The 144,179-nt window shown below is 40.6% G+C and overlaps 2 protein-coding genes across 2 annotated transcripts; one reads left to right on the top strand and one right to left on the bottom strand.

Moving 5' to 3' along the window:
• Nucleotides 1-56,678: 56,678 nt before the first annotated feature.
• Nucleotides 56,679-120,271, bottom strand: NHLRC2 (NHL repeat containing 2). The gene is made up of 11 exons (XM_030568913.1): nucleotides 120,064-120,271; nucleotides 114,129-114,281; nucleotides 94,983-95,438; nucleotides 92,434-92,555; nucleotides 83,244-83,373; nucleotides 70,867-70,966; nucleotides 70,337-70,568; nucleotides 69,758-69,880; nucleotides 63,738-63,947; nucleotides 61,508-61,733; nucleotides 56,679-57,756 (listed from the first exon to the last, which is right to left on the bottom strand). Exons 1-11 carry the CDS (start codon nucleotides 120,227-120,229, stop codon nucleotides 57,500-57,502), a joined length of 2,175 nt encoding a protein of 724 aa, XP_030424773.1. The 5' UTR covers nucleotides 120,230-120,271; the 3' UTR covers nucleotides 56,679-57,499.
• A 369-nt stretch (nucleotides 120,272-120,640) lies between these two features.
• On the top strand, nucleotides 120,641-143,285 carry DCLRE1A (DNA cross-link repair 1A). Its single transcript, XM_030569813.1, is given in 15 exon segments — nucleotides 120,641-120,714; nucleotides 122,170-123,386; nucleotides 124,527-124,865; nucleotides 124,868-126,079; nucleotides 126,082-126,150; nucleotides 127,954-127,980; nucleotides 127,983-128,020; nucleotides 128,022-128,055; nucleotides 128,058-128,086; nucleotides 129,794-129,912; nucleotides 131,946-132,089; nucleotides 133,025-133,170; nucleotides 134,852-135,006; nucleotides 141,277-141,418; nucleotides 142,146-143,285. Coding segments are annotated over 14 exon segments (3,108 nt in total). The 5' UTR covers nucleotides 120,641-120,714; nucleotides 122,170-122,890; the 3' UTR covers nucleotides 142,304-143,285.
• Nucleotides 143,286-144,179: the final 894 nt, after the last annotated feature.

Below are 144,179 nucleotides of genomic sequence, written 5' to 3'. Positions count from 1 at the left end.
CAGTCGATGTTAGATGTTAAGTGGTGCTTAAAAAGATGTTAGCCAAGATGGATTTTTTGTAAAAACAGCTTTGGTCCTAGCCGAGATGAAGTTTGCTGCTCCAATATCTCTCTGAGATTGCAATGGCACATGGAGACCTATCTGCTGCCTGGGTCAATACTAAAAGTGAAGCAGGGCCAACAACACCTACTGGAGCTGTACCTAGGGAAGGCGCTGACTGGTGTGTTAAGTTGCTCCCATCTTGCCCGACCCATACAGAGGATATTGGGACTGTTATATCCCTCAGCCTGGCTCTTTAGCTCAAGATGTGGATGCACCCTCGGTGTGATTAGCTATATTATTATATACACTAAGTGTATGGGTTTAGGAAGAAACTTGCTATGAAGCATCTGGTACTGGTCACTGTTGGCTATTAGATCAGATGGATCATTGGTCTGGTGCAGTATGGCAATTCCTGGGCTCCTGTGTCTCTGCCTGAGAGAGGTATGTAAAGTCCGCAGCCACCTTGTAGTTATCACTTCACTAATAGAACATTTAATGCCAGAAAGCAAATGTAGCATTGCCATTTTATAAAACCAACGAGGAGTCCTTGTGGCACCTTAGAGCAGTGGTTCTCAAACTTTTGTACTGGTGACCCCTTTCACACAGCAAGCCTCTGAGTGCGACCCCCCTCAAATAAATTAAAAACATTTTTTATATATTTAACACCATTATAAATGCTGGAGGCAAGCTCGTGACCCCCCCATGCAATAACCTCGCGAACTGAGGGGTCCCGACCCCCAGTTTGAGAATCCTTGCCTTAGAGACTAACACATTTATTTGGGCATAAGCTCTTGTGGGCTAGAACCCACTTTATCAGATGCATGAAGTGAAAAATACAAGAGCAGGTATAAATACATGAAAGAAAGGGGGATGCTTTACCAAGCGTAAGGTCAGTCTAACGAGATAAATCAATTAACAGCAGGATGCCAAAGGGAGAAAATAACTTTTGAAGTGGTAAGAAAGTGGACCATTACAGACAGTTGACAAGAAGGTGCGAGTAACAGTAGGGAGAAATTAGTATTGGGGAAATTACCTTTAGGTTTTGTAATGACCCAACTGCTCCCAGTCTTTATTCAGGCCTAATCTGATGATATCAAGTTTGCAAATGAATTTCAGTTCTGCAGTTTCTTGTTTGAGTCTGTTTTTGAAGTTTTGTTGTTGAAGAATTGCCACTTTTAGGTCTATTATTGAGTCACTTCTAGCCACACGAAAGCTTATGCCCAAATAAATTTGTTAGTCTCTAAGGTGCCACAAAAACTCCTCGTTGTTTTTGCTGATACAGACTAACACGGCTACCACTCTGAAACCTGACATTTTATAGTTATCCCAGAACCTAAATGGCGTCGGCAGCCTGTTATAGCAGCAAATAATACAAACGGATGTTGCATGAAAAGGCCATTGTTGACATTCTCAACAGAGCCTCATAAAACAAAGCTTCACCCAGCATTACTGCCGCAGGCTAATGAAGCTGGGAGGATGGAAAGTACTGGGCCATCTTGTAGCCCAGTGGAGCAGCTTACCTGTATTATATTCATTGCTTTATTATTCTGTTTTATTATATTCAGTAGTAATGCAAAGACCCTACAGGCTTTTATCTTGTAAGATTTGGCTTTAGCAGATAGCGTGAGGCTTGAGGCCTATAACCTTTGGCATAGATAAATTTACGTGACTCATAAGTTATAGGGAACTGAAAGTAGCAATGCAAGAAGGGAATTTTGTCCAGAATACCAACATCAACCACCCACAGAACATAGCTGACACCAGCATCTGGAAGGTTCTGGGCAGAACGTCCGACTGCAGAGGTGCTATGGCAACAAATTGATGTGTATGCTAATGGGGTAACCAGGGCCGGCTTTAGGAAGTGCAGGGCCGAATTTTAACAGTTTCGACAGGGCCCCGGCAGGGATGACTTTAAAACAAACAAACAAACAAAAACACGTGGGGCTTGTACTCACCGAGCGGTGCTCCAAGTCTTCAGCGGTTAGTCCTTCACTCACTCCAGGTCTTCGGCGGCACTGAAGGACCCGCCGCCAAAGACCCGGAGCGAGTGAAGTACACACCGCTGAAGTGCTGCCAAAGACCAGGAGTGCTGCCGGGTGAGTAAAAATTAAAAAGGAGCCTCTAGCCAGGGAAGGGATTCTCACTGGGCCCAGGGACCCCTTAGGCGTGGGCCCGATTTGGAGGAATTGATGGACTAGGCCTAAAGCCGGCCCTGAGGGTAACATCATACATACACTAACCGATAGAAAACAGACACCTTAAGGGGAAGAAATACAAATAAGGACCTCTATTGAATATGCATTGGACACGGTAACGTCGGTGTAACCTACTATAAAAGTAACATCCCAGGGGCAGCAAGTACAGAGATGTAGACCTCGGGAGCGGCCAGAGGGATGGCCACCGGGGAAGATGAGGATGGTGACGGTGATGAGAAAGATAATGCTTAACATTCCAGGGTGTAAGTATGGCTGTCCAAATGTACTTTCTGTTATCTCTGTCTGCCTTGTTGAGTTTGTGTGTGTATAACTTTGCTAAATTATTAATAAATTATTTATTTGTATATATACACAAAGCATTCCTATAGTGTGAGTGTTGCACCTGTGCACATTGGGGCTCCCAAATTATATGATAATTTTACAATAATCTAACTGGGCCTGATCTTGGGACAAGAACCTTTAATCCTCAGGTTTCAATTGTATATACCCAACTTTGGGGCAGGCTACAATCTAGAGGCTTTCAGATAGGAGAACTTCTGTTTGTTCCCTGTCATCTGCTCGCATTTTCATTCCAATGCTCCTATGATGGTCTGGCACAGACAACTCCCATTTGTACATGATCAGGAAGTGACAATTACTAAGTTAGTTTTGGAAACTGCTGCAGTGGTCAGAGATACACAGTCTCTCTCTCTCTCACACACACACACACACACACACACACACACACACACACACACACACACACACACACACACACGTATATTTCTGGCTAAGTTACATTGTACCCATAGGGTTAAGAAATGGCTTTAAAGAACCCTGCTCAAGAAGAGAGCTTTATCCTTCCTGGCATTACTCTTGACTTTGCTAGTTTTTTAATTAATAAAAACTACTTAGGGATAGTTGGACAGGGGTATGTGATAAAAACAGCAGTACACTGTAACACAGCACTGTGCATCTCAGACATGGTGTAGCTAGGTCTCCCAAAAATGCCCTTCCACAGAAGGGAAGTGGTATGACAAGGGTAAACTAAACACGTGATTATTTTCTCCAGGCCATACAGACTGACTGAGTGGCAGAGTTGGGACTAGACCCGCACCCTGAGTCCTGACTTCTAGTCCCTTGCTCTAAACACAGATCTTATTGTAAGTCACAGATGTTTGTGACATCAGATAACACTGCCACAGCTGTGTACAAAGCTGTTGACACCACTCTACTCCTCTAGGTTTCACTGCCTAAACTCTCCTTCCCCTTGTGGGAATTTGCTGCCATGGCTGGGGTTCCAGCCATTCATTAGGTACTTCCCTAACTGCTATCGTCCTATCACCAGAGTAGCTGGGTGCCTTTCCCAAGGATCATGTCAACAAATAATCACCATGCACACAGAGCTAATGTAACTCATGCTGCTTGACCCAGCAGCAGGGGTTGAACCCATGACCTACCAAGCTAAAACCATGAGCCATTTATCACTTGAGCTGAGGAGCTTAGCCAGAAGCAACAGCCAACCTGCTAACCAGCCACAAGAAAGGGACAAAAACCCAAACTCTCCTAGCATGGATTTCAGGAATATTCTACTACCTTCCTTTGTGTCATGGGCAGATCCTCAGCTGGTTAAGTTGCCATATAGCCCTGAGAAACTTCCCCGAGGACAGAGACCTGGAGATCGCAGCAAAAATGGAGTGAGCTTTCGTGCAAAAGCCTAGTCAAAACAGGAGTCTTACAGCTGAATGTGGTCATGCTCTGGCTTAAGCAAGATGCAGATGGAGGAAGCCATAGAGGTGAGAGCCTCCCATAGACCGAGGCAGGTTCTGTTTCTCCACTCATGTGCCAAGATAGCCTTCAGAGCGCTCATGAGATACTTGTCCCTGGCTCCAGTTGCCAGGGAGGAGTAGTGGATAGGTCAGTACGGAAAGTGTGCTTGCCCCTTTAAAACAGGGAGGGAGAAATTACTTTCATCCTCTCTCCTCCCTCTCCCTAAGTTTGTCTCTTGACAGCAGCAAGCTGAACAGGGAAGATGGGAAGAGATACAGATAGATCTGCTGGCAACTGTTGGCCATAAGACCCTTACATTTTAATGCCGGTTACTGTCAATAGTACATTAGTGGTTTTAGTGAGGCCAGGCAATTGAGAATGCGGTGAGCTCTCAGCCTGGGATCAGGAGAGAGGGGAAGCTGTCTGGTGTGCAAGTCCATGAGCAAAAGAGGAAAGAGAAATCCCTTCCAGGGTTCTTCTGTTATGACTGACATTTATTGTTTATATTACAGTAGTGCCCAGTCCGAGATCAGGGCCCCAAACATGCAGTCAGAGGCAGTCCCTGCCCCATAGAGCTTACAGTTTAAATAGACCAGACCAGGGGGTCAGCAACCTTTCAGAAGTGGTGTGTCAAGTCTTCATTTATTCACTAGTTTAAGATTTCCCGTGCCAGTAGGGTGACCAGATGAGAGGAAGAAAACACTGGGACACATGTGGGGTATTGCTGGCAGAGCAAAAAAAACTATCCCACAGTGCAAAATATCGGGACAAACTGTGTCCCGACCAAACATGGGTTGGGACACGGGACAAACGCCTAAATATCGGGAGAGGCCTGATTTTATCGGGACGTCTGGTCACCCTACGTGCCAGTAATACTTTTTAATGTTTTTAGAAGGTCACTTTCCATAAGTCTATAATATATAACTAAACTATTGTTGTATGTAAAGTAAATAAGGTTTTTAAAATGTTTAAGAAGCTTCATTTAAAATTAAATTAAAATGCAGAGCCCCCCGGACTGGTGTCCAGGACCCGGGCAGTGTGAGTGCTACTGAAAATCAACTCGTGTGCCGCCTTTGGCACGAGTGCCATAGGTTGCCAACCCCTGGACCAGACAAAGGGGTAGCAGAAGCACAGAGAGGGGAGTGGCTTGCCCAAAGTCACACAAGAGGCCAGGGGCAGAGTCAGGACCTCTGGCCTCCTGCATCCCCATCAACTAGCTAGTGCACTGAGCAGGGGTGTTGGAACAATTTGTATCGTGGGGTTGCTGAGAGCCATTGAACCAAACTGTAAACTGATGGAAACGACTTCAAGCCTGGGGGTGCGACAGCACCCCCTGCACCCTTAGTTTTAGTACCTATGCCACGAAGGCCTTTCTGCCACCAAGGACTCAGTCATTCGTAACTGACCCAATCGCTCTGCACCACCTGAAACACATATGACTCAGCACATTCCCCACTCGCCAGGAGGAATCAGATCAAGGATGCTTGTGTAAGGAGCTCATGCTGGGTTCGTAATTGAATTAGTCTCGCTTACCCCGCACCGGCTGGATCAGAACTCTGTACATACCAGTCAGTGTGTCTGCTCTGCGCAACAGGCGCCTGGCTTTTTACCTGCCAGGGTCTGTGTTGTGCTCTCAGAATAAAGCCTGATGTTGCTTCAGAGTCGGTTGTGAGAAGCAGAGTCTGTTGTGAGGGTTATATCACGGTCCATCACAACTTGCAGCTTTGTCCGGAGGAGGGGCGGGGAGGACACTCCCATTGTTCACACTTGTTGAACTGATTTAGCAGAGCACTATGATGGGGTCGAATTTTACACTTTACACTCTGGGAAATATTAAAAGGCATTATGGGATAGCTGGGACTTCAGAGGAATAATGGAGAGATTGATTTCCCACAACCCCCTGGGAATCTTCCTAATATTTTTTTTTAATTAAAATGGGACCTGCTGGATTTTAAAATCTGATGTACAGGTTTGCTTGGTAAATTTTTTTAATCAGAGTGAAAGCTTATCCTTTTTAGAGCAAAAATGTCAGCAGACAGGTAATATCCATCCAATACATTGAATATTTTCCTTGGAGTGAACAAATATTTAGCAGCTATTCACAGATGCTTGTCGTGTGACACATTAAAATGATATTAGACCATTTCCTCATCCAGACATTAACCGGGGGAAAGTCTCAGCGCTATAAATAACAGTGTGCAGTGTACTGGTGGGAGAGGGCACTGCAGCATTACCATTGTATTCACAGCGGGGGTACTTTTTAAAGAACAGGAAAACCGGGCATCTCGCTAAAACACACGCTTTAGAAACCACACCAGAAAAAAGGGGCGGGTTCGCCCCTCATCTCTGAAAAGCCTGAGTAGCTTTAATGACATTCTGGCACAGTTACAGGAAAGGTTAATCACACTGTGCTGTGTTGTTCACTGAGGGACAAATTCTTTCCGAGTGTAAATGGCCACCGAGACCCGTAGAGCGGTACACACTTGCAACAGCAGCAAATGTGGCCCTTTGAGTTTATCTTCTGCTGCCTGAGGCAGATAACAGTAAGTCTTTTGTAGGTGGGTGCTAATGAACTTGGGTGACTCAGAGCAGCTGCTGGGAAATAGAACTGGGGAGCATTAAGTTTGCATTGCACCAAAATGATGCTAATGACAGTTCCAAATGTTTTGCTGAGCGGAATGACTGGATTGTGTATAGCTAGGCTCCAAAACTCCTGTATCCTGGAATTTATGTTATGAAGGTCACTATAAAGTTACAAAACAAACAAAACCCTCAATCTCTGTTTAGAGAAGGCAGAAGTTTTGGGAAGGAAAAAGCAGCCCATTTGACTTGAGTTTATAAGCAGGGGCTTTTTTGTACAAGTTACTGACCATTTCAAGAGGAAGGAGAGGATGGACATAAGCTTTTCAACATTGACATTAACCTTGCTCTCGGTGAAAATTATGGTTGTCTTTAGAGACCACTGCGTCTGATCATTTTTTAAACTGGTTTTCTATGAAGAATACAAGCACAAGAAAATGAAGTAACCTGCAATGCTACTAAATTGCTGGCTAAAACTTCTGAGCATTTTAGGTAACAAAGTAGATAAAACTTGCCAGGCTCTGGATCTAAGCACCCAGCTTGTGTTTTGGGATCTCTTAATGAAGTTTACGTCAAGTTCTATAGGGAATTTTTGCCAACAATTTGAAAAAACGTGAACGATATTAATAATGACTATTAAGAATGATGCTGTGCTGCTTTTCATCCAAAGACCTCAAAGTTGTCAACACACTTTACAAACAAAAGGCCAGATCCTTGGATCAGTGCTTGTGTACAAAAGTAGTTTAAAGCTGACCTTTACATTCTTCTGATCTTACTTCTGCTCTGTATAGACTGGTCCACCTTTGCTGTGTTAGAGCAGCCTAAGGGCTGGTCTAACTTATGCTGGCCTTTAACAGCCACAGGAGGGCAAAACATAGATAGGAATTGAGCTGGTGCAGGGACATCTTGACCAGCTCCCCTTTTCTTTAGCTGGGCCCCTCTCCCTGCTACATACAGTGTATGAATCTCCTTTGTCAGCCCTTCACCACTGGAGGATCCTCTTTGTACTGGGGCAATCCTCCCCAGACTGGTTGAAGTGAGGGTTTCAGCCAGATTATGCTAGTAGTGAAGTGCAAAGTGTTCATCCCCCACTGGAGGATATGGACTGGGCTGGAATCACTGACCATGTCATGCTGGATTCAGCTCCGTAGGACAAAAACTGAAGGTCATCATTTCCAACTGACCCTGCCCAGGGCAGGAGGTAGCACCTGAATCAGAATGTGGCCGGAACACGAGGTTCAATATCCCTAATTCTATAGTAGTCATAGGATCCTTAGTTACCTTAAGTGATCAGGAGGGAGGACTGCGATTTTATGTCTCATCTGAAAGATACCAGAAAGGGACATTTTTAAAAGATCAACCCATTGGCAAACACTCTGCCACACACCATTGTTTTTGTAGCAAAAATCTCTGTTAACCAGAAGACAAAAAGCTACGTTCTTTCTAACTCTTGTCCCTTTTAGGGGGCCATGGACACCGTGGATTACCCATTCTTCTTCTCAACCAGTGTCTTCCACCTCAGTGATCACACTTATTCATAGAAACTGTATCCCCACACCCATGCATGACATCTGGATAGCTCTGTTACACCATTCTTATTGAAACCTATTGTGAGATGTTATCAGCTTCCATTGACTTTGCAAGTGCAGCCAGCCATTTGTGCATCTAATGGGGTTCAATTGCTCACACATTGTGGAAATTGCCATTGAAAATCTAGTCCTACATTTTGACTCTGGAGACAAGAAAAGGAGGTCTAACAACACGTAGCCCTTTTCACAGGGCTTTACAACTTGCACAAATATTGCCATTCGTTCTATGGAGCCATGTCAGCAGAAACCCAACCATATAATAAACAGAGGTAATAATGATATAGTAGGGCTCAGGAATTTCAATCAAAGCCTAGAGTCCAGTGGTGCTAGGTACCGTAGAGATCATCATCGTTTGTGGCTTCAAACCACAGCCAAGACATGGTGTTGTCACTAATCTCAAATAGTTTCTTGGAAGTAGAGTGTCCGGGTGGGGGAGACATAGGTGGCTGGGCCTAGTGATTACTGTAGGATGGGTGGACAGGTCCCAATGCCTGCTAGGGTTCCAATCCAGAAGCTCAGCAGCCGAAGTCAAGAACCAACAGTCAGGTACAGGAATCAGGAGACATAAGCATGTAGTGCTGGGTGAGCAGTCTGAAGCAAGGTGGAGCCTGGTTGTACAGATGACTTCCTGTTACTTTTTCTGACTTAAGCAGGTGGAGCAGGCCAATCAGGAGCCACCATCAGGTCCCAGGGTGGAGCTTCCTATATGAACTGGGAATCCAGGCATCCAGGTTCAAGCTGATGTCAGTAGCCATTGGATGGAGGGTTGGAGCATGATGACCCTCCAGGGACCATGTGGACCTGGGTTTGAGACCTGAAGGTCATGACATGTAGGATGTTGATGGGGACACTGCATCAGGCAGTATTCAAGTGTTTGCCTAGTCTCTCCACAGTTACATTAGAGGCCATTCCTCAGTTTCACTTGGTCATACTGTCACCAGTCTTTGCCACCCCAGTTCTTGCTTGTGTGATCACTGCCTTGCGGGAGTTGTTCTCAACAAACCAATTTCTCCAAAATAATTGGCATTTTCCACCATTTTGCTACTCTGTAGCCTTCCAGTGGTATTTTGGGGTAAGGGGTTTTCAAAAGCAAAGCTCTTCCTGGATTTCAGCCTCTTGGATGGTGGAATGTGTCCATGCAGATGATGTCTTAGATCATACACCTATTTTTCTCTCCTTTTTACTGAAGGCATCCTGCTGCCTCATTGATGGTGGTGCAATCTCCATGAGGCAGTATAGTGACAGTATGGGAGTTGGTTTCAAAGTCTCTATGGTGATCCTACAGGACTGATTGAGTTCCGTATCAGTTTTGTGTGCATGGCTCCAGTGTGACCATACTGGGGCACAGTACTCTGTAGCTTAGTAACACAGGGCAAGATTGGTTGCTCAGAGTGTTTGGGGGTCTGTGCCCCATTTTGTGTTAACCAGTTTCTGGAGCATACAATTCCTGGAGTTCACTTTCTTTTTCAGCTTCTTAATATGCTCCTTGAATTTCAGTGTTTTGTCTAATGTGTCTCCAAGGCACACCAGATGTTCACAGTGTTCAAGGACCGTACCATCGCAGGATATCTAGAGATTTTGCTTGGCCTGATGACGGAAGGCTGAAACTAGGTACAGGAACCAAGTACATTAGTATTTTCTAAGTATATTCTGATAACCAGTTAGAATATGCTCATTGTCCTCAAATCTTTCTGATTGGGTGGCAATGCAAAGATCATCTACATAACTGAATCTTTGCATGTCAGAATTTTGGTTGGTCATTTGTGTAGACATGGAACAACCGTGGTGACTAGTAACAAAGAAGACAATCTTTGTCCTAGAGAATGCACGATCAGGATGACAAAACAGGATGACTATACAGATAACTGTGGGCAGAGGTAGGGTGGGGAGGATGAGGTAACAATGAGACTAACAGAGGTTATCATGAAAGCAGAAGTCTCAGCTTGCAACTTGCCTCACCATAGCAGAGATTTAAAAGAAGATAATGTCGTCACTTTGTGAATTTTCACAGAGAATTTTTGCCAGGAGGGTGGTGTGAGAGAAAAGCCCAGAGCTGCTTGATGGAAAAGATAAGTAGGTGCCACTAGCTGCCGTCATTGACAGAGCAAAGGTGGGGGATCAGTGGTTTGATAAGCAAGATCTGACAGACTGGGCGGGGCTAAATTGCTAGATCTGACAAACAGGGCGGGACTAACAGGAAAATGGCCAAAGTTTACCCCAGTGGTGAATTTTCCCACAATTTTGCACAAAGCAGCCAAAAAGCTAAATTTTAGGGCCTGAACCAAAGCTCACCGAAGTCAATGGAAAGGATCCATTGGCTTCAATGAGTTTTAGATTGAGCCCTTTCTCACATAGCTAGGGAAAGTGAAAGCTCTCCCCCTCCCCATCCCCCTCACTGACTGGGCTGCTGCTTTTAGGACATGAACTGCTAGAAGCCTTTAAAAATAGATCCCTGACTTCCTGTTTTTTTTACAGCTTATCTGTTTGGAGGGGAATAAAGTTTGGCACCCGTTATTGTGTTTTCCCAACTTTCTTGTCAACTGACATGTGAGGGGTTTTTTGAAGTCTTTTTCAGCTTAGAATAATAGAAACAAACTATCAGAGAATTTATAGACTAGTATGGGTAACAAAGGAACCATCTGGTTTTATACCATTATATCTAAGTGGATTGTTCTCCCAGCAGTAATAAATCCATTACATTCCGTCCAACTGCTACACTGTAGGAAGCAGAGGTATTTTCCTCCTTTATGTATCGCAAGCCGGTAAAATGGCCTATTAATTTCAAATAATGATAATAGCTGATGTAATGTAAACAGTGCCTTCAATGAGGAAGGATCAGAAATGGCATGCAGCATCCAGGAACATCACCACAATGCAATGCAGCTATTTTATGGACTGAAATAGGACAAATATTTAAATCATGCATAGCTGCACTGTACAGCAGTTTAAGAAAGGAATTATCCAGTTGAAATTGCAGCACACTTTTAGGAAGCTAGAATATAAGTACTAAAGATGGAATGACGACAAGACACCAGAGCGAGCACATCACGATGGATGATGATAAAGACCACAAGTGCTCAGAACCTTGGTTCTCTGCCTCACTGCAAAGACAGAGAGGGGAGGTGGTAGGATGCACAGATAAAATCCAGTGGTAAGTGGCTCATGGTCCAATAGATAGAACAATAGAATAGGCCATAGAGTTTAAGGCCAGAAGGGACCAGCAGACCAGACTAGATGATCTCCTGTATATCACAGACCACCAGCTCCATCCAGCACCTGCACACTAAACGCAACAACTGAAATTAGACCAAAGTATTACAGCCCACAGGATACTAGACTACAATCATCCTTTTCTTAGTCCTTGCTCTGCCACTGCCGTGCAATAGAAACTTGGACAAGTAACCATCTCTCTGGGCCTTTGTTTCTCCTCCCACCCTTTCACCGTGTTGGCTATATCACCTTTAAACACTTTGGGGCAGGGTCTGTCTCTTACTGTGTGTTTGTATAGCACCTAGTCCCAGTTCGAGGCCTGCTGCAGGCTCCACCATAATGCAAGTAAAATTATCAATAATTCTCCTTTTTGTTCTGTTTCTCCGTATTTACCATATTCATTTTCTCCCAATGACCCTGGTCACCCCTGCAATTCTGGGAAAAGAGAAGGTGAGATATCTCATACTCAATGCTATTTAGCTCTTGTACACTGCTATGGCAGGTCCATCTTTGAACTCGGGACTTTGATCTCATTCAAAATTATTGAACAGAAAATAAAACCAATGAAACACAGATACTCAAGATTCTTCACTGGCCTACTCATAAAACCATCTTCCATATACAGTTTATTTATGGTATATGGCATTTTATGTCAGCCAAAAAATGGTTTTTTTTCTTTATTAGAGGGGTGCGGATTGCAAAATATACGAGCACTAAGAAAGCAACCCACAAATCCCTGTCTCCTAGTTGAATTGTGTATCTGATATTTGAAACATATGCTTTTTCCCCCATGATGCTAAGCCTTGAATTTTGGTTTCCTGAACAGAATTTACCCAAATCAATGTTCCATCCACCTAGTGCTTTTTAGCTGAAGGCACTATACACATTAATTAAATATCACAAAATTTACCTACCTTGGTGTTTATGCATAAATATCATAATGCTTTCCATCCATATAGCACTCTTATCTGAGGGCACTGCAAACATTAAACAAACTTCACAACATCTCATTCTACTGAGGAGTAGTAACATGGCACATACTTAAGTTCATACTAATAGTTGGGCAAAGAGGAGCTAACCAACTTTAGCAAGGTCACACACAGAGTCAGTTTTAGGGCTGGGATTAGTATTCCGAAGTCCTAATTCCCAGTCCCCTGTTCTAACCTTTAGATCACACAGCCTTTAAGGTCCCAGGTACAAAGAAATGGTTTTCAGGGAGAGAAATTCAGTTCACACTTGCTCTGGTGAATAGTTGAATGTCGGTAGCAGCAGCATGCAATCAATACAGTTATTAGTATTTATTATTTGTATGGTGCCAGCATTGCATGGCGCTTTTCACAGACAAGCGTGAAGAAAAGGTCAGCGCCTGAAGACTTTTTCAGTCTTGGCAATTACAGACAAAAGGAGAAGAGATGGAAAGCAACAAAACCAAGGTGACTGAAATGTCATTTTGCCAGCGCTCATGATTTTATTCCCTGGTGTTGGAAGCGTCTGTTTTTCTTAAAGCCACCACTCCTAGCATTATGTGAGAATCACATTTTACATTTTTTTTTTGAAGTTTCAAGCCTTCATGGTTGTAGTGAAAAACTTGAAAACATGGTTCCTAATGGCTCAGAAAAGAATTCTAAATGTGTTATTTTTTTAAAATGAAAACCCTAATGATTTTTAAGTCAGTCTCAAGTAGACCTGACTCAAGATTTTTGAATGCTTGTAGCTGTTAATACTGAACGCATTGTTCTGCAGCCTTTGGATTGTATATTTCTGTGGGGAGGAAGAGGTCTAGTTTGTGAAACATTTCTGTGACTTCTAAGAATCTGGTTAGTTTCTCTCAGCAGAGCTGTGAACAGCACCATAGAAACTGACCAGATCTTGTCAATTTCACACTGTCATTTTGAGGAAGGTAAGGCTCCCTCCTGCAGCAGCAAATCAAGTCTGTGCATCTTCCCCTGCTCATAAGGTTCTAAACAGTAACTGAGTGAAACTTACAAAACCTTAGGGAGTTTTACCACTGCTGTTGATCAGAAGCTATTTCTGTTCAGTTCTACTCTGCTGCTCTCTGGGAAAGTTATGACCCAAAAACTGGGGGGAGGAAGAGAATGGGAAACTTCCTCTCCCCTTTCTTTGTGTCTTTCTTCTGAGGAATTGGATTCTTTTACGTACGACAAATGTTGTGCTCTGATTCAGGAAACTCAATTATTTCCATCCTTGGAAAAATGAGATGGAATCAGAGTTTAATTCAGCAGGCTTAATTAGCATCCCACAGTAGCTTAGAACTGGCAGGATTCTTAGAAAAACATAATTGCAGAGAGTGTGAGAGGAAAACATGGGGTGACAGGAAATCACCTCTGATCCTCCCGCTTTCCCCTTAACAACGTACATTCACCATTTAACTGTTCATTTACTGAGCAGCATTTATTAATTACGTAATAGACCACTATCAGAACTACAGTCCATTCTGTAAAGCTAAAGTGACATACCCTAGTTGTTTGATTGAGCTTTTTAAACATTGTAATGCAATTGTGCATAATTCAATATGTACAGGACCCCAGAGTGCTCTCTTAAATGGAGATCTGATTTATGAGAACCAGTAGTAATAGTACCTCATCATATTTAGATCATGATTTGCATAACAGATAAATGTTCTAATGATTATTTAAACTACGTCTCACTGGCATGGTATTAAAACAAAAATGCAGTTTTTTAAAAAAACAAAAACAAAATTAATTTGGATATTTGATTTGAATACTGGGAGGGAAATTCTGGCCCATTAACTTCAATTGCAAAAATCCCACTGACTTCAATGGGACCAAGATTTCACAGAATCATAGAATATCAGGGTTGGAAGGGACCTCAGGAGGTCATCTAGTCCAACCCCCTGCTCAAAGCAGGACCAATCCCCAGACCCCCTAAATGGCCCCATCAAGGACTGAACTCACAACCCTGGGTTTAGCAGGCCCAGGGCCGTCCTTAGGCATAGGCAGAATAGGCAGCTGCCTAGGGCCTCACTCTGCCTGGGGGCACCACTCTGCAGGCAGCCCAGACAGTGTAGAAGCACGGCTGCTGGGACCTAGAGAGAGCCGAATGCAGCACAGTCTGAGGAATGGGATTGGCTGCTGGGGTCTCTGGGAAGGGGCGGGGGTGGGGGTTGGGGAAGGAGCTCACCTGTGAGTGTGACTCTTTCCCCCCGGCTGAGGTCAGGTGAGGCTGTGGCTCTGGAACCAGTATCCTTTGTTGTCCCCCATAACATCCATTCTTCTCCCCCGTGCCCCACGGAGCACCCCCTCCTTTCTCCCTCCTCCCCAGGAGCACCCCTCTCTCTCTCCTCCCTCCCCTCCGTCAGGGCTAGGTTGGGTGAGGTGCTGGGGAATAGGTGGGGGGAGGGCTGGCTGGCTGCCTGCTGAGGAATGAAAGTGAAAGTAACTCACTTCCTCGGCAGGCAGCCAGGATTGGAATGTCACACAGGGCTTGGCTGGGGTTAGCCAGATGTGTGAAAAATCAGGATAGGCGATTGGGGTACAGTGATCAGATATCCCTATTTTATAGGGACAGTCCCAATTTTGGGGTCTTTTTCTTATATAGGCTCCTTTTACCCCCCCCATCCCTGTCCTGATTTTTCACACTTTCTGTCTGGTCACTCTAGATGGTGGTTATTGGTGCCTATATAAGACAAAGCCCCAAATATCGGGACTGGCCCTATAAAATCAGGACATCTGGATCTGGACACCCTAGCTGGGGAGCGCCTCTCCCCCGGGCTGGCAGCTGCCAGCGATCCATCTCATCCAGGGGGAGCTGCACAGGGCAGGATGAGCTGCTGTGGCTCCATGGGTGCCCCATCCCTGAGATCAGATGCTGTGCTAACTTCACCATGGTCCGTAAGGCTGGTGGCGGTGCCCATTGGCATGTGATTGGACCTGAGGGTTTGCTGCTGCTGTAGCCACTCTGCACCCCAAGAGGTGGATTTTGGGGTCCTGCAGTTTTCCACCTATCTCCTCCTCTACTGCAGCTGTTGGACCAGAAGGTTGGGGGGTGAGCCAATCATGAAAGCAGTACTGTGTTGCCATTTAGATTGTCATTTAACAACTTTGTTTACCAAAAATTCTTGCTAACAATCCTGAATCCAATTTCAATATTTTTTTTTTAAAAAAAATCAATATCTTAGCCAAAAACAGAAAGTTAAGTTGTTGAGAATTATTAGTGACAGGTTTGGTTTGAGGCAGGGAGTGGGCCAGTTTTCATCAGAGAAACAAAAAATGTTGACTGACTTTCCTATAGCCTGTTACTCCTGATAAGAGCCCTCCAACAACTGTAATATGCTCATCTCCTTACTAGTGTACAAAGCAGGGGTCGGCAACCTACAGCACACATGTCAAAGGTGGCAGGTGAGCTGATTTTTGATGGTATGCAGCAGCAGGCTGAGCGGCTCAGCCCATCACTGCTCTGGGGTTCCGGCTGCTGCCCTATTGCCAGCTGGGATACCAGCCATTGGCCCCACTCAGCACCTGCTGCTGGCCTGGGGACCCCCAAGGAACCCCAGGCTGGCAGTGGGCTGAGCAGGCCAGTTGAACCACTCAACCTGCTGTCAGCCTGGGGTTCCATTCACTCAGCCGGCAGCAGGCTGAGTGGGCTGGTGGCGGGCTGAGCGGGCTGGTGGTGGGCTGAGCAGGGCCGGTGGGGGGTTGAGTGGCTCAGTCTGCTGCGAGTCTGGGGTGCCAGCAGCACTCAGCCTACTGCTACTCCGGGGTTCCTGCTGCCGGCCCCTTGCCAGTCAGGAGCTCAGCCGCTAGCCCCACTCTGCCTCCTGCCAGCCTGGGTGAGCAGAATCCCAGGCTGGTAGCGGGCTGAGGGGGGGTTGGCGGCCGGGATCCTGGCTGGCAGGAGTTGGTGGTCAGAACCCCAGACCAGCAGGTCTAGGGTTCCAGCCACCAGCCCGCTGCCGGTTTGGGGTTTCATTTACTCAGCTGGCAGTGGCCTGAGCAGGACCGGTGGCCAAGACCTCAGATAATAACAATAGTTTATTTATATAATATAGACATAGAGAGAAACCTTCTACAAACATTAAAATGTATTACTGGCACGAGAAACCTTAAATTACAGTGAACTTGGCACACCACTTCTCAAAGGTTGCCGACACCTGGTATAGAGTGACCATATGTTGTACTAAGATTCTCCTGCTTTTTTTTTCCCTGTGAGTCAGTATAACTTTTGCCAGCCCAGAAGCTGGGCAGTCAATGTTTTACGTTTTCACAATGTTTTCTCCAACTTTCATAAAGTAAATACATAGTTAATATGAGTTAAAAAGGCCAGGGACACTTCTTTGTGAAGAATCTGTACAGCAGATCATGCCCATAGACGATCCAGAAAAGAAATTTGAGGTTGAATTTTTTAATGTTGTGATGGATGAAGCAGTATCTGCTGTTGATGAAAGGTTTAATACCTTGCAAGTACACCATGAACAGTTTGGATTTTTGTATGACATAACTAAATTCAACGAAATAGGAGAACAAGAGCAACCAATGACAAAGTGTAAGAACCTAGAGAGCCTCCTGAAGCATGGTGATAGTTTTGATTTAAATGGACTTGAACTGTACGAAGAATTGAGTACACTGTCATCAATGTTGCCACATGCAAAATCGGTGATGGACATTGTACAGTTTATTCATACCTGCAAACTTGTTGACATATATCCTAATGTGTACGTTGCCACTCGTATTCTACTGACAATTCCTGTAACAGTAGCATCAGGAGAACGGAGTTTCTCAAAACTAAAGCTCATTAAAAACTATCTCCGCTCTACAGTGAGCTTAACTGGTCTTGCTATTCTTGCAATTGAACAAGACACGACTTTGTCTTTGTCATACGATGACATTATTACTGATTTTGCAGCCAAAAAAGCCAGAAAGATTGCTTTTAATTAAAAACAAATCTTTGTTTCAATACCTCTTCATATAAATTTCCAATAAAATTTTGATAAATTAAAAAAAATATATTATTTGCATCATTCTGTCATATCAGAATTTTTTCTATAGTGCTGCTTCTTTCATGCTAGTCCATCAGCACTACAGTGTGCTTAATTAAGTTAAACTGGTTTTAAAACGTGAATGTGGCAAGTTTTCCAATACTGTAAGCTTATGTTTGTGTTGCTAAGAGCAGATCAGGCACAGGGGCACCAGTTTAATAATCTCGCCTAGGGCACCATAAATCCTAAGGCCGGCCCTGAGCAGGCCAATGCTCCCTTGAGTACTTTCCCCATACGTTTGCCACTACTTATGGAGGCAGCATTGTCTATTGCTTAGAGCAAAGGACTAGAAGGCACAGATTAAGATTTTCAGAATTGACCAGTTGTTTTTGGTGCCCAACACGAGACAGCTCTAAAGAGAGCTGATGGCCCTTTAAATTGTCTTTTTGGGCACCCAAAAATGACTCATTACTTCCAAAAAATTTGGCAAGGGGTTTTATTCCCAAATCTGCCTCTGACTCACTGTGTGCACTGAGATTTGTAAAGCTATTGACACTATGATTCTGGGCAGAAAGTACTTTTTTTTTTTAAGTATGAAATATTATTAAACCAGTCGTGCCACTAAAAGCAGGGAAATTGCTATGCTGGTTGCGCTTTAAAAAGGCTCAGCTTTTCAATACTCAGTGCACTGCCTAACAACAGACACTTACATTCATATTTAGGCACTTACATAAGCGAGCTGATTTGCATGGATTTAGAGCACTCACAGCTCTCTGAGAATTTCCACAATAACTGTGGGCTATATTCGGCTGGCGAGTTCCCCAATATAAATGTGGAAAACAAGAGGTTATTCTACATTTGATTACACTGGTCTATAATTTTTGAGACGTCATCTGCTTCAGAGATAAAATGTGATATTTATTATGTATTTTGATGTGCTGAATTCAAATACGACAATTAAAACAACTGATTGGCTACTGTTTCTAAGATATTTAAGTTTTTACATTTTATGTCTATGTATATTGTGTAGATAGTAGAGTTTTAATCATAAATTGTAAACCTAGGTCTTTTCATGTGTTTATGGTTGCTTTACATGATAATATTTCACCTGTCCTGTTTATGTAACACTTTAAAAATCAGCAAAAGGGTTATATAAATAAAATGTAAAACAAAAGGCAAAAAACTATTATGTACATAGTTTAGTCCTATTCAGTGTCTACTCGGCGCTTCTTGGCTTGTCTCTTGTATTCATTAAATGGAGCATCTCTTGTCACTGTCCAGCAATAGTCTGCAAGCATTGATGGGCTCCATTTGCCCTGATAGCCTGCCAGGAGATTCTGCTGCTGTAGTCTGGAGCCCAACAGCTCTGCCTTACTCTTGGGTAGTTCCAAATCCCTGACAAGGTCATTCAGTTCACCTTGTGTTATGAGGTGTGGTTCAGAGGAGGAGGATGGGAGAAAATGTGGGTCCTGTGACATTGATGGTTCAGGACCAGAAGTTTCATCCTCTTCCTCTTCCTCGTCTGACTCAAGTGAGAATGATTCTGGTGCATCAGGAACCGGCAGTCCTTCTCCGTGGGGTACTGGGCGTATAGCTGATGGAATGTTTGGATAACAGTCCACTTTTTCTTCTTTGACACACCTTTCCCAACTGGAGGCACCATGCAGAAGTAACAATTGCTGGTATGATGTGTTGGCTCTCTCCAAATCATTGGCACTGCAAAAGGCATAGATTTCCTTTTCCTGTTCAACCATTGGCGAAGATTTGTTGCACAAGTGTTGCAGCATATGTGTGGGGCCCACCTCTTGTCCTGATCTCCAATTTTGCAGCCAAAAGAAAGGTGATAGGTTTTCTTAACCATAGTGGTTATACTGCACTTTTGTGATGCAAAAGTCACTTCACCACAAACATAGCAGACGTTATCTGCACTGTTCACATAAGTACGAGGCATCTCTGCTCACTTTGGCTCAACAGAAATGTGTCCCTTTGCAAAATCAAACACTGACAAATAAGAGAGCATGACACTGTATCATTTCTAGAGCTGATATAGGGCAATTTGTTCAGCAGAGTGATGTAAGCTTCGTTATGATTGCATCATCCATGACTTCTAGGAATAACATGATGCAATTCATATCATGTATGATGCAATACCAGCTTCAGATTGCATCATTCATTGTTTTGCCTAAAAAGCAAGTACTGTCCAAACCCAGTCATAGATTTATTCATAGATCCAGTCAAAGAGGTATTTTAGTCATTTCTGGTTTAAATTGAGATCCCTTCCCTTTATAACTCACTTATCCTCCGCCATTCCCAAATTAAGGGTCGTATATACTGACCCAATAGCATATCTTGAAAACTAGAGCCAATCGACAATTTTAAGCATCATTTTCGTTCTCAGTGACCCAGAATTAGTACAGTTGGACTACATTTATTTCAGAAGCATTTTGGCTGTAAAGCAGTGTTATCAGTGTAACTAAGAGCAGGAGTTAGATCACAAACTTTGGATAGAGCTAGATTCCCCTCCCCCCCAACCCTGCACCTTCTTTCCAGGGCAAATTGTTCCTGTGACTTCAGACAAGGTAGGTGAGGTAATATCTTTTATTAGACCAACTTCTGTTGGTGAAATATACAAGTTTTCAAGCTATACAGAGCTCTCCTTCAGGTCCTGGGACCAATACGGCTACAACCACAGTCACCAACGCAATTGTGAATTGTCCATTTATTCTGTTGCTCGGTGGGTGAGATTCAAACCCCTGATATTCACACAATAGAATTTTATATGATGTTTTCTTTCAGAACAGGTTTGTGTTCAGCTCCAGGGGAATTGTACGAAAACCAGGGACTTCACCTGAAGCTGTGTTGCAGGTGCTCAGCACTTCAGGCAGCCTGATTCGGTGTTTAAATATGGATCTAGCTGATTGGTTGATGTATTTATTTGTAGCTTTTCTATGGCTCCCATCATCACAGCATTGGAGCACCTCGAAACATGACTGAATTTAATCTGTGAGGTAGACAAATGTGGAGGGGAGGGTCTGTTTTTTTAAAAAACAGATGGGAAAATTGAGGCATAGAGAGGGTAAGTGACTTGCCCAAGATCACACAGGAAGTCTGTGGCAGAGCTGAATCCACATCTCTTGATGCGTATTTTCAAGCATGAAACCATCCATCCTCATTCCATTTTATACATCTGATTTTGTGGCCCTACTGTATAATGCTATAAGTGCTGTTTTACACTAGCTTTTACACTAGCTGTGGCTGTAAGTTGGGACTCTTTATTAAAGGTGTGCAGAGTGGTTTCATCTGTAGGTGCCATTCGTTTCTATACACACTCAGCAGCATCGTCTGCTTGCTTTCCGCTGACTTTCATATTAAAATAAACCTTAAGATTAACAAAACAAATACACATCAGAAGCCAACATGATGCAATTCCACTTTTCTCTTCCACAGGTCACCACTTACACAACTGCTGCTTCCATTCTGTGATTCTCTGGCCTGGTCTACAAGTTACTGCACAGCTAGTCAGGGTGTAACACTACAGCGCACAAGCTTACTGTACAGCAATGTCCCATATCAGCACAGCTACAGCACATTGAAAAAAAAAATCACAAAAAAGGATGCCTCTCCATTCCATTATGCCTGCATGCCAGCTAATGCTCTAGAAAAATAATGCTATTGAATAGGTGAGTAAATACATCAAGAAAGTACATGTGTGTGTGAGCACACACTATTACACGTCATATACCTTCAAGTAGAAATGCCATCTGTTCTCACCCCAGCTGCCCCACATCCAAAGAATTCCATCTCCATCCCATTCTCTCTCAAAGTGGAAATTCCTTTCTCTTTCCTTTAGGGAGTGATTTGATTATAGCTGGGCTCACTTTGTCTCTTAATTACAGTTACACATAAGTAAAACAGTATCACGTGTACAGAACACAATCCTTTTTGTCAACGGAAGCTTCTAACAGCTTCTGTCCAGCAGAACATTCAGCACCGAGTGGATCTGAATGTCATACCATTGCTCTCAAAAGCCAAATAAGATCGGGCCCCTTGAAATGATAGATTTTCATGTATTTTCAGGTTTATTTTTAAAAGGCAAGAACCCGTTGCCACAAGATATCACTGAGGCCAAGGGCTTAGCAGAATTCGAAGATGGACATTTATATGGGTGAATGAGAATATCCAGAATTGCACTAAAAAGGACTAAACGCTCCCAGAATAGAAGGGATATAAACCCTCATGCTTCAGGGCACAAGCCACCCTGTAAATGATGGAGTTAGGAGGTAACATTCCTCGGGGGCAAGTTGTCCTGTTACTTCAGGGTTTCTTGCACCTTTCTCTGACAACTGGTAGTGGGCACTATTTAAAAGAGGATCCTGGAATCAAAGAAGATTAGGGTTGGAAGAGACCTCAGGAGGCCGTCTAGTCCAACCCCCTGCTCAAATCAGGACCAACACCAACAAAATCATCCCAGCCAGGGCTTTGCCAAGCCGGGCCTTAAAAACCTTTAAGGACACCTGACTAGATGGCCCACTCTGATCTCGTATGGCAATTCCTGCGTTCCTAGGATGACCTTGGGGATAAATTACTCACTCCTGCAGTCCTTGCTATGGTAGAACTAGCTCTTGTAGCTGGGTCATATGCACCATGGAACCCTCCCACAGTGAGGTCACTTCCACTCCCACCGAATGACTTCACTCAAGGCTTAGTGCACTAGACGTAGCTTTCACATCCTAGATGAGATTCACTCTAAGGAAGGGCAGATGGTGTTGCCACTGCTGTCACCTGGGGCTCTATCCCATGGAGGTACGAGCGTTAGTTTGCAGCCTCAGTTTCTTAGGAGCCCCGCTGGTGGATGCTGCTTAGAAGGTGCTTCAGAACATTTTGGGGCTATTCAGGCTGGCTTCAAGCCCTCCAGCTGGAAGGAAGATTGTTGCCACATTCCACCTTTTAGCTTTTCTTCCCATAGTTGTCATTGCACCTTGGAGGCAGGGGTCCTGTGGGAAAAAATAGCATGTGATTGTGTAAATAAAGAATGCATTATAATGCATGCTCACAAGCGGCCTGCATTCAAGTAGCACAAGCTTGTCCTAAATTTTGCATGCTGTACTTTGCAACCAGAAGTATCTTTTTTAAAATACATGTTTGTGCATATAATTATTAATTAGCCTTAGAGATAGTATGATGGCAATGCCACTAGATAAGGGGAAGCGTTTTGGGCAAAATAATGTCTATGTCCCTTCCTCCTGTTCTTTCTCCAATGCTCTGAGAATGGATCTGATTCAAAACTCACAGTGTGGGACTGGAAGTTCAATGACAGGGCTCATGCAACCCCTAATCAGTTGGATCCGTGTCCCCACTTGCTTTGACGCTCACATGCGGAATCAAAGACACAGATAAGTAAAGTGATTTCACTCGGTGAAGGTCAGTGGCATAACAGGGACTAGAATCGAGGTCTCCTGCCTTAGTACACCGCCCTTAGTATGATCCACTAGCCCACACTGCCGTTGCCTGGCGTGATTTGGTCCTAACTAGGTAGCAAACATATTTACAGTCTGAATCTTTCAAACACACTGAAGAACAGGAACATTTTAGGACAGTTCAGTTTAGCCAGCTCAGCACATAGACGACACTCAGGACTTGACTTCAGTGGGAGTTCAGCGTGCAGGACTGGGCCCATAGAAATTAGAGATAGCGTCAACAGTACGTTGTCTCCGTCTCTGCCTCGTTCTATCAATGGGGTCCCACCACTATCTGTGGCTCACAGGTCATTAGGTCTTACTAGGCAGACATTTTCCTGGTTGTAACATTCTTTTAGAGAATGTTGGCTAAGTTAGATTGTGTGAATGTCAAGAAATCACTAAAATAAATTTGTGCTACTTTGAAATAAATCCTTGGTAACAATGAGCCAAATTCTATTCTTCTCTGCACTGGTGTAGACAGAGTGCAGCTCCACTGCTGTTAATGGGCCCGAATCACAGGGGCTCCAGATTTATACCGGCTAGCAGAATGTAGCTTCTGTCTAAGATTTAATTCTCTTTCCTATTCCTGCCATATCTGAAGAACAGTTTAATATGCTGAACTGAATAACCAAAGAAAAGGAGCTGCTGCCTAAGCCACGCTGAAAAGACAAGGCTTGTTCCCTCACCTAGAGCAGTCTTGTTGCCTTCGCACATAATAATATTAATGATGATACAGCTCAGAAGGGTTATTAAAAGGCTTTCACTGGATTAAAGAAATGTATTTTTATTTTTTGCAGCTCGTAATATTAAAGGCTGGGGGAGAAGACCACATGACAATTAACACACTGCTGGAAATTCAACACCGTCATGTGGCTTAATTCCAAGTTCATTGCTCAGGTTTTTCTGGTATGAAAACAAATGTTACTCAAAATGCGGCTTGAGAACATAATATACTTTATATGCTATTGGATAGTGTTATGTTTCCTACCAGGGTGATGATAATAAATACACCATTGAAGATATTGTATGAAAGGAAATAGCACAAAAAGAGATCTGAAAATAAAAGGCTAAAGACCAAGACTGTCAATTAATCGCAGTTAACTCATGTGATTAACTCAAAAAAATTAATCATGATTAAAAAAATTAATTGAGATTTATCTCAGTTTTAATTGTACTGTTAAACAATAGAATACCAACTGAAATGTATTAAATATTTTTTGATGTTTTTCTACATTTTCAAATATTTAATTTCAGGTTACAACACAGAATACAAAGTGTACAGTGCTCACTTTATATTATTATTTTTATTACAAATATTTGCACTGTAAAAATGATAAATGAAACGGTATTTTTCAATTCACTTCATACATGTACTGTAGTGCAATCTCTTTATCTTAAAAGTGTAACTTACAAATGTAGATTTTTTTTGTTACATAGCTGCACTCAAAAACAAAACTAAGTAAAATTGTAGAGCTGTTAGGTCCACTCAGTCCTACTTCTTGTTCAGCCAATCGCTAAGACAAACAAGTTTGTTCACATTTACAGGAGATGCCGCTGCCTGCTTCTGGTTTACAGTGTCACCTGAAAGTGAGAACAAACATTCACATGGCACTGTTGTAGCCAGCATTGCTAGGTATTTATGGGTCAGGTATGCTAAGCATTCATATGCTCTTTCGTGCTTTGGCCACCATTCCAGAAGACATGCTTCCATGCCAATGATGCTCATTAAAAAAACTAATGCATTAACTAAATTTGTGACTGAACTCCTTGGGGGAGAATAGTATGTCTCCTGCTCTGTTTTACCTGCATTCTGACATGTATTTCATGTTTTGGGAGTCTCGGATGACAGTACAGGACATGTTGGTCAATTTAAGAACACTTCCATGGCAGATTTCACAAAATACAAAGAAGGTGCCTGTGAAGGGTTGGATCCCAGAAACCCCCTTGGGACTGCCATCTGGTGCGCTGACACTACCTCTGAGCCCATTTTCCCTACCAGTCTGGAACTCCAGAACCGTGTCTTGTTTGAGCCAGACACGTTTGCCTGCTGCAAACACAGACCCAAGTCTGAACCACGTCTCCTAAAAGCTGCAGGTTTCACTGAAAACAGCTTATAAAGCTTATACAGGATAAACTGATAAATTGTTCGCCCTCTATAACACTGATAGAGCGATGTGCACAGCTGTTTGCTCCCTACCCACCCCTGAGGTATTAGTATATACACCGGGTTAATTAATAAGTAAAAAGTGAATCTTTACTACCTCTGACACATAAATATCTTGCGACGCTGGCTACAACAGTGCCATGTGAATGCCTGTTCTCATTTTCAGGTGACATTGTAAACCAGAAGCAGGCAGAATTATCTCCTGCAAATGTAAACAAACTTGTTTGTCTGAGTGATTTGCTGAACAAGAAGTAGGACCGAGTGGACTTGTAGGCGCTAAAGTTTTACATTGTTCTATTTTTGAGTGCAGTTATATTTTTTGTATATAATTCTACATTTGTAAGTTCAACTTTCATAATAAAGAGATTGCACAACATTACTTATATTAGGTGAACTGTAAAATACTATTTCTTTTTTCTTTTTGACAGTGCAAATATTTGTAATAAAAAATAAATATAAAGTGAGCACTGTACACTTTGCATTCTGTGTTGTAATTGAAATCAAAATATTTGAAAATGTAGAAAACATCCAAAAATATTAAAATAAATGGTATTCTATTATTGTTTAACAGAGTGATTAATTGCACAATTCATTTTTTTTAAATCACTTGACAGCCCTATTAAAGACCTTGGGAGTGATCTAGCAGGTAATAAAGCTGGCCAAACCTGGAACACAGGATCCATTCGGAGTACACTTTACCATATGCTTACTTGCTTTCTTGGTTCCTAGGACATAATCATGTTGTAGGCACAGTATATACCCAAGACTGATCAATGCAGTGACCTCCACCCATAGCTGGAGCATCTGACATCTCCTTTGCCCTTCTTTTGCCATTTAAGTAGCTTGTTAAAAACAAATGGGGTGTGGAACTAATAATAATAACATTTTTTTAAAGGATATTTGAAATATTTTTTAATTGACATTTTGAATTTCATCAAAATTTGAAAAGTTTCAACCAGCACCATAAAGAATCAAAAATCAGAAATAAAAGCTGGAAGAAGAGTGATAAATTTTCCCTTGTAGGGTTTTATTTAAAACTTGGATTTTTGACCAGAGCTACATTTAAGCTAGTTTCTTAGTGAAGAACGTACATGTATGCCAGGTAGAGCAACAAATCAATTGTACTGGAATAAGGTCAAGACCCCAATCTTGCAATGAGTTGAGTGAAGATGGACTCCAGTTCCTGCAGGAAATCCTGTTGTCTACAGTGGGGAAGGGCCTATGCAGGGCTCGGAGTGCATGGCTCTAACAGTGATACTGTGATCTAAATGAACATGAGCCCTCTGAGTTGAGCAGATGTTCTACATTGGTTAAGAGAAATGAGAGCGAAAATACAGGCATAACGGATCCTAGGTTAGTAAAGAAAATGAGAAATAGCTCTTCTCATTACTGCATATAAATTTTCAGTACAAAAATGAGGGCCAGCTCTGGCTCTCAAATAGCTGGTTATATTATTCTTTTAAAAGCGCACAATACGTTGTATACTACGTCAACAAGTAAGGCATTCTCCTTTTAGAGCATCCAGAGGACCTGAACTTAAACCAAAAGACCATCCTAGATAGTGCCCCAAGATTAGACAGTGTTTTGAAATAGATTTTAACGTAAGTTTTCTGTCCTCTAAGGAGTAAGTTATTACCCGTTCTGCAAAGAGGAAGGAATATCATGTTTCCCAGAGGACCCCACTTACAGAATATCAAGCCAAAATCAGATTAATCTCACGGTGTATCATGTTTACTTTAGTTGCATATCTCATACTAGTGAAGTAAATGAAATAATCACATTGCACTATGCAAAAGGATAGCATTTATAAAAGTTCCGACCACCAACTGGTTCTGGTTTTCATACATACGTCACACCTATACATAGACACATCTGAAAGTCTGAATATTTCTCCCATTAGGTTTCAGAAAGAAGCTATCAGGCTGAAGTTCAATGACATTTTAAAACCCTACAGAGACAAGGTGAGTGAGGTAATATCTTTTATTGGACCAATTTCTGTTGGTCAGAGAGACAAGCTTTTGAGCTTACACAGAGCTCTTCTTCAGGTCTGGGAAATGTGCTCAGAGTGTCACCGATAGTTCAGCATAAGTAGTTAACAAATATTTCAAGGGAACATTCGAGGTGAAGTGGGCCATTAACACCTCTCCAGTCATGGTGGCCTTGGGTGGTTTAGTGGGTCATAGATAATTGTAATAAACCATAAATCTCGATTCAGTCCATGATTTTTCGTGTCTAGCAAAGTTATGAATTTAAGCTCCCAGGCTTGTCTTTTGAAGGTGATGTGCAGGTTTCCTTTGAGGGTGAGGATTGATAGGTCAGTTATGGAGTGATTGTTTTGTGGAAAGTCTTCACCCACAGGTGATGTGGTGTTTTTGTCTTCTATCATTTTCCTAGCAAAGAGTCCTGTGGCACCTTATAGACTAACAGACGTATTGGAGCATGAGCTTTTGTGGGTGAATACCATGTCTACATGCATCCGATGAAGTGGGTATTCACCCACGAAAGCTCATACTCCAATACGTCTGTTAGTCTATAAGGTGCCACAGGACTCTTTGCTAGGAAAATGATAGAAGACAAAAACACCACATCACCTGTGGGTGAAGACTTTTCACAAAACAGTCTGTTAGTCTATAAGGTGCCACAGGACTCTTTGCTACTTTTACAGATCCAGACTAACACGGCTACCCCTCTGATACTTTATATCATTTTCCTGTGTGAGTTAATTTGAGATGATAGTGATTGTCTGGTTTCACCCTCGTACTTGTTGTTGAGGCATTTAGTGCACTGGATGATATACATCACATGTTGTGATAAGCATGTGTAGGACCCATGGTTCTTGAAAGGTGTGTTGTGGGGGGCGTAGATTATTGTAGCAGTGGAAATTTGTCTACACGTTTTGCATCACTTGTTCTGGCATGGTTTGGTGCCGCTTTCCGTGGTGGGTCCTGGTCTGTGGGGAGCTTACTTCTGATGATGAGCTTGGCGAGGTTGGAGGGTTGATTGAAGGCCAGAAGAGGGGTTCAGGAAAGGTTTCCTTCAGGATGAGGTTTCCATTTAATATGAGTTGTAATTGTTTCCTGATACTCTGTATGGGTTCCAGTGTGGGGTGGTAGGTGACAACTTGAGGTGTGTGGTCGGAGGGGGTTTTATTTCTATATTGTCTCTCAGGGTATCTGGGTAGCCCATTCCATGATGCAATCTACTTCTCTGGTGGAGTGTCCTTATTTGCTGAAAACAGTTTTAAGGGTGTTAAAGAGTATATCCCGGACTTTCTCTTTGGAGCATGTTCTCTGGTATCTGAGTATCTGGCTGCAGAGAACAGATTTCTTGGTGCGTTTGAGGTAGTTACTGGAGCTGTGAAGGTAGGTGTGGTGATCTATGGGTTTCTTGTATATCAGAGAGGCACTATTGGGCCACAATTCCTTCCCTGCTTCCTTCTGAGAGTAGCAATTTATAGCTAGCACATACCAGCAGCCAGAGCTCTCCCCTGGGTAGGGCAAATCGGGGTGACTGCTCCAGTCCCCATGCTTTGGGGGCCCCACACTTTGGTGTGATTGGCCAGCATGGTCGGTCCCAGAAGAGACGAATCCATCACTTCCACCCCAGTCTCCCCACGCCCACTCCGGGCCGTGCACTTTGCGGGGCCCTATGGGCCGGTGTGATTGACTGGCACAGTCGGTCCTGGAAGAGTCAAATCTGTCACTTCCACCCCGGGCCCCGCACTCCGCTAGGGACAGCCCTGCCAGCAGCACTAAATAACACCCTTCCACACTGGCTCATACTATTCCAAGCCTCTGCCCATTTCCACCCCTTCATACCCACTGCCTGCTCACTGGCAAAAGTAGCCCTCCTACGTGCTTGAACCCAAGGTCTGGGTATCCCATGTAGGATGTGAAATGGATCCTCATTCCCTCTTACTGCTCTGTACAGAGAGAGACAGTCTAGAGAGTATCTGGAGCACACTTACAGTTTCATGGCACAGTTACAGTGTATTTGGTATATTACACATTAACTGTAAAGGCCAAATATGTGTGTTCACAGATCAAGCGATTCCTTGAATGAACAAATTGATTCATGATGAATGAAAATGCCAGTTTGTCTGTGCAAATCAGCATTTGCAAGTAAAGTTATCTGTTTTGTCCATACAGATGTGCAGTTTAGTCATATAAAATGGATGCACCTACTAAGTTTGTCATCAACATTTAAGAAGGGAATTTGAACACTGGCTTGAAGTAATATAATTTTCTAAGTTCACACACACACACACACACACACACACACACACACACACACACACACACACACACACACACACACACACACACACCCCACTAGTTTTGCCCAGTTTATGAGCAGAGATGTAATTATGCCTCTGTAATACTAGGTAATGGAGGAGTTTGCGGACTAGAAGCAAAACATAACCGATTACTCAAGTCCCTTATCAGTGACAGGACTTGCCACATATCTGCCCCATACACCACACTGGATGCGACTCTAATTGGGCTCTGTTGATCCCCAGACAGGACAGTAGCTCTACGCCACCTGATAAGACAACTGACTTAAGCTCATCTCAGCTGGATGCGTATCTTACACTGCTGAGAGACCTCCCTGGAGAAGTAATAGATAGCAATTAGATTAAACCATTAACCATTACATGTTGAGGGGAGGCAAATGCTTACTTGGCTGATTCTCACGACGCTTTGCAGGGAGACTGAACCTTTCAATCATTCACAAATGCAGAGAGAATGACAAAGATTTGTAAGATCTGACTTTTGATGTTTGGTTTTAGAGCCACCACCAAAGATCCCATCCCTGCAAACTATACCATGATGAGGTGGGAAGGCTTTCATGTCCTCGTGGCCCAAAGAGCTATGTTGGTGAGGGTTTTAAGTTTAAAATCTGCTAAGCACCCAAGCTGGATGAGGTCAAAGGGCAGGGACCAGATACAAAGCAGTCCACCAGTTCTTCAGGTTGGGGACTGAGCGATAGGCCAACAACGTTTCCTTGTAAAACTAAGATAAGCAGTAGAAACACAATGCATGGACAGCGGATGAACCCTCCCTTAGGGGAGACTAGCCCTGGCACTACCCTTTTGCCTGAGGCCCCCCGTCAATGGCCAGAGCCCCAAGATCCCACCCCCATGGCCAGAGGAGCCCCAAGCCCCCTGCAACTGATGAGCCCCAGGCCAGCCTGAACCACCCCAGCCAAGACACCGAGCTGCCCCATGGGAAAAACAAAAGCTCTTCCCAAAGCACCTGAGTGTTTTCCATGTGCCATGCAGGTACCGGGTGGCTGAGGACAAGGTATGTGTTACTCAGCTTCCTGGGTTCATCAGTAATCTCTCTGGAGTCTCTCCAGGGAGCTGAGTAGCAGATACGGTCAGCTGCCCTGGAACCTGCATGGCGCATAATAAAAACTCCCTCCGTTGGAAGCCCAGCCCATGCAAACCGACCAAAATCTGCTACCCAGCATCCAGCGGCGACGGCTGCTTCAGGGGAAGCTATACTCACCACCTATGACAACAAGGGAGTGACTGCAGCAAACGGCATGAGAGACGGGGTTGACAGAGCCTTGTTTGTGCCCTAAACAATGGCTGACAGCATAGGAAATATTCAGATTCAACAAAGATCAGATCTTCCATTGGGTTCTTTACAAGCGCGTTACTATGGTGTTATTAGTCACTGTATATTAAATAAGCTAGGCAGAGAATACCTGGGTGTAAAGCAGATAAATAAAGGATATTGTAGATATCAAAGAAAGTAATAAAAGGAATTTGAATGCCCAGTGTTGCCACAGCTACAGAAATAGCAAGTATTCCGCAAAGGTCATTTCCGTCAGATGGTTATAAAGACGATGTGATTTAATCTGAAAGATGCTTTATACCAAGGTAAATCTGGTACTAGTGATCCCCTGAAAGGCAGCGAAGGAACCAGCCCTCTCGTGCGGGAGAGTATTTCACTACAGATCTTGAACAGGGTGTTTCTTACAGACATAGCATATCCCCACTCCACTCCCCTGGGGGAGTCAGAGCAACAGCCATGTATCACATCAGCATTGGGGTCCAAAGATCTCCAGGGTCTTCTAGCCCAGAGGGGAAAGTGAGTGTCTGATATTTCTAATGACAAAAATCATGCAAATCCCCAGGGGTTATATAATGAAAAATCAACCTTGAATCAATCTTTGTGCAACACAAAGACAGGAAAGTGCAGGAATGTGGGTTGTGACTCAAAGGCTTCATCTACGTCTGCATGCATCTGCCTATAAACAGGATGCATCTAAAACAGCTCAGCATGTCCACACAGTGACATATTTCCCACTACGCCCCCGCATGGACAGTGTTGGCTTGTCCATATCTACTGTGCCTTTTAGGATCACGCTGGCACCCTTGTAAGCCCCAGCGATGACTGTAGTGTACTGCTTCTTCCAAGAGCCAGCCGAGCTTAGTCATCTGCTGGGCCGTTGTGGAACTTGTGGTTTTATAACTTAGCAACCTTAAACAAAGAGAAGCACGCTGTCGCTGATCTACCTCAACCAAAGTAAACAATCAGTGCTGGTGTGTGCTGTGACCCTGCTGACACAAACGGACGATGTGGAAAAAAATACACCACCTCCCACCCCCCTCCAACTCACTTGGGGCTCTGTGAAGGACAAGATTCCATGCTTTCTTCTTTTCTAATTCCATTCACTTTCTCTAGCCTGGGAGACAGCTGAGCCATTTGCTAACCAAAGGGTTTTAGTGCTTACGGGTAAACAGTCTGGGGAATGCGCGTTTGGTGTTCTAGGCAATGGGGCTCGCAAAAGGACACACAACAGGCATAGGCTTAATCATTCCTGATCTGCCTCCAGCCTGCCAGTCATGCCCCTTGGCCTGTCTCTGTCCTTCCTTCCTGCATGTCTGGTGGTCAACTTATTCCTAAGAGCTAAAACTGGACTCATGCTGTGAAATGGCTGAACCCCTTCCCATTCCCCAGATCTCTGTCCCTGTTAAACTGTGTCACTGGAGACCCTCAGAGTCCAATCATCATCAGTTGTCTAAGCACTGTACAGGCACATGTGAGAGACAGGCCCTGGGAAGGGAAACAAAGAGGTGAGGTGATTTGCCCAGGGTTACGCAGCAGTAATAGCCAGGACTAGAACCCAAGTCCCCCAATCCATCTGCTAGAGCATGTTGCTTTACCTTAGACTCCTCCCTCAGCCAGGCAGTGTCCCCATGCAAAGCTGCTCGTCAGCTGCAAAGTTGTGGAACTTGTGGTTTTTTCCCATAGTGTCCTGAGCATATAACCATTCCATTCTAAGAGGGTCCAATACCCACACCTACCTCAGGAGAAAACATCATTGATGGCCACAAGTTGCATGAAGCCCCTTTCAAGGTAAAAGGTGTTCAAACCTCTGCCTTCCTTGAACAGAACTGGCTGGTTTGGGATGATCTTATAATGAACCAATGTCTCCAGAAACACGTAACGTTAAACTCACTTTCATGGACTTGAATCCAAACCTACAATGAACGAATAACAGTCACGGGTCTTTACCACACAACCTCAGGCATTGTTTGCTTTCTAAGCCTTCATAAACAATATGCATTGAGAGGCCTGCACTTCTAGGGGGCTGATTCACCACCACATTATTGGAGTTTTACAACAGTGTAACTCCCCTGACGTCTCCAAAAGAAAAGTAGACGTGTGGAAACATCACATCGCTGCCCTTGTCTCCCTGCACAGCCTCAAACGTTTCCAGTCTCCCGGCATCAGACACTTGCCACCATGAGCTACAAGTTACCATCACCCTCATCACCTCTAGTTTACAGTTCCAGCCCTGGACTGTCTTCCAGTTCACTCACTATTTAGCCAGGCATACTTCGAACAATGCTTTCTAACCACCTACATACCATAGACAGGTTGCTTCTCCATCCCAGTTGCCCACTACTTGTTAAGAAACCACAGCATGGCACCCGGCACAGTCCAGAAACAGCACTTCCTGCCCTCCCTCCTGGTCCATATACTATAAGGCTGAAAAGCCAATATGCCTTATCCACTCTATATGGGTAGCAAATCCAGTATCTTCCCTACTTACTTTCCCCTTGTGTGTCAGAGACCCTCACCTTCAGCCAAACAAGAAACATCGAGTTCATATGAGCCTACTTCTCAGGTCAGGCCAGTACATTACTATTTCACTCCAGCGCGTGTGTAGAATGTGTTACAATTTCATTGGTAGTCAATGATTTTGAAAACGATTCTAAAACTAGGTTTACAACATAAGTGTATCCCTATTAGACGGATTATGGGCTGCAGTAGAGGATCAATGGAGTAGAGGTTTAAAAAATGTGCAACATAGTATTTTATAGGTTTACAGTTCAAGAGTTTGTATGAATTGGGGGTGCGTACAAATATTGATCTGCCTTCTCTAAAATCAAGCAGATAGAGCACTGGCCTAGATTGGGGTTCTGGTCCTGGCTCTGACCTGCAGTGTGGGATGGGGAAACTGAGTCACAGAGAAATGAAGTGCCTTGACCAGTGTACAAGATGGTGATAATGCCACTGACCTACTTCGTAAAGGGCTTTGAGAGCTACTGATGAAATGCTGTACATCGCTTCATGTGCCAATATATATTTATGCCTGTATCTGTAATTTTCATTCCATGCATCTGAAGAAGTGGATTTTTTACCCACGGAAGCTTATGCCCAAATAAATCTATTAGTCTTTAAGGTGCCACCGGACTCCTTGTTGTTTTTGTTTAAGAGCTAGGTAGTAATTAGTACAGTATTATTATTATTATTATTATTAAGGGTGTTGCATAATTGTAAGACTAGAGTTATCCTGACCAAACTAGTTTAAGAGCTGGAATTTGCCATCTCTAAAGTGAATAGTTTGCTTTTATATACAGTGGGCCCAAGGCCTGGAGATGGGGGAGGGAAAGGCAGTAGTACTCCAGCTTTTCGGTCTGCAGAGGCTGGATCTGACTCAGCATTGTCAGTGTCAGGTTTTTCTCTAGGTTTGCCACCCACCGACTCAAACCTGGTATAGCCAGAGCATAAAGGTACTTGGGCCACACCCACTTTCGCCTTGCCACGCCCTCTCCACCAGGCACAGAAAGGGTTATGGGGAGCACAGAAACAGGATGGCCAACTGTACACCACCTGGCCAATCCACAGCTCTGGGAGAATCCACAAGAGACTGCTCCAGCTGGCTCTATGTCTCCTTTGCAACCCAGAGTGGGCCAGTAGGTGTCAGTTTTTAATGGAACACGGTGCAAACTGGAGGAATACTATATGTGAGCGGTAAGGAAAACTGCAGTATGCCTGTGATGAAGGAATCACATATTAAAAAAATAAAGAGCAAGCATCTGTTACCATCCACACTTGGATGGCTCATAAACTATTGTTCCTATCAGGGAAATTAAATTATAGGGAATTGAAATGTTTGTGGTTATTTGATATTAATATTTTTCTCCAGCAGAAACCCAAAACAGTCACTCTTAAGTCATGTCTTTATTGCTAAGAATGTTTTCATTTTATGCTTGAACTAGACACAGGCCTGATCTAGAGGCCCAACTCCAAAAGGCTCTAAACTAGCCGTTTTAAAACCCCGACAAAAATCCAGACTCAGTGAATGGGTCCCTGTTACTATAACGGGACAAACTGGATCTTAAACCCACCCATCTGGGAGCATTTGAAATCGAAGATCCAAAGCTTGGAATTGCCATTTCTCTTTATAAAGGGCTGAACTGGAGCCCCAGATCTAAACACTGGAACATTTACACAGGGAGTGTGTTGCCATCGAGTGCAAAGCTAGGTCTGAAGAAGTCAGGTCCACCCCTGTTTGTAAGTAACTTTTATTGTTGTTGCAACCTGAGCACCTCAATGAAAGGATGGGGTGTGTGATGGGGGCAGTCCCACATCATGCCCCCTGGTGGCAAGATATGGTTTTTCAGGTATTCCACCCTCAGCTCCCTTGAGGTTCTTGCAATAAGAATCAGACTCTTGTGCAGTCTTATTGGACTACAGATCCTCTTGTTCCCCTTTAAACCAGGAGCTCCATAGCCCTCCTTGGGAGTCTGTGCTGTGATTAAGGCAAAAAGTTCTCCTTGGTTCACATGTCCCCAATCCTCTTTCTAGGGCCTGTGTCAACAACTCAGACTGACTGTGGCCCTGAATCAGCTTCTCTGAGCCAGCACCTTTTAAATCTGTCCTTTCCCCATGGCAGGCAGGCCTCTCTCAAGCTGTCTGCTCACTCCCTGCTCCTTTATCTCTTTGGAGGCTTTGCTTTTATCCCTAGGTTTGGGACTGATTTAGCCACACAGCCTACCTATCCTTGTGGCTGTGATATTTTTCCCCTGGGGAGAAGAGCTGAGTGAAGTCGGGGGGAAGGTGAGAGCTGGACCACTACCTCCTAAAGGGGCTGGTCACCCTACAACAGGGAGAGAAAGGAGGGAACACTTTTAAGAGGTTATTATTTCCAGTGACAGTGGAGAATTTGTTTGAAACACATGATGGAAAACACTATTTAGAGACAGGCTGAAACAATAATCAACACTGAGGCTTCGCATAAAAGGCGAGATAGGTCACAGTTTGGTTCTGCAAGCTCAAAACCCAGCCCTGTGCATTCCCATCTCCATAGTACGTCTACTAAACCAGAGCTGCCCTTTTTATGCCCAAGGGCTCCACTTGGCTGTAGAAGTGCAAAGTAGCAACATCATCAGGCCGTGCCCAACTCAAAAGTCATAGAAGTTTAAATCAGGGCCAGATCTTCAGCTGGTGTAAATCAACATGGCTTCATTGGAGTCCACGTAGCCTTGCCAATTTTCAGCAGCTAAGGTTCTAGCCCCAAACCTCTTTAACGTCCAGACTTTTGGACACAAATCACTCAGAAGCTTGACTGTCCATTCACTGAGTCCGTCTTCTATTCTTAGCCCTGGTCTACACTGGGGGGAGAAATCGAGCTAAGTTATGCAATTTCAGCTACGTGAATAATGTAGCTGAAGCCGACGTACTTAGATCGACTTACCGTGGTGTCTTCACCGCAGTGAGTCGACTGCTGCCACTCCCCCGTCGACTCTGCCTGCACCTGTCATGGCGCTGGAGTACAGGAGTCGACAGGAGAGTGCTCGGGGGTCGATTTATAGCATCTAGACTAGACTAGATGCGATAAATTGATCCCCGCTGGATCGATCGCTACCCACCAATCTGGCGGGCAGTGAAGACATACCCCAAGGGATGTGAAGCTTTCTGCATTGCATTGCAGGGCCACTTGTACTGCACCTGGTCTTCCCTGTCATGAAAGGGGTTCAGTTTACTCTCTCTCTCAGAACAAGGGAGGACTCAAGCGAATAAAGAAAATAGTAAGCAGGTTTACTCCAGCCTCTATCTGTTGATCTCTAGCTTTTGTATGAAACCTATCATGGGGTTATAAAAGAAGGAAACCTTTGTCTTTAGTTCCAAAGGCATTGCAGGGATCTTGTGAGCAAATTTTTCCTGAAAACTTACTTTATCCCTGTCCCCACACTAATAACTAACAAATTCTCTCATGTTACTCTCTGTGTATTGCTTAATGTAGAACATTACGCTACCCTGGATGTTTAGTATTAGCACTACTGTAAACCTCAGTTAGTGAGCTGCACCCAGAGACTTAGTTTTGTCTATATGCTCATGCCAATTATTTAGCTGAACGTACCACTTGCTGTCCACCACCTAGCAATCCACAGGAGGCAATCAACCTGGACTGTAGCCTTCATGGCATCATGGAAGGAGACAATCAGACTGTGGAGGACTGGGGACAGCAAAGTCTCTCTAGCAACTGGAAAAGTCCCTTTCTGTTAAACAGAGTAAAAGCTTTACAAGATCTATGTGGAGAGGTTTCCTTGTTCTTGACACTTTTCTTGCAGTTGCCTTAGTGCAAAGACCATGTTGATAGTTGATCTACTGGCACGGAAGCCGCACTGACTCTCTGCATATACACGTTCAGTAAAAACATGCAGTTATTTGACCATGACCTGTGTGAATGCCCCATGAGAATGCCTTACCAGAACCACTAAGGAGAGCGCGTCCTCTGGAGTTGTTGCAATCACTCAGATCTTTGTTTTTAACATGACATTATGAAGCTGGTATCCTTCAATGTCCTGTGGCGTCCCTCTTTCCCTCCAGCAGGCCAGCCAAACATGGTGCCTGAACACCTGTATAACCTGTCCTCCTTGTGTCAGTACTTCAGCTGGAATTCCATCTTGTCCTGTAGCCTTTCCTGCTGCTAGGGAGGAGATACCCCTTTCAAGCTTATTTATAGATGGCTGTCTATGAAACTCTTCAACAACCTGGAGCCTAACTCAATTTTAGAAGAACGCCCGCAGCGAATACTAGAAATTTCAACATTTATGCCAATTTTACTGTTAGAGAAACCTGAACAGAGCAGAGTTACTATTTATGCACTTCATCGCCCACTGCCAAGAGATTGTGTAAGCCATCTATTCTATGGACCTGTCGCTTACAGACTTCTCTGCACTCCTTGATCAAAGACAATAGATATTTTTAGAGCCCATTATTCCCTTGCTGTAATCTTTATCGTCAGGTTTGTGGTTGCCATAATCGGCCACTTTGACATTCACATGTGAAAGAGGTGTTAACAGGCTTGTTGCAGAGTGTACTCCTGGGAAATTCTGGCTTGATTGTTTAAAAACAAACGCAGAAAAATTGCAGAGTGCCAGCCTAATTAACACATGCATACGTGGCTTATTGTAGTACTTAGATGGAACAAATAATGAATGGAAAGTTGGACATGACTTTTCAAAAGGATTTCAATTCCACCCACATTGGCTTACCCACAGATGCAATGAATCTTTAGATAGCAGGCTTGGCTGTAGCATCCCGAACAGATTAAGCAGAGCCGTATTTTTTAAAGGCACAGTATTTGGAATTACTTCAGTGCATGATCTGCAGCTCAGGAGAATGAAGTCCTCCATTCATATGCCAAACAGTATAGCCTCTCTATCTTCCATCAAGTTGCCTCCATCTTCCCTGGAGACACCACCTTACGGGGTTATTCTTCTAGGTCATGGTGGTAGCTTTTACAATGGTCACTTATCTTTTGGGAATTGAAGAGAGACCCAACAAACTGACAAATGAAACAGCTTTCGGATCATAACTAGTTTCTATTACTATTGACCTGGGGTGGATTTGAACAAGCAACCTAGAAGTAGAAGGTGCTGTACACTACCAAGTGAGGCTACATAGACATAAGATTGCACCATAGACTTTTAAAAAAACGAACTCTCTTTAATTACAGCTGGAGTACTTACTGGAAATGAGTGAATTATCACCGGCTTCATTCCAGGCGAGGCTGAGGCAAAGCTAGTGGGAATGGGATTTCAACACAACAATTGGTATTATTATTTTATGAGTTTGATTTGCCCCCAAGTCACCTAGTCCCCTTCAATCCTTAGTGCAGGAAAATTATCACACATCTAGTTTATTAACAAAGCTTAGATTTTGCAGCCAGTACCTCACCCCTTTGTTATTTTGTCAGTCAGACCGAGTTATGTAACACGCTCGGCATGTCTTACAAACACCGACAGCACTGGCTCAGAGTATGGCATCTGGAATGAGCAGTGCAGGATGCAGCCAATACCACAGTGCCCATTAGTTCACCCACAACATGTCAAAGCAGAAAGCTCCTCATTTTTAACCCCTTTGCATTACTAACAAAGGCAAGTGCTAACAACATGGGAACTGCTCGGTCCAAGGCCCACCTTTACAAAAGGAAGTGTCATGCAATGGTTAGAACAAGTGACACCTGGCTCTCCCACTGGTTTGCTTGGTAACTCCAGAAAGGCCTACAATTTCTCCATGACCCAACATCAACATTTCTAAAATGGTGAGGATAGTACCCATCTTTATTAAGTACTTTGAGACCCTCAGCTGAAAGGCACTACAGCATATGGTTCAGCTCACTGGTATAAATCAGCATTGACTTCAAAGAAGCTCTCCCAATTTACTGAAGCTGAGGATCTAGCCGTGCAAGTGTAAAGGTTTATTATGTTAACAATCTCCTCACTACCACGCTATCATTTAAGTTTTTCTTGGCTTCTCCTATCCACTGCCAGGAGGATGCTGCACACAAGTTATCAGAAGATTAATTTGTCAGGATGGCCTTAGAAGCTGGTTGGCGTTCTTATAGGGTCTGCCCAGAGTGTTGAAAAATTGTACAAAATGCCCACGGAAATACTCCCAGATAAAATAAAATGTGCAGTGTAAAATAATAGATACAGACAACTAGCTTTCCAAACACGGTGCGCACACCAGCATGTAGCTGGGCGTGTGAGCCACACTCAGCGTGAACATGCATGTGTATGTCCAACTGCAGTGCCAACAGAATATGAGAAAATCAGAGTGCAGTTTCCCATTTGCACACAAGGTCTGTTGTGTGAAAATTTAGCATGCTAGAAAAGATGGGACTGTTTGTGGTGTTACGTGTTACTCACCGGAAGTAATGTGGGGAGAATCAAACTCTCTAGCCAGATTTTGCTGCCAGTCAACCAAGAGAACCTGCATTGAAATTAATGGATTTGCACTAGCATAACTGAGAACAGAATCGGACACTAATCTATAATTTAGAGGAGGATAGCTTGGTTCTTTGCTTAATTTTCCACATTTTCAATAGCTCTAAAATAGATTCTGACTCTTTAATGTGCATCCCTGTTTTAGGGGGGGAAAGGTACTATTATTAACTAACCTGCTTAGGACAATTCAGTTCAGTTGAAAGTGCCCACAACTAGAGAAAGATGAAAGGTATGTGGAGATCAGGGATTTACTATAGCCATGGTCTAAATTAAAGCATTTCAAGCCTGTAGAACTGAGGTTGCAGAACAGCTGGTAGGTAACAGCCTGGTGGTTACCCGGCATTGACTTTTGTGCTACCTTGCGTATGTTGACTGGTAGAAATGCTAAGAGTCATTAGGACGCGGGTGTATGTGTAAATAATTAAAAATGGCCGGAGAGACTATCATGTGTAAGTGACTTTCACGCTAAGTAAATGACACAGCTCCAGGCTGTCCGATGAACGTTATCTCTGGCATTACATGAAAGTGAGCTTCATCATCATTTATTTTCAAATGCAGGCCACAAAGGTTAATCAAACGAGGTGGTTTTTAATTTCCCCTTTTTAAATCTCTGTGCTTGCGAACTGACATTTCATCCATAACAGTATGTCAGCCGAGACTAGTGTTGTTGAATGGTAGGTTATGACAGGGAGAGAGTTGCTTAATTCTTGTTTTATCAGTTTCAAGCTATGGAATAATCAAGGGACCTTCCACAGAATAAACATCATTTAAAAAAACTGAATTCTGTGCTGCTGAAGGGGTCTCATGGAGCACCCTAGGGACCAATGTCCAATATGCATCTGCAGAGCAAGTAGCATGTGATAAGCAGTTTAAGGCTTCATACATTGCCTTGCCAATCACCACGATTGTGTTTTGAAGGGGCCAGCTTTGGGGACTGTGAGACGGTGCTTACATCCTGTTGCCCCGTCAGCAATTAGCATCCCTGTTCCGAAGGCAATGCCAAGATAGAAAGGTAGCTTCCAAATCCTTTTTCTTTACCTCTCTCTGTAACGAGACACCACTTTGTGGAAGAAATGCAAGTTAACCCCCCCGTGTCTGTTGTTCTCATGTCATTGCAATGTAGGGACTGCCATATCGACTCAGACCTGTGCTCCATCTTCTCTAGCATCCTCTCAGCCACCTTCAAGCGAATAGGGAAAGGATAGTGGCCTTAGAATCACCTAGCACCTTTTGGCCCTCATGAGTGAGCGTCTCCCCCTACTCTGCCGTGGGAGCAGAATAAAGCTCCAAGTCAGGCAATGTTTTCATGTGACAATTCAGGTCGTCCAAAGACATGAGCAACCTCCAAGGAATTGTGGAGCTGATATTTCAAACCTAATAGGCAAGCAGAAAACACCTCAGAAGAAGCATTGAGGGCACCATTTTTCTTAAAAGGAAAAGGCAAAGCAAGACTGGAAAACCTGTTTGACAGTTTTAAAACAACACAACACTTGGTCGTGCAGCAAGGGGATTCCAAGGTTGCACACTGATAAAACTGTGTCATCTTATATGGGTTGCATTTTCAGAGTTTGAATTGAGACACTTGAAGAAAACCAGGTTTCAAAGATCTTGGAGTTACAGAACCCAGGATGGAAAAGACTTATTAGATCATCTAGAGTAGGTGCCTGCCCATTCAGGATTGTTTACCACTATACATTTATTAGTGTTTTCTTTGCTCTAGTTTGGGCTAAGTGAATTTTCTGGCTTATAATCTACTTAACATGAAAAGTTACATTAAAAATAGGGTTTGTCTGACACAAACAGCAAATTGACAGTTGAACAGAAAATGTTTCATGTGTCTTAGAATATTTAGGCAAAAAGGATACATTAGAAAAGCTATTAAGATGGGGCTCTGCTGTGCCTAGCTATTGTAATGGAAAGTACATTTAAAGCACTGAAAATAAAAAAAGCACAGAAAGAAATAATCAGCCAAATAGTCATCACAAATCTCAAATCCGAGCTGGCAAAATGGCATGCCAAGTTTCAGCTAAGCCCATAGAATTCCAGCTGACACATTCAACTAATTTACTGCTTTGTTTTTGGATATCAGGTTAAAACAATCTAAAGAAAAGCTGAATCAATGCAACTACACATTGAGTTTTCCAAGTGTGATGAGCTCAGATGGCAAAAGAAATGGGTATTTGACCCAATCATGCAAAATTTACTTTTTTCTTAAATATTAGACTATATATCACCATATTATCAATAGAAATGTGTTGCACAGTAACATCAAGGCAAGCATTTAAGAGTGTAAGAAGAATCTCGGACGGCAGGGAAAGAGGGTCTTATGGTTAAGTCACTGGGCTGAGATGCATGAAATGTCAACGGGATTTAAGCACACGCTTAAAGTTGAAAACTGTACCTAGTAGAACTAAATATAGAGATGAAAATCTATTATGTATTAATGAATGGCCAAGATTTTGAAAAAAGGGGGCCTAAAGCTACATCCTTTTTTAGGCAGCTTAATCATAGGCCCGATTTTCAGAAGTGCTGAGCAACCAGCAGCTCCCACTGAATTCCACACATTTGAAAATCAGGGGTGAAAGTTTGGCCCCACTGTGTCATTGAGTTTGCCAACGGCGTAGCTCCCTTTGACTCCAGGGCAGTCAGGATTTCACCCCGGGGTCCTTATGCAGCAGCAGGATTTTCAAACACTCTTGGCACTGGCCCAGTTCTGCACTCATTGAAGTTAGCGATGAAGGTTTTCTTGACTTCAGTGGGAGCAGAGTTAGGCCAGTGCAGAGGGCTCTGAAAATCCCACTCTAGATGCCTGAATCTGGACTTAGAAGTCCAATTTTAAGCACTCTTTTTTGAAAATTTTGACCTGTGCAATTAAGTAGCCTGTCTAGCAAACATGGATTTTTAAAGATGATTTGAGAATTACAGTTCCTGGAACTGTTCCACTATTACCAAACCTGTATATGGTGCTGGTATCCCTGGAAATGGGATCTGCCATTTAACTGATATTTAAATACGTTCTTTTTAACGAGGCGTTATACACAAAAACAGGTAAAGCATCTTACTGTTAAAAGCCTGGGCAAGGTACAGACTTTCAAAGCTGCTGTAAGTTTAAAGGTGGGTCGCAGGTACGTTAGACACATTAAAAGAGAACCCTGGCCTAAATTTTAAAAAATGATAAGCAATTTGTTGCTTCAATTGTTTGGAATGAAAATGAAAAGGGCCCGATTTTCAGAAAACACTAAGCACTCATCCTCCAGAAATTAGGCCCCTTTAAAGTATCTGAAGTTGGGCACCCAAAAATTGGCACTCCAAAAAAAAAAAAAAAAAAAAAAAAGTCAGTAGCCACTTTTAGAAGCTCGCCTTACAAATTGATAAATCTAAATCTTTCCCATGTTTTCCAGTGGTGAGGTACTTCTTTTGTAGGTAATCATCAGACTACGCTTCCTATTTGATTTTTAATTCAATTATCAAATTTTAATTCCGTTTATGACATTTACTTTTTTTTTAAATCATGGTTATTGCAGTATGTGCAACCTTACAGGCAAGTGTTCATGCATATCAAAATTAAATAAAAAGTTAAAACTGGGAGTCAGTCATAGTGCTTTAGAGGAAAGATTATACAGAGAGGAAATGACTTGGAACAGGACAGAGAATCTTTGTATGACAGCTCATAAAAGCCTTGACAATAGATGCTAACTACAGCACTGAAAATGGCTGTTTTATGCAGCTCTGTAAATAAACTTTGATATAGCTAACATTTGCATAATAAGGCGGTTTTATCAGCACTAAAGCTGGTGGGTTAAAATAACAGGAGACCCGAGATGAGCCACAGAGACCCTCCTTTGGACGTTAGCCTCAAATTTGCCTGCCTTTTGAACACAATATTTCCCCCCATACTACTGCAAACTCGTTTGCACATTTTACCTTTTTATTTCTTTGTTTTTGCATTATGAATAAAGATCATCTGAATAGTAAATCCGAAGAATGTTCAAACTGCAGAAGGCTTTCATAAAAAATGAAAGAAAGTGCAATGCAGATTTTCAAATATGAGATAAGTTAAAAACAAAACAAAACAAAACAACCCACCTTGATAAAAAGCTTTGTGTGACAGGGTTATTTAAATATAATCATACATCTGTCGTCAAACATGCCTGCTTAGAAAGGGGTTGTCAATTCTCCGGGAGTGGGGGTGGTCTGCAGTCAAGCCATTTTCTGCATGGAAAGCTTTTAAACAAGGCTGTCACATTTATTTTTAAATCCATCGTGGGCATGGGAGTAGGAATCCATAATTATAATTTACTTCTATAACTGTAGCAGCCAAAGGCCTCAAATTAGGACTAGGGCACCATTATGCTAAGCATTGGACAAACCAAGATGCTGATCCTGCAAATATTTACACATGCCAGTAATTTTACTCCCGTGAAGAGTCCCATTGAAGTCAACAGGATTACTCATCGTAGTGTACTTCAGCACATGCATAAGAATTTGCAGGACTGGGGTCACTGAATAGAATTTTGAATGAACATGGTGTCTAAAACCAGTTCACTAATAGATCATCATCATCTGTCTAGGATTATTCACTCACAGAGCATGGTTATAATGGCCCAACACTGAAATTTGTGCAATATCTCTAACAGCAAATGAAAAGATATGCTTTGGTTACATGTGTGTTGTGACCGCTGCTTATGACACTGCTGCCCCTCTCTCTTTGTTGTATCCAACTATCCAAGATTTCCCAGAATTAAACATTTCACAAAGAATTGGTATTGGAAACAATTTGACATTTTAAAACTAAAAATGTTGACATTTTTGATCAAAATGAATTGTGAAACACAAAATATCTCACTTTGAAATGTTTACTTGACACATTAAAAAAAAAAATTCTCCCCAAGGAGAAACCGAAAAATGCAGTTGGAAAATTTCCCATGGAGAATTTTGATTAAACTACATTTTCCAGTGGGAAAAGTTTTCATGATAAAAATTTCAACCAGACCTAATAACGTTGAACTAAAGTCCATTTTATTGGGATGCTAACACAGAAACCCACTGTGCAAAGTTCTGAGCACCCTCAAATCCCATTTAAATTCCAGGGTCAAACTCAACTGGACATATGCCTACCGTTTGACCAAGATAACATAAGAATTTTTGCTGTTGAATTCTATGGGTTGGGGTGCTGACTTCCTGACATTAAGATGTGCTTTTGTTTTTAAGTTGCCTCTATTTTAAGCAAAAAGAAAAAAAAAAGTGCAGGTGTTTCAGCTGCTCCTATGTTACCTTAAAGGTGAGGGGCAAAAAAACCCAGGAAGGCTTGGAAGAGTAGAAGCAGATTTAATGAAACACTGCAGTTTGAATCTCACCCATATTGGAATGAATCTTCAGAAATTACATCCAGTAAAATGAGAGCAAATAAAGTTAGGACGTCATATGTTTAATCCAAAAGAATTTCTGTAAGAACAAAACAGCTAGGGGAAGATTTATACATGGCTGCAGAAGTTCCACTGAGAGCAAAGTTTATTTATGTTTCCAGGCATTTACACTGTACTAAAGACTGCTCCTGAATTCCTCGCTGCAGCTAAGGTCTCATATGGCCGCTCGATGGCCTGGAACCAGTATATATAAAATGCCATCTGACGTTCCAGGATCCAGAACATTGGATCCTCAGGCCCAATGGAACTTTCATCTGTGCAGGAGACAGAGCTTTCTGAGGGCCAGTTTGAGACTGTGACAGAAATCTGCAAAAGAACTAAGAAGAAAAGGTTACTCAGCTCTCGTAACTGTTGTTCGTCGAGATGTGTTGCTCATATCCATTCTAATTAGGTATGCCCACGCTGTGTGCACGGCTGTAGGAAAGTTTTTCCCCTAGCAGCATCCGTCAGGTCGGCTGTGGAGCCCCCATGAGTGACGCCTTCATGGTGCTCACTATATGAACCTGACAACTCGGCACCCCCCTCAGTTCTTTCTTGCCGGCTACTCTGACAGAGGGGTATGGGCAGGTTTGGAATGGATATGAGCAACACATCTCGAAGAACAACAGTTACAAGAGGTGAATAACTGTTTCCTCTTCTTTGAGTGCTTGCTCATATCGATTCCAATTAGGTGACTCCCAAGCCTTACCTAGGCGGTGGGGTTGTAGTTAAGGAATAATGATTGTAGCACCGCTCTACTGAAAGACACATCATCCCTGGTGTGCTGGACGATGGCGTAGTGCGAGCTGAAGGTATGTACCAAGGATAAAGTTGCTGCACTGCAAATTTCTTGGATCGATACCTGGACTAGGAACGCCATTGACCAGGCCTGGGCCCCAGTGGAGTGTACGGTAAGAGCTGGAATCGGCACCCCGGCCAGCTCATAGCAAGGGTGGATGCAGGACTTGATCCATGAGGACATTCTTTGAGATGAGACCAGGAGGCCTTTCATCCAGTCCGCCACTGCTACGAATAGCTGGTTTGATTTTCTGAATGGCTTAGTGCGCTCGATGTAGAAAGCTAGGGCTCTCCAGACATCGAGGGAATGTAGCTGCTGCTCCTGGGGACTAGCATGAGGCTTCAGGTAGAAGGCTTCAGGGTAGACAGGTAGAAAAATGTCCTGGCTACTGTGGAAGTTCGACACCACCTTGAGAAGAAGGCTGGGGGCAATTTGAGTTGCACCTTATCCTTGTGGAAAACTGTGTAAGACGGTTCTGAGGCGAAAGTTGCGTTCCTTTTTTGGTCCTATGATGAAACCCCTTGCAAATCCTGCACCTATCGGCTTGATAAGCCTCCCCTAGACACTTCAGACAAGAGTTGTGGGGGTCACCCATTGGCATGGGCTTGGAGCAATACTTGAATCCCTGTGACTTGGGCATGAAAGCCCTCCCAAGAAAAAGCGGTCGGGACGGAGGGTAACCCCCCCAGCACAACTGCTACTAACTACAACAAAAATAAACGACAAGAATTAAAGAAATGTTAGAACAACTATTATAACAACTACTATAAAACAAGCAAGGGAAACATGGAGAACTAGCTAAGCAAGATGCCACAGTTCCAACGACTGTCATGGACGGTAATAAGGAATTTAGGGGGCCATATATTGAGTGCCATGAAGGCACTACTCCAGGGGGCTTCACAGCCAACCCTATGGGTGTTGCTAGGGGAAAAAACTTTCCAGTGGCTGTGCATGCTGCACATATACACCTAATTGGAATCGATATGAGCAATCATTCGAAGGAGAACCAACACACGACTCACCATCTTCTGCTCCAAGTGTCAGATAAGCATCTTTGATTTTGTCTTCCCTAATATATACCTACAGCTGCAGGTACATGTATTAAAAATAACCCACAAACCTATAAAACACTTCATTGCACATGCAATTCTCCCCAGGGGGAGAGGATGAGAGAAAGAACAGACCAGGCATGACACACGTTAGTCATGTTATTTAACGCACTACAGGAAGGGGCTCACATACTACGGTGACAAGGGCAGGATAAGAACTTAAGTAGAACAGAATCACCACCACAATGTCCAAGCACCTTAAACGGTCTAAGACATGCATGTAATCCTTTTGTGCAATTCTCCCTGCGTGGGCCCAAAACATTTCTATAAAAGGTCCTACAGACTGGCTCAGCCTTATGGCCATACCTGAGGATCACACAGCACAACTCACGAGGGGTCTGTGCAAAGCTTGCCTTTGTGCCCCCTTAAAATCCTTTGCTATCTGGGCGTGGGCTGATTCCTGATGCAACAATGAAGCCTGATGCTGGTTCTGAGTTGCGCTGGCTGACAATAGTCCCAATGGGCCTTTATAAAAGCAACTGTTGCATAGGGTCATCCTTGCTGTACCACTTTCTCCCAGCCCATCCAAGCAGGTAGGGAGGTGGCGTAGTAGCTTCTATGCTGTCCCTAGTATGTCACTAGCCTAGAGGATCCTGCTATGCTTTGGGGACTCTCCTCTGAGCAACTAACTTGGCTGCTTGCCCTGAATTGGCTGGCAGCATGAAACAAAGTGGCTGTACCCCAGAAGAGGACCAGATCCAGTGTGCATGCATGTCCTATGCTGTTTAAAAGTGGATTAATAGCAAAACTTCCTCCTTATCCACAGGAACAAACTAAACAAACCTAACACTCCCACCTTCCTGGATAATCGCGACATTTTTTTCCAGCGTGTGATCAAACAGATCTTAAAAGGCAAGATGAAATATCTAGCTCCCTCTATGGGCTGAATCTGGAGGATGTTCATGCAACTGAACTCCTTAGATCAGGGGTTCTCAAACTGGGGGTCGGGACCCCTCGGGGGGTCGCAAAGTTATTACCTGGGGGGAGGTCACACACACAGGCTTGCCATGTGAAAGGGGTCACCAGTACAAAAGTTTAAGAACCACTGCCCTAGATCCTTGCAGAATTACTGGACTAATGATTTAAGCCCACCAGTTTGCGAGGCATCTTTTTGTTTATTTTGTGTATCGCTGAAACTTCTGGGAGTTTTGCACATGAACCGTTGGGAGAGAGCCTACAGCTGCAGTGATGGAAGCAAGATTTCATAGAATTAATAGATTATTCCTGCTTTTAAATCCCTTCCCCCTTATTTTTTTTTAAAAGATGTTTTGTTCGAGTTACAGACTTCTATGGAAATAAACGATCTCCATTAAGAGGTACCAGCCAGTAAACATGCACAGTGAGAATATGTGCAAGTTAGTTTCCACTTGTTTAGAATACGGTAAAACCAGAACACCCAGTGCCAAAGATTGGGTTTTGGTTGGAACAAAATGCAGCAATGATTCTACAGAGAGGATAAAACAATACTTTTAAGAGCCAAATGCTCTCTGATCTTACCCATAAAGGTAGCAGAAGGCCCCAAACATAACAAAACTGCCATGTTCTCTCCCTGCCCCACCTCATTCTCATGTGCTAATCCAGAGGAACCCTTCCCCCACCATTCTTGAAGCCATGAACACACCTGCAGACACATGGGATCAGCTGCATTCAGATCAGGGTGGTATGATGAGGCCCTATAGTTATTTTTTGTACTTTTCCTTAAAAGGTCTAGAGAGACAGTCTCAAAAAGTTTTGTTTCTGATTGATTTTTATATGAGAAAAAAACATCATCATCAGATCCTGAGTCCTCATTTTCCTGGACAATTCTTGAAGTTAAGTGCCAGTCTTCCAGCAAAATCAGGGAAGTCAGGACTTGCTATTTTGAATATATTAAAAAAAAAAAGTTTGACACTCTCTTTATATATCATAAAAGCACTATAAAGAGACCCATACTTTTCAGCATCACAGTTTGCCTTTAACCTGAAACACTTTTGCTTTTCTGACTATAAGTCAGATTCTTGAGCTCCTAGTAGCTGAATTTTGTTATTTAAAAATGAAAAATTTTAAAAGCATGTTCCAACATCTGTTGTATGAGTGAATGATTCTCAGCTGTTAATTATGGGCTAATTAGACACATCTGAATGCATGTACTAAGTAGAGCACTAAAGGCACCTAGATCTATAATTTAGCACCTAGAGTCAGTGCGTTGTTCCCACCTTCCACACCCACCTTTGTGGCCCAGTGTGGAAGCAATTCCATTTCCATTTCCTACTTCTCGGGCATATAATTGCATTGCAAACGCATTGTCAAGCTGCCAGGTCAGAATCATACTTTAGTTCATTAAAAAGCTTGCTTTAATATAACTTTGCTTATTTTCTAGCTGTCTGAAGAATTTTCTACATTGGCTGAAGTTAAACACTTATTAGTTAAAAACAAGAAACAAGTGAATTATGCTAACATGGGGTGGCCAACTTGAGCCTGAGAAGGAGCCGGAATTTACCAATGTGCATTGCCAAAGAGCCAAAGTAACACATCAGCAGTCCCCCCTCCCGCCAGTGTCTCCCACCCACCAGCAGCACTGCTGATCAGCACCTAACCCCCCATCTCTGCGGCTCCTGCCTGCTGCAATCAGCTGTTTTGTGGTAGGCAGGAGGCTCGGGGGGGGGGACGGGGAGGAGCAAGGGCGCAGAAGACTCAGGGCAGGGCCAGCTCCATGGTTATTGCTGGAAAAGGGGGGGGGAAAAAAGCTGTGATCGCAATGGGCAGCACTTTGGTGGCAGCTCCACCGCACCGCTTCATTCTTCAGTGGCAATTTGGTGGCAGGCCCTTCCCTCTGAGAGGGACTTAAAGCTGCTGAATTTCCGCTGAAGACCTGGACATGCCGCCTCAAACACCTGCTTGCTGCACTGGTGCCTGGCGCCAGCCCTGCTCAGGGGAAGGGGCGGGAGCCTTGGGGGAAGGAGTGGAGTGGGCCTGGGGCAGAGCCAAGGGTTGAGCAGTGAGCACCCTGTAGCACATTGGAAAGTTGGCGCCTGTAGCTCCAGCCCTGGAGTCGGTGCCTATGCAAGGAGCCGCATATTAACCTCTGAAAAGCCACATGTGGCTCCGGAGCCACCTGTTGGCCACCTCTGTGCTAATGTAATGTAAACTTGTATTCTTTTTATTAATATGCTCATAACTTTCTTGGCATTGTTGCAGCCCTAAAATGAACTTTCTAGGTTCTGAGCAGCGCCAATGTTCATTCAAGTCTAATGGAGTGCCCAGCACAGCAGCTTGCAAAACTGCTCCTACTCATAACTTTTTCCGCAGACAGCAGCACTTTGCAAATAAGAGCTAAATTGTTGCTTCTCAAAAAGAAATAATACTGCCTAGGTTTTGCTTGCTTGCTGTAATTATCTATAAAGGTTAGAGGTTTCCCCCTCCCAAATCATTAGTAAATATAGTAAGCCTGGATCCAGCAAACTACTTACACACACCTGCAAGAAAGGGAGAAAAGTGACTGTACCTTTGAAGTGCTCAGTATTTACATGAGTTCTCATATTTTGAGTTCAGATCTTCACAAAGGGAGTAATTTGCCTTGCCAAGCCCTGGGATATAAATAAGATGTTAAACCTGACTTATTGCCCTTGCCTTGGCATGTGATACACAGACAACGTTCAAGAATGACCGACACATGGTACCTTAGTGCACTGATTTTCAAAATTACTGTCATTGCAACAGAAGTTTTAAGTTTTGAAGACCAAAAATAACCTTGTAGTTCTAATGTAGGAATTTTCCTGGTGTGCATATTTGAGGTTAAAGATTGGCTAAATACTGATGATTTTACTATTGCAATCTTTACATTCTTATCTAATTGTTCCTTGATTTTATGGGGTTTGTTTTGCTCTAGTAAATTAGGTAGCCCTCATATATATGCTCTCTTGGGTGGCTATTGGGAGTGTGAATGATCCCATGTGGTCTGGTTAATCCAACATTTGGAATTGCTCAGGATATTAAAAGTGTGGAGAGACTTAATTGAGAGCATGGTTATCATTTTCCAATACCTTTAGCATATAAGAGAAAAAGAAGATATTGCTATAGTGCTAAATACATAAGTGTTCCATGACTCACAATAGATGAGATCGTCACCCCTGCTCTAGCCCTCATCAATGGTCCTAAAAACCCAATTCCAACCAAGAGAGGACTGCATTAACTCAGGCATCAAGACAGACTTATACATAGCCATGCTCAAGAAGCCCATGTGGTTAGTGACCATAGTTGTGACCATGTAATTTAAACCCCCAAAGCTGGTTCTCCAAAATGCTGAATGGAGGGCAAGGGAGTACGTCGCTATGTCTTGTCCAACATGTGGCTTCCCTCATCTAATTTCTCCTACCTCCTGCATTGAGGGAAGTGGGATGCAACTTTGACTTCCAGCCAGTGTCCCTGGGCAGGCCTGAGGGCATAGAGGGGGCATTGCCCTCCTATTTGCTCTTGTTTGTAGAACCCAGCTAAAATCCACACTGATTGATGCTTTTAATAAAGTTGCAGCTTCTGCACGTAACCATACTATGGTAAACAATATGTGTCTCATTGTTTCCATGTTCACCTCAGTGAGAAAAGTATCAAGCAAGCTGCGCTTTAGAAAGAAAATATACATATTCATTTATTTTTCCATGAAAATGCTTTACAAAGCTTTAGAGGACGCACCAGATCTTAATGAAAACAGCCAGAGAAAATTCATGCTTATCTATAATCATTGTGTGTCTATCCATCAGAGTTCATCTCTGAACACCACATTTACTATAGCAATTGCTTTTCTTCCAGGATATGACAGTACATTTGCTTTGTATTTAAAAAAGTAATTTTTAGGATTACAGTGTTTTTTTAAAAAAGATGTTAGAAAATTCAAACACACAATGCTACGTGTAAGGAGCTTACACATCTGGTTGCAGATGGAGATCCCTTAATTCAATTCTCCTGAGGTTCCGTACCAATTAATACATAACTATCTTGTAATATGTACATTTAAAAAGGGATGTGGCTGCATTATATTTGGAATAGCAGATGTGACAACAAATACTACTCTATTCTAACATCAATGTCCCAAAAGGAATTCTGAACTTTTTATACTCAGGGAAGAACAAATCAAAAAGAAAGACTTAAGGGACATTTATCAAGGTGTTTAGATGTGAAAATCTGGTCTTCAACATTGCTAAAATATGACACGCTTCTTAGAGTTCTTAGAGACAGATCCTCAATGAAGTTGTATTGTTTTATGCCATTTCAGGATCTCGCCTTTAATAGCTACCATAATTTATATTTTATATATACGCAACCCCATCACTTAAAAAAAAACCTTCCAGTATTTACATAGCACATGTAAAATCCAGGGATGAAATCCTGGCCCCACGGAAGTCAATAGGATTTTTGCTACTAACTTCCAGAGAGCCAGGATTTAACCCATTGAGTTTTACAATCATCACGCACGTTTCCATATTAAAAACACAGAGGTACAGATCTCAGTCTGTTGGCTTCGGAGGGACCTATGTTGATATAGAACAGCAGAGGATCAGGCCAAGAATGTTTTCATTTCTATAAATCCAGTTTAAAGTGGAAGCTACATCAACATAAGTAGCAATTCTGCTCCTTCCACTTTGCTGTCATTACGAGATATTTTAATTTGTAAATCACAGCCCAACAGTGTAATCTTGATTGTGTGGTTTAAAACCACAGATGATCGTTTACAAAAAAAAACTGAAAAAATGAGTTCTCTTTTCTTTAAATGTTAAATATCCCCAACCCAGTTTTAAATCATTGTGATTTATTGGCCATTGTCAGGTTTCACAGAAATGTTGTAGCTTAAACAGGCTAAACAGAAAAGAGAAACATTTTGCATGGCTAGATGGGAGCATTCCTTTGCAAAATGTTAAGTGCAGAACATTTCAATGAAGCAGACTTACGAGTGTATTTTTACAAATGTTTTTTTTTAAGCTCACCATCATAGATACATCATAGATGCTGAATAAGTCTTGATTTTATAAAATAAACCCTTCAGTCGCTTGGTTTGCAATGCTTTTGCTTAGCGCTGGGGCCTTGGGTAGGATAAAACAGTCTCTGGTATACTTGAGAAAAGCAGGCCAGCAAAGAAGACATGCACCAAACAATGAATAGCAATGGTTGTGTCAACATTCCCCAAATCACAGCCAGGGTTTTCAAACTTCCCAACTGTGACACAAGTGTCAACCCTTGGTAATAATGAAACCAACACAGCAACAAAATAGTAAAAGAAAAAAGGTATATTTTGGAAACCAAGCGACTGAAGTATTTATTTTATAAAATCAAGACTTATTCAGCATAACCCTGTCTAGTGTATTGGGATGCTATGTGGGAGGTTGAGGTTTTGAAGCAACTTTGGAGATCTTCCTTTGGTAGGTCAGAGGTAATAGGGCAGATTTTGATGGTAGTAACACTAGTATAAATCCAGAGTAACTCCAGTGAAGAGAGGTAAAAAATGCATGTGAAATCCATAATTGCTCCACTGACTGCATTTGCATGATTGTAACTGAGATCTGAGTGAAGTCATTGTCTTTGATCTGTGGGGTGAAATGGATGGATGTCCATTGTTCACTGATGGTTTAAAAAACAGAAGTCTGAGCCACATCCTTGGCTGTGGCCTCTCTCCTTGCTCTTTACAAATGGGGGACTGAAGCACAGAGTGGATCAAGTGACTTGCCCAAAGTCACATAGGAACTGACTCCAAGTCTCTCTAACTTGAGTCCCTAACCTTAGACCATCCTTCTTAGCCTTCTGGCTGCTCTAAGCAAAATTTCTAACTTCCTACAGATATCACAGACATACAAAAATTTGCATTACAGTAATTAAAGTGAGTGCAAGTTTCTCTGAGCTACAAATTGAACTGAAGCAGGGACAAAGGAAATTGTGGGTGCAGGGATCAGTATGCACAATATGTAGCATTTCTGGGAGAAAAATGAAGTTTTTCCTTTAAAGGAATAGGTGTGAAGTGCTTGCTTGAGACATGAGTGCATCCTCTGCGTCTGGGGGGAATACGTTTTCTATTTTTGGTGTGAAACTATCTCAATGATGTAGTTAAGGACGATTTCCAGCTTTGTGGCAAGCAAAAAATGGAATGGGTACAATTTATTTGCACAGATAATTTGTGGAGTGCAATGAGGTGAGCAAATAGTCATAAATTTAATCAAAGACTCTTGGCTCTGGCCTGTTTTCTTATACTTACACTGCCTTTAAATTCCCTTCCCCTACAATTTGCACTGAGATTCTACCCACAGCTGCAATCTGCACACTTCTCCTCTACAGAAAGAAGTAAACTGTTCTGAATAAAACACAACTCCTAGCCTCTATCGCTAATATGTAAGCTGATTCCCAAAACTAGGATAACTTAAAGTCGACCATGATGAAAGTGTTCAAAGATCTGTTATGCCCTGATCCTAGACCTCAAATTTATGTGCCTGTGCTGGTAATCCCAGTGGTTTAGTAATCTCTCTTCCCAATAAATGTATATTGGAAAGAGAGACGTTTTAAATTAGTAATAGCTGAAAAAGAAGTGGAAGCTTTAAAAATCAGGGTATGGCCCTTTAATCAATTTATACATGCACCTTTAGGCAGAGAATACCTGTAATACTATATTGAAAGCGCTGATGCATTACGTTTAAATAAAATAAGAGCTACACATAGATAATTTTTCTAAAGCAAGAAGCTCAAAAAAGTGATACTTTAGGATAACAGACTGGTTAATATTGTACAAATTTTTTTAATCTAGGAAAATGACTGGCTCACATTTTTATTATCCTGACCAACTCGAATGGACAAATATGAATTAATTATCTTAAAATTCAGAGAACAGTCCAATTTGGCTGAATGATATACTCAAGACAACAGAAATAGTCTGATGCGCCATTTCTAACTACTGAAGCTCATACTTGGTTTTATCTGTAGGTGACAAAAAAAATTCATGAACTAGATGGAAGTAGAACTCAGGTTTCCTGGCTACTATCCAAGATTTTTATGTAAATTATATATAAATATATATTTTAAAAAAGAGCACAGCTTTTGTTATATAACTATAAGGACTGATAAATTCTTAATATCTTTTCCTTAACCCTGCAAATATCATTTGCAAACAGCAAGTAGACCCAGAAGCCAATTTTTCTGTCTATTTCAAACACTAAAATAACACTTAGGCTCATTGGCTTGTCCTAAAAAACCTGAAAGTATAGGTGAAGGCGGCTGCTTAAAAGATTAATGTTCAAACCCTAGCACTGCTGATGGAGTATTAATAGAGAGCTTCCAGATCACAGATATGCTGACATTTGATTTTAAGAGGGAAGGAAAAGCCAGCCACTCTCTATTGTTCCCTTAAAACAAAAGTCTCAGAGTTCACAAGCAACATTTTAGTCAGTTTCAGAGCAGGAAAGACCTTCAACAAATTATCTCAGCCATTTACTAACAGGTGTTATGAACTATTCTGACTATTTTAGGAGAATGGGCTATTAAAAATATCATTCACTTACACATACTAAAATATACTTTATAACAGTTATTATTTTAAAACTATGTGCAAATTCATGTTGCACATTAGAAAGCCGAAGTCTATTTTGTTGGGGTTTTTTCCTCTTATCAGAATTAAACCTTGTGATTAGAGTATTGGGCCGGAGGCAAATACCACTGAAGTCAACAGAGTCCATCCAATCCATGTAAAGAAATCTACTTATGTCATTTACCATGACAATTGATAGTGAAGAAAACGAAGGATATTTACTCGCCTGAAGAAACTTGCTTGAAGCAAACAGAATTTTGTATTACAGTATCATTGTTGGAAGAGAAGACTAGTACTGATTGCTAATGAAGGCTGAGGGTTTGGCTACACTTGCAGCTGTACAGCGCTGGGAATTAAAGCTGTCTTCGTACACCTGTGTAGGGAAAGCACTGCAGTATGGCCACGCTGACAGCTACCAGCGCTGCAGTTGTGGCCACATTTGCAGCAGTATTAGGAGTGGTGCATTGTGGGCAGCTATCCCAGAGTTCAAGTGGCTGCAACATGCTTTTCAAAAGAGGGGGGGTGGGGTGGAGTGTGACAGGGAGCGTGTGGGGGGGACAGAGTGTGGATTTTTGGAGCAGACACTGTGTCAGCTCCCTGCCTTGCAAATTCTGACCACTTCCCCCACCTCTCTCTCATTCACTCTTAGATGCAAATAGCCTTCAGACCAGATAAGCAGCTGCTCCGACAGACTCCCTCCCCTCCCCCGTGCTGTCTCTCTCCTCAAGCAAACACTAGCTGTGGACATTCCCTACCTGCCTCTGCTGGAGCAAACAGTGGCAGTGTTTGTGTTTTAGATAAGCAGCTCCCGGAGCCCTGAGTTCACAACAAAACAAAGAGAGGCATCACAACAAAACAAAGAGTTTTTAGTTAAAAGTATTATGGGAAGGTTCCGGAGGTCAGTTACAGCATAGTAAGATTAATCGCTGTTTACACTGGCACTCCAGCGCTGCAGCAGCAGCAGTGCTGTTCTCTTTATTCCTCTCGTCCACGTGGAGTACAATCAGCGCTGTAGCCAGAGAGATACAGCGCTGTATGTGCCTTGCCAGTGTGGACGGGGAGTAAGTTGCAGCCACTGTAAAGCCAAGGCCTGAGATCCTCCAAACACATGCACGAGTTAATTACCATATAAGTCGCCCTACTGAACACAATATTCTGATTCAAAGCCCACTGAAATCAACAGAAAGACTCCCATTGACTTCAAAGACCTTTGGATCAGGCCCTAAGTGTATAAAGTTACCCAGGAGCACAAGTATTTGCAGAATTAGGAACCTTATACTATTCACAGAGGAGTTGTAAAAACATGAAAGGAAAACTATTCATTTGAGAGAAATAGTTGACATTTAATGGTTGCAAGTTAGAGTCACAAATATTATTTACACTCTAATCTCTAAAATACAAATGGAAACACTAATTAGAAAAACTCCTGCATGCCAATTTTATATAGGCACATTTGTGGTTTAACGTTGTTATGTAACATTTCTATGTGACCTCAAACAGTTCATTTCCCAAAAGTTTTTCCACACAATTGCGCTCTTCAAATAAGGCATAAATATCTCGTTTCAAGAAACAGACTTGATTTGCACAAAAACAAACAGCCCTGCATTTTCAAAATATATTACGTTTTAAATGCTTTCCATCATAAAATAAGAAAAATAATTCTTTTATGACCTGCAGAAACAAAAATCAAGTTTTTAACATTCTATTAAAAACAGAGGGTGTAAAAAAAAAGGAAAGTTGCAGTTGTTCTTCCCCAAATAAATTTTGATGTTGCTACAGTATGCAGTGCAAAAGAATACCAGTAATATCACAATGTAATACTGGTCCTTCAAAAATGGACTCTTAAAATTGTTGCTCATGGCTTAAAATTGCCTAGGCCCAATCTATTCACAATAGTCAACAGACAAAGTCTAAGGATGTTACTGGTCACACAACAACAAAAAGAAATAAAGGGACCAAGATACCATTACAATTTTTCTTGATTCAGCACTAGGCATTTCTGCTTCATCTTACAAAGCATATTATGTTTTAGAACTCTTCATATTCTATTGGAAGACGAGGAAAAAAATCTACTATTTTTTTTTGCCCATAAAAATGTTAGAAAGTAAAACTAGAGTGTGCATCTGTTGGGTTTTTGGTTTAGTCAAAATGCATATGTCAGCTCTACTTGAGCTGTGCTACCTTGGTTTGTATCAGCTATCTGTAAAAGCTGACTGAATGAGATTCCTTTCATCATACAGGCACTGCTGTCTTTGCTACAGTAATAGAGGCACACTTTGATAGACAGTACAGCTTCGGATGACAGGCAGCTACTGGGTAACTGCAAGGAGATGAGAGGTTGATGGGAAATGTCCTCAATTTCTCCAGATGGATTCTGTCCCTGAAGTAGCCACTCATTACCTGGAAAAGAAAAACATGGTGTCACTGACTTTTATACACAAAGTTAAATCTCACAAGGCATCAATTTGTGCATGATTTTAGTTTTAGGACAACATATCATATTTTCTCACATGCAACAGTAGTGGAAACTTCCCTGGATTCTACCAGTCTGCTAGAAAATTGAAAATGAATTCACAAATACTTTTTATTGTATAAAGCTTGGATTTAAATATATGGGTACACCTGACTATCTTAGGTATGCGCAAAGAATTTGCAATATGCTTTGTAAGCTGATATTCAAATTTCTCCGTTAAGTTAACAGGAAGCTATGCACATATATCAGAGACCTAATACCGAAGACAGATGACTGAATGTCCCTAAAGTATATAAAACTTTAGATTCTTATGAAACATTTTCAAAAAGAAGTGTTGGCTTTATAAATGGCTTACTGGAAGTTAATAATGTTTAGGCTGGCTGAGACATGAAATTCCTGTGTGTTTAAATATTTAAGAGTATATAACAATATAGAAATGGAAAATGAGAATACGGCTAACTTGCTGCTTCAATTTATGTCTTGCCATAAGTGAGATGGATAAAGTACTCTTTTGCCATTTTTCATAAAATAACTACAACTTCCAAAAAAAAAACAACCCCCCAAATACCTGTTAGATTTATGAGCTTAAAATGACTGCTTACATTCTACATTTTTACTAACCCTCAAACAATATAGAATATAAATACAGCTCTCTAACATCTCCTAAAAATATATCAGTCCCCTTAGTTCAAAAAAATTAAACACTGTTCAATTCAGGTTGCAGATGAGTGAAGACAATTTTAAAGGTCCAAAAACTGTCTTTAGATTTTGCACATGCAATCCACTGCAGGAACAAATGTAATCTGGACCTTTGAAAACCTGGCCTCAGAAATGGAGAAATAAGATTAAACAACAACATTGTTAACTTTTAAAAAATTTCCCTTTTTCTGTTTAGTGATGCTTGGGAAGAACAGACTGGTAAGCCTTTCAATATACTTTTCTGGCACAAAGGGTGAGGAGTTCACCTAATTATATGTAGAATACAGCTTTTTCTGAGGGCATCACTTATTCTCTAGACACCTGGAGATTACCAGTGGGTAGTTGTGCTATTTTTTAAAACATCTAGGAGAAAAAAAAATGTTCCTGGTTAAGTGCACAAAGATCACGAACTCACTTTTCGAGAATGGCAATATGGTGTTCATTTAAGTACAGAGCAATGTTTTCTGAGTACAATATTCTATGGTGACAGTTCAATTTAGGCCCATAGGTCCATAGTACCATAGTACCATGGGCCTATGGTATGGTACTAATTTAGTACCATAGTACCATAGGCCCATAGTAACCACCATTTGGGTACGGTAACAATGGGTGATTTTTGCAAAGGGGGATCGTAGAAGTTTAAGGCTTCTAGTAGAACTTTTTAAACCCACATTTTTTTCTACCATTAAAGTACTTATGTAATTTCTAAATTCAACACTCAAAAGAATCCTAGAGATGAGATATGTTAAGGGTGGGGAATGAAAAAAGAGCAAAGATCCAGCACTGAGAAGGCATATGTGCATTAGTTTCCAAAATTCTAGAAGTATAGAGAGAAGCATGTGTTATTAAAGGAATGCAGAGAGAGAGAGACACACACACACACACACACACACACATCTAGGCACAGACTTGGCACTCTCAACTGGGGATAACATGACAGTTCTTCTGATGGAAAATGCTGGCTGGTGTTCACCTGAAGGATGTAACATTAGATAAGAAGACACTACCAGTTGCTTCTTCTTAAGATGCTCACACACCAATTTCCCAGTTGATTGTGGAGATTCTTTTGTTTCAACTCCTACTGCAAGTTGTGCCCAGCAAAAATCAATCAGTGAGGAGCATTTGTGCTTGTAGATGAGCGGACTCACCCCTGAGGCGCCTCCTGCTGGTTGTCCTTGGGAATTAGCTCTTTTTCCAGCCAGGAGCGCCCTCTGCAGGCCAGTGATCTGCCTGTCCTCTGGTCCCATGTCCCTCCCTGGACCCCAGTGCCTCTTTTAACTTGGTGGGGTACTGCCAGGGAACAGCACCCCACCAATCTGCATCTCCCCTCCCTGGGGAACCCCCAACCCACTATCCCCACTTTGCCTCAGTTTCGGTTACTGCCCAGTTTCCATCTAGCCCCCATTCACTGGGGCAGACTGAAGTATCAGCCACTCATCATAGGCAAAGGGGTTTGGACCTGCTGCCTTTGCCTACCCCTTGGGCTGCCCCCTGCAATCCCCAGTATCTCTTGGCCTTATGCTAGGCTGCAGCCCAGGAGCTCCCCAGCTCCTCTGCCTTTCCCCAGCCCTGCTCCACTCAGGTACCTGTGTTTGGATCCCTGCAGCCCAGCCCTTCTCCCTCTACAGGCAGAGGGAGACACTTTGCTCCTGGCTTCCCTGGCCTTTTTATACAGGCCAGCTGTGGTCTGATTAGGGTGTGGCCCAATTGCGGCCGCTTTCCCAATCAGCCCAGCTTTTAGAGCTGCAGCTTTCAAGCCCTCCCAGGCCACTTTTTAAACCCCTCAGGGCAGGAGCAGGCAACCAACCCACTACAGTGCCATTCTTAGATCCTCCCCTTAGGCGGGATCTGTTAGCAATGGGCAGGCTTCTGCCCGCCCCGTTCCCAGAAACCCAACAGGTACAGTGCCATTCTTAACCTGGAACCCAATAGGTACAGTGCCATTCTTAGATTAGTCCAACATATGGCCTTTGTTATGAATAAAAGTTGAACATACTAACAACTGGCAAAGAGACAGAAATGTTATCAAGGGATACTTTACATAAGTTTTGGAGGATGTATTTTTTAGTTTTCTTTGTATTGTGCCTGTAGTAAAAACATCCACCCATTTTCAGATGTATATTTAAGTTAATTCCAGGTGAGATAAGCTTCTTAATTTTTCAAACTTTCAGGCTAATGGGTACATCATTTTCCTTTAGCAATTTTCTTCAGATACATTAGAAATGACAGTGAGATGGAAAATGTACTGTATTTAGTAGAAAAAGGCATACATGTAGGAAACTACTAGTATTTGAGCTAGGCCTTAGCATGAACAACTGTATCGTACTACATATCATGAATGTACATAAAACATTTTAATACACTCTTCTATGGTGCTTATGAATGGAATATAAATATAATAACTGAGCACCTAGGAGACAATGAGCTTACATTCACAGCACTGTTGTGAAGCAAGGAAGTATTATTCATCCCATTTTACAGAGAGGCAACTGAGGCACAGAGAGATTACACTGAATGAAGCAAGTCAGTAGAAGAGCCAGGAACAGAATGCATTTCACCTTGTTTCCAGTGCATGAATAACAATACTATTCTAACTGTGTGCCTTGCTCTGTATATGTGTGTATGTAGTACGGTGAATCAGGTTCAAATTTTGGCTCAACTTAAAAATAAGTTCTCACTGAGGATAAAATGTGATTTCCTTCAATGGTATACATCAGCTTTCCTGCAAAAAATTCTTAATTGATTTTGCTGTCAGCCTCCCAAAAGACAGATGATGAGGGTGGAGCAGCCCATTCCCAGAAGATAACGGGAGGGCAACTATCTAAAGAACATAAAGGGATGGGCTCTGATTGTTGATAATAAACAATACTTGATATTTTACTTGTCCATCAAATACGTTATTCACTCTGGAGGAGTGAGCTAGTAGAACTTTCCAAGGCTGCAATATATGCAGTCTTTCTAAAAATGCAGTCACTTTACCTTCTGCTGTGAGAAACCAGGAACTGGGTGCTTCTTCAGTCAGCTTCGTATTTGCAGGAAGGCTTAACCTTAATAAAAACTGAAGGGTCTGGCCAGGGATTACAGTCAATGAAGGAAGTTGGATGTTCGGTGCAGATTTAGGCAGCTTGGGGATGTTTGCCGTCTTATTGTTTTGAATGAATGGATGATCTACATCATCAAATATTTCAGTGTGCAGGATAGGCAGCTGTCAAAGAAATATTAACAAGTATTTCTATTTGAAGGCTTGCTTTATGGTATAAGACTGCAGAGGATCTTGCAATTATGAATTCATAGCACCAAAATCCACAGCTGGTGTGTGAACAAAGAATTTGTACTGAAATAAAGATTTATACATTTCAATATATTTACTGTATAGAACTGGAACCCCCCTTAGCCAACATACAGAAATTCTGCGCTGATAAGCGAGGGAAGGGGAAATGCCAAGAGAAATTTTATTTTTTTTAAAAATCCAAAGAATTTACCTTAAAGCAATATCAACATCCCCATCTATTTTTTTGTCTTCTCTCATTTCAAATTTGAATAATTTCATTACAGATACCGGTTTAATAATAACCCAAGAGTGCTTTCTGTTAACTTAGTAATAAACTATCCTGAGATAATAAAATTCTTGATCTCTGACTGCAGATTATGTAGTGCAAGACATGATTATCTTATATAGCAGTGGTTCACAATCTTTCCCGACTACTATACCCCTTTCAGCAGTCTGACTTGCCTTGTGTACCCCCAAAAACTTAAAACCCTTAGAAACGACTTGCTTACAAAATGAGACAGAAATTTACAAAAGTGTCACAGCACACTATTACTGAAACATTGCTTATTTTCTCATTTTTACCATATGATTACAAAATGAATCAACTGGAATATAAATATTGTACTTGTATTTCAGTGTGATAATTGAGCCAGTTTTTCACTTATAAGCCTTCTCTGAAGTCCAAGCCCCAGGCAATGGGGCTGAAGGATGTAATTTGGCTTTGTGGGAGCCCCTGTGGTGTGGAGTCTTTTGAAACTGCCCTGCTGTCACTCCCTAATGCTGGCCTTGTACCTGTGACCACCCTAACTCCACCCCATGACCTTGTAGGGGGTTGCAAACCTAGGCTGAGAAACACTGATCTACGTGAGCTGAGGTATCCCCTGACTGAGAAGCACTGTCATACAGGAAGCATTGAACATTAAACACATTAAAAATGTAGATGTTACCAAATTCATTTAAATACATTTCACTGTTCTGAGGAAGAGAGTTTAGCCTTTGTGTCAGTGTACCTAAATTGCCATAGCTACTCAGCTATATATGATGATATGAACAGACAGAGAAATTCATTCACATCTATTTTTCCTTATTTGTAATAAGCAAACAAGGTGAAATCCAGTTTTGAACAGGCCTTAACTTGACCACTTATTTATGAAGAAATCAGGAGCACACAAAATTCTGTATTTGCTCATGCAAGATTAAAGGCAGTACTGGATTTGGAAAAAATCCAATTTAATAAGACAAACACATATTTATGAGCAATACACGTGTTTATACGAGGGAGCGGTGAGCTATTTTGCTTCCTCACTGATGGACACATGCAATAAAAACAGCATGCTACCGTTCTCAAGGTCTTTGTTGCAAGTAAACTTTGTCGTGCTGTGTTTTGCATTTCTACTGTTCCATATGCCTTTTGCCTTCATTAGAAGTCAGAAAAATAACTGCAGCACTACAGACACTGGCAAATGTACATGTAACAATACCACTAAGAGGGTCTCACCAGCCCTTTTTTTTGGGACTTGCTCTCGCAAGTTGCTGAGCAATCTTAACTCGTATTAATTCTGTATTAATGTGGTTGTTGATTAGCTGATCATCATCTTGCAGTATTGGGCCAACAGAGACTATTTCTTGAGGGCTGAAGTTTCTGTATTCTAACTCTTGCATGCAAGTTTATCGATTTCTTTCTCTATGCACTTCCCGAACTCCTAGCAGAGATGGAATATTTATTTTAAGTCTAACAGGATATCCTTAAAGTAAACAGCTTTTCTGTTTGTCAGACTATCACAAATATTACGGGTATATGTTTACTGCACTGAATAAATTCATCAACTATGCTATTTTATACCACCCAAAATCACTGTGAGCCAATATAGTAAGTAAAAACCTATAGTAGTAATTTACAAAATCTTGTGTCAAAAACCTTTAGTATGTTTTACTTGCCATGGAAATAATTTTTGTTTCTAAATCCAGCACTTTAATTTGATGATTATTTGTGTCAGCAATATAAAGCAGACGGCCATTCTCTTCAACACATAATCCTCCTGGTTCATTGAAAGTTGTCTGCATGAGGCTGGAACCAACAACATTACTTGCTTCTCCTGTACCTGCCAGTGTAGCGCAATTCTTCATTTTGGGATCTACAAACTTAATCTAAGGAAAACAAAATGAAAACGTTGAAAAGTTATCAGAATTATAACAAACTCTTCTGGCTAGTGTTTTCAGGAGACACCAACAATTTTGGGTACCTTAATTATTAAGTGCCCAACTTGACACACCATAAAAAAGATAAGACTTTCTGAAGGTGGAAGCTTAGCACTTTGAAAACTGAGACACTTTTAGGTGTCTCAGGTTGGATACCTAAAAACTGAAGCCCCCAAATTCATCAGTCACTTTTGAAATTATTGGTCAATTTCCCTTTTCCTGAAAATAAAGCTAGAAATATATATGCAGACATATAAATAGTAAATAAGTTAATCACACTTTTTCTAGAACAGGCAACCTAACCAACACTAAAAGTAACCAAACTCATATCTTGCTAATTTAACTATAGTATCAATTTGTATGTAGCTGCGCAAGCACAGGAATTCTAGGAAGTTTATTAATAATTATTATTAAATGGATCTCTAATCAATTATGAACCTACACATACTTCCACTGTAAAAATTCACTATGATTCTAAACATACCTTGTGAACCACTAGCATACATAATACTAAAAATCTGTTTTAATAATTAGTTTACATATAGTTGGGGATTGTTCATACACATTGTATTTATTAATAAAAGCTGCAAATGTGTATGAAAATTTGATATTTTTAGTTTTATTCCCTCACCCTGTGCCTTTTTCAAATGCCACTTGCTTCTTAGGCCCCAATCCTGCAAAGTTTTGTACATATACTTAAGCTTTACATCATGCAAGTTTTAAGTTCAGTAGGATTTCTGAGAGGTTAAAAACGTGCTAAGACTTTATAGGATTGGGTACTTGGGACTGTTAGATTTTCTGGGCTAGGACCGTATCTATATCCCCCCCCCCCACACACACACACGCACAATAGGGCCTTTGCGTGCTAATATAATATAAATACTAAACAATAGTAACAATCTGAAAAAACTGAATAATAAAAAACAATGACTCTTCCTTCCCATTATATTAGTTTTCCTGCAGCAAGAAATGAAGAACAAGTGACATGCTTCGGTCTGAATGGCAAAGCATTTGAAAGTTTGTGTGACAAACGTAGGATATGATTTAAAATTTATTTATTTTTTAATATTGTGGGAGCAGTCAAAGGCCCGAATCAGGAGCTGTGGTAGGAACTACACAAACACATCATCTGTTTTATTTTCATACATTTTGTTTTAATTTAATATAAATTAGATTAAGAAAAAAAGGACCCCCTGTTATTCCTGTGAAGTGAGTTAAAGAATTTGTAGTTCAAACACAGTTTAAAAAACAAAACAAAAAAACCAAGAAAATCTTAACTGTAACATAGTTCAGCCACCCAAATTGTTTTAATAATTGGTTTAACTGACATGCATCTTAAACTAAATTTAAAAATAGTTCTTTAACTCTGTTCCCAGTCTAGTATGAATGGGTTCTTAGTTGGGCTGTCGATTAATTGCAGTTACCTCATGCGATTAATTCAAAAAAATTAATCGCAATTAAAAAAATTGACCTATTAATCTCTTTTAATCAACCTGTTAAACAAAAGAATACCAATTGAAATTGATTAAATACATTTGGATGTTTTCTACATTTTCAAACATATTGATTGAAATTACAACACAAAATACAAAGTGTACAGTGCTCATTTTATATTTTTATTACAAATATTTGCACTGTATAAAGAAATAGTATTTTTAAATTCTCCTCAGACTAGTACTGAAGTGCAATCTGTTTATTGTGAAAGTGCTACTTACAAATGCAGATTTTTTTTGGTTACATAACTGAACTCAAAAAACAAAACAATGTAAAACTTTAGAGCCTACAAGTCCACTCAATCCTACTTCTTGTTCAGCCAATCACTAAGACAAACAAGTTTGTTTACATTTACAGGACATAATGCTGTCCACTTCTTATTTACAATGTCACCTGAAAGGCGTTTGCATGGCACTTGTGTAGTCGGCACTGCAAGGTATTTACATACCAAGTATGCTAAACATTCGTATGGCCCTTCATGCTTTGGTCACCATTCCAGCGGACATGGTTCCATGTTGATGATGCTCATTTAAAAAAAGAAAAGTGTTAATTACATTTGTGACTGAACTCCTTGCAGTAGAATTGTATGTCTCCTGCTCTGTTTTACCCGCATTCTCCATATATTTCATGTTATAGCAATCTCAGATGATGATCCAGCATAAATTGTTCATTTTAAGAACACTTTCACTGCAGATTTGACAAAATGCAAAGAAGGTACCAATGTGAAATTTCTAAAGACAGTTACAGCACTTGACCCAAGGTTTAAGAATCTGAAGTGCCTTCCAAAATCTGAGAGGAATGCTTTCAGAAGTCTTAAAAGAATAACACTCTGATGCGACAACTACAGAACTGAACCACCAAAAAATAAAATCAACCTTCTGCTAGTGGCATCTGACTCAGATGATGAAAATGAACGTGCAGATTGTTATTGAGCAGAACCAGTCATCGGCATGGGCGCATGCCCTCTGGAAGGGTGGTTGAAGCAAGAAGGGACATGCTTCTTCAGAGCATCTGACATGTAAATATCTTGCAACGCCAGCTATAACAGTGCCACGCGAACACCTGTGACATTGTAAACAAGAAGCAGGCAGCATTATCTCCTGCAAATGTAAACAAACTTGTTTGTCAGAGTGATTGGCTGAACAAGAAGTAGGACTGACTGAACTTGTGGGCTCTAAAGTTTTACATTATTTTATTTCTAAGTGTAATTTTTTTTTTAATATAATTCTACATTTGTAAGATCAACTTTCATGATAAAGAGACTGCACTACAGTACTTGTATTAGGTGAACTGAAGAATACTATTTCTTTTGTTTTTTACTGTGCAAATATTTGTAATAAAGATAATAAAAGTTAAAACTGTACACCTTGTATTCTATGTGGTAACTGAAATCAATATATTGAAAATGTAGAAAACATCCAAAAATATTTAAATAAAATGGCATTTGATTATTCTTTAACAGTGCCATCAGATTAATTACGATTAATTTGTTTAATTGCTTGACAGCCCTAGTTCTTAGCAACATGAAAAATAAAAGAAAGCAGAAGGGAAGAGACTGAAAGCCATGACTAAAAAAAGAATTAATGCTAATACTTCATCTGTAATTCATAAAGTTCGGTATTTAATTTTTGTTGCTATTTTTATTTTCTTTTTTAATTTACAGCACTGACTTAATCATACTGTGTAATTTTAAACAGACCCTCAGTAAATATTTAAAAAACATTAAAATAATGGAATCGTAGAATAATCTATTTAACAGTAAGATAAGCAGTAAATACCATTTCAGCCTCGCAGATAATTAAGATGTAGGATAATAAAAATTATACAAACATGTATCACTTCAAACAATCATCTGTAGTTTCATTACCATAATTAGACATGAAAAAGTCACTTTCTTGAAAATTTATGAGTTGGGTACCAGAACTCACTGGTTAAAAGGCATTTTATCTAATTCTATGTAAAATAGGGGAAGGGAAAAAGATTGACTGATCTTATTTAATCACAGAGTTGTCAAGTCCCTTCAAACTTTCAGCTTTTCAATAGGAGCCTGGGGAACTAGTTGTTTCCCTTCTTAAAGCATGATTTTAGCTATTTATTACTGAAAGATTTATGCCATAATTCAAAGAAAGTAGTCTTGAGTGAACTAAATACATGCCCTAAATGTAGAAAACAAGAAATCAGTCAGCTATGAAATAGAGTACAGGGCTACAGTTCTATTTCATGGGTCGGCAATGTAAACTATAAGAGAGATGTTTGAGTGGTTATGTAAAAACCAGAATCCAAGGATGGAATTACTGCCTCATAATTCAAAATCTGGTGGGTATTTATATTGTTTTTAATACATGTCCCAACTGCTTCTTTCTTCTGTTAACCTCCCATGCTTCCCTGCAGGAGAACTTCCCTTCTTTTGGTCTTCATTCAGTGCTCTCTCTCATCATTTAGGTATTTCTAAAACATCTATCAATGTGGTATCTACATCTATATGCTGCTGAATGGCATGTTTCCCATTAAATATAAAAACGAAACCTGTCAAATTACTTTGCTCCTGGCTCTTGAACAGTTTTTAAAAGAACAAATAAATTAAATTTTTGTTTTAAAGTATTGAAGAAAAATACATACCAAATATTTACTTTTCTACTTTTTAAGAAAAGAGTCTTTTACTTTAATATCTACTACTGTAAATTAGAGAATTATTGAGTAACATTAGATACTTGACTCTTCAGCTTAAGTGAAAAAACAAATAAAAAACCCATATAATTTCAGGAATAATTTATTACTATCCAGGATTATTTTATTATGAAATATTAAGAATAAATAATTTAACATTCTTTAGGTAAACTCAGGATTAAAAGCACATCAAGAAAATAATTACTGGATTCAGCATTTTTTGCTAATTTGAGTAACATTTTGCTACTCTTAAATTGTCATTTTTTTTATTTAAGGGCACAACTGTTCATGCTAAACAATTGCATGCAGTGTTGTTGTAGCTGTGTTGGTCCCAGGATATTAGAGAGACAAGGTGAGTGAAGTAACATCTCTCACTGGACCAGCTTCTGTTGGTGTGCAAGCTTGAAAGCCGGTCTCTCTCATCAACAGACGTTGGCCCAATAAAAGATATTATCTCTCAACTTGTCTTTCATGCAAAACAATGTAATAATTAAAAATTATAACCATAGAGGAAGATTTTTTGATAAAAGTTGTCTGCTCTTGTATGTGAAAAAATAAATTTCTAATGTAATAAGAATTTTTAACGAGAATTGGATAATTTCATGAAAACGTTTTCCAAAATATATTATCCAATTCAGCTGCTAAAAATCTAAGCCTCCTACCAAAGACAATTCCTTTGTTTTATGTATCAAATCCTCTAGCTTTAAAATTCTTCTAACAAGCATTCAATCACTTTAAATCTAAACATTAAGGCACTTTATACACAGGATGAAACCTTGCCCTAGTGAAGTCAATGGCAAAACATCCACTGACTTCAGGATTTCATCCTCTATTCATAGAGTCTAACCTTTCTTGAAAGAGATTTAGGGTTAGTCTATAGTAGAAGAGGTTTGCTAGTATAGCTACATTGGCAAACTATCGTAGTATAGACACAGTCGGTGAGAAGGGGGTGGGGGGAATCACAACCCTAACCAACACAGAGTTGTGTAGACCTGGCCAGGGTAAATAATTTGTTTTAGCTGAGTAAATAATCTAATCAATGCAGAATTACAACACTCACGGAAATACGGATATAAAACATCTACACATCACAATCTTTATCTCACCTCATGACTGGCCCATGAATGAGCCAATGAGAGTACCCACCAACCCTTTCTATCTCTCAGAAATATGGGAGGCTATATGGATGAGGGCATATCCCCTTTCCAAATTGCTCAAAGCTGAAAAGATCTCTGGTGGCTGTGACCAAGCATTCTGAATTGCTCTGCTCTTCTTTTGTACCTTTTTGTGTTAATAAAACCAGCCCTGAGGAAAGGGCCTTGGACTGTTGTTTGTAGCTTTATTTTACCTTCCCCAGCCAGTGTATCTGCTCATCAGTACACAAGTCTAGACACACAGTAAACCAGGTGACCAGATAGAAGTCCAAGATCGAAAACAAGAAAAAAAAAAGTATGTCATTTACTTCCTCAGGTATACAAAATACAATTTTATGTTACTGAACCACAGAGATATGCTTTTCTGATGCTATCTGACTCTGATGCTGGTGGCGAAATGAGTCACATAAATTCAGTTTTGTATAATACATTATACTGACTTACCTTATGATTATAGGAATCTGCTACATAAAGCAGTTTCCTTTTCTGGTCCCAAGTTACTCCAAGGGGGTGCTGCAACTTTGCATTTATTCCTGCTTCATCAACATCACCAAAGGCAAATAAATTCTAAAAGAGTGCATTGATTAAATTTGTACAATTAGTTGGTTATGCAATGTTGATATAAGGCAGTAGACAGTGCAAATCACCGTAATTAAATGGAAATTAACTGGCTATTTTTTAAAAATGCGCTCATGGCAAATGGAGCACTTAGGGGGACTGAATATGGATGTGGAGCCTTTGCATTCTAGGCCACCAGTGTGAAGCCAGCCTATTTCAATAGCAGTCACTGCCACGCATGGTTATTCAGTGGATTTTGTGAATGAGTTGGTCAGTTCAGTTATTGTTGACCAACAATCTGCATTACAAAACTTGTGTTGGCACACTAAACAGTGAAATTAAGAAATGAAAGAGCCTGGAGACAGAACTACCCTCTTGCCCCTACAAGTGGTTCCTCCAGATCAGGCTTGAGGAATATTGGTAGGCTGGTGCAGAGAACATTGAAGTTGTGTGTTAGTCTATTACCAATGGATCTCTCTCTCCCCCTACAAGATGTTTCACTGCTCCATCTTTCAGTGAGATTGTTCGCACGGTGCTGCTCTCACTATCTGCTACAAAAATACAGTTCCAGGGTTCTTCAGAAGCCAGAGAAAGACCTGAAGGCTGGGCAAAGGCTGCCTTATGGGGGTAAGCATTGTTTCGGTTCTCTTCATTCCCACTCCCAGCAAATCGAAGGCAGGTTCCTTTCTTTAAATCACTAAAGAAAAAATATGTGTCCAGGTTCAAAGACAAGTCTGAAATAGTTCAGATAGAATTCTTACACAGTTTCTGTCTGGTAAATATAAGTTACCAAAAGAATGGTATTTGAACTGCTTTTATTTTAACTTGTATTTCACCTTAGTTTATAATTAATACTTAAATACTTTAGCATAATGCAAAGTAAAACAACATTTAAATTATATATATTCATAAATGTTTTCTAAGAGGATAAGTCTCCTTGAAGTTTTAAGGCTCTTGTTCATCAACAGCTAATATCTATCACTACAGTGGCGTACCTTCCTTTTGGGAGTTTTCCGCATTCCAACATAAGCGCCCAGACTTGATGAGTACCTGCCATGGCTATCCATAGAACATCATCTTCATGGGTCCCTGAAACTTTACCAAACATGAGTATAAATATCATAGAATGGACGTTGGGCAATATTTGCAAAAAGGAAGTTACTTTCAGTTACTTAGCCGTTATTCTTCTGTAGCTTTACTATGGGAGAAAAAGTTGTACCTTTTAATCTTTGTTAAAGATACCACTTCTACTAGGGAATGAAGTCAGCAGTCATTCTGATACTGAATAACAAACCAGATAATGGCAAAGACACTGAAGAGCCGAGCTAGCGAGAAAATGAGAAGTGATCATTGAACACTGCTTTTTGCAGGATTTAGGAGATAAATAGTGAAGAGATATAGCCTCTCACTTATATTTTATATTCATTATTTGTTCATTTAGTTTAGCTTTAAAATCTAAGGCCTCCAATTTTGCAAATATGCACAACTTTCAGTTTACTACCATGAGCAGTCTCACTGAAATGAATGGGATCACTCATAGTAGTCAAGGATCAGAGCCAACTGAACTTGGTGCTTTCGGAAGCGCAGATCAATACTGGAGACTGAAATTTGCTATTTTTTCCAAAAGCAGGTCTGTTAAGCACAGTCACTGCCCACATTCCCCCCCCGCACTCCCATACCGCCCTGCTTATATGCCTCAGTCTCTTCACTTACATAATAAGACAAACTTGCTGTTGAGATAAGTGGTTCTTAATTTCCTAATTTTGTAAAACTTGCTTTTACAAAAGGTATATTGTGCCTATCATTTTGCCAAATATTTATATACTATAAAGCTATTGATTATCAACAGATTTATAAAATTAGTCATAAAATTTGCTCAGCTGTTATTTATTTTCCAGTAAAATATGACAAAGATTTAAAGATTAGATTAAATGGATGCACCTCATTTTACAACACATTACATTTCTACCATTAAGTCAACACAACGAACGGATTATAAATGCGAGCAATCAAAGGCCTAGAAGAACACGTACAGAAAAGTACTATCTAAATGCATGTTTCTACACAAAAAGAACAGAATTCAAAGGACAAAAATTGACCAATATAAAGACTATGGCATTAAAGCACACGATCTATCATCTTCCTAATAAAAGTACTAATTAAGAATGGGATCCGTCTAAATGTATTGCACACAACTGTCATAGGTAGTCACATACTGCACTAAGAATTTTTGTTTTTCAAAACCAGTTAGCTATTAAAACATTGCAAATCACACTGATTAACAGACCTTCAAAAGAGCTGAAAAAACGCATTAAATCAAATACCAGAATTCTTACTTTTAAAAATTTTTTAAATTAATTTCAAAGCTCGTAATCACTAACACAAACTCACAAATATCCAGTAACTTTGGGTTCCCTAGCTCTGCTCTTACAGGCACGTTAATAGGGCAACCAGACGTTTAGATTCTCTAACCTCTGAATTTAAATAATATATTACCTACATTTCAAATTGCATTGCAGAAAAGTTACATGTCCTAAATTCTGAGAGTTAGACCAGATCAACCTTCCCAAAACAAAACCAACCCAAGAAAGCTACACAATATTTTAAGTCTGCATGTCACACCTAGAACACCAAATTGTCCTTCCAGCTCTAAATCCACTTTTTCATTAAAGGAGAAACTTCCATGAGGCTGAGATTACAGTTGCAACATCAGGGGAGAAAAAATTATGTATTTTTCTAACTTCAAAAACAGTGTTCTGACACTGGTGAGCCATCCTAAGAAAATTCCTGGCCTATACCAAAACCAAAAAAGTAATGCACTCTTAATGCCTCTCCTCTGCTGGGATCAAGATAGGAGTTTCCAAGACTTTGATCAAAGAGAAGGCCACTGAATCTCTCCTGCTCCTCCACATACTCAGCATTTTTATTCAAGCAAAAGTTCCAGAAATAAAGTTAACATGCACATCATCTATAAGCTGTTGGTGAGTGAGAAGATCTGCCGAACAGTTGAAAAAAACAATTATAAACATGTTATAACTCACCAGGGGGTACACCAAAGCACAGAGAATTCTTAAGAGAAGTCTGCCTCTGCCATCATCTTTGATCATAGCTTGTTTTTGAGAGTCTTATTTCCTAATTTCTAGTTTCAAGTGGAAGAGGAATATATTGTAATTATTGTAGAATATGAAGGCATCTTAAAAGTAATTTCTACCACTGTTGTATCTGGATCAGTTAACCAGTTGAGAGAGAAAACACAGCCAACACTGAGTAACCACTATATCATTTAAAAAGCCTGGCTGCTGCATAATATAACTTTCAATGTCTATTTTTGCCCTATAATATTTTAATGAGACTGTTGTATGGACAAGTGTACTGTGGCAAGTGGGAATGATTTCTAATAACTAGAGCCAAATTTGGTAGACAGCTCTCACAGGTTCTTTTCACTTAGCCCTGCAAGTGAATTACTGGGATGCCTTACCACCACTATACTTCAGTTTCTCCATCTGAAAAATGTGTCAGAGTTGATGCAAAACAATTACAGTCTGTGAAGTGCTTAGAGAAGGTGCTTTGTAAAGTGCCACATGCCATTACTAAACAGTAAATATGCAATTTTACATTTAGCTCCTGAACCACAGCAAGGCTACATTTAAAGTGTCTGATCACAGGTTCTGGAGAATACAGCAGGTAGCCATGATTTAGAGTCAGATAGTCTGTTTATATAGAGCTAGATCTCTGGTTTTGGCACAAGCCCTGTGTATGGGGTGGCATGTACTTGTGCCACCACAGGAGCAGCACAAGGAACAAATTAGGCCTCTATGGAAGGTTATAATTTGCTGCTGGCTACACCCCCAACACTAGCTCTGCTGTACTGGCTGGTGACTTGATGATGGAGCCAAGGTTCCACCTCTTCCCACTCTCCTCCAGTGTGCATCGGGGAATATCAGATACAGAATATCCACTTGCTTTTTTAAAAGCACTCAGGATTTCAAAAGCTCCCATAGATTTCAGTGAAAGCAGTTAGGCCAACACTGACAGCTTATGAAAATCCAACCTATAAAGTCTAATTCTAATATTGTTCAAATATAGGCATTTCTACTCAATGAAAACTAAAGGTTGAAAAGTGGTATAAAGATAATAAAATCTAAACTTTATTTTCAAATTATATGCCTGTAAAACTCACTAAATGTGTTGCTGAGAAACAAAGAATCAGTATTTAAGTTTTATTAAATATATGAAATATTGGTATAGAGAAATGTCCTTCTCTCCCCAAAGAATGGAGACAGAAGAACTATGAAAAACACTCAACAACTGTAGTCATGCAAGTCAAGTAGTTCTTCCTAGGACAACTATTAGATTAACAACAAACAACAACAACAAAAGGAAACAGGACATGGCAACAGAACAAATGTTTGGATTATGAAGAACAAGAAAAGATCTCTAGTCTCAAAATTATCATAGAAAAGCAAAACAATTAACATCAGTCGTAGCATATCTGTGGGTATTTTTAAAAGTAAGTCAGTTTGTTATACAGGGCTCTCTGACAGACATATTACAAAAGTTTACTCTTCTTACACGATTGACAGAAAGTGTTCTACTTTAAAGAGGAAGCAATTTAGAAAAAACAACAAAACCAGGAGAGTACATAGAAAGAAGACACCGACAAAAGCAGGGAGGAAACCAAATGCTGAACTAGACTTTACTCTCACTGCAGTTAATGTGATAATACCAAGTACTCCTTATAATCCTTTTATGGTGAGGATTTATTTATTTTCAAAGGCTTTATTATAAAATAATTACCCAATAAAAAGAACAAAGTAATTCTTTTATGATTACACAATTAAACACTACATTCCAATCTATCTTGGAAGGTTTCTCCTTATTTGGGAATGCATAGTTTTATCTCTAGTGCTGTTTGTAATATCAAAGCAGAAGTTTTTCTTGTTAATGTGATATACTTGTATTATAAAGATTCACTAACAAATTAGAGCTTTTGATGCATTATCTCATGAGACAGGATTTGTTTTGCAAAAAAAGAAAATTATACCAACACAGTTTCAAATTGCACTTTTCCCCAAGCAGATCTCCACTTTACTTCTGGAGTTTCTGGGATCCCCCATTTTCCTCTCCTCTATATCCTTACTGTTAAGGGTCTATGGCCCTGATCTTGCAAACATTCATGAACATACTTAACCTTAAGCATGCACTACTATTGACTAAATCACTTAGTAAAGTTAAGCCTATGAATAAGTGATTACTGGATTGGGGCCTGTGTCATAACCACAATTTTTTCAGCAAGGAAGACTGGAAAGGATTTATTTTATAACTAGTCAACAACGATCTCTGTCAGAAAGGATCAGATTCCCAGGAGTGTAGCAAATCTCCACTCTCCACTGTCCTGGGACTGCATGCCTACTTCCAGTCTGGAGATAAAAGAGGCTGGGAGTCAAAGTCATGTCTCTTGGATGACAATACTAACATTTCCTAACTAGACTGAAGATGGAAAATATTCTTCCCATCTACTCATTTTATGTTTTTTGAAAAAATAGGGTAGAAATCTGTCAGTGCACACATCCCTTGCCAACATATAAGAGGCAAGAAAGAATAACTTTCATGCAGCAGACCGCACTCATGTTTAAGTATATGTAGATGGGCACAATGGGTGAAATCATGGCCCCACTGAAGTCACTGGGAGTTTGGCTGTTAACTTCAATAGGGCCAGGATTTCACCCAACACCTACAAATGACTGGATTATCTCACTGAAGAAAAAAAATATTCCTTAGATCATCCCTCAGCCTGATTCAGATCCAGAGAGAGTAAATCCAGGAAAGATGGCCACAGCTTGAGTCTCTACCATTATGAGTAGGTGGGGATTTTGTGCTTTTTGATTTTTTCTTCACAGTATTTTAGGAAAGTTAAAATTCCTGTGCTTTTTTCACATGATAAAACAGCAAAATCACCACATACTGTTTTATCACGCACAAAACATCTGTGTGTGTGAAACTGCACAGTTCTTGGAGTGTTCTTTGTTAGTTAACTGCAGGTGCAGAAAGACCACAAAGCTTTGCTGCATGTACAAAATACAATTCCTTTTCTTAAATTTCATGGCAACCTATGTTTACACATCTCCACAGGTGCATATGGCCCATTGGAAGAAAAAAAAATTAAGACAAATCCCTGACTTGATGAACTTTCAATCAAAGTTAGACATAAAACAGCAAGGAAAGTCAAACAAGGGCTGCAGATGGGACCAAAGAGGATGAAGATTACAACATGAACATATAATTCAATATTAATTTTCACTAAAATCTTTACTAGCATAACCAAAGTGGATTAAAAAACAAAATAGAAACCTAACACTGCTTCCTCAAACGTGGAAAGGGTGAAGAGCAGAATCCTTGATTAAGCCCACTATTAACATCAATATGCAGTAGGGTGACCAGATGTCCTGATTTTGGGGACTTTTTCTTATATAGGCACTTATTAATCCCCACCCCCATCCCGATTTTTCACACTTGCTACGTGGTCACCCTAACATGCAGATCTAGCTCAACACTTCAGTGCTTTGATATTACAGTGATGGGTACTATAGAAAAAATCGAAGATAGACAGCTAAGCAATCTTACATATCTTGTTTGATACTATTTTAAAAAAATATTAAATTATTGAGCAGCAATAACAGCAATTTCCCCTTAAACTAGATAGTTAGTATTCCAAAGAACTTTTACCATCAAATTAGAACAACAGAAGATGACTTAAAATCTCTCTAGGAGTTGTCACGCATGTTTATTTTTGGCAGCTATGCATCTGGCATTCACAGTACAGAAAAAAATCCAGAACTTCAAACAGTGCTTAGGAATCTAATTCACAATCAATTTATTAATGCCCATTGGTCAGGTTTTTTAATCACAGTCTGAATATGCTTAACAGAACAAAGTTACTGACTGTGGAAAACAGAATATACAATCATCATTACATGTACAAATATAATATTTTACAAAGTACATTGCAAATTTTGCAGATTGGGAAATATTAAGTTTACCGTTCATTATGTTTACAACTTTGCTAGAACCAATGTTTCATTTTACTATCAGAAAGGATCATAATCATCCACTTTGTCAAAATTCAGAGAAATCTAAATTATTAGAAATTACAGCTATCAAATTAAGTTTTATAAATTTGTCACTGGAAATTTGCCTTTACAGGTCATCATTACACGCTATGGAATGAAGTGTTTCCTTGTTATTTCTGTTCAAAAGATCTTTTTTCTAATAAAAGGCAGTTTTGTAATATTAAAACACCTATGTTTTTCTTGTAACATATTTCTATTATGTACAATTATTAATGGAACCTAAGGTATTTTAATAACCCCTTAAACATCAATCTTATCCCCTAAACACCATTCTTTTGGCTTGATAAAGAACAGTAAATAGAAGTTAATAGCTTAAATTGATTGCTGTACAGTTGTTACGAAGTGTATAAGAGTAGCTGACTACTTGACCACACAAAACTTTATCAACTCTGTGCCAAGTTTCTCCTCGATTAGTTTCTCTTCAGATGCCTAAATGGAAAAACACTGCCAATGTAGGAATTATTACACTTGCAGGATGGGGTGGAGAACCCAGGACACAACTTGTTTAGGACATGTGAAAGTTCTCAATATAGCTATTTATTCTTTCCTTCTGTGAGTTTTGTAAGCAAGGCTGAAGACAGCTGTTCCATACATTCAGATAATATGTCCAAGGAAATTACACACTATGAAATCTTTCCAAAACAGTGAAAAATTTCCTGGCTACTCTACTTGTGCATGGCATGATGTTTTGCTGTGACTTTTTTATTCCACTTTCTCAAAAGACCTTTTCTCCTTAAGTACTTTTGTTATGGGAAATAAAATCCCCGTGTCACCTTCCACTCATTTGCCCAGCCCTGTCCTCAACTATTGAACAATTTTTAATTTTGTTCTTCGGAGTATTTGAAAGAAAGACCCTTAAGTTTTCCTTTACAAATACATATCTGGGAATTTTGGGATCTCATTCACAAATACATCTGTAGCCCCTACTGTTACATTCCAATTATATTTCTATTACAAGATCTTCTGTAAATTAGAACACACATTGTGTAATGACGTCACGAGAAATGTGCGTTTAGAGAGCCTAAAATAGTCAAACTCTGTGATAACAAAGAGCCAAAGTTCAGAGCTTTTTCTGTGCCTTGATGATCCGGGAAATCAAGGAGCATCTGTTAAATGGCATTCAATTATTATCATTGTGTGGAATTATGGGTGAATCATCAAGAATAATTGAGAAAAAGTATAGCATCTCACCTGGAATGCAATTTTTGTAAATAAGCCGTTAACAGAAATATGGAAAAATCTTACATTTCTCTGCCTTTTAAAGGTAATAGAATGTGTACTACTTTAATAAAATACTGCAGTTTCATTTCAATTTGATCCATATAAAATTTACAGCAATTTGAAGAAAGTACAAACTTCCAAGTAGTTTGCTGAAAGTGCGGTCAACACTTGGTGTTTCTATAAATAGATGCAAATCATGTAGTTCAAGATTGGATTTTGGAATCTAACGCACACAGCTATGTCACTAAACATGGGTCACAGTTCCGTTCCTTCCAGCAAGAATGCAGCTATCAAGAACATTTCGCACTTAGATCAACTCTGCATTTAAGTATCACTTGCTTTCAACAGCCACTGAATAAAAATAGAAGAGAGCTTCATAAGTACACACAAATTAATACATTTTTAAAGGCATACCCATCCATATGAAAAAATGGGGTGAAATACTACCCCATTTAAGTCAATGGGAGTTTTGTCATTAACTTCAGTGGGGCCAGGATTTAACCCATGGGGTCCACTGAAGAATTATAAAGCAGACTAAGACAACATTTCAATGGACACAGCAATGGAATCAGAAATAAAAACAGGATTTTATCAACTGTTTTCTGTCTTGTCTTCATAAACTCCCTACCTTAAAAAGATATATTTGTTTCAGTTTTCTTCTAGTGGCTCAGCAGTCACTTAACCTCTTTGCCTCAGTTTTTGCCAATTGTAAAATGGGTATACAAAAAGCTAACTAATCTCATAGGGATGTTGTGAGGCCTGATAAACAGGACACTGAGATCCTTGATGAAATGTGGTCCAAGTATCAAGTGATTTGCTTTATCCAGGGCCATTTTAATGCTTTTAGTGTCTGATTGTGTTCAATGCACCTTCCTTCCAGGTCCTGCATAAATCGATCAAGTACTGACACACAGACCATATCGGTGATCCTAGAATAATACCCATTAGTGTATCCATTTCAATTTCTTTTGATTGTCTGATTGTTTGAATGGTTTGTTCCTCTAAATAAAAATTCTGCAGTGTTTTCTAGGATGACCAGACCATCTACTACACAGCTTTTCACATTTGAATTTAGAAGTTTGCTTCTTGATATATTGCAAAGTAACAGCAAGCACATAGAATTTAAACAAATTTCAGAACAAATTTTGTGAAATGCTTTACTTAAAAACCTAAGGCTACAATCTATGATCCATATATTTGATATAAGACCCCTTTCCTGAATTATCAAGACACAATTCCACAGTAAGGGCCTGATCCAAAGTCCCTTTGGATCAGACTCTAGATCACCTGGAATCCAAACATTGTGAAATGTTATAACTACACACAACCATATACTTCATGTCTTTGTGATGAACATTTTGAAACAGAACTGACCACTAATTGATCTAATGTTGTAAGAGCACCAGTGATATGTCAATATAAACAATGGCATTTTTAAATCAATACGAAAGATTTGAAATTGTTTCTGTTCTCTAGCGAAACACACAAGCAATTAAAAAAAACCTTAGTATAGAAGTCTTTTAATATACTAATGCATGCTATAAATTACTTTACAGAGAAGGATTAATCTCTTAAGACAACAAACTGATATGGAAAAGGCGGTTCACTTTTAAGATGTAACCTTTTTCTTTGAGACTTTGAAAAAGGTCAGCACAAGTTTTTTTATATTGTAAATGTCTAGTATAATATATATAGAGCTTAAGCATATAAGCCTCTTTTCGCCTGCCTTTCATACCCTGAATATCATGGCTTTTGGCATATAAAAAGAGACTCACAACTGTCTCTTGTTTAAAATCCTATGAAATCTGTATACATATATGCTCTGAAAAAAAAATTCCTTGTGCATCTGGGGCATAGTTATGTTATGTACATACTAGTTTAAGTTATGTACATCCTACTTAGAGAGGAGAGGCCATGCAGGAAAGTGAAAATGTGTGCTATAGGTAATCTTTATTACATACACTATGCCAGTTAGCAACACAAGTCAAATGAAACAATTCATATTTCATCAACCTTGATTTGCTCATGTAACCCCCAGCTTGCCTGCAGATACTTGCTGCACATGCAAATTAGAGATGGTACAATCTCGTTGGCATTTGGACATGCAGAGAAGTGACTTTTCAAAATCCGGTCCCTTATTTAAACCACCAAATCCACAACATAGACATTAATACATCAATTCCCAATGCACTGTGAACATCAGTTCTGCTTATCTTAACACAGCACACTGAACATCAACAGGACAGCTGAATCTCTGCCTGGAAATGGAACCTCTGTTTCTTTGCCCAGAATATTGAAAATTTCCTACAAAATTGTATTTTATATAGCATTACTTGAATTATGAATATATATATTCTAACATATCAAATCACATATTTTACCACTATTAAAGGGGAGCTGTTTACATTACCTTGTGGTTCCACAAAAGCTTTAGTGTGACACATTTCATCTTATTTCACATTTAAAAATATTATGGTTACAATAGTAATATTTTCTGAACACCATATAAGATAAATCTGAATGTCCTTTACATAGATATATTAGTATAAGTGATAGGGACTGTAATGCACACTAGCATCTAAACAGGCAAATATACTCTAAATTATCAAACTATCCTGCCAACTCTGAATTGTTGGATATCAGTCAGTAAGAACTGAAGTCATACAAATGGTACTCATTAAGGGGGACTGGAAATGTAATGCAGAACATTGTCTTTGGATCTTGGTACAAATTTGGGCCCAACTGGTGATGGATAAAAATTATTACGAGCTGAAAGGCTTTTCAATAGCCTCCGTTAAGCAAAATGAGTTTGTGGTCACTGACCAGTTTCTAGAGAATATGTACCCAAAAACATCACAATTGGTACTCAGTGGCTTCAACAGAGACACCAGAAGACCAGAGGGGCCTAGAAAGGACTATGCTTTCAGCAACAGAGATGGATCTCGAGGTCAGGGTCAAGGTAGAACGTCAAGAAAGCAGGCCCTACTGATGTCCCTGCTGTGACTGTTCGGTGTATAGCGAGAAGATTTCAGTCTCCAGGGCTGTCTAGCTGGCACTAGAGAAGCACTAAACATTTTTTAAAAAGGTAAACAAATAAAAAGAGAGAGTATTGATTTAAGTCTAGTAGACATGCATATAAGAGGACAATTGATTGCTAGGACCTAATTCAGTTTGAAAAATCTACACAAGTTTTGAGGTAAGAGCATTTACAAAATCTGGCATATATAAAAATCTGGCAACTGTATCAAGAATCAACCTGTCATGAAGCTAAATACCATGTAGACCTGATTCTCTACCGCCTTTCATTATGTGCAGTCATTTATATTTGTGAAATGTGAAAGTAAAACGCTATCAAATCAGAAGGTGAAAGGCAGTGGAAAATCAGGCACTATATTTTTAATGTGTCAGATGCCTAGGCTGTTATCCACAATTTCTATTCTTGTCTCTCACAAAGAGCCCATCAGTTAATGCCTCATTTAACAATCAATGCTATCTTTAAAAAACAGAAAATAAACAGATTTTGTGGCACCTGATAGAAACAGAGGCCAGAACCATGAAATAAATTATAAGCACAATATTACACTTGCCTACTGGATATTTCAAACGGCTCCACTAGCAGCTTAAGTTACACACTGCATAGTTTGAGTCTGTACATATCTGTTTGTCGCAGTTCAGTGTGTCGTATGGTCCCACAAAAGACGTAACCCCATATAATCAAGACAATTGGCTACTCATTACATCACGTACAGAAATAAAACAGAATGGCATAACCAGTCAGGATAAAGTTCAGAAGACCACCTCCTAGCTACACCACACTTTCCAAGGCAAGGAATTCCTTTCACATTAGTGACTGGACCTTTTGTAGGCAGGTTATTGATGAACCCTAATTATATGGAGAAAACTCTTTGGATAGAAACCACACAGAAAAGAAAGATCATGTAGCACTAATACAGGACAGGCTAAAAATGCTAATAATACATATGGGCGCAGTTACCTGTCACGCTTCCCAATAACAAGTCCACTGGTGGTGCCACTCTCCATTATACAGATTTAAGTTCTTTAAAGTCACACTCAGATTGTTTTTCTCGGATATCTGACCCAATGTTAGTACACAGAAAACTTTACTGTCCTGAAAGTATTTGTACTGCGCCCACCAAAGTACTTCTGATTAGAGATATCAGACTCAACTCATACCATTCACGTCACATTCTTGTTTGCCTACACCTTCAAGTTCTGACATTATTTTACAGGCTTATTTAGAAGAAATGCTGGAGTTAGAAGTCAACTTTTTATACCAACTGAATACTGAGGTTCCAAACTTTAAGGTGGTATGAAATATTGGTTTCTAATTGTTATGGATCTTGAAACAGCTGCTGCTAAATCATGTTGGAATAGACACTGAGTGAAAAAGTAAAATATTAAATTACAGTTATGTGATGTCAAGCTCAAATGTGTATCAACTGTACTGGGAAAGAAAGTTATATATCTGTGGGAAGCGGAGGTTTTTTTTTGGTCTTATCAGTTGTGTAGAGCTTTCATTTTTGGCCAGATTAAGAACATAAGAACGGCCATACTGGGTCAGACCAAAGGTCCATCCAGCCCAGTACCCTGTTACCGACCAGTTGCCAATGCCAGATCCTCCACAGGGAGTGAGAGCCTAACAGGTAATGATTAAGTGATCTCTCTCCAGCCATCCAGCTCCACCCTCTGACAAACAGAGGCTAAGGACACCATTCCTTACCCATCCTGGCTAATAGTGATTATGACTCCCTCTAGTGTCTGATCCCAGGGATTATTCAGCCTACAAGTCACAAAGTTCTCTTCAGATAGCAGAGTTTTATATTTTTATGCTAAAAATCATGGATTTGATACCTGCGGAAAATGGTGGAATCTGTATGTATGAAGCCATCATTCATTAGGCATGATATGAAAACGGGATTGATTTTACATCTAAAAATTAGACAATTAGTAAAAAAAAAAAATTTAAATGTGCAAAATTTCAAGCTCAATTGATACAATACCTGAACTTCCAAAGATCACATCCCACGGTGAGCTGATGGGCTGCTCCTCTCCTTTTGCTCCACCCTCCTTGTCTGTGCCTTGTATTCCAATGCCTGCTACAGTGTTCACCATCTCTAATTCAAGGTCAATCTAGGAGGGAAAAAAGTAATACATATAATGATTTCATACACGGTGATATTGACTTTTTCCTTAGCTAACTGACTTAAATGTCTAGGATATATCTACACTGGAGGCTGGAGATGTAATTCCCGTGAGTAAACACACCCGTGCAGCTCTCATAAGTGAGCGCACTAAAGTAGAAGTACAGCTGTGGTTTTGTGAGTAATAGAATGGCTAGCCACTCCAAGTATGTGCCTAGGGTTTCAGATCAGACCACTCTCATGGGTGTTAGCCCAACGCACTACTCATGCATGGAGGCTTCACTTCTAGTTTTTAACAAGCTAGTTTGATCAGGGCTAGAGTTGATATGTCTACACAAGCTAGGAATTACATGATCTAGCTCCAGAGTAGACTTATCCTAAAGCAGAAAGTCTGCTATGTAACAAGTTGCCTACAGACAGAAATTGATTGCCAATTTGAGTGTCAGGTATTTTACAAGACAATTAACACTGTGCTAAAATTAGGAGACTTATTGAAAAGCCTTAACTTATGTTCCATCTGCCACCAAAATTGGGTAAAATGACCTTTCTGTCCATGATTAAGTCCAAAGCAACTAAAGAAACACATCAATCTTCTTTAGAAAAGTGCATGGGCAAACAATGGATACCTATGTTAGAATTTTATTTTAAAATAAAAAATGTGTTGTTAAAAAAATTATACACACACAAAAACATACCATGTATCAGAACATGCCACAAGCAAAGGATCTCTTACAATTTACTTAATAAGATGTGCAACTCAGGGATGTTATGATAGGATAGTTTAATTTGGGTAACTGATCTTGGATTATCACCAGATAAGTCTGCTCAATGGTCTGCGGGGAGATGTTGGATGGGATGGGAACTGAGTTACTGCAGAGAATTCCTTCTTGGGTGCTGGCTGGTGAGTCTTGCCCACATGCTCAGGGTTTAGCTGTGCCATATTTGGGGTCAGGAAGGAATTTTTCCTCCAGGGCGGATTGCAGGGGCCCGGAGTTTTTTGCCTTCCCCTGCAGCGTGGGGCATGGGTCGCTTGCTGGTGGATTCTCTGCAGCTTGAGGTCTTCAAACCAATTTTGAGGATTTCAATAACTCAGTCCTGGGTTAGGGGTTGTTATAAAAGTGGATGGGTAGGGTTCGGTGGCCTGCCTTGTTCAGGAGGTCAGACTAGATGATCATATTGGTCCCTTCTGACCTATGAGTCTATGTCTACACTACAGATCTTACAGTAGCACAGCTATACCACTGCAGCTGTGCCGCTATAAGGTCTCCTGTGGAGGAGCTCTCGGCTCTATGCCGGCGGGAGAGAGCTGTCCAGACCAGCGCTTTTGTTGGTGAAACTTATATCAGTCAGGCAGGTGATTTTTCACACCCCTGAGCGACCAAACTGCTAGTGTAGACAAAGCTTAATTTATGCCTATTCTTATGAAAAAGAATGTTCTGTTTCATTTCTGCCTTCCAATCCCTTTCTCTCCTCCTGCGTTCATTTTCAATTTTCAGAAAGGATTTTCTGATTCAATCTTCCTCCAATTTGACATTAATTAATCCTGATGATTATGTAAAAAAGGAATAAAGAAGAGTCTATCTATATGCAATATAACACCACGTCTGTACCAATAATTCCACTTTTACATTTGCCTTTTGCGAGCATCAAAAACAACTGAAAGCACATAAAAATAGCTTTTGATTACCTCAGTTCTTTAAAGACTATACTATCGAGGTTCCCCTTTAGAAAAAGGGCAATGGTTAATTATCTAGGAATAACTATGTGCTAAAGCAATAAGTTTCTATGGTATGTAGAAACTGCTTTCATCAGTAAGATTTCATCTTGTTGCTCCCATGAACTTCAACTCCTGGGTCTTCTGAATCAATGGCCTGGTCTACACTACGCGTTTAAACCGAATTTAGCAGCGTTAAACCGGTTTAACCCTGCACCCGTCCACACAACAAGGCCCTTTATATTGATATAAAGGGCTCTTTAAACCGGTTTCTGTACTCCTCCCCGACGAGAAGAGTAGCGCTGAAATCGGTATTGCCATGTCGGATTAGGATTAGTGAGGCTGCAAATCAACGGTATTGGCCTCTGGGCAGTATCCCACAGTGCACCATTGTGACCGTTCTGAAAAGCAATCTGAACTCGGATGCACTGGCCAGGTAGACAGGAAGAGCCCCGTGAACTTTTAAATTTCATTTCCTGTTTGCCCAGTGTGGAGCGCTGATCAGCACAGGTGGCGATGAAGTCCCAAATCCAAAAAGAGCTCCAGCATGGACCGTACGGGAGATACTGGATCTGATCGCTGTGTGGGGAGATAAATCTGTTCTATCACACCTCTGTTACAGAAGACGAAATGCCAAAGCATTTGAAAAAATCTCCAGGCTATGATAGACAGAGGCCACAGCACAGTGCTGTGTGACAAGCGTAATGGAAAGCAAAGAATCAAATGGACGCTCATGGAGGGAGGGAGGGAGGGGGTACTGAGGACTCCAGCTATCCCACAGTCTCCAAAAAGCATTTGCATTCTTGGCTGAGCTCCCAGTGCCTGAAGGGCCAAAAACAATGTCCCGGGTGGTTCAGGGTATATGTTGTCAATTTACACCCTCCCCTCCCCCTGAAAGAAAAGGGAAAAAAAAGTTTCTCGCTTTTTTTCCAGTATCACCCTATGTCTACTGCATGCTGCTGGTAGACGGGGTGCTGCAGCGCTGAACACCAGCATCCCTTTCCTGGTGGACAGCAGTCTTATTGTACCGTCTGCCATTGTAATCATCAGCCCGTGAGTGCTCCTGGCTGGCCTTGGTGAGGTTGGCCGGGGGCACCTGGGTAAAAATGGGAATGACTCCCAGTCATTCCCGGCAGATGGTACAGAAAGGCTGGTAACCGTCCTCATCATCAACTGGAGGCTCAGCTCTATCAGTCCCCCCCTTTCATGCCTAAAGAAAAGATTCTGTACTGCCTGGACTATCATAGCAGCTGGAGGCTGCCTCCCACTCATTTTATCTCACTAAAAACTCAGTGTTTCTTATTCCTGCATTCTTTATTACTTCATCACACAAATGGGGGGACACTGCCACTGTAGCCCAGGAGGGTTGGGGGAGGAGGGAAGCAACGGGTGGGGTTGTTGCAGGGGTACCCCCTAGAATGGCATGCAGCTCATTATTTCTGCGGGATCCCTGGGGCTCTGACACGGAGCGGCTCTGCTCTCTGGTTCTCTAGTACACTTGCCCCACATTCTACGCAGAACTGACTCTATTTTTAGACGAAACATAAAGAAGGGAATGACCTGGGGAGTCATTCCCATTTTTGTCCATGTGCCCCCGGCTGATCTCAGCGAGGCCAGCCAGGAGCACCCATGACAGCAGCAGACAGTACAGAATGACTGATAACTGCCATCTCATAGCCAATTTACAACGGCATGGCAGACGGTGCAATAGGGATGGTAACCGTCAGCTACCTTGCAAAGGTAAATGAATGCTGCTGTGTAGCACTGCAGTACCGCATCTGTCAGCAGCATCCAGTACACATATGGTGACAGTGACAAAAGGCAAAACGGGCTCCATGGTTGCCATGCTATGGCGTCTGCCACGGCAATCCAGAGAAGAAGGTCACAAAATGATTGTCTGCCGTTGCTTTCACGGAGGAAGAATTGAGTGACGACATTTACCCAGAATCACCTGCGACACTGTTTTTGCATTGGGATCTCAACCCAGAATTCCAATGGGCGCGGGAGACTGCAGGAACTATGGGATAGCTACAGGATAGCTACCCACAGTGCAACGCTCTGGAAATCGACACTAGCCTCGGTACATGGACGCACACCGCCGAATTAATGTGCTTAGTGTGGCCACGTGCACTCGACTTTATACAATCTGTTTTACAAAACTGGTTTATGTAAAATCGGAATAATCTCGTCGTGTAGACATACTCAATCACAGGTCAAATCCAAGATCCAAACCACAAATTTAAGGAAGATTACATTTACAACAGCATCGCCCTTCATTTAAGAACTGGGGGGAGATCTGAGTCTATAAATTCACAGGACCGTGTGCTTAGCTGGCAGTTGGAGGCGGAGCTACCAAGGAAGGTTTGAAAGCTAGAAGCCTCTGGTAATTGGCTGAGCCTTAACCAGTGGGCGGGGCATTCACTCAGGCCAAGGCTTCATAAAGCTGTTCACAAGCGACCAGGGAGCTTAGCGACCAGGAGCTGCTAACAGGGAGTTTCGCAAGGGAGTTTGGAAGGGGAGTAGGAAGGGAGTGGGGGTCCCTTGTCCGTCTCATCTGTGACCCATTGGTCCCCTGAACCTATAAACCAAGCCACATCCAAAACCTTTCTGTTTAAAGCAGAGCAGATCGGACAGGCAGCTGCAGACGGGACTTTGAGAGAGATTGACAGAGGGAGGCTTACGATGTGAGGAGGAGGACCCGCAACACCTGTGGCAGCACTGCTTCTGTCTCCTCCACCTGCGCCTATAGCCAGACAGAGCACCAAAGCATGGATGCTTTTACCCAGATTCTGGTGTGGGCTTGCAGAGACTGTAACTTGCAATTTCCACTTACTGATATCCAGGCTGGGGGTGGCATCCAATGTGAAAGGTGCCTACTGGTGGAATCTCTCAGGCAGCAGGTGAGAGAGCTACAGAAGGAGGTGGCTAGGCTGAGGAACATCCGTATCCATGAGCAATTCCTGGACAGTATCCATGTGGAGACAGCTGATGTAGCTGTCCCAGTTCACAGGACTACTGACACACCAGTGGAGGAGGAGATGGCTCAGGGTGTATCTGACACACCAGTGGAGGAGGAGATGGCTCAGGGTGTATCTGACACACCAGTGGAGGAGGAGATGGCTCAGAGTGGACACTGGCAGCTGGTTACTTCTGGCAGCAGGCAGTGCTCCACCCCTGCTGCAAACCCTCCTGCTGTGGTAATAGATAACCGTTATGCTCTTCTTGATACAGGAGAGAAGGAATCACCCCCAACAGTTAAGGAGAGGAAGCCTCATACCCCAAAGGCTGGGAGGTCTGCTGCCACCACTGATAATAAGAAACGTAGGGTAGTGGTGGTTGGAGACTCTCTGCTGAGGGGGACGGAGACACCCATCTGTCGCCCTGACCGTTCATCCCGGGAGGTATGCTGCCTGCCAGGGGCCTGCATCCGAGATGTTACAGAGGCTTTGTCGAGGATTATCCAGCCTTCTGACTACTACCCCATGCTACTCATCCATGTGGGCACAAATGATACTGTGAGGTGTGACACTGAGCAGATCAAGAGTGACTACAGGGCTCTGGGAGTACGGGTTAAGGAGTTTGGAGCGCAGGTGGTATTCTCTTCGATTCTTCCTGTTGAAGGTAGGGGCCTGGGCAGAGACAGATGCATCGTGGAGGTGAATGCCTGGCTGCGAAGATGGTGTCGCCAGGAGGGCTTTGGCTTCCTGGACCACGGGATGCTATTCGAGGAAGGACTGCTAGGCACAGATGGCGTTCACCTTTCTAGGAGGGGAAAGGCCTTATTTGCGCACAGACTGGCTAACCTAGTAAGGAGGGCTTTAAACTAGGTTCGAGGGGGACAGGTGAGCAAAGCCCACAGGTAAGTGGGGAACAAGACCTGGGAGATGGGTTGGAAACAGGAGGGAGCACGGGCTATAATGGCAGAGAGAAAGGAGGGTCAGGGCAAAGCTGGGAGGCAAGATCAAACCAGTATCTTAGATGCCTATATACAAATGCAAGAAGTATGGGTAATAAGCAGGAAGAACTGGAAGTGCTAATAAATAAATACAACTATGACATTGTTGGCATTACTGAAACTTGGTGGGATAATACACACGACTGGAATGTTGGTGTGGATGGGTATAGTTTGCTCAGGAAGGATAGACAGAGGAAAAAGGGAGGAGGTGTTGCCTTATATATTAAAAATGTACACACTTGGACTGAGGTGGAGATGGACATAGGAGATGGAAGTGTTGAGAGTCTCTGGGTTAGGCTAAAGGGGGTAAAAAACACGGGTGATGTCGTGCTGGGAGTCTACTACAGGCCACCTAATCAGGTGGAAGAGGTGCATGAGGCTTTTTTCAAACAACTAACAAAATCATCCAAAGCCCAAGATTTGGTGGTGATGGGGGACTTCAACTATCCAGATATATGTTGGGAAAATAACACCGCGGGGCACAGACTATCCAATAAGTTCCTGGACTGCATTGCAGACAACTTTTTATTGCAGAAAGTTGAAAAAGCTACTAGGGGGGAAGCTGTTCTAGACTTGATTTTAACAAATAGGGAGGAACTTGTTGAGAATTTGAAAGAAGAAGGAAGCTTGGGTGAAAGTGATCATGAAATCAGAGAGTTTGCAATTCTAAGGAAGGGTAGAAGGGAGTACAGCAAAATAGAGACAATGGATTTCAGGAAGGCGGATTTTGGTAAGCTCAGAGAGCTGATAGGTAAGGTCCCATGGGGATCAAGATTGAGGGGAAAAACAACTGAGGAGAGTTGGCAGTTTTTCAAAGGGACGCTATTAAGGGCCCAAAAGCAAGCTATTCCGATGGTTAGGAAAGATAGAAAATGTGGCAAAAGACCACCTTGGCTTAACCATGAGATCTTGTGTGACCTACAAAATAAAAAGGCGTCATATAAAAAATGGAAACTAGGTCAGATCACAAAGGACGAATATAGGCAAATAACACAGGAATGCAGGGGCAAGATTAGAAAGGCAAAGGCAGAAAATGAGCTCAAACTAGCTATGGGAATAAAGGGAAACAAGAAGACTTTTTATCAACACATTAGAAGCAAGAGGAAGACCAAGGACAGGGTAGGCCCACTGCTCAGTGAGGAGGGGAAAACAGTAACGGGAGACTTGGAAATGGCAGAGATGCTTAATGACTTCTTTGTTTCTGTCTTCACTGAGAAGTCTGAAGGAATGTCTAGTATAGTGAATGCTTACGGGAAGAGGGTAGGTTTAGAAGATAAAATAAAAAAAGAGCAAGTAAAAAATCACTTAGAAAAGTTAGATGCCTGCAAGTCACCAGGGCCTGATGAAATGCATCCTAGAATACTCAAGGAGTTAATAGAGGAGGTATCTGAGCCTCTAGCTATTATCTTTGGGAAATCATGGGAGACTGGGGAGATTCCAGAAGACTGGAAGGGGGCAAATATAGTGCCCATCTATAAAAAGGGAAATAAAAACAACCCAGGAAACTACAGACCAGTTAGTTTAACTTCTGTGCCAGGGAAGATAATGGAGCAGGTAATTAAAGAAATCATCTGCAAACACTTGGAAGGTGGTAAGGTGATAGGGAATAGCCAGCATGGATTTGTAAAGAAAAAATCGTGTCAAACTAATCTGATAACATTCTTTGATAGGATAACGAGCCTTGTTCATAAGGGAGAAGCGGTGGATGTGATATACCTAGACTTTAGTAAGGCATTTGATACGGTCTCGCATGATATTCTTATAGATAAACTAGGAAAGTACAATTTAGATGGGGCTACTATAAGGTGGGTGCATAACTGGCTGGATAACCGTACTCAGAGAGTAGTTGTTAATGGCTCCCAATCCTGCTGGAAAGGTATAACAAGTGGGGTTCCACAGGGGTCTGTTTTGGGACTGGCTCTGTTCAATATCTTCATCAACGATTTAGATGTTGGCATAGAAAGTACGCTTATTAAGTTTGCGGACGATACCAAACTGGGAGGGATTGCAACTGCTTTGGAGGACAGGGTCAAAATTCAAAATGATCTGGACAAATTGGAGAAATGGTCTGAAGTAAACAGGATGAAGTTCAATAAAGATAAATGCAAAGTGCTCCACTTAGAAAGGAACAATCAGTTTCACACATACAGAATGGGAAGAGACTGCCTAGGAAGGAGTATGGAAGAAAGAGATCTAGGGGTCATAGTAGACCACAAGCTTAATATGAGTCAACAGTGTGATACTGTTGCAAAAAAAGCAAACGTGATTCTGGGATGCATTAACAGGTGTGTTGTAAACAAGACACGAGAAGTCATTCTTCTGCTTTACTCTGCGCTGGTTAGGCCTCAACTGGAGTATTGTGTCCAGTTCTGGGCACTGCATTTCAAGAAAGATGTGGAGAAATTGGAGAGGGTCCAGAGAAGAGCAACAAGAATGATTAAAGGTCTTGAGAACATGACCTATGAAGGAAGGCTGAGGGAACTGGGTTTGTTTAGTTTGGAAAAGAGAAGACTGAGAGGGGACATGACAGCAGTTTTCAGGTATCTAAAAGGGTGTCATCAGGAGGAGGGAGAAAACTTGTTCACCTTAGCCTCCAATGATAGAACAAGAAGCAATGGACTTAAACTGCAGCAAGGGAGATTTAAGTTGGACATTAGGAAAAAGTTCCTAACTGTCAGGGTAGTTAAATACTGGAATAGATTGCCTAGGGAAGTTGTGGAATCTCCATCTCTGGAGATATTTAAGAGTAGGTTAGATAAATATCTATTAGGGATGGTCTAGACAGTATTTGATCCTGCCATGAGGGCAGGGGACTGGACTCGATGACCTCTCGAAGTCCCTTCCAGTCCTAGAGTCTATGAGTCTATATTGAGAATCCGAGATTTATTATAACGTAAATGATTACTTGTGGCTTGTTACTTTATTGTATACCTATACAAAAACTATGAGACTCACTCTACCACAGCACCACAGTACTTGTACTGTACATAAGAATCTGATGTTAGAGTTTTAACTTGAAATGAAGGGAAAACAATTTCCATATTCATTACGCAAATCAGGGATTTGTCAGGACAAATCATCATGTATGCATCGTTTTACTAGAAAAAATTTCATGGCACACAATATTTCAATTATTATTGCATATTTTCCATTAGGAAAGTATTACATTGCTGTCATGAATAGTTTTTAAGTATTTAAATATAGCAAAAGTGAACATCATTCCTTTAAAAACAAATTGGGCAAAAATACTGGGGCAAATTATACTCTCAGTTACACAGCAGAATTTGTGAATAATTTCTTTGATGTCAATTTTCGTCTGTGCAACTGGGAACAGAACTTGCACTGTTATCCTTTAACTTGCTTTTAAATGAAAATTTTACCTTTCTAATCAGATGGTTTTCTGTATCCGCAACATAAATAATGTTATTCTTTATAGCCACCCCCTGTGGGGAATTGAATGCTGCCTCTGAAAATCTTCCATCTTTTCTCCCACTGTTTGGTCCTAAACATGAAACAAACCAATGAAGAGAATAAGATTTCACATCACAAAAAAGGAAAATAGTAAGCAAGCACATCTACAATTATTTTACAGATTTAAGCATTTTCCAGAAGGTGCTTTTGCAGCTCTGCATACAGCTCAGTTATTTTTTAGAACTATTCTGTATAGTTTCATTTCAGAATCACCTTGCTGTGCAACAGCAATGACACAATTCTATATCCTGACATTTTTTCTCTCCAGTTCTAGCCATACATGGGTTCTCCGCTCAAGCAACATTAACAACAGAAGTCTTTTATTGCGATTCTGAATTGCTCCTCTTTTCTTGGACTAAGACAGACACAATTTCAGAAAATCCATCCCTCAGTATTTTAGCCCTGGTTACATCAAAGCAAATTAGCTGCAAACATTTTAACTTCATTACTTTTATTTACTTCAGTTATTTAGTGTTCTGGATAAGCTTCAAAGCAAAGTAATGTTCAGCTAGCAAAAACAGTTCTTGATCAGCAATTATTAGCAAAAAACAGGTATGGAACTGCATGTAAAGGGCAGCATGAAGAATGGATCTAGTTAGCCTTCTAGACAGCACGACAAGGAGAGAGAAGACCATCAGGATCTACATAAAGAACTGTAAATGTAAGCATCATATCTTACAATGAGGGACAGAGCATATTGTAAAATGAATTAGCTGCAGCTGTCACAGGAAGATATTTAGACTTATGAACTATTAAGTTTGCATCATGATCTATGACGCAAATTAAGTTATTTTCACCTCAGTAGATACCAACTCTTATTACTGAATTATAGTCTTCGCTACATTGTTTTCTGCCCACAGTTCTTTTACTGAGTCACTGAAATACACAAATCACTATTAACTTTTACATATAAATTGCAAGATGACAGTCTAGGGTTTACAGATAGCAAATACAGGATGTGACAATGTCAAATTTAATTAGTTATGCAAAATCAAGCTCAAAAAGTACTTGGATGCAAGACCTCTCGGGGACTGCGCAGGATGTGACAAGTGGTCTTACTAATTAAATACATAGTACTCTCCCCTTTGAATCACTAGTGAATGGCTAACCCAACATCATATTAAGGAATACTTTGCAGTTAGAGATGCCATCTTACTGGTCATAAGAATTCACATAACACCTCTGCTGCTATGGAAGGTGCTAACGCTGGTGTCCTGATTAGATTTTTTTACTTTAACAATTATGTTCTGCATACTTAATCTGCTGTCATTCAACTAATAAGGTTCCTGTTTTAAAAACTGTAGTATTGCTGGCATTGTTTTAATAACTGCAACATCCTACAATGAAGCAGGTGTTATTCAATGGCAGATGAACTGAAATAATCCATATATACACACACAGAGGGCCTTGTCCAAAACTCACTGATGTTAATTGGAAACTTTCCCTTAACTTTAATGGTTTCGCATCAGACCCATAGCAAAATTTGTCAATAGTGGTTGTCAGCAGGATGGCTTATAATTGGGCTGTTATAACAGGAATATGCTTAATATAGTTATGACCAAAGAACCTATGAGATGCAATCACTACTCACTTTTTTTGTGTAAGATTATAACAAAAAAAGCATATAAGTGGTGCAGAAGAATGATTAGGTCTGTGTGGTGAACAAAAGAGAAAGCTGAACACTTTTAAAGAGACATTAAAAAGTACCTTTGCTACCCAGGCTATCTTAGCAAATAAATGTAAATATATAGTTTAATTCTCACTTTTGCATTCTTGCTTTGACAATTGTTTCTTGTCAATTTCTAGACTTTCAGGTTCCTATACAACAGTACAAGACTTCAATTAATTTGTTGCAGACACGTCATTAGATTGTTAAAGAGCAATGCTCCTAGGGAATCCCTAGTTAGCAGCTAGCCCCAGGATCCCACTAATAAGAAAGGGTTCGTCAGCATTGCATTGTCAGTGGACTGAGTGAGGTGTTCGTGTCTCGCCTCATCTCCCTGGCTCACTCACTCCCTTGCAGCGGATTCTGTCTTTATGGTGTCAGGGAAGGAGCGACACAGTACCTGCTTTGTAGATGTACAGCACCATGTACACAAAGCGATCTATAACTAGTCATTGTCTGTGCAGATTCTATACTCTGCTATCTGTACTGCATGTTGAAATTAATATAAAAATGTCAAAATTACTGAAACAATTAGAAACATGAGGCACCTTAAACAAGTGTATTCATGGAGTCTCTCACATAGATTTGTTCTAAAAGTTATTTTAATATCCAAAAAAATATTTAAAGGGGAGTTTTAAGCAAAATGCTTAAACAAAATAGTTGAAAAAAAATCAGTAATTAGTTTCAAATGTCTACAATACGCTGAGCGCTGAACACGAAGAATGCACAGACTTCTCTGAAGAGCCTATGCTCTAAAATAACATGATTCTGAGAAATTTCTGTAAATCTTACCTCCAATGGTGTGTAGGATTTGTCCATTTTTCCTGACAACCAAAATCCTGTGATGTCCGGTATCTGCTATCACGAGTCTATCTCCTGAATTGTCTACAGTCACTTTGCCAGGAAACAGCAAGGGAGAAGAAGGTAGAGAGTCTTTGAACAATTTTATTCCAATTTTGTGATCTGTGATTTGTCCTCTCTCTTTGTAGAACTTTAGAGCAATAGAAGTAAATAAAAATAATTGATCTTTGTGTCCCTCTCCAACAAGAGAAAACAGCATATTTCCACGAGGCCCAAGAATGACCAGAGTTGGCCAGCAAGACACTTCCAGCTCATGCCAAAGTGTTGCATCAGCATCATTTACAACAGGATGAGTAATGTTATATCTAAGAACAGCACTTTTAATGTTATTGAGAACCTTTTCGTTTGGAAACTTCGCTGAATGGACACCAACAACAAGAAGACCATCTGAAAGAAAAAATAAAAGAGTCTTGCATTGAAACATGCCTGCATCCAAATAAGAGTTTGAATAAGAGATTAAAAACAAAGTACAATGCTAAATCACGACATGTCTGACTTCATTACAAAGTGAAAGAAGTGTGATATAAGTTAAATAAAATAAAGATCACAGCTGAATACAATAATGGCTGCACAACCTATCCATTAATACTAAGTACTGTGGTTTACAAGTAAGATTTCAGTAAAGTTTAGATGCTATTACTTCCCAAGCTGGTTAAGATTTAGTGCATCAAAAATGTTCTTGATTTGCTTGGACCCCTTCTTCACAAGTAATAATATGGAGATGCTAATGGTTCCACTGAAATTTAAAATTTTCTCAAGCATCCGTCTCATCAAGATATTACATTTAATTCTACTGCACAGCTTTTCTCCTTTAGAAAAATACAGTAATGGAAAACTACATTCTAAAACTGGTAATCAAACTTACCACAGAAATCTGGAACTAGTAAGTAGGATATAAATAATTATTTGAAAGTTATCATGAAATAATGGGAGATTGAGATACTACAGCATTCAATGTTTCAACAAAAACATTAGAAGCACATTACAACAAGCCAGATATGAAACTTTTCACGTATTTCATTTTAGGGAGGATTAACAGAGTCATAGAAATCAGCTAAAAAACCCAAACTGCCTCTAATTTTCCCCATAAGAAAAAGAGAGGATAACAGCCTTGATAGCCTAAGAGAAAAGGTTCCATATAGGTGAAAAGTATTATTATAATTCAAGTAATGTATACCAGCAGCCACCCTAGGGCATCCATAAATAAGATGGAAACAATCAGCTAGTCACCTTCCTCCAGTTCCTTGACTACTTTTTCTCTGCTTTCATAAAATTCAAAGCAATTTTTAATTTCTAGTTAATTTCCTTTTCGTGACAAAGGTTAAAATTTACTTAGTTTTATTATGCTTGGCACTTATGGACGCTGCCCCTCTCCTGCCAGAAAGGAAGAGGAAGAAGCTTCACTTCTCCTTTTAGCAATCTTCCAAGGAACAAAGCAGAGACTATTTAATTTTCTATTTATCATATTTTGGCAAGGAGAAACCAGAACTGTCTCAGAAGGATTAATCGATATTAGTGTCCAAGATTCATTGCGTACCTTTATGATATATCATTTCTGTATTCTTTTAAATTGCAGGACATAACCATAAAACATAAAAGGCACACATAGTCCCACGTTGTCTGTAGTTAGAACAGAAGTGAAAGCACAGTACTATCTGTAGTATTTAGTTTGTGGGACAGTGGTACATCCTAGTTAAGGTTTTATATTGTGTTTTGGGAAGAGATTATGCTGTTATATTAAAGAAATTTAACTGTGTATGTGACATAATAATATTTCCTAATCTTTCCTAGCAAAGTCCTAGAGTGCTATTAGCTATAACTATATTTTTATGTTATACATAAATAATTCATAAACTGTTCTTCCTAACCTTATAGATCCGAGAGGAACAGATCAGACTGCCTGAACCACAATCCCACACTAAGTTCTGGAATTTGTCCGTTTCCCAGATTGAGCTGCTCACAGCTATAATCCCATTTAGTCTCCCATTCCTTTTCTTGAATGGAGCAAAACTACATCAGCTAGTCAGTCGTATAAAGCTACTACTTGATAAGAAATCAGAATTTTTAATACAATGGAAAACCTTAGCAAAGCATAATATTGCCAGTACTTTTCCAAGATCACTCATGCTTCTGGATAGTGTAAGTGTTCTGGAACCATAAATAACATCTGGAATCTCTCAACCTCAGTATCCAAGTACTGTAGATGCTAATTTGCAGCAACATCTTGTAAGAGCAACCGCCGCTTACGAGTAACATTTCCCCATGGAAGACTTTTCCCTCCTGTGAATTGTCCACTTGGTAACAGCAACATATCCACCGCATAAGAGCAACATTGATCATGTTGTGATGTCACATTCAAGGAGAAGAGATTGGGGGGCACGTAGGGGCACTGTCCTCCTCAAACTGCATCTTTCCACTCCCCTTCGAACCCTAGCCCTTCAGTGCAGCTCCAGGGCAAACAACTCCATTCGCTTGACCTCCCTGATAGAGCCTGCGTGGAGAGCATGTGTAGGAAGAGTTTGGGGAGACGGATTTTTGGGGGTGGAGGGGAAGTTGGGGTTGGAAGAGCAGCAGAGGCACAGCTGGAAGGTTTTCTTCTCCTTTCCTCAGCATCTGCCTTGCAGACAGTGGGGGGATGTGCATGCTGCTATTGTGCACTGGGAAGTATTGGGAACCACCGTGCATTGATCTATTCTCTCCAACTTGGTTGCCGGTGGAGGGCTCTGGGTGTGCTGTTTTGCAGTGAAGGATCAGGGAACCCCCTACCCTGGGGCACTGAGCAGTCCCCACTGTCCATTCTAGAAGCCACTCCCTGCTCCATTGCAGGCTGTGCACAGTATACTCCCCATCCATCCATCCCTCGCCAGAGTGCAGCACGAAGGGTCATATTCAAGAGAATTGACTATTTTTTTGTATTCTTTTCTTCATCTGATGTCAACTTTTCTTTTTACCATGCATACAGAAAAAGTTTATTACACCAGAGATTCCAGGCACACCACTGCCAATTTGTATTATTCCTTTAGGAGATAGTAGCATTCAGGAAGTTGAGTGTCTCTGTGCTGAGCCTTCAGATTCAAGGCTCTCCTTATCCACACTCCTAGCCATGTATAAACAGGAGCAGGGAGAGGGAGAAAGTGGCAAATGAAGTCACCTCAAGAGCAGAGCTACCAACTTCCATTATGAAGCAGCTTGCTTCTCAGGTGAATTCTCTGTGGTTCACCAGATGGGACTCCTAATCTGAAGCACCTGAGTAAATTTGTCCGACTGGGATTATAGCTCGAGAGTATGAAGACCTCCTATAGTGCTTGGGTGGGAGCCGTGGATGGGGTGGGGTGGGGTGGGGGAAAAACAGAAGCTGAAAGGCTTTTGCCCTTCCCGCATCTCCTCTCTCTCTCTCTCTCTCTCTCTCTCTCCTTGTGAATATACTGTGTAACAATCAATCAAGCATGCTTGTGCATGCACAAAACACACAAACATGTTTTTAAACTCTTGTACCATTGACAAATCACCAGGCCACCCAAAGGCACATTAGCGACCAAGACATCGACACCCTGCAAAGATTTCAAGTTTCTAAGCTTGCATGGTTTTTTTGAAAATAATGAAAAAAAATTTCATTCTGGAAAATGGTTGAAAATCTTGGCTCAGATTTTAAGAAGTACTTGAACCCTGAACAGCTGCCAAAATTTCAGCCTAACAGGTAAAAGGGAAAGTGTTAAGGAAACAAAAATTATCTGTCTGAATAGAAATGTTTATTCAACCTGAATATAGATGTCACTCTGCTTCTTATACTATAACTGCATTATGCAGTGGTGGTAAATCAGGTGGAGTGATAGTAAATAATGAAAGAGTACATGGCAGCGGGGAATATTTTGTAAAGTACATGTTTCTGGGTAGGTGGGAGAAGGGAATTTAGTGGACTCCACTGACACACATTTTTAAGTTTTTAGTCCGAGTATACTGAAGTCAGTAGCAATGCCAACACTGCAACCGGGAGCGTGCCTCCCTGCCTGGGTAAGCAAACTCTTGTGCTAGCTCTGCTCAAACTACTATATTAAAAGTAAGTGTGGATGTTGTAGCAGGCGGTGACTTGGGCTAGCCGCTTCAGTCCAAGCCCATCAGACTGCTAGGGATTGAACTAGGGTGGCCAGCCCAAGCCACTGCCCTGCCACAACATCCACAGAGTTATTTTTAGTGTGCTAGGTAGTACAGGGCTAGCACATCTGTCTACCTGAGCTGGGTGCTCCCAGCTGCAGTGTTGATATACGCTCATGGGAAGTCCTGCTGGGTAAGTGTCTAACTGCACAGATCTGATTTCAGAATCAGAGCCCTACTCCTTCTACTTGCCATTGCAGGGTAGTTTCCTTCAACGGGGATGGATGGACCACTCGATAAATGCCCTGTTCTATTCATTCCCTCTGAAGCATCTGGCATTGGCCACTGTCAGAAGACAGGATATGGGGCTGGACAGACCACTGACCTGATCCAATATAGCCATTCTTCAGATGTTTTCTAGTACGGGTGATGTCGTACTGGGAGTCTACTACAGGCCACCTAATCAGGTGGAAGAGGTGCATGAGGCTTTTTTCAAACAACTAACAAAATCATCCAAAGCCCAAGATTTGGTGGTGATGGGGGACTTCAACTATCCAGATATATGTTGGGAAAATAACACCGCGGGGCACAGACTATCTAATAAGTTCCTGGACTGCACTGCAGACAACTTTTTATTGCAGAAAGTTGAAAAAGCTACTAGGGGGGAAGCTGTTCTAGACTTGATTTTAACAAATAGGGAGAAACATGTTGAGAATTTGAAAGTAGAAGGAAGCTTGGGTGAAAGTGATCATGAAATCATAGAGTTTGCAATTCTAAGGAAGGGTAGAAGGGAGTCCAGCAAAACAGAGACAATGGATTTCAGGAAGGCAGATTTTGGTAAGCTCAGAGAGCTGATAGGTAAGGTCCCATGGGAATCAAGACTGAGGGGAAAAACAACTGAGGAGAGTTGGCAGTTTTTCAAAGGGACGCTATTAAGGGCCCAAAAGCACGTTATTCCGATGGTTAGGAAAGATAGAAAATGTGGCAAAAGACCACCTTGGCTTAACCACGAGATCTTGCGTGACCTACAAAATAAAAAGGCGTCATATAAAAAATGGAAACTAGGTCAGATTACAAAGGATGAATATAGGCAAATAACACAGGAATGCAGAGGCAAGATTAGAAAGGCAAAGGCACAAAATGAGCTCAAACTAGCTATGGGAATAAAGGGAAACAAGATGACTTTTTATCAATACGTTAGAAGCAAGAGGAAGACCAAGGACAGGGTAGGCCCACTGCTCAGTAAGGAGGGGGAAACAGTAACGGGAGACTTGGAAATGGCAGAGATGCTTAATGACTTCTTTGTTTCTGTCTTCACTGAGAAGTCTGAAGGAATGTCTAGTATAGTGAATGCTTACGGGAAGAGGGTAGGTTTAGAAGATAAAATAAAAAAAGAGCAAGTAAAAAATCACTTAGAAAAGTTAGATGCCTGCAAGTCACCAGGGCCTGATGAAATGCATCCTAGAATACTCAAGGAGTTAATAGAGGAGGTATCTGAGCCTCTAGCTATTATCTTTGGGAAATCATGGGAGACGGGGGAGATTCCAGAAGACTGGAAGGAGGCAAATATAGTGCCCATCTATAAAAAGGGAAATAAAAACAACCCAGGAAACTACAGACCAGTTAGTTTAACTTCTGTGCCAGGGAAGATAATGGAGCAGGTAATTAAAGAAATCATCTGCAAACACTTGGAAGGTGGTAAGGTGATAGGGAATAGCCAGCATGGATTTGTAAAGAACAAGTCGTGTCAAACTAATCTGATAGCGTTCTTTGATAGGATAACGAGCTTGTGGATAAGGGAGAAGCGGTGGATGTGATATACCTAGACTTTAGTAAGGCATTTGATACAGTCTCGCATGATATTCTTATAGATAAACTAGGAAAGTACAATTTAGATGGGGCTACTATAAGGTGGGTGCATAACTGGCTGGATAACTGTACTCAGAGAGTAGTTGTTAATGGCTCCCAATCCTGCTGGAAAGGTATAACAAGTGGGGTTCCGCAGGGGTCTGTTTTGGGACCGGTTCTGTTCAATACCTTCATCAACGATTTAGATGTTGGCATAGAAAGTACGCTTATTAAGTTTGCGGACGATACCAAACTGGGAGGGATTGCAACTGCTTTGGAGGACAGGGTCAAAATTCAAAATGATCTGGACAAATTGGAGAAATGATCTGAGGTAAACAGGATGAAGTTCAATAAAGATAAATGCAAAGTGCTCCACTTAGGAAGGAACAATCAGTTTCACACATAGAGAATGGGAAGAGACTGTCTAGGAAGGAGTAAGGCAGAAAGATCTAGGGGTCATAGTAGACCACAAGCTTAATATGAGTCAACAGTGTGATACTGTTGCAAAAAAAGCAAACGTGATTCTGGGATGCATTAACAGGTGTGTTGTAAACAAGACACAAGAAGTTATTCTTCCGCTTTACTCTTCACTGGTTAGGCCTCAACTGGAGTATTGTGTCCAGTTCTGGGCACTGCATTTCAAGAAAGATGTGGAGAAATTGGAGAGGGTCCAGAGAAGAGCAACAAGAATGATTAAAGGTCTTGAGAACATGACCTATGAAGGAAGGCTGAAGGAATTGGGTTTGTTTAGTTTGGAAAAGAGAAGACTGAGAGGGGACATGATAGCAGTTTTCAGGTATCTAAAAGGGTGTCATCAGGAGGAGGGAGAAAACTTGTTCACCTTAGCCTCCTCCAATGATAGAACAAGAAGCAATGGGCTTAAACTGCAGCAAGGGAGATTTAGGTTGGACATTAGGAAAAAGTTCCTAACTGTCAGGGTAGTTAAACGCTGGAATAGATTGCCTAGGGAAGTTGTGGAATCTCCATCTCTGGAGATATTTAAGAGTAGGTTAGATAAATGTCTATTAGGGATGGTCTAGACAGTATTTGGTCCTGCCATGAGGGCAGGGGACTGGACTCGATGACCTCTCGAGGTCCCTTCCAGTCCTTGAGTCTATGAGTTGTCCAGTCTTACTTTAAATGTCTCATATAATAGGGTTTCCCACACTTCTCATAGGTAACTATTCTACAGTACAACAGATCTTATCATTAGGAGTTTTTTCAGCCTAGTTTTCCTTTTTGTGATTTCAACAGCTTACTCCATTATAACCCTTTTTGTACCATACTAAAAACTCTTGAGTACTGAACATAGTCTTCAAATTTTCATAGATAACTGTGTGTCTGATCAATTCTTCCAGGCCACTTTTAATACAGTGTATGCCTAGGAAATCTTTACAATTAGCCTGTGTATAATTTGTATAGTATGTTAATCAACATGAAACAAACCGGAAAATAATACAGATAAACTAGGCATTAAATCAAAGTACTGCTCTTTACTGTGTTAAAGTAATTTCTGCAAAGGTGAACGCTTGTGTAGTTGTCAGTTTTTTTAAAAAACTGTTTGAATAATCACAAATTAATGTAATAATTTTAAGATGTGGAAAAACACAGAAGTGTTTAAAACCACTAAGCAATGAGACTTTCAGATAATGTCTGAAAACTGACTTTCTGTATACAGCGCTGTAGGTCCAAGACACTGAAATACGTATGCTAAGGTTTAAATCAAGCTTTCCTTGTGAAAAAAACAAGCTTAGTTTAGACTTTATAATGACAGACTGATTTTTTAAAATCTTTACACAAGTTAAGCCAACCTTTCAGCACCTGATATGGAAAATCTCCAAAGAATGTTTCCTTTCCCTTCTGTCATACAGTGTTGACAGAATATCATCATAAATGAAACTGTAAATACACAACATGCCTTATATTAATAAACTGAATCCTAAAAACAAGTTTTTAAAGACAGTGGCAACTATCGGATTTTCCTTTCAATTTGATTTCTGCAATGCACTTCAGAGCCCTCATGTAGTAGAATAAAAAAGAGCTTTGAATTGTTTTGTATTTTAGGTTGTGGTTAAAAAATAATGTTTGACAAATTCTCACTCAAACACTGTAATATCGACAAGAAATCTACAGAGTTTCCATTAATAATACTCTCAACAGAATAGCACTGTCATTTCGACAGAAATCAAAATTAGGTACAATTCAGTATCAGTAGCAAAAGAGTATTACTAAAGGTGTCTTAGCTGAAATTCTACAGGTTTCCATCCTAGGTCCTTGCCTTTTCTTTCTCTACACTTATATCCTTAACTTATGTGATCAGCTCTTACTGATTCAGCTATTACCTCTACAATAATTATTCTCAAATATTTATCCATCTGTGATCTCTGTCCAGTTCTACATCTCCATCTGCCCTCTGTGATCACTCTTCTTCAATGTCTTGCCACCACCTTCAATCTAATGAACAAATTCACTACCGACATAAATGGGAGCAAGTTTAATTAAGTCAATGAAATTACACCAACAGTGAATTTGGTCCAGTATGTCTCAAACTGGAGGGTGGGACCCCTCAGGGGGTCCTGAGGTTATTACATGGGGGGGGTCATGAGCTGTCAGCCTCCATCCCAAACTACGCTTTGCCTCCTGCATTTATAATGGTGTTAAATATATTTTAAAATGTTTTTAATTTAGAAAGGGAGGGGGTCGCACTCAGAGGCTTGCTGTGTGAAAGGGGTCACCAGTACAAAAGTCTGAGAACCACTGATTTAAAGGAAGTTACTCTTTTCTCTCAAACTCATTCTCTTCCTCATTTTTCCTGCCAGCAATACCATCCTTCCTGTTACCCACAACCATGGTGCAATCTTTGATTGTTCTCCTTCCTGTTACATCTTACATTCATGTCCTTGTCAAATCTTGCCACTATTTCCTCTATAACATCTCAAATTCATCTTGTCTTCTTTAGTCTTACTGTCAAAATAGCAGTCAATGCCCTTCTATTCTGGCTCGAAAATTGCAACATCTCCTCCTGTGGGCTGCCCTGCTCTAGTGCATCTTAAACAAAGCTGCCAAAATCATCAACTTTTCGTACTGCTCTGACCTTGTCTCCTACATTTCTTAAGCATTTTTATGTAGAGGAAAAGCGTGAGCCAATAAAGTTCAAACTTCTCCTCCTCCTCATGTTGAAAGTTTCTACGAAGTGCCTGCAACTCCCCTCCATCTTTGTATCACTGCTTCACTATACACTCCTACCTAAGCTGCCGTCCTAACCATTTCCTTTGTCTCTTCCAACACTTACTCCTGGGGGAATTCTGCATCAAAAAAATTAAAAATTCTGCAATATGCTGCACATTTTGTCAAAATAACATTATCTAACCATGCCAGTTTCAATTATTTTGGTAATTTTTTTCATAGTACCTGTCAGCAGATGTGTCTGCAACAATAGACCCACAAACCCGCCCCTAGCAGTAAAAAGTTAAAGAAACCTCTATGACAACCCAGTTCCTGCTTCTCTGCCCCCCCACCCCCGAACCCAGCTGGGGGACCAGAGACACACACACCCTCCAGAGCTCAACTGCCAGGCCCACACCCCAGCCCAGACACTCACACCCCCTCCCCAGAGCCCAACTGCAGCCCCCCCGACACACACACTCTCTCCCTTCCTCCACAGAGCACAATTGCAGGGTCACCCCCCTAGCCCACACACACACTCTCACCCCCTACCCCCCCCAGAGGCCAGCTGCAGGGGCCCCCTCCCCAGCCCAGACACTCATATCCTCTATGCTCCAGAGCTCAGCTGCAGGCTGCCTCCAGCCAAGACATTCACAGACCCTACTCTCCTAGAATCCAGGGGATCCAGAGGGAGAAACAGCCTGATGCTGGGTCCTGGGTTTGCAGGGAGTTTCCTGCACGCCATGGTCACCTTCCTTCAGGACGTGCTGGGAACGGCAACTGCTGGAAACCCTCCCATTCCCATCCACTTCCCCTGGCCTTGTCTTTTATTTATGAGCTGGGGTCTGCCATGTCCAGGGGCCCCTAGTCGCGGCCAACATCTCTGCGGCCCATTTTGGGGGAGGGGGGAAAGGAGGAAGAAATTCTGCGTTCACATTAATTTTTGCAAAATTCTGCACTGCACAGTGGCACAGAATTCCCCCTAAAGTAAATACTAATCTCATGTTTTCTTCCCAGCATTCAAAACATCTGGAATTATGGTTAATGTACATCCAGCTTGCCCCACTTCCTAATTCAAAGATTCTAAGGACCCATTTAGCATGCAAAGCATTAAAATTCCACCCTTTAGTACGTTTTGTATTATTTTGTAGGGTCTCTCTCTTTGAAGAATGATTCTGGTAACAACTGAGCACATCCCATCCACTCTACAGTGTCATGGACAATTATGGTGCCATATAAATAATGAGAGAACATAACTGCTCCCCCTTTTTAATGTACTATGAGATATAAAAGGCAATTCCTTCCCTTCTAGCTACAAAAAATGAACTCAGCATATAGAAATACAATATGGTTTTCTGTCTCCTGTTCAAGGAAAAGTAATTTTCTGCTACAATGCATTTTTTACTGCTACTGCTCACTGGATTTGCTCTGTAAAGACGGTTGCCAAGCTAAAGTTGCTATTTTTGCTACACAGTTCCTGCCTTCATGATTTTAAATGACGTAATTTGCTGGTTTTGTGGTAGGAACCTAAGGAAGTTAGTTATTTTAATGATTTTTAATCTGCATTGGATTTAAATATAACCTATAATATAACCTACAATATGTGAGGAGATGATTTTTTTTAAAAGCAAATTTAATCTAAATTGTGCACATTATTGTGTGAATTGATGAATGTGTTGCCATTTTAATATATCCCCAATTAAAACCTTGGTTTCAAGGATTATACAAAAACACAAATTTGGGCCTCTGCCAACCTGTTTTTGAATATTAAAAAGTATTTCTTCTTATAGAAATCCAACAGGCAATTTCTGGTCTACTGATAACATGAACTAAATATGCCCCAGGGTTTAAAATAACAGACTGAATGCCACTTGGAAAACAGAAATAGTGCTGCTGCAGATACGAGCAAGAACATATCAGATAAAAATCCTGGGTAGCATTTAGACCAATGCAAAGTGAACTTTATTATGAAACAAACCTATTGAGGGGGCAGATAATAAAAGTGTGTATGTGCATGTAGACAGATTTGATATTTCTGATCATCCTAAAACAACAGCTTCTTGTGTTCAGGCATCTCATGTCACAGCAGCATACTGCTAAATTTCCATCATTCTGGCATCATACTGTTGTACTCTAAGACGGTACTGGCACCATGCGATCGTAAAATAAATGTTAGAATGTCAAAAAATACTCTGAAGTTAGTGTACAATACAATAATTAGGAAAAAGATAAACCCATGCCATTAAGGCACGTTTCCAGTACATAGTAAAGCAGAAGGGAAAAGGCAGTGTGACTTCAAATATCCAAATCATACATTAAGCCACAGAAACACCAAGTATTTTCAGTCTTATAAAATAAGGAATGGGAGACAGATATATTCAGCTATTTCTTCTCATTCTCACCTCCAACCTGCAGCAGCTCTCCCATCCTCGCTGTTGTGTCACCTTTTCCATCCCTTCTCTGGGAACAGCTCTCCTTCCCCTAACCCAATATCCCTAGTCATCACTGCTCCCCTTCAGACAGCAAGTTTCTCGCTTCCGGTCTGCCTATCTCAGGAGTGGGCAAACTTTATGGCCCAAGGGCCACATCTGGGAACAGACATTGTATGGCGAGCCATGAATGCTCACAAAATTGGGGTTAGGGTGTTGTGATGTTATGAGTGTAATCTAATAACTCATTGAAAGGTGACAGGGCCAGAAAGAGTTAACTCACCTCACCGACTGACCTGATCCATGGGTGAACTTTAAGGACTGGAGCAAGTCTGCATTGTTAGAGGCAGAAGGGCAGATGTTTGCTCAGGTCTTGTGATGTAAGCAAACAAGCCTTGTCTATTGCTATAGTTTTAATTCAAAGATCAAAAAAGGAATATTAACATTTAAGATGATACTTGAGTGAAATAGTATTATTGTTTATGTGTCTCTTTGAAGGTTGTGGTAACCTGTATCTGAACTGTTTAATGAATAAATTACTCTGTGCTAATTGCCAGGATGTTTGGGAGAAGGAGTTAAGCCTATTGTTTTCTCAGGCCGAAAGGCTGCTGGAAATGTATAAGAAGCCTGGGACACGATCCTTCTTCATCTCAGATCTGCTCTGGATTTCAAGAGGGGGAAATCTTAAACCACAAGGATTGAGATCCCCAGTCACTGACTGGAGCCACTCTGAATATGGAAATTGGACTATAACCTATGGACTATTTCTAAAAGGACTTTTGGCAACTACAAGCTCATCTCTGCTATGCATCTGAACCTCAAAAATTGAATTCAAGTCTGTATGTATATTGATCTTTTAACCAACTCTCTCTTTTTTCTTTTTAAATAAATTTTAGCTTAGTTAATAAGAATTGGCTGTAGCGTGTATTTTGGGTAAGATCTAAGTTATAATTGAACCTGGGTATGTGGCTGATCCTTTGGGATTGGAAGAACCTTTTCTTTTAAATGATGAGATAAGATTTTCAGGAATCATCATCATATCTGACAGGTGTGTCTGGACGGAGGCCTGAGGCTGGGCACTTAAAGGAAACTGCGTTGTTTGGATTTCTAAGTAACCAGTGAGGTACTATAGAAGCTGTTTTGTGCTGGTTGGTAAATCTAAGTATTGAAATAACCAACAGCATTTGGGGTTTGTCTGCTCCGTTTTGTTTGCAGTTCACCCTGATTGAGTGACCTCAGCTGGCTCCCATGGGCAGCACCGTCACAGGTGTGTGTGTGTGTGGGGGGGTGCGGGCTCTGGGCTGGGGCCAGACATGAGTTCAGGGAGCAGGAGGGGGCTCCGTGCTGCGGTGGGGGAGTGAGGTGCAGGCTCTGGGGTGGTGTACGAGGAGACTTTGGCAAACCAGTAAAGTGCCTGAAACCACTATGGCTTATTGTTAAAGGCAGCCTAGTCAGCAAGCTGTAAATTGGTCATTCAGCAATCTCAGCATGACCAAGGCAGTGGGCGCGGGGGGAGGGAGGGAGTTTTGGGTACCTCAGAAAAGGCAGCTTGACTCCGCATCCTTCCTGATAAGAATTGTGTTGAAGTTGCTGATACATGCATTTTAAAAGAGCAGGATGTGCCCCAGGAATGTCTATTGGGGTGTCAAGGCTGCAAACTCTGGAAAAACCCACACCTGGTTAACAGTAATCAGAAGCAATCTCTTTTTGACAGAACAGAAGTTTCTCCTAGTGTCTGGCCAAAACTTCCCCTACCCCTTCTACTGTGAAACAAATTGTCCACCAGGCTGACATCCTCCATCATTTCAGTGATGCTGTATGTGTATAGTTTGCAAAGTGGTTTGGGACTCTTAGGCATGTATGGTATTATATCTACATTTCTAAGGTTCTTCTTATACACTGAACATCAGCCCATCGAAGCGCTACATCAATACCCTAATCCTATCTTAGCATTCTTCTTAAAATATTATTTCCATTTTACTGGACATATCTTTTCAGAGGGAAAGTTTAAAAAGAATTTAGGACAAAAGTAGAAACACACCGTACCATCTGCCTCAAATTTTTTCATTGTTTTAAAAAATCTTTTCGTGTCCAACTCTGACTTCTTGAAGCTGTCTAGAGCTCTTCCTGAACTCCTATTTCAGACCTATTCCCCAATTCCTTAATCCCTGAAGGCCCAATCATTGCATTCAACAATTTGGTTAGCCTGCAGTCAATCTTAGATTATTTTAGAAAACATACTGAAACAGTTTAACTTAAAAAATATCCCAGGTTTCTGGTGAAAGGTTACTGAAAGGAGAACAGTATGGCCAAAGAAGGCCTTGTAAAACTTTTTTTTTCTTCTTTTTGAAGCACACACCTGCTTTCTACGTTCAACAGTTACACTTGCAGGTGTTCATTGTTAAAGTTTTATTTTCTAGAAGAGAAAGATAAAACTAAGATCATATCCAACTCCTGACTCAGGTTTTCCACTAGAAGGTAAAGCATTAAAGGAGTTGTGCTCATCCTAAGAGCTCAGAGGGGAGTAGTTGAGAGTGGGCGGGTGGCTGGCTGGCTGTAGGGACACAATGGAGTTTAAAACCTCCTGAACTTTAAGTGATATATGCTTTTAAAGCCTGATATATATAGATTTGGAAAACAAAACATCTGTTAAAAAACTTCTATTTTAAAACCAAGCTTTCTTCACACTTTTTACTGCATTTTTTATGTTAGATGGATATTTTACATAAGTTGGAATAACTAACCTATTTTATTTTCCTTCTTTCTCCAGCCTTATTCTTCTGAACATTCATCTCCCCAGGTTCACAAACTGTGACATTTCTCTTGGTTCTTATCTCCTTATCCAAGTGATCACTAAGTCTTGAGTCACTTTCCTGTTTGACACACACACACACACACACACACACACACACACACACACACACACACACACACACACACACACACACACACACACACACACACACAAACCCTTCACTGTCACCACTACTAAACCCCTTGTTCTCTGACTTAAGAAATCTCTCACCTTGAGTACTGTATTGTTTATATTGTAGTAGCACCTACGTTCACTGTGATAGGCACAGTGCTAGGAAATGTATTATAATCAGAAAAAAACAAAACAGAAAAATTCCCCAACTTGGCATTCAGCCGAGTGCTAAGGACCCTAGCATGCTAATATAAAGCCATGAATTTCAAATATTTAATATAATTTTACCAAACAGAATTAATGGTGGAATCATATTGCAAGCAAAATTTAAGAATACGCAAAAAGCCTATTTTTGAAACAAAAGCAAAAGCCTTTTTTCCCCAGTGAGATCTGGTGGTGGAATGAGAAGTTCAAGAGGCTGTGACAGAAAATAAGAAGTGTTTTAAACTTTGACAAATGAGGCTCCAACAGCAGGATTTTCAGCAATGTAAAACATCCAAAAAGACAACAAAAAAAGGGGTGGTAGCCACTAAGCCTAAAGCCATGGGAGGCATATATAGCCATCTTGAAATGAAGGAGGGTTTAGAATAATACACAGAACGGCAAAGATCTGCAATAAGAAAACTGAAGACATCAGTGAGATCAAAGTCACTAAAGATGTAAGTGGCAATATGTTGATCAATGAGAAACAGATTAATGAACAGTAGAAAAATAACTTGAAACAGATTATGAATGAAGAGAATCTGAGAAGCATGCCAAACGATAAAATCAAGACAGAATTTGGTGGCACCAATCATAGGAGTTGCAGAGGCATTGAGCAATATGAAACATGAGACCTCTCAGTCCCAGTAGCATACCAGTTAGATGTATCCAAGTGCTTGGGGCAAGTAGGTCTGAACATATTGACAAAACTGTTTCATAGCATCACGAGGACTAAGAAGATGCATGAACAAAAATATAAAATTACTACCAATATTTAAGAGAAAAGGCTACATACAAGAATGTAGTAACTACTGCAGCATTAAACTCACGAGCCACATCATGAAGTTCTGGGAAAAAGTTATTGATAAAAGACTTCAAAGAGAACTCGAGGTCAGGACAATCAGATTTGACTCATGTCAGGCAAGTCAACACTGGATGCTATCTTTGCAATAAGACTGCTTGTGGAAAAATATGGAGAGAAGAGGAAAACCCTGCACACACAGCATTCATTGATCTTGAGAAAGCTTAAGACCACGTTCTGAGAGAAGTCATCCCAGTGATGCATGAGAATGAATCAGATACAGGAAGGCTGTATCAGACTCTTTCAGAACATGTCTGACGGTCCTGTTACCACAGTGAGAAGACAAAGTAAACAGTTTCGACTAAGAGTCAGAGAACATCAAAACTCGGTACTTAAGCCTTTTTCTTATTCACATTGATGCCTGATGCACTTACAGAAAACATTAAAAAAGGGGCACCTTGGTGCATGCTTTTTGCAGATGATGTAGTGCTCATGGAGGAGAGCAAAGAGGAAGTGGAAGACTGAAAGAATTCAAAGGGCACTCTTGAAAGAAATGGCATGAAAATCAGCAAAAATGAAAGAGAACATATGGTCTGTAGATCTCATGATACCTTGCAAGAAAACAATGAAACTACGTCTGGGGAGGCCAGGCACTAACAAAGGTACAGCAGTACAAGTACCTAGCTTCAAGCGTATAGGATAATGGTGAACTTAACAACGAACTTATAATAAGCAGAATAGGAAAGAAATGGAGAGAGATGATCTGCAATAAAGAATGCCTATCAATTGAAAAGTCAGGTCTACAAGACACTAATTAGGCCTGCACTTTTGAATGGCTCTGAAAGCACAGAGGAAGTGACAGGAGCAGATCTTGAATACAATGGAAATGACAGATACTTGGCGTTACAAAGATGAATCACATTCAGAATGATTAGGGCAAGTGTGAAGGTGGTATCAGTTACAGAAAAGCGTAGATGTTTTAGGCATGTGAAAAGAAAATCAGAAGAATATATAGGAAACAGGGTGTTCAACTTAGGAGTGGAGGGTAACAGAAGAGTTGGAAGACACAAAAACTAGATGGATTGATGGATTTCATTCAAAACGATTTGATTAGCTGCAGAGTTTCCAAGGAACTGCTTCAAGACAGACTGGAATAGAGTGGAACTCTAAGAGTCAATGCCATATAGATAAAACTAAGGCTAGAAGCAAAAGAAGAAAAGATATACTATTCACACAAATACATAGCGCTTTTTGCTTAAACCTTTCCTGCCACTCCGGTACAGTCCATTTTCTGTGTGTCAATCACTTCCCCTGTCCCACCTAAAGTTTGCTTCTCTCACAAATTGTGGTTACAGTATTTCCTCACTGGCAACTTCTGCACAACTTCTTGCATCTCAACCATTGTCCCAAGTATTGTATTTCTCCAAAATAAGCTATACACTCTTCAGGACATGGAACTTCTCTTTTTAAGTCTCTTAAAAAGCGCTATTTATTACAGCATATAAATAACAGTACTTTATGCAAAACTAGCGAAGTTTTAGTAGCTCTAACTGAAGTAAACAATGCAATAAAGTTATATATCAACAAGACAGCTAATAAGAGAAGTGCATGGGAGGGTTAAAACATAATAAATCATCATGGTTTGTAACAAAGAGTTGAAGAATGAAATTAGTTTCAATCCCTCTCATCTCATCAGAAGAAAATAACTTTCCAATATGTCATAAAGTGTCCATTACAGGTTAGAAGCATTTAGGACCCTGCATAAGAATGCAATTCTCCTCTTCTGACTCAGCCTGATGTCAGATCAGAATTTTGCATAAAGATGGAGGGCAATTACTACCCATCTATGTAGCTCGAAAGCTTGTCTCTCCCACCAAACAGAAGTTGGTCCAATAAAAGATATTATCTGTCTACCCTAGTCATGAAAGATAGGCAGATTTTGTCTCCAACCAGAATTTAAGGAGGAAGAATTAAATTTATTCAATTTATTCATAAATGATCTGGAGAAAGGGGTAAACAGTGAGGCGGCAAAGTTTGCAGATGATACTAAACTACTCAAGATAGTTAAGACCAAAGCAGACTGTGAAGAACTTCAAAAAGATCTAAAAAACTAAGCGATTGGGCAACAAAATGGCAAATGAAATTTAATGTGGATAAATGTAAAGTAATGCACATTGGAAAAAATAACCCCAACTATAGATACAATATGATGGGAGCTAATTTAGCTACAACAGGTCAGGAAAAAGATCTTGGAGTCATCGTGGATAGTTCTCTGAAGATGTCCACGCAGTGTGCAGAGGCAGTCAAAAAAGCAAACAGGATGTTAGGAATCATTAAAAAGGGGATAGAGAATAAGACTGAGAATATATTATTGCCCTTATATAAATCCATGGTACGCCCACATCTCAAATACTGTGTACAGATGTGGTCTCCTCACTTCAAAAATGATATTCTAGCACTAGAAAAGGTTCAGAAAAGGGCAACTAAAATGATTAGGGGTTTGGAGAGAGTCCCATATGAGGAAAGATTAAAGAGGCTAGGACTCTTCAGCTTGGAAAAGAGAAGACTAAGGGGGGATATGATAGAGGTATATAAAATCATGAGTGATGTTGAGAAAGTGGATAAGGAAAAGTTATTTACTCATTTCCATAAGGAAGTTCTTCTTCAGCGCACAGTCAACCTGTGGAACTCCTTACCTGAGGAGGTTGTGAAGGCTAGGACTATAACAGTGTTTAAAAGAGAACTGGATAAATTCATGGTGGTTAGGTCCATAAATGGCTATTAGCCAGGATGGGTAAGGAATGGTGTCCCTAGCCTCTGTTCGTCAGAGGATGGAGATGGATGGCAGGAGAGAGATCACTAGATCATTGCCTGTTAGGTTCACTCCCTCTGGGGCACCTGGCATTGGCCACTGTCGGCAGACAGATATTGGGCTAGATGGACCTTTGGTCTGACCCAGTATGGTCGTTCTTATGTTCTTATAAGAATTGAAATGGGTCTCTGGATCAAAGAGGATAGAAGTGGAGATGAGGAGGTCCTGCAGGAAAAACCATAGGAACAGCCGAACTTGGGGGAAAACTTTAGCTCGGATTTCTGTTTTATTGTTATTGCAGTTACTAATAAAATCAAACCCCAGGAAATGTGTAAGTGTAGATCATACACAACGTACGTAAACTCTGATCAGAGCAGGTAGGGAACCTCACCTACAAAAAAATTATTTTTTTTTCTTTTTAACCTATGAAGCCTTGAAAGCAAATTCAGCGGATCACATACGTCTAGAAATTCAGGGCCCAGTTCTTGCACTCTTACTCACATTGAGTAGTACCTTATTCTACAAACAGCCCTATTTATGAGAGTAGCAGACTTGGACTTTTATGTATTAATTTTGCTTTTCTAAACACACAGATGCAACAACTGCCAAATTTAACCCCTTTTAGAAGTGTTGTGAGATTATATACAGTCCTCCTATTTTTAGGCTACCATAGATTAGAAGGTACTTTTAGACATCACTGAAGTCTTGCCAAGTGTTTAGTAACCAGCAACGAAGTGACTCAGCTACTCCATTTGTAACACTGCCAGGAAATTTTATTCCAAGCAAACTAAAGTGCTGATACCTTTATCACAGTATTTGTGCTCTAACGCATGGAGGTCAGGCAGCAGGTGTATGCAGTTGATGCAGCAGTAAGTGAAGAAATCCAAAACCACCACTTTTCCACAAAGGTCCTGGTACAGAGAAATGGGCCCTTCAGTGTTCAGCCACTCTAAATCTGGAATTTAGAAAACAGAGGCATTCAGTTAATTAAAGAATGAAAGAACAGATGACAGTGTTCAACATTCTTGGTACTTCAGTAAAATTTAAAAACATATCTTTCTATGCAAACAGAAAGGCAAGCCAAAAATCTTAGAGATGGTAAACATGTTTTAATGATCTGTATTTTTTTATAATTAACTATTTAAAAGGAACATTAGAACAGTGTACAGTTAGAAATCTAACTTAAGCTAATGATAATCACAGATAAACCTTAGAAACATTTTTTTCTGAACAGGTGGTTGGAATGATCCTCAATTACTCCAAGTTTTATGTTAGTACCAAACTCTTTCCAAAATGTATCACTGTATTTTTCTTAAGCAATCTTCCTGATCATGTCAAGAGTTTTATGAATCAGTTTCTTCCTAATAACCTTTAGCAATTTATGCAGCTGGCGGGTTTCACGGGATACATTCAGAGGAAGATCATCAGAGTCCACAACACCCTTGACAAAATTTAAGATATTTAGGCATCATATCATGGAAATCATCAGTGACATACAACTTAATGTAATCACTCTTTTTGGATCCATATTCATCAAATAAGCCCCGTGGAGCTGTGGTGGGAATAAACAAGATAGACTTGAATGTTACTTCTCCTTCAGCAGTGAAGTGAATATAAGCCAGAGGATTTGCAAAACTCAACCCCATGAGAAAGTCATATAGATAACATATCTGTATTTACATCAATGCAAGGAACATTATAAATAATTGATGTTAGTAAATTAAGTACCCTGCTGAACTTTGTTCTTAATGTCTTATAAAGATGTAAAATCTCTTACTGAAAGAATATTTCAATAACCTGTGTTATGTTTGTTTTTGTTCCCTCTTAAATTTACTGTAACAATATTAAATTAAAGCTATAAATACCTGTTTGCATACTCATTTCCAATAATAAAAGAACTACTATTCCAATAGAAAGTGACTTCACAAGGTGAGATTGGAAGTCAGTAACAAAGCTAGGAATAGAAATCCTATCTCACAATCATATGCTCTAAACAGTAGAAAACACTTCTTTTGAAAATACTAAAGATCAATATGTGGGTGGGATTTTCAAGAGAGCTGAAGTGATTTAGGAAAATAAATTCTATTATATTTTTGAATGAGACTTGTGTTCCCAAGCCACTTCGGCACTTCTGAAAATTCCGTTTTATGACTGTTTCAACAGACTAGACTCTCCTCAGCCCATAGGCCTGAGGACAATTTTGCTATTGAAGTCAACAGAAGTTATGTCTTTTACTTCACTAAGAGAAAGACTGGGGCTTAGATACATATTTACAGCACTGGTAACATTAATGGCACTTATTCACATAAGTTACGAATAGTCTATTTACACTACTAGATTATTAAAAAACCTGCAACTGAATGAGATTTATACTTTATGGCATTTCTCCTGCTCTCACTGGAGTTAAAGTATCTTTCATGAATTGGATACAAATATGCATGAAATAGAAAACATCTGCTATTTATTTGTGCTGCTTTTCAGGCCCTGACAAAAAGCACAGGGGAGCAGAATTTACCTATGAGCGACTAGTCAAAGATGAGCTTGCACATAAGTGGCAGAGCTGAGAATGGAATCCAAGAATCCTAAATCTAGCTAGCAGTTCATATTGCCTCATTAGTCACAAATCAAATGCAATCCCAGGACAGATAATTTAATTTTAACCTATCCAATGCTGCTTTTTTCCATTTTATACATTTAGGCCTCAACCCTGCAAACTCCTCCATATGGTAAGGTTGCCAGGTGTCCGGTGCTGGTCGAAAGGGGACCCTGGTGGCTCAGGGCTATTAAAAGTCCTGCCCAGCTCTGAGTGGCTCCCTGGAAGCAGCTGGCATGTCCCTCCGGGCCCCTAGGCGCAGGTGTGATGAAGAAAGTGCTGACCCCGCCCCCAGCACCAGCTCTGCCCCAGCCCTGAGCTCCGTCCCACAGCCAAACTGCCTCCCAGACCCCACCCTCTTACTCCAGGTCGAAACCCCCTCTCACACCCAAACTCCCTCTCAGAGCCTGCATCTCATCCCGCACCTAACCCCCAGCCCAGAGACCCCTCCCACGCCAGAACCCCTAATTCCTGGCCCCACCCCAGAGCCTGCATCCCCAGCTGGAGCCTTCACCCCCTTCTGCATCCCAATCCCATGCCCCAGCCCAGTGAAACTGAGTGAGGGTGGGGAAGAGCAAGCGATGGAGGGGCGGGGCAAGGGTGTTTGGTTTCGTGCAATTCGAAAGTTGGAAACCCTACTATACGGGTGGACCCCTCTAACCCCAGAAAACCCCACTGAGTCAGTATGGCTCTGTGTAGGTAAACCCTCTTGCAGTATTTAAGCTATTTAAGCTTTGATGCATAAAAGGCAACATTGAAAACGGTACAGAAGCATACCTGTGAGAACCTGACACACCAGCATGTGAGGCTGGTATCTCTGACTTGGTACATGGGGTGTAAACAACATAAAAAAAGATCAAAGACAAGTAGGGAGAGGAAGAGTTGTGAACTGTCGTTAAACTGAGAACAAGAACTTGATGCAATGTAACAGGGGAAGCTCAGGAAGGATTCAGTGAGGTGGTCACAGTGATCAACAAGGACAAAATATGGGTACCGTATCAGATATACTAGAGATGGAAACAGGTCTTTTTATAAATAATTAAACTGCTAAAAATCTTCTTTATTCTTATTTTCTTTTAAGGTAGCCCAGTTCCTAATCTAAGATCTGAGAAAGGCTGGGGATAATTTGTCAAATTGTCTCAACACATACAACAGAGGGAAAACGTGGAAATGGGGAGAAAAAGAACAACCTAAAATTGGAGCTTAAATTATACAGGACTAAAGTCTCCTCTCAAAGCTGAACAAAAGATGGTTTGACAGTTGCCCTCACTACATGAGAGCTCCCATTGACAATAATGTTATCTTGAATATCTGCCATGGAGATCAAAGTAAAGAATTTTGCTTTAGTTTGGTATCAGATGGACAGGCATGAAGGGGTTTTCATTTAAATACTGTAAATAGAACATCAGGGCACGAATATGACATCATCCTTTAGGATTTGGGAAAAATCCTGAAGCAGTCCTTAAATCTATTATAGAAAAAACAGGAAAGGGATAGAAAATAAGAAAGTAAATATCATAAAAATCCATGGTATGTCCACACCTTGAATACTGGGTCCAATTCTGGTTGTTCCAGCTCAAAAAATATATTAGAATTGGAAAAGGTACAGAGAACAGTTAAAAAAAAAAAAAAAAAAAAAGAGAGAGCGAGCGAGAGATTAGGGGCATGGGTCATCTTCCACGTGAAGAGAGATTAAAAAGACTAGGACTGTTCACCTTGAAAAAGAGATGACTAAGGCGGGATAGGAAAAAAAAAAACCCTATAAAAATCATGAATGGTGTGGAGGAAGTGAATAAGGAAGTGTTATTTATCCCTTCATGTAACACAAGAACCAGGGTTCACCCAATGAAATTAAGAGGGAGCAGATTTAACAAACAAAAGGAAGTACTTTAAATCCCAGTCAATCAGTTGAACTCGTTGCCGAGAGATATTGTGAATGCCAAAAGTATAACTGGGTAAATTCATGGGGGTAGGTCCATCAATGGCTATTAGCCTAGGTGGCTAAGCCTCTGACTGCCAGATGCTGGGACTGGATGGCAGGGGATGGATCACTCGATAATTGTCCTGTTCTGTTCATTCCCCCTGAAACATCTGGCATTGGCCACTGGCAGAAGACAGGATACTGGGCTAGATGGACCCTTGGTCTGACCCAGTAATGCCTTTCTTATGTTTTCTATTCAAAATAATAAAAGTCACAGACGCTCCAACAGTTTCCTGGTTAGCGAACAATACTATTATGTGGCTATTAATATTATCTTTAAGTCAGCCAAAGGATATTTAGGGACCAGCATATGCAGTTTTGCAAAAGCATCTGAAAAATTACTAGCCCACATATAAAGATCTACTTGCTGATCCTTACCATAATGACGAAAACTCTAATGCAGTGGTTCAGGAGCCAAGTTAGCAATCAACGTTAATCAAAAGAGCCACACTAGAGTGAATTCATTGTTTCATTTACTATATAGTAATATTTAAACAGTATGACAGGGAAAATATTTAGTTTTTATATATTATTCTCACGGCAAAATGACTGGCCAAGTAATATTGTTCTATCAGTTACAACTGGTTAATAAACATAGCAAAAGCATCCTGACTGGTTAATAACAGACTGGTTAATAATTAAATCACAGAGTGTTTTAATATTATGTGCTGCAAAGAGCCACTGGAGACACATTAAATAGTCACCTGTGGTTCATAAGCCTCAGTCTGAGTATCAGTGCTCTAATGATATTTTATCCAGCCATTAGTACTTGTTACAACAAATGAACAAGTAAAGATTTGAAGAGATGTTTTAAGATCTGCTATCTTGCAGACAACCAAGGCTACAATTTTTAATATGTTTCACCACAGTTTGAAAACTTGGAGCTGCTTCCTTTTTGACTGGGATGGCAACTAACACAAAATGGGGCATTTAGGGAGAAGATCAGAGGAGATCCCGGAGAAAAACAATTTAACAGATAAGTGTCTTTCTTGCTACAGTATTTAACATTACTATTTTATTGAAGTTGAAGTCTTCAGTATCAAAGACATGAATATCAGTAAAAACATTTTAATTCCACTGGGTTGTTTTTCTTTTGTTTGTTTTTTTTTTACATTTGTCTCTAAAGATACACAAGTGTCAAAAAAGGTAAACATTTATTTGAATTAATAAAGAAGTTAGGCTAAGTTATTAGAGCAAGGGATTTTAGACCCAGCCTCCTGGGTTCTGTTCCCACTTAAACATGAGGATAATTATACTACCTACCCTATTATTTCTTGACTGTTATTAAGTCAAGCACACTGTAAACACACAGGGAAGTGTAGACACATAATGCACCAGATAACCAACCTCCAGCATTAAAAACAATAGGGAAGACCCCTCCCCTCCAAAATCATCAGAGTGGCTAAAAATAATTTTTAATGGTGTTCTGTTTATTTACCTTTTGATTGGAGCCTTTGAGTCACATTTCTTGCAACCACAAGGGTGAAAAAATTTTCATACTTTTTAATGAAAATCTAAGATTCTCAATTAATAATCTGATTCCAGCAGCTAGGGCTTAAAGAAAAACACCAAACATTGAAATACTGACAATAAAATTGTGAGAGCTGGCAACACTAAAGTCTAGTGCATTTTTATCTCAAGGCAATGCCATTGTGTTTGCTTAACTTTTTATTCCTGAAGACTTGTCTTTATTCTACAGCTAGGAAAACGGAGGCCACAACGTTAAGCAAAACTGCTCATGATCAGGAAAAAAGACAGAACTAGACGGAGAGAGAAGAGGGATGAATACTCAGAATTGCCTATCATCCAGTCCTCTGCCACTGACGCTCACATACCACCTGCCTCTTGGAAAATACAGAAAGGAGTGAGGTTAGAACTCAGGGCTTCTTATCTCCCAGTCCTGTACACCCAGAGAATGAATCATGGCAACTGATTTTCTTACATCAGCCGAAGTCTCTGGGTGCGATTCCTAGGGCCGTGGTGGCACGTGCCAGAGGCAATTTGGGGGGAGGGGGAAGGGAGATGACAACAACCCAGAGCTGCCTGTCGATGTCGCGCTATAGTAGGGGTGCCACCCTACCGCCACCGCAGTCCGACGGCAGCGGCTTCACCGTGGCACCAGCCCTCGCCCGGGGAAGGGCCCAGCCCTCGCCTATCACCCACCTCCTCCAAAGTCGGGGACCCTGAGGTCCTGCTCCCAGCTGTCCACCTTGCTCAGGTACTGGTAGACCAGGTTGTCCTTCTCCTGAGGGGTGAGGGCGTCCAGCAGGGCATACTCCAGCTGGGTCTGGGCAGGCAGGAGCCCTGGGAGGCCGCCACCCGCCGCCATGTTGTCTCCCAGCGCGTCCAGCTCTCGAGGAATAGACAGTGTTTACTAACCTGCCTTTTACTTTCAGCATATTCGACACCCACACCTTCCATTTCTTCGAACGATAGGAACACACATCAAACGGGGGATTTTCTTTAAAAAATCATGAATTTAAATAATAACATTCATATATTTTAAAGCAAAACAAACGTTGATTTTTTGAAAAGATAAAAACACCCTTCATATTCCCAGTAGCATATTCTTCAAACAACAAAAAAATCCGAGAGAGTGGTTGTTTGTCTTAGCAGATTCGACGCAGCACATTTGGTCAGCCAGTTATTGACAAAAAAAATGATGGAAGCAACGTGAAAAACGCAAGGATTAAAACCATCTCGAATATTATTATTGAGTCCCCCTTCCCTTTGCGAGAGGCGGAAAACGGAGCAATACAGTGGAATGGAATGTGCGGCAGCGGATAGGATGACGCTGCCGGAAGGGAGTGGAAGGTCTGTTGCAGCGGCTGTGGGAGAGGGGGAACCAGGGGTGGGTGCGCGGTTTGACCCCTGCCGGGACAAGTACTTTGGGGCTTCGGCCCCTGTGGCAGCGGGGCGGCTGTTCCCGTAGAAGTGGCCAGGCTGTGGGCGGAGGGGCTGTGCCCAGGGACACCAGACATCCCGCCATCAGGGGCAGAGGTTGATTACGATTTATTGGGGCCCTGGGCACCAGGAACAGTTGGGCCCCCCACACCCTGAGTCCCCAGGACTGGGGGGAGACCGAAGGGGGCCATGCCCGCCCACTTGTGAACATGGGCGTTGTAGCCTCAGGTTGGCACAGCGCCATGGTGGCATGGGTGCAGTTTGGGGGGGGCAGCACCCCCAGTTGCAAGCCTCGGGCAAAAGGTGACAGGAGGAGCAGTGCCACACATGGTTGCTGCCTCAGGCACAAGCCCAGACAGCAGCTGGTGTGGCAGCCTGCCAGCGGGAGCCTGCACAGGCACTCAGTGAGCCCAGGTGTGCAGTGGCTGCTGAGGCTGGGCTAGTAGCAGCAGGAGCCCTCCCTGCCTGTGGCTTTCCCAGGGCTCCCCTCCTCCTCCTAGGCCAGCAGGGCTCTCCTTTCCCCCCAGAGCTTGTCGACAGGCTCTGTGGTGGGGGCAGGCCATACCAGAACTCCTGCCCTGGGTCCCACTGGCAACAGCATGCCTGGGGGGTGGGTACACAGGCCAAGGGCTGCTCTTGGGAATTCTGGCCCCTGCTTAGGCCTGGTCCACACTACAGCGTTAAATCGATTTAAACAGCGTTAAATCGATTTAACGCTGTACCCCTCCACACTACAAGGCACTTAAAATTGATTTTAAGGGGTCCTTGAATTCGATTTCTGTACTCCTGCTCAACGAGAGGAGTAACCCTAAATCGATATTACTATATCGATTTAGGGTTAGTGTGGACGGAAATCGAAGTTATTGGTCCCGTTCTTTTACTGAGCTACCCAGAGTGCACCGCTCTGGAAATCGATGGTAGCCTGGGACCATGGACGCACACCACCGAAGTAATGTGCCCTAGTGTGGACGCATAAAATCGATTTTATAAAACCTGTTTTATAAAATCGATTTTATTAATTTCGATTTTACTCTGTAGTGTGGATGTGGCCTCTGACAGGTGGAGGGTCTTGGGATCCCTGGGTGGCTCTTTCCACTTCCTGGCTCCAGCTTCTGGCCTGACCAGGAGGCGGGGCCTTGGAGGGAAGAAGAGTAGGGGGCAGGGCCACAGTTCCAGTGCCATGGTCTTCTCTTTCTACCCAGGTTCTGGTGTCGGGGGGAATTGGCTGAGGACCCTGGTCCATGAGCCTGGATGTTAATCCACCCCTGATTAGGGATTTACTTTATATATGCAATGATACACCCCCATCCCCTCTCAGAAAAAGTAGTGTCCTGATTTTTCACACTTGCTATCTGATCATCCTAGGTGTTCCAGACCCCCAGCCTTGGCCCGGATGGGGGATGTCTCCTCCCAGTTGATCAGTTTTCAGCCCCTCCACTGAGGTGCTGGCCATCTGAGCCCGGAGGTGCCTTTGAGGCAGAAAACTACAAATGTGATGTGTGAGGGTGCTAAAGGCAGGGCCTGATCCAAGTCCCCTTAAAGTCAATGGAAGATTTGCCACTAACTGCAGCAGGAGTTGGATCTGCTCCATAAAGCCTCTCAGCCTATCACCTCATACTGCTTTTGTTCTGTGGGCAACCACATACATATTAAAATCTCATTTGTTTTCAAGCTCCCACCTTTCAGACCCACAAGGCCCTGAAAGGAATCTCTGTCAGATGTGGATTTGCAACCTCTAACCAGGCTTTCCAGAGGCTGTGATTATCTACAGTGCTCCAGTGGAATAACAGTAACTGCAGCAAATGGCTCCTTCTACAAATAAGTACATGTATGATCCACTTTGATTTGATTTAACCAGAACATTAAAATATACAACCCTCCCCTGGGTTCTTTTAAAACTGGAGCTCATGGCCTTTCAGATCCATCTGTGATGGCTATCCAGTTTGTGGCCCAATGTAATATTTCAAATGGAGTTAAAGTGCCTTTCAGCTTTAGGTCTAGGGAAATTAAAAGAAAAAGCATTAAAGAACAACTCCAGAGTTAGGAAAATTGAAATACTATTGCGTAAAGCTGAGGAAAATATTTGATGTGTTGCTATTTTGCCATGTCTGAAAACGACAGGTTGGAAGAAGATATTTGGGAGTACAAATCCATTCGGAAACCAAAGTCAGTATATCAGAATAATAATTTAGTGAACATCTCTACAGCTGTGCAGAAAGCAAATGATGGGAAGTGCAAATCAAAAGGAAGTGGAGGTAGGAATAATAAAAAAGCATTTGAAAACAAGGACAAGTCCAAGAAAAGTGACCAGGGACCAAGACAGAAATGTATTCAACCACTTATAAACCCTGACCAGAGCTTAAATTTATCTAAAGATGACCATATTGTGCAGTCCCAGGAAAGTGTAACTACGCCAACAAAACGAAGCAGGACTTGTAACATAACACAAACCATGCCAAATGCAAGGCCAGTTTATGATGGATACTGCCCAAGTTGCCAGATGCCTTTCTCTTTACTGTTAGCCCAGACACCTCAGTGGCATGTCACGGAATGTTTGGACACTCAAGGATCCACTGAAAAAGGTAAGGCTCTGTTGAGGAGAAATAGCCCATTCAAATAGATTTTAAAGGTTATTCAAAGAAAGTTGCTTGAAATTTAGGTCAAATTTAGTAGTACAGAATATCCACTTTGTATTGTGTCTGACGAAGTGGATATTCACCCACGAAAGCATATGCTCCAATACGTCTGTTAGTCTATAAGGTGCCACAGGACTTTCTGTTGCTTCTTACAGATTCAGACTAACATGGCTACCCCTCTGATACATTGCAAAACTTGGAAGTTGAAATCAAGATTTGAATGCTCGGTCTAACAAAGACACCATGGTGCTGATATATTTCAACTCTTAGTCTCAGGGTCTGTGTACTTTAACAATCCTCTATTGACCGGGTCTGCTGTGAGAACACAAGAGATCACAGACTTATTTTAGTATGAGAGAGGAATGGGAGTAAGGGAACTAGGACCCTCTAACACACAGTTCTATGTGATGATATGCAGTGCTTTCATGGGTCTGTGGAGACCTTGTAAGTCTTCCAGGAACCTAATCTGTGATTTTAATATATCTTTTTTTGTTTGAAAAACAGGAAATACACAGCCAGGAAACTTAAAGTAAAGGCTGCCCCTTTTCTTATATCTTTGTCTTTTTTTGAAGGGATGTTTGAAGTCACTGTTATTTTCTGAAAATGGAGCCCTTACTTTTTCTGTAGTTTTAACTGTAGGCAGATATATGTGCCACCTTACTTCCAGCTTTAAGTAACAGCTGTAGAATCTTGCTGTTGGCACTGATTTAGCCACTGATCCTAAATTCTCAAAAGGATTAGGTTAGTAAGACATGGACCTCAACATTCAATAACAATGTTAAACAAAAAAAGAAACACAGCTACTTACTATTTCATAAAGTTGAACATAAAAACACTTATTCCTGTGAATAGTTTCAATAGCATTTTAAAAAGTTCATTGTATCCCAGCTGACAACTATGAGGTAGAATGTCAGGTTGATGTGTTTCAGAATAGCTCAGGCCTGGCTCTGGCCTCAGACGACTCTATTTATAAAGGAAGCTTTTAACAGTTATGCCATAACATTAATATAAAAATCACTATGTGTTTATGCTAAAAATGCCTTTTGACAAGATATCAAGAGTGTGTTATTCTGTTTGTTTCCTTAGAGTGTCCTGATGGTCTACTGTGCACTTCTACCATTCCATCGCACTACAAGCGCTATACCCATTTCATACTTGCTACAAGCAGAGCAGGGGATTATCTTGTCAGCTCTTCAACATATAGCCCAGAGAGAAAGTTCACATGCTCTGATGCTACTAACTCAAGCTGTTTCTCAGGCCTTGTGGATGGAACCTCACAGCAGGAGAAACTGACCAGGAGTGTAAGAAATGCCCCAAATGAAGATCATACATTGGTGATACAGAGTTCAAACACAAGCAAAATTTCCAAATGTAACCAAGGTAATACTGTGTCTTCCACAAACATTCTAAAGCCCCACAGACACTTCTGCTTACACAATCTGCAGATTATAATGGCCAGCTTGAGTCTTTGGATTTTCCATTTTCTCAAGGAAGTGAAGCTAGTGGAGATCTGGATAGTCAGAATGATTCTAATCAATTAAAGCTGCTACTTCCAGAAGCTGACTTCAGTGACTGTGAAATTTCCTACTCTCCACTGAATACTGATGAGGAAAATGAAGAGGAAACAGAGAAGGAGGAAGAGGAGGAGGAGAAGAAAGTAAAACATTCACAAAAGAGTTTATTTCACACCCAGAACTCTGAAGATGAGAGCACGAAAAAGGAAGAATCTAGCTGTATGTTGTTTACTAAATTGGATTGTTCTCCACTTCAGCAAGTACACAGGTATAGCTGCCTTAAAATAGGTGGTTTCATAATACAAAACAAACCTTGTGAAGAATTGAATGGACTGAGTAGTTTAGATGGTTGTGTTGAGCCTGTTTCTCAGGAGCACATGAACAACATGTTCTCTAATTCAGGAAGTGCTGCTAATCAGTTAAAACACCCACAAGGGGCACTAACTACACAATCCTCTCTTTCCCTTAATTATGATATAACTAAGAAGGAATTTGATTGGCCAACATTCAGTGCCTCTGTTTCTAATACAGGTAATTTGGAGCTAAAAGATTTTAATGCTTGCCATTTGGATTATGCAGATGTGGCTGTGAGTGATCTGTCATTGCCCTTGAAAGTCAAAGAAGAAGGTGGTATATCTTTTCTGTCAAGGCAAAGTGAAGTTTTGAAGGAACCTAGTAACTTCCTAATCAATAGAAATAAGATGACTACTAACACAAGTGGATCTACATTATACCAGAAGAGTTCACAGCCAGTAATAGAGGAAGAAGGAAGTCTTCATAATACAGTGGCTGTACCCCTTCCCAGTACGGTCTCTCCAACGCTGTCATCTGTTTCTGTTGCAAATATGAAAGCCAAATCTATCTCAGCCAAAGAACTGAAACAAATGGACATTGGTGTTTTCTTTGGGTTAAAACCCAAAACAAAAGAAAAGAACAAAGGAAAGAAACATTTTGGTGAGGGAACACAAGCCTCAAGTCCTATAACTCCCAATGGAAAGAGAACTAGACAACAAAAGAGGAAAGCTGAAGGATCTGTGGGGGACATAGATGCGGTCACAGAAAGTTCAAATAAAAATGGAGTCTGTGTAGATACAACATCTGGTGTGAAGAGAAATTGGAGAAAAAGATTAGAGCATCATCATCTACAGAAGAAGGAATAAAAAACAAAAAGTGTCCCTTTTATAAGAAGATACCAGGTGAGAAGTAATTGTGACTTTTAATTGTAATGGTTGAATTTAGAACTGTGTAGTGGATATAGCTTTTTTCCCATTTTAATACAAGGCTTTTTTATTCTGTTTCATTGTGAAAATCTTTTAGGCCCCCCCGTCCTTTAATGATTTCCACTTGTGTGGACCCTCTTTAAAGTTAGTAGGGATCAGAGCCATAGACATTTACAATATTACAGCGGCTCATTCTGTAAGTGAGCAGCAATGAAAGAAGGATATAATGTTGTAAAAATATAATCTTTTAAAGATACTGCTAGAAAAACAAACTTTTTTACTTCAATTATGTTTTACAGGGCAGGTAGCCTAAAGGGGAGATTTTCAAAAGCATCTCAGGGATTTCGGAGCACCATTGAAAGTGAGACTTATGCTCCTAAATCCTGTTGGTATCTTTTCAAATCTCTCAACTAATATTTGTTTTGTCTAATTCATCACTTATAACTTTTACATAACTTATTTTGAAGCCATAAGAAAGGGTGGCTAATAGCCATCTATAGAACAAAATGTTCATCACTCTTGTGTACTTGGTCTATAGTAAAGTAATCACAATTGAGCTCATTTGTATTTAGGTATAGTATTACACTAGAAATGATATTCTCCAGTGTTAATTAGTATTGTTCTTAAAAAACACTTTCTAAAGTTAAAGAAACAGCTCAGAATTTACCAAAATCTCCTAAATAACTATTCAAAGTATAAGGAAGACTGATCAATAGTTTGAAAAGTTTAAACAATCACAGATTTCAGATCACCAACAGAGGATCATCTTAGTTGTGTTTTTTGATTCTGGAATCCTGGATAAAGATACCAAGGAAGATGGGAGTTGGAGTAGTAAATGTAGTAAGCATATAGCCTACTGTCTGGGACTTGATCCAGCAACCTGATGCATGCAGGTAGACCCTTAAGCTTGTATGGAGCCCCATGATGTCAGTTAAGTCCTGAGGATCCTCTGCATGTATCAGTCTGGAGGATTAGGCCTCATATCTACAATATAATTGTCAGTTTCCCTTGGCTGCCTCTCTAGCTTTTGTTTTGAACCACATCAGTTGTATGTGAAATATTTCTGAATTTATTTTCTTTAATGTTTTCAAGTAACTTGGAGATGTACTTTTCAGATGAATACATATTAATGGGTTGAATGACGTGGAAGCAACTGTATAAAATTTTTGGCAATTTTTTAGAATATATAACCAAATTAAAAAAAAAGTGTACCAATAAATTTGATAGGTTTTTTTTTTTTGCATTATTGATTTCTCATTTGCAGAGAATAGGAAAGACTCCTTACATCTCATTTATCATGAGAAATAATAATTCATTTAAATATATAATACCAAATCTATGATATATAACCATCAGCAGATAGAGATTTTTTAAGAACCAGGTCAGTTGCCTGCTAATAGTAGTAACATTATGTATGGAACTGGCATGGTGCAGATTGGAAGTGATATACATAGTCCGTGCTTTGGGAAGCTTGCACTGTGTAAGCGTTTCAGAAATCCATTTTGATACAGATGAACACAGGTATTTATGTGGGAGGAATATGTCAATGTTTGTATTTGAAGATTGTTTACTTTGCTTAATTATGATTTAATCAGTGAAAACTATCTCTTTCCCTGCTGTTTGAATATAATTTATGTCTGCAAGCTGCATTTGTTCTCACATTACTCCTTTTTTTTTTAATGCATTTTCAACTTAAAATAAAAGAGAATCTGACCAGTAACTGGCTGTAGCTACTCGATGCATATTAATTGATTTGCTCCTGTTGTGTTTATGTTGTAGGAACTGGTTTTACAGTTGATGCATTTCAGTAGGAGAAATCGAAGGCTGCGTAGCCTATTTCCTCACCTCATTTCCATTCCGATCATTATACCGGCCTAACAAAAAATTTACATTTCCAATCTATTGTAATAAGGTAAGATTTCCTAGGGTTACTTGATAATTACCAACTCAATATGCAACTATGAATGAAAACCAAAGAATACAGTGTTCAGTTTCTATGGATATAGAACCAAGAATCTCTGCTGTGGCTGAGGAGCATTTTGCATGGCTAATCTGAGTAAAGGAACCTTTCGCTCCCTCATGAGGTGATTCTGTATCAGGCCAGTATCCCAGAGGCTGCTGTAACTAGCACCAGTTGCTAACAACCCCAAAGAGCTGTTATAGTAGTGATGGATCAGACAGATGTAAGAAAAGCCTTATTAGAGCCTCTTTCTTGAGTCAGCTGCAAGGAAATACCTGAGGGGACTAGAAGCTCTCCCCCCTGCCAGGAGTTTCTGTAACCCAGATATAGCAGATGTTATAAGAGGCTGGAGCTCAGGCCAGTGTTGGAGCCATAATCTTTCATAATGCACAACATTGTGCTCTGTGGCTTTGAGATCTTTCTAAATATTTACAATATAATCTAATGAAATAAAATAATATTTAGAAATTCCACAATGCTTATATCTTTAAAGAATCTTATGCACCATCCCTCTGATATAAACAAGTATAGAGACTGGGATGTGGAGGCATAAACATTACTTTTCCTGCAAGCAGGCAGAAAGTCTGTTGTAGAGTCAGGAATAGAACTTAGGGGTTTCTGACTCCAAGTCTCAGGCTCTAAACAACCAGAGATGCCACCTCTGTTTGTAATGGTCCTTGCCATAACTGTAGCCATACTGTGTGGTATTTATGCATGGGTTTTTTACTTGCTGGCACCATTAGAAAAATGACTTTAAAAAATAACACCTAAGCACAGAAAAAGTGAACTTGGTTCCTATTAATTGTTTTCCCCTGAAATATTTAAATGTTTTCTTTGTCTTTCTACATTAATTATCAGGTAAAGCACATGGGGTTGATGTGGTCTTTTTGTTGTCTCAGGGTATGTCTACACTAGAAATGTAAGTCGACCTAATATAGGTCGACTTACAGCCACCACAGTAAGTACTGCTATGGTGCATGTCCACACTACCCTCCTTGGGTGATGGTGTGTGTCCTCACCAGGAGTGCTTCCACCGACCTAAGAAGGGCAGTGTGGGGAGCTGAGAGCCCCGTTTCTCAGTTCTGCTGGCAGCTCCCTATAGGGAGCCTTGCTGCCCCACAGGCTCCTGGGCTCCCGGTACACTGCCCCCTGCTTCTCTTCCCTACTGGAAGCAGTGGAAGCCTCCTGAGGCTTCTCCCTCCCTGCCAGGAGCCATGGGAAGCTGCCCAGGGCTTCTCACCCTGGGGAGCTGGGTCCATCTGCCCCAGCTTTTTGGCTTGCTCCCCACTGGGAGCTGGGCAGCCTTGTCAATTTCACATCTTGGCTCCATCTGGGAGCTAGGGTTGGAAGCTGCCAGGGTTTCTTGCTCTGGCTCCCAGCTAGGGGCAGGGTCATTCTCCTACCTTGAAATTGACAAGACGCCAATGTAAGGGATGCAGTGTCTACACAGATACTGTGTCGCCCCGACTACACCAACATAACTCCACCTCCATGAGAGATATAAGGCTTATGATATCAATGTAGTAGGGTACTTACATCGGCAGGAGGAAGACTATAACGTAGACACTGACATAATCAGGTCAACATACGCTGCCTTATGTCAACCTAACTACGTAGTGTGAACCAGCCCCTCAGTACTAAACGCTTTTTCTTTTGCAGATAACTGGCAACTTGGTGAAGAGTAAACTTCGAGTGCAAGAACAGTATGTCCATACATTGCCAATGGATACAGAGTGTACAGTGAATGGAATCAAAGTGGTCTTGCTTGATGCCAATCAGTATGTATCTTTGCAGCTGAATTATATATATCATTTGCAAATAGTGAATGTCAAAGATAAGTTATTGTTTAGAAACGGTTTATACCTTCATGATTTTTTGGCTCCAGTGGATATAGAAGTCTAAGGATAAATTTTTTTAAAGTGCTTAAGTGTTTTAGGAGCATAAATGTTGTTTTCAAAAGTGAGTTAAGGACATAGGAAGGTAAATCTCATTGAATGCCAGTAAGACTTAGTCTTCTAAGTGCCAAGTTACTTTTAAGAATGGGAATTAGACTCCTTTGAAAATTTTACCCTGAAAATATTTTGTGCATTTGTAATGAGCTCATCACCAAGATATCTAGATGCTAGTGATACAAAGTGCTTTAATTTTCACATTTCTTTACAGACATTAATCCTGATTTGAAACTTAGAACACCTCTCTGAAGTACATAAGAAAATGGAAGCACAGCAAAATTTTAGGATTAGGGTTTCCAAAGTGGTCCAGATTCTAAGTGCCCAGTGTGAGGCGCGCTGGGCCTTATTTCAGAGATGTTAAGAACTTTATAGTGTGCTGATGACAATGGGAGAGTCAGATAGTGAAAATCAGGCCCACGGGGTCTCAAGCTGGACACAAAAATCATTTGAAAGTTTGAAAATTCGTCTCTAAAAAATACCTGATCTTGCTCCCGATGAAATCTTTGGCAAAGCTTTTATTGAATTCAGTGGTGCAGGGCCAGACCTTAACTGCCCAAGGCCATGTAGACAATCTGTGGTAATGTCAGGATTAGAATTCAGTAGATCCTGGCTTTCAATCCTGAGTTCTGATCATTTTGCCTCTTGGCACTTTATTTGTGTATTGGAATAAAAGTCTTCTCTTTTTAGTATATAAATTTAAATGCAGAACTCTGTTACAGCTGGTTTGAATAATACTTATCTTAGGCCTTGTTTATAGTTTGAGAGATAAGATTCCTTCAAAGTCCTTTGAAAATGCTTGTTGGGAATGAAAGAAGCCTTGCAGCTTATGTAATTTGGACATTTTTCAGCTTTTCTTGCCCCCTTCATTTAAAAGGAATATAAACTATAGGTATAAAGTTCAAGTTTTTGGAAGGCACTTACCATCTCTGTCTTCTAAGCTATGATCTGTGACCAGTGCTTCCTCTTGTTTTAACTTCTGTAGATGACTCATGTACAAAATACTCTCCTATTTTGGCTGCCCAGTCTGAGTGTCTGCCCTGCAAAACAAAACTAACTTTGGTGAGGAGCTGCACGAGTAGCAATGGACTCACTGCAATCATAGCAAACAGGGAATGGTACCTACCCAACACTAAATTCGGGATGCAGGATAAGGTTTAAAATCTATAAAGTTTTAAAGAACTTAAAAAGCAAATATTACACCAACTCCCACAGCACTGAAGATGGCACCTACAATTATTCAATTTCTATTTTTCCTAAATCAGAACAATGCCTCTTTCTTTCTCCAGCCTGCCGTTTTAAAATTCATATTGCAACAGAGAGACCGATAAACATAAAAGATGGGCCTGGAAACATCATTTGGGCCACTGTGCTGAAAGACTGATCAACACAAGAGGCAGGCCATGCTTTATTAGTTGTTTAGGTGTAGTTGTTCTCCCATTGTCCATCTAACCTAAAAATTGTAGTCTCTTAATAGGACTTAAACAGCGGTTTATTTTTTTAGCTTCACTGAATTGGAATTGGAAACTTTGCACTTAAGTAGCACTTCACAACTTCAAAATCCTGTGTAGATTATTAATCTCCCAACAGGACTGTGGGCAGTTAATATCATCCAGTTTTTTCAGATGGGGAAACTGAGACACTTGAGAGGTGGTGACTTGTTATGGTGGCGAGACAAGCAGGTGGCATAGCTAGCAATAGAACGCAGGAGTTTTCTCGGTCTCGATCTGCCAGTGCGTGGGGCTGGCTATCTGTGATTTACCATGCTTTATCCCACTACTGCTTGAAAGCAGTATAGTTTGTGTGGTAATGGATTGCCACTTGGGAAGTAAGAATATGTTGCATTGTTTTTTTCCCCCTAGTTGTCCAGGTGCCACAATGATCCTTTTTTGCCTTCCCAATGGAAATGTCATGCTACACACTGGGGACTTCAGGGCAGATCCTTCTATGAAGCATTGTCCTCTTCTGATCAGTCGAAAGATTCACACCCTGTACTTGGATACTACGTAAGCTAGTACATCCTTCTTTCCCTGTCCCAACAACAACTGTGTGTCCAATAATAGTACTTTATATCTAAATTAATAATATGAGTAACGTGTTTTGATACTCACTTAACTCTGATGAGTGGTATGTAAAGAAATATGGTATTTGTTAAAAGCCATTTATATAATGTCTGTTGACTTTATATAAATAGAGATATAATAATTATGTGTGGCATAAAGGTTTTTGCAATATTCATTTGAGAGGGCCAAATAAATCATGTGTTATTCAATTGTGGGTGCCATTTGTCCCTGTAAAAGCAGAGGTTTATAAAATTGAGACTGGTTTTATATGAGTCAGGCCCTTAATGCAAGAAACAAACATTCAAACAATGAAAGGCTGCTAAATGTTGGGGTCAGTTGTCCAATTTTCGTTAGACCTTTCTTTGATTCATCCATATGAAACTCTTTCAGTACATGATGACTAATGCCCCGTTGCAATACTTTTATTTTCTGACCCATATTCTATTACTGTGAATGAATAATGCCTTATATGACAACTATGTGCATGCCAAAAAATAAGAGCTATGGATGTAATTAGTATGTGATACAAACATCCAGCTTTATAAAAATAGTTCTCAAAAGAGGGAAAGATTTCAGTAGTCATTGTGTCAGATGTGTGAATATTGGCAGTGTTCTTAAATGTGCATATACAAAAGAGTGTGCATAGAATAACTTAAAATGTATTTATTGAAAAAGATTAAAGTTTAATTTTTAAAAAATTACCATATGCCACCATGATTTTTAAGAAGTAAATAATAAGTTGAATTGATATTGACGAATAACTTGGCTGTCTCTTCCTTATGTCGTTGTGTGCAGTTTCTGACAAAGCCTACTTATAAAGTAGGATGCCGCCTGTATTTTGCTCTATTACATATTCATATCCAATTTCCATTTATTAGATATTGCAGCCCTGAATATACTTTTCCTTCTCAACAAGAGGTTATCCAGTTTGCTATCAACACAGCCTTTGAGACAGTAACTCTAAACCCACGTACATTGGTCGTCTGTGGAACCTATTCCATTGGAAAAGAAAAGGTCTTTCTAGGTACGTAAATGGACATATCAAATCAAAATGAATATATGCATCTCTGAATGAATGTAAAATGAGCTTTTTATTAAAGTATGCACGAAGGTAGCTTAGGCTCAACATTTAGATTTTGTGGATAGCAGAAGAAAGTATGGCTGTCAATTAACTCACACGATTAACTAAAAAAGATTAATCGTGATTAATTGCACTGTTAAACAATAGAATACCAACTGGAATTTATTAACTATTTTTGGATGTTTTTCTACATTTTAAAATATATTGACTTAAATTACAACACAGATTTCCAAGTGTACTGAGCTCACTTTTTATATTTTTATTACAAATATTTGCACTGTAAAAATGATAAACAAAAGAAATAGTTTTTCAGTTCACCTGATATAAGTACCATAATGCAATCTCTTTACAGTGTAAGTGCAACTTACAAATAAGATTTCTCCCCCCCCCAACCCTCCCTCCCAACTGCACTCAAAAACAAAACAATGTAAAACTTTACAGCCTAGGAGTCCACTCAGTCCTACTTCTTGTCAGCCAATTGCTAAGACAAACAAGTGTGTTTACATTTATGGGAGATCATGCTGCCAGCTTCTCATTCACAGTATCGCCAAAAAGTGATTCTGTATTGTTTAACAGTGCAATTAATCGTGATTAATTTTTTTAATCGCTGACAGCCCTAAAAGATAGTAAATTTTAAAATCTAATACTAATTTTTTAAATATCAGTAAGTTTTTTAAATTTTCAACTAAAAACAAGTTTGATTGAAACATTCATCTGCCGTGTTTGCAAACTTAACCAAACCATGTTGTGCCATTGCATAGAATGCATAAAGTAGCTACACACAGGAAGTGAAACTCAGCAATCTAATTAATGTAGCCATACCAAGAGAAGTGCCAATAGTTTACTTAAAAATAAAACCAAAAACCCCCAGCAATCACTGGTGAGATTATAAACTTGTTTTCAATTTTAATAATCTCAAGTGCTATTAGTGACACAGTGAAGGAAATGTAATTATTTTTAAACTTCAGTTCTATTGACACTTATTTCCAAGGGTGATATGTATTTCCCTGTAAAATGGAAGCAAGTCATACAAATGAACAATTTATTAAAAACATTCTCAGCAACTAACTGCATCTTTCTGCTATTTTCTGTCTTTAAGGAAACCTGTTGTGCCCAGGCTTAGATCAGCACAGTGTTTACCTGACTGTACTTTCTAGAGCAGACAGCCATGCAACATTTGTACTTTTAAAAAGATTTTCAAAGTCATTGATACCAGAATTTCTCTCACTGAAATTCAGGCCATCATTAACATGGGTCGTTTGTCCCTTCTTCAGAACTGTACCAAGTTCTAGCGTCTTAGAAAGAAATATTAGTTTGCTCCCTTGAACAGCAATATATTATTGAGGCAGTATGATTTGTAACCTATTAACATACTTTTACTACTCCTCTCCCTGGAATAATTCTGAAGCTACAGTACAGCAATCAGTGTTTGTCAACAGTTATCACAGTTCTCCTCTATATATTTTAGAATATAAAATAGCTTTGTTGGCAAGTGTGGATTTTTGTAATGGTAATCACTGAATCAGTGAGATGATCAGGAACGTCTCAGAAACAACAATGGAAATCTTTGTTATTTGCAAACTGTCTCTTCATTATGTATGATCTTTTCCCTTTCACCCTACAGCAATTGCTCAAGTTCTGGGCTCTAAAGTGAGCATGTCCCAAGATAAATACAAAACACTGCAGTGCTTGGAGTCAGCAGCTGTTAATTCCCTCATCACCATGGACTGGAACAATACTTTGCTTCACCTTCTTCCCATGATGCAAATTAATTTTAAGGCAAGTGTAGAAAATATCATCTGCACCTGTTGGCTAACCTTAACTTGGATGATATAACAGCAAATGGGTGTCTTTGGTGCTTTTTGTCACCTGTCAGATCATATTTATTTAGTGATGTTTTGACATATAGCAACACATTGAAATGAGATGCAATTAAACCTTAATAACAGGCTCCAAACATAATGCACAGAAAGTATAATTTCACTCTAGTGTTCATGGAACAAGATTAGATGAGACTCGTTCAAAGGCTTGCTGTTTGTGGCCTTTTTGAAGTAGGTTTTAGTAAATGATTGCAGGATCTCTCCCATTAACAATTAATATACTGTGACACTTAGTCCCTGGCTTCTGTCTTTCCATTAATTTGTGTGTTGTAAAAAAGGACTGAAGGGGTTTTCTTCCTCAAACTTCCTCTCTTTCGAAGCAGTTAATAGAAGGGATATTGTCAACTTGACACCTAGTCAAAAAAACTTAATCTTGTGTTTTGTTTTGTTTTGTTTTTTTAAAGTCATTTCAGCTATGACACACGCCCCTAGGTCCACTTTCAGTTGTTATGGCTTTACATTCACATTTCCTCATTTTAGATAGTTTTTCTTTCCTCTGTTGCTGTGTGGATGACCTGCACAAACCACAGAAGGAAATGGATTGTATGAGAAACAGTGAAACTGATACAAATGTAGTTAATGAACATCATGATCATACTGAAGAGGAAATAAATTCCCATCTTTCAGTTATAAGAATATCAGGTGTTACTTGTAACAATAGTAAGTACAAGGATTTTAGACAGATGTGTGTTTTATTTTTTGTTAAGTTGACTTTTGTGTACAAGTTTTATACAAGGGAATCAGGTACCATCTGTTTTCCAAGAGATATTCACGTTCCATTGAGAGTAATTCATGAGTGTGTGTGAGAGAGAAAGTTTCATTCTGCTAAAGGTGCTAGACTGGTAAGCTAGAGGATATTTTCAGTGCATAATACAGGTAGGGTGGTTTAATATATTTAGAGGGAAGCTAATTTTCCTTGCCCATTAGCTCTTAGCCTCTGTGCTAGACTGCCAAGAATGGTGCCCATCTGGGAGTGATATGATCTCAGAGGCTTCATTTCAGAAGTATTCATAGATGATGGAAGGAATAAACATGTTTTTATTTTAATTTTTAAAAGAAGCTTCGTTCCCCCTTCTTATTTAAAAGCTAGAATATTGACCCCCAGAAAAAACAGATTAAAGGTGAGTTTATAAGTCTGCGTTGATTTTACCAGAGCATATATGTTGAGGGAGAATGGGAAAAACTGTTCATTTTGGAAGTAGATTTGAAAATGCAGATCAACAACAGGCTGTCAGCACAGCTGGGAGGAGCTCTCTATTTGTTGTAAGCTAATTGAGATACATTGCACCCTTAATTGTAGGAGAAGTTGGTAAATTCTACATTACACCTTAATGGTAATGTACAGGTACAAAGTTTTATGTTTACTGACTTTCCGGGAATTTCCATGTCATGAAAGATGCATAGTGTATAGGTAAATATGTCTAGCCTTTAAATAGGGCAATACTGAAAAAGAAATAAAAACAACAATTGGACCATGTTTAAAGGTGATATAAAACAGAGAGGAAATGATGAGGATGCTAATCTGTGACTCTGGGGGCCTGGGTTCAGTTACATGCTCTGTCACAGACTACCAGTGTGACCTTGGGCAAGTCATTTAATCTCTCTGTGCCTCATTCTCTATCTGTAAAATGATGATACTGTTGTCCTACCTCATAGGAGTGTTGTATGAATAAATACATTAAGACTGTGAGGTGTTCATACTCCAGTGATGGGGGCCATATAAGTGACTTAGGTAGATAGATAAAAACACATGTAGTGCCATAAGTCAGATGTTCTCAACCTGGGGTTCATGGTCCTTTGGGGGGATGTGAGCAGGTTCAGGGGGTCCGCCAAAATAAGCTAAAGAGCAGGGCTGGTGTTAGGGTCACTGGGGTCCAGGGGCAGAAAGCTGAAGTCTGAGCACCCCCACCCAAGGCTGAAGCTGAAGCCAAGCCCCCTGTGGCGTTGAGTGCTGGCCAGTTGCCCTGTTTACTGCCCCCCAGTGGTGGCCCTGGATCAGAAAAACAGTTGTTGAGGCACAAGTGGGGCCATGGAGTTTTTATTGCATGTTGCTAGGCCCTGTAAGAACACAGAACAAGAAGGACTGTCCTGGCAGCAGAGAGGTTATAATCTTGTCAATTTTAAGGATTGTGCTGCAGTTCCTTCTCCTTAGACGGTTAAGGCATCCCCAATAACCCGCTTCCAGATAAAGACTGAAAAAGAAGCTCTAAAACTTAAACAAGCTTTCCATGATTGAAGGTTAGTTTAAGGTGATAGCTCATGATAAAATTGTTGCAGTTATGTAGAACACTTCCATGTTTCCACAGCTGGAGGTTCCCTGGATCAAATCGGGATGACTTTGGCTTTATTTCCACTCAGTCAAGTCAGATTTTACCTCTTCTTCAAACAGTGAATATTTTAAAACTTACCTGGAAACAAAGTTATCCACGAGATGGTACTCGGAGTGGGTTAACAAAAAACGAGCTCAGTGTTATGAGCAAGTCTTGCATTCACTGACTTCCTTCTTCACTCACAGGTCTTCTGTAACGATCATTGGCATGTTCACTTCCTTCCAAAATGTCAGCCTCCCAGTAAAATTCCACAGATATATTAGGAAAATACTTGGTTTGAAATATAATTGTAGGGATAACTGCGATTTCTTTTTGATAAATATTCTGATATTTTGTAGCAGCACTTCATACACGCTCATGCTCTCTTCACTTCATTCCTCACAGCCCCTTTTTCTAACCTCAAATTGCTCCCTAGCGTTTTTGCTTTCTCTTGTATTCTTACTTTTATTCACTCTCCCTGATTCCCAACTAAAGAATTGGAAGTAGGTGTAAGTTGTGATGTATTTATTTTTTTACTTTTGTACATCTGCTTAATTCCAGATTTCAATTTATTTGACCTCTGCGTCGTCTTCCCATTTTGATTTCCAAGAGCAAAATCAAAACAGTTTTTTTTTCATTTTGGAACAAGCTATTTAATTATTTGCCAGTATGTAGTTTAACTCTCCATGTACGGTTTATAGGTGCTATGTTGATTCAGTAGAGAAGCTCACTCATCTAAAGACACTTGGCTAATCATAAAAAACCACAGAAATCCGTCTCCCTTTCTCCTAAACAGTGGCCAGAGTTAAAATATCAGCAACTTCAGCCTAGACCTGAAGCGGGCAAATATCACGGCTCTAAGATTCTGTACTAGTTACAGTTATGACTTAATAATAACAGGCTCAAGTAGCAGGCTGGGCACATAGAAATTTCAATGGCAGGGCTAAGGATCAAAGTAGACTTCTGTGGCTCCAGTGCACTCCCAAGCAGATCCCTGCCATACTCCCTTCCTTGGGCTCCATGCTTGTCAGCTAAATGCTGTGCTGTGCAAAGGGTATATTTCCCTCTCCCTATCTGGTCCATTCTTCTTCTACAGCAGATCTGCACTAATGACCATTACAGCATTGAAGGTGGGGCTGTAATTGCCCCAGTAGAGTGTATATACATTGAATAATAGTACTCTCAAAAAAACCCAAACTAGACCAGGAAGGGCAAGTCACACAGAGTGTACCAAAGAACAAATCCAAACCTGGGAAGCAAGCACACCCTTGCCCTATAAATAGCATCTCTGCTTGTTATCCAAGTCAAAGAGCAGAATTAAAATCAACATTCTCTATTTGCAGTTGTTACAGTTACAACGGCTTTCACCCTGGTACTGGGTGAGTGTGGTCAAATATTAACTAGTAATTTTGCAGCATTTTCTTGAGACCAGTAAAGGAATCAAAGTTAAATATTAAAATAAAACTGTTTTACAGACATTATATCAAGTGGAGGCAAGATGCAGGGCTACAGGTTCACATTCTGGATGTTCTTTTTCCAAATCTTTTACTATGCAAAGCTTTGTTTTTGAAAGCATAGGAAGAATAAAATAGATTAATTGCTCTAGTAATGCAAATGGATTTGCTGTGTGAAACGAAAGGGCAAACGGGTATTCAGAGAGACTGGTTACTTCAATGGAATGCTTAGTTTGACTACAAAAAAACGCTGGGATTATTTAAATACTGATCTGCTCTTGAATAAGCAAGCTGCATGGAAGTGTTGTCAGGGCCGATTGTAAAGTTAATCATGTTTGAGCCTTCTCATACCGTATGGGCTCCATTTGCACATAATGCTGCTGACTTCAGCAGAAGAGTAGATAACAGGCTATCATGGTGATTGAAGGAGGTTGATTGAGGAATGAATTATATTTTCCGTTATAAAAGGATGAAGGTTTTGGAGCAATATTGACTGAGAAATTTTAAAAAAGCATATGAATATGTTTCTTGTTTAACTCTTTATGAAGAAGCTCTGAAGTTCGCCATGTTCTTGTAGGAAGGAAGCCTTCCCCCCTCCCCCCCCCCCGAAATATTAACATTAAAAGAATTCCCCTTGCATCACAAACATCTGTTTGTAACAGTGAAATCATGAAACTTTTTTCCATTTAAATTCATAGTGGAAGAATTTCAAAGAGCACAAGCTTTTCAGGGCAAGGACTATGTCTTTGTATGTGTTCTATCCATGACTTACCACAATGGGGTACGATTGTAATATACAGGCATTAGGGTGGGATTTGAGAAGAGTCTAAGGATACTACACAACAGTTTAAAAACCCACAGCTGCTCTGTACCTGCTGACTCAGGCTCATGGACTCAGGCTAAGCGGCTGTTTAATTGCAGGGTAGACATTAGGGCTGGAGCCTGGGCTCTAGGACTCGGCGAGGTAGGAATATTGCAGACCTTGGGCTGCAGCCCGAGCCCAAACATCTCCAACACAATTAAACAGCCCCTTAGCCCAAGCTCCATGAGCCCCAGTCAGCTAGCACAGGCCAGCTGTGGGTATCTTATTGCAGTGTAGACATAACCTACGTGATGTAGAAGCACATTCGACTTTCAATCAGACTGAAAATCCCACCCTTAAAAATAAACAGTACGTACCCAATTAATAAATGCATAACAAAATCTGAGAGCAGGCTAATCTCATAATTGTTCTACTGAATTTTAGTTTATCTCATAACTGTCCTACTGGAACTGCATGTACTGTCCTTGGTTTTTATTAAGACAAGTATAATGCATGTGTATTAATCTTATGAAGAGTTGCAGTAAGAAATGTCAGTCTCTTTAAAAATGAATCATGATGGGCAGATATAGTTCTTTTAGGCTTCTGATTGCCATCTTAATAAAAGCTAATCTTTTCCACTGTACTAGGTAAATGGAGTCTTTGAAGAATGGCCGTAGCTCCCATTACTGAATAAAGAGTTGTACTTATTTATTTATGGTCCTTTATTTTCAAATGTGCCTGTCTTGGTCGTTCTAAATATTGCTGTCGAGTTTCTACTGGAACTATGGTGCTGCTGTTGAGAACATTTCACTTCCCTTTCCCCAAACTCTGCAGCATCTGCGGGTTTAGTTATTCTCTTTTCTTTGAAGCAGTCATTATTTATCTTGTGTTCTTCTTCCTGCTCCTGGCATGTTGTTAACTGTTCTGAAATCTAAATCTTGTAAGGCTTTCAAATGGACACAGTGGATATCTATTGTACATGTGAAACTGATTTCCTATTTCTGACTTATTTTTAAGCCAATGTAGGATTGAAGATTCCTTACACTTCTTCGTCTCCCTCTCTTATCCTTATTCTTTTGCTATCCCATAAACAAAATTGAAGGCTGCTTCAGGAAAATTATGAGACTTTCAGGTCAGATCTTTGGAGTCAGTTGAGTTAAAAGACGATAAACTATTTCCTCGGGTCATGTTCAGTTTGGTTTTTGGAAGATGGTCTAGTGGTCTGAGCAAGGGAGGCTTGATACATATCACAGGAAGTGACTTGCTGTGTTGTTTTATGTGGGTCACTTATTCTCTCTGAGTGTCAGAGTTCCCATCGGTAACACAGAGCTAATAATATTTGTTTGCATTTGTAGAGCATTTTGAGGTCCTTAGCTGAAAGATGCTGTTTAAGTATTAAATATTGATCATAACAGCTTTCTAACCAGCTGGCATCTAAAACAAAAAAAGGGAAAGTGCTCATTAAAATGTTGTGCAAAAATATAGTTTAATCTCCAATGTCCTGCTCTCCAAACCCCAAAACCTTTTAGACTACTGGATCATTGTGAGAGTGGTGGTGGTGGTGATTAATAGTCTTCATGAATGTGCTGTCTTTTTATTCACAGGGCCTACAAAACCACTTAAACAAGTTCTCAGAGAAGTTTGACCAAGTTCTGGCTTTCAGGCCCACTGGATGGACGTACTCCGATTCATGTCACGCTCTGGCAGATATCAAACCTCAGATCAGGGGAAAGATCACCATATATGGTACACGCACTATAAATGGCTCCGTACATTTAGTTCTGTGTGGATTGTTTGCATGCATTTTATTCTAGCACCTCTTACTGTTCATCATACTATCCACTTATTGATTTCACTTCTGCTAAGAAGCTGAGCAGATAAATGCCTCCAGCATAACTCTTAAGAATTGACCAGTCTGGAACACTGTAAATGCAGATTTTAAATACTGTTTCTTCTAATGCCCCTCTCTCTCTCTCTCTCAAAAAAAGTTTGATCTAATGGCTTTAAGACAGATGCAGACTCCATGGGTGAAATGTTATTCCCATTTAACTCAATAGGAGTTTTGCCAGGGATTTCAACAGAGCCAGGATTTCACTCCATATATGGTTTCATATGAAAGACCCTGTGCCTGCTGCAGAGCTTCTGTAGGTACCAGCCTGTTTCCTCTGTTCCTATTGGTGTAGTCTCTGGCAAACAATTTATGGATGGAGCTAAATCTCCTAGAAAATCTCTCCTCTTGTCACTCAACAAAGTAGCTGGGGTCACCGAATTTGTACTAATGATTGACACTGTAGATCGATCCTAGTTAATCCTTCCAGTAATGAAGTCTGGATTTTTACTTGATCCTTGGAGTAAAGTTTAAATCTCCATTTAATTAAAATATTCTTTTTAAGTATTTCTTTGTTTCTTGCAAAAATATTTTTAGCCAGCTAAGCAGACCGCCTGAGGTATCTTTTGCATTGTTTTGCTACAGGGATTCCTTACAGTGAACACAGCAGTTACCTAGAAATGAAACAATTTGTCCAGTGGCTAAAGCCACAGAAAATCATCCCCACTGTAAATGTTGGTGACTGGAGAGCCAGAAACATGATGGAGAAGCATTTTAGAGACTGGAAGATGGAGCCTACTTAGCAGAGGGAAGAATGTACATTCCAAAGGACGTGAGCCGGGAGAGGGATTGAACTACCCAGGACTTGTATCTAGCCTTCCCTTTTCTATGAAGCCTCTTTGAGAAGAAACAAGCTGCCATTCTCCTGCAAGAGAGAGTACGGTCATATTCTTCCCCATGTGAGCCTAACTTTCCTATGTAACTATTAGCCTATTTTCTCCTAGCTTACACTTTCAAAAAAAAAACTGCAAATGTGTCTTTCAGGTTATTTTGGAAAATTATTCGGTGTATTTTCTTTCCACCAAACTATCCAGTAAAACAATTAAGGACTTTCATAAGTTTAAGCACCTGAATAGTCTCATTGACTTCACTGGGACTGCTCAGATGCTTAAAGTTAGGAACATGAAGTAGTGCTGGATTCCAGCCTAAGTTTCACTCTCCTTTGCCATCTTTTACTTGCATGATATGGCTTTAGGATGTTGCAGAGCTCAAGGAAAGAAACTGAACCATGATTATTACCAGTATGTCAGAATTATACACTCTCTTTCTGATATCAGTCTAATGTCCAGATGTATGACACTGGCCTTTATAATGGGGAAGAGACCACCCAATTTTACTAAAGGTACAAGAGGACATTTGAATGAAGGTAGTATTAATTCATTTAAAAGGAGGTGGAGTTTTCTGTCATTTCAGTACCAAATCAAGCATGTCTGAGAAATTACTGTAATGAATGAGGGGATGACATCAGTTTGTGGCACAATGTAAATTCCAAGAGCAGGTTGTTGCATTGTGAGGGAGAGCTAAGGGGTTGTAACACTGATGTTTTCACATGTCTGCAAATTTTACACCATAACAGAGGACCAGTTTGGGCTGCTACAGTATTGTGCAATTAGACACTTTGTAGAATAATGAATGTTTATAAAGATATTCCCATCCTCGTGTGTTTGTAACATTCAATATACGTACATTTTTATAAATCTATTTTAAATAAAGAATCTAAATTAAGCCTGTTTTTTCTTCAGATATAGGCCTTCACAATTTAGAGGAAGTGAATGTGAGGACATGTTACAAGGCCAGCCTACTGAGCCTTCTTCATTCAGAATGCCCATTGAAGACACTGTGTGTTACACATGTGCCCTGGGCATGCAGGATTGGTGCCATACCCTAGGTCATACAAACATTTATGTATATTTTTAAAAATGCATTTAGTCGCACTGAAGTCAATGAAACTTCTCAAGTGTTTAAAATTAAGCCATGTGCATATTTGCAGGCTCAGGTCCTAAGTCTGCACATACAGGCTGGACGCTCCTCTGCCCCACAGAAAGCAAGGGGAGCAAATACTAGGAGGTGGCAATAATAACATAAGTTTTGCCTGCCAGGCTGTTTTTCCCTGAATCCTGCACATGTAGTTTAAGAAGGTGACTGTGGGCTTTCACACCAGTATTTAATTTAAACATCAGAATAAGATTTAATTTCAGGATTCATTGCATATATCTAGAAGAAACAAACAAAAAAAAAAACATCATTTATCAAAAAAATCCAGAAAGGGGAAGTCTGTGGTGCATTTTTTTGGGGAAAATTTTTCTTTACTGATCTTTTGTAAACATAATCAGACACTTTCCTATAGTAGTGAGCTCTGTGTTTTTGATGAGCAAATAGTCGCATAGTTCTCCTCAGGGAAATAATGTCCCATAAGACTTTTTATTGAAAAAAGATCTTATCTACATTACAAATTTTTCAGTTAGAAGCAATTACATTTAGATGAACTGAAATATGGCAGTCGGTTACATAATTGTATCTACATTAAGTAGTTCAAAAATCTGAGATTGTCAGGTTTTTCTTTAACCACTGTTTAGCATTCAGTATTAATCTGAATTAATTAGAGAATTTCTCTCATCA

The sequence above is a fragment of the Gopherus evgoodei genome, chromosome 7 (assembly GCF_007399415.2).
Source record: "Gopherus evgoodei ecotype Sinaloan lineage chromosome 7, rGopEvg1_v1.p, whole genome shotgun sequence".
NCBI lineage: Eukaryota > Metazoa > Chordata > Testudines > Testudinidae > Gopherus > Gopherus evgoodei.
This window is presented reverse-complemented; position numbering and strand designations above follow the sequence as displayed.

What these genes read in the sequence shown, in the direction of transcription:
- NHLRC2 (XM_030568913.1), bottom strand. Translation starts at nt 120,229, where the DNA reads ATGGCGGCGGGTGGCGGCCTCCCAGGGCTCCTGCCTGCCCAGACCCAG. An exon ending in GCACAAATACTGTGATAAAG is followed by an intron (nt 95,439 to 114,128) that starts GTATCAGCACTT and finishes TTTTTCTTTCAG; the next exon opens with ATGGTCTTCTTGTTGTTGGT. An exon ending in TGTGATCTTTGGAAGTTCAG is followed by an intron (nt 70,967 to 83,243) that starts GTATTGTATCAA and finishes TGTTTGGTAAAG; the next exon opens with TTTCAGGGACCCATGAAGAT.